Source organism: Physella acuta, unplaced genomic scaffold, assembly GCF_028476545.2.
Source record: "Physella acuta isolate Inbredline_101_S28 unplaced genomic scaffold, ASM2847654v3 ptg000291l, whole genome shotgun sequence".
NCBI lineage: Eukaryota > Metazoa > Mollusca > Gastropoda > Physidae > Physella > Physella acuta.
In genome coordinates this window covers 211,418-355,596 of record NW_026731810.1, presented here as the reverse complement: position 1 = coordinate 355,596, position 144,179 = coordinate 211,418, and the positions used below count along the sequence as shown (strand labels likewise).

The 144,179-nt window shown below is 35.0% G+C and overlaps 10 protein-coding genes across 24 annotated transcripts in view; 4 read left to right on the top strand and 6 right to left on the bottom strand.

Annotated features, from left to right (window-relative positions):
* The window catches only part of LOC131939717 (uncharacterized), a 21,029-nt gene extending 13,815 nt beyond the window's left edge, over positions 1 to 7,214 (bottom strand). Inside the window, exon 1 of the mRNA XM_059298187.1 lies at positions 7,116 to 7,214. The gene's annotated coding sequence lies outside the window, so the exon portion shown is untranslated. The remainder of the gene's footprint in view (positions 1 to 7,115) is intronic.
* Positions 7,215 to 11,436: 4,222 nt separating this feature from the next.
* Positions 11,437 to 12,408, top strand: LOC131939750 (plasma kallikrein). Its single transcript, XM_059298236.1, has one exon. The coding sequence runs from the start codon at positions 11,437 to 11,439 to the stop codon at positions 12,367 to 12,369; it is 933 nt and encodes a 310-aa protein (XP_059154219.1). The 3' UTR covers positions 12,370 to 12,408.
* A 524-nt stretch (positions 12,409 to 12,932) lies between these two features.
* On the bottom strand, positions 12,933 to 23,748 carry LOC131939748 (uncharacterized). The gene is made up of 9 exons (XM_059298233.1): positions 23,618 to 23,748; positions 22,734 to 22,900; positions 21,819 to 21,945; positions 20,038 to 20,237; positions 19,407 to 19,545; positions 19,181 to 19,294; positions 17,301 to 17,483; positions 13,813 to 13,897; positions 12,933 to 13,582 (listed from the first exon to the last, which is right to left on the bottom strand). The coding sequence occupies exons 1-9, from the start codon at positions 23,685 to 23,687 to the stop codon at positions 13,528 to 13,530; spliced, it is 1,140 nt and encodes a 379-aa protein (XP_059154216.1). The 5' UTR covers positions 23,688 to 23,748; the 3' UTR covers positions 12,933 to 13,527.
* A 1,513-nt stretch (positions 23,749 to 25,261) lies between these two features.
* LOC131939745 (vacuolar protein sorting-associated protein 11 homolog) lies at positions 25,262 to 36,900 on the bottom strand. The gene is made up of 29 exons (XM_059298228.1): positions 36,846 to 36,900; positions 35,720 to 35,794; positions 35,414 to 35,587; positions 35,259 to 35,309; positions 35,061 to 35,126; positions 34,787 to 34,884; positions 34,466 to 34,607; positions 34,172 to 34,261; positions 33,716 to 33,852; positions 33,384 to 33,525; positions 33,195 to 33,274; positions 32,838 to 32,991; positions 32,562 to 32,708; positions 31,954 to 32,145; positions 31,646 to 31,751; positions 31,392 to 31,421; positions 30,550 to 30,653; positions 30,290 to 30,373; positions 30,003 to 30,053; positions 29,707 to 29,795; positions 29,378 to 29,452; positions 29,086 to 29,177; positions 27,784 to 27,869; positions 27,495 to 27,616; positions 27,246 to 27,344; positions 27,039 to 27,098; positions 26,828 to 26,894; positions 26,432 to 26,497; positions 25,262 to 26,190 (listed from the first exon to the last, which is right to left on the bottom strand). Exons 1-29 carry the CDS (start codon positions 36,858 to 36,860, stop codon positions 26,137 to 26,139), a joined length of 2,748 nt encoding a protein of 915 aa, XP_059154211.1. The 5' UTR covers positions 36,861 to 36,900; the 3' UTR covers positions 25,262 to 26,136.
* Positions 36,901 to 40,768: 3,868 nt separating this feature from the next.
* LOC131939729 (uncharacterized) lies at positions 40,769 to 45,434 on the bottom strand. The gene is made up of 10 exons (XM_059298213.1): positions 45,213 to 45,434; positions 43,980 to 44,031; positions 43,342 to 43,400; positions 42,986 to 43,068; positions 42,510 to 42,583; positions 42,291 to 42,361; positions 42,098 to 42,204; positions 41,492 to 41,556; positions 41,083 to 41,177; positions 40,769 to 40,990 (listed from the first exon to the last, which is right to left on the bottom strand). Exons 1-10 carry the CDS (start codon positions 45,301 to 45,303, stop codon positions 40,815 to 40,817), a joined length of 873 nt encoding a protein of 290 aa, XP_059154196.1. The 5' UTR covers positions 45,304 to 45,434; the 3' UTR covers positions 40,769 to 40,814.
* A 32-nt stretch (positions 45,435 to 45,466) lies between these two features.
* LOC131939724 (2-oxoglutarate and iron-dependent oxygenase domain-containing protein 2) lies at positions 45,467 to 50,067 on the top strand. Of its 4 annotated transcripts, none has more exons than XM_059298196.1 (7): positions 45,467 to 45,556; positions 47,319 to 47,503; positions 47,666 to 47,722; positions 48,304 to 48,520; positions 48,905 to 49,029; positions 49,160 to 49,471; positions 49,700 to 50,067. In XM_059298196.1, exons 1-7 carry the CDS (start codon positions 45,502 to 45,504, stop codon positions 49,916 to 49,918), a joined length of 1,170 nt encoding a protein of 389 aa, XP_059154179.1. In that variant the 5' UTR covers positions 45,467 to 45,501; the 3' UTR covers positions 49,919 to 50,067. The 4 variants fall into 4 exon arrangements, with proteins under 4 accessions (XP_059154179.1, XP_059154177.1, XP_059154180.1 ...); XM_059298194.1 differs by having other exon boundaries at positions 45,487 to 45,583; XM_059298197.1 differs by having other exon boundaries at positions 45,507 to 45,549.
* Positions 50,068 to 50,178: 111 nt separating this feature from the next.
* On the bottom strand, positions 50,179 to 55,694 carry LOC131939726 (DNA-directed RNA polymerase II subunit GRINL1A). 4 transcript variants are annotated; one of them, XM_059298207.1, is made up of 7 exons: positions 55,640 to 55,694; positions 52,035 to 52,166; positions 51,605 to 51,938; positions 51,249 to 51,370; positions 50,970 to 51,147; positions 50,567 to 50,655; positions 50,179 to 50,340 (listed from the first exon to the last, which is right to left on the bottom strand). In XM_059298207.1, exons 2-7 carry the CDS (start codon positions 52,139 to 52,141, stop codon positions 50,271 to 50,273), a joined length of 900 nt encoding a protein of 299 aa, XP_059154190.1. In that variant the 5' UTR covers positions 52,142 to 52,166; positions 55,640 to 55,694; the 3' UTR covers positions 50,179 to 50,270. The 4 variants fall into 4 exon arrangements, with proteins under 4 accessions (XP_059154190.1, XP_059154187.1, XP_059154188.1 ...); XM_059298204.1 differs by having other exon boundaries at positions 50,179 to 50,346; positions 55,640 to 55,687; XM_059298205.1 differs by lacking the exon at positions 55,640 to 55,694 and adding an exon at positions 55,536 to 55,610 and having other exon boundaries at positions 50,179 to 50,346.
* A 47-nt stretch (positions 55,695 to 55,741) lies between these two features.
* Positions 55,742 to 62,850, top strand: LOC131939728 (uncharacterized). Of its 4 annotated transcripts, none has more exons than XM_059298208.1 (7): positions 55,742 to 55,809; positions 56,224 to 56,326; positions 58,412 to 58,489; positions 60,986 to 61,109; positions 61,525 to 61,680; positions 61,829 to 61,948; positions 62,227 to 62,850. In XM_059298208.1, exons 2-7 carry the CDS (start codon positions 56,250 to 56,252, stop codon positions 62,317 to 62,319), a joined length of 648 nt encoding a protein of 215 aa, XP_059154191.1. In that variant the 5' UTR covers positions 55,742 to 55,809; positions 56,224 to 56,249; the 3' UTR covers positions 62,320 to 62,850. The 4 variants fall into 4 exon arrangements, with proteins under 4 accessions (XP_059154191.1, XP_059154194.1, XP_059154193.1 ...); XM_059298211.1 differs by having other exon boundaries at positions 55,746 to 55,834; XM_059298210.1 differs by lacking the exon at positions 55,742 to 55,809 and adding an exon at positions 55,962 to 56,075.
* Positions 62,851 to 65,938: 3,088 nt separating this feature from the next.
* Positions 65,939 to 81,273, bottom strand: LOC131939725 (secretory carrier-associated membrane protein 1). Of its 6 annotated transcripts, XM_059298201.1 has the most exons (11): positions 81,112 to 81,273; positions 77,044 to 77,145; positions 76,690 to 76,815; positions 76,376 to 76,426; positions 74,468 to 74,537; positions 74,104 to 74,232; positions 73,181 to 73,343; positions 72,796 to 72,894; positions 70,869 to 70,986; positions 68,952 to 69,109; positions 65,939 to 67,520 (listed from the first exon to the last, which is right to left on the bottom strand). In XM_059298201.1, exons 1-11 carry the CDS (start codon positions 81,166 to 81,168, stop codon positions 67,517 to 67,519), a joined length of 1,077 nt encoding a protein of 358 aa, XP_059154184.1. In that variant the 5' UTR covers positions 81,169 to 81,273; the 3' UTR covers positions 65,939 to 67,516. The 6 variants fall into 6 exon arrangements, with proteins under 6 accessions (XP_059154184.1, XP_059154182.1, XP_059154181.1 ...); XM_059298199.1 differs by lacking the exon at positions 70,869 to 70,986 and adding an exon at positions 71,873 to 71,990 and having other exon boundaries at positions 65,939 to 69,109; XM_059298198.1 differs by having other exon boundaries at positions 65,939 to 69,109.
* A 3,802-nt stretch (positions 81,274 to 85,075) lies between these two features.
* LOC131939723 (AP-3 complex subunit beta-2) lies at positions 85,076 to 106,463 on the top strand. The gene is made up of 24 exons (XM_059298192.1): positions 85,076 to 85,329; positions 86,181 to 86,256; positions 86,468 to 86,542; positions 86,677 to 86,772; positions 87,481 to 87,641; positions 88,005 to 88,071; positions 88,172 to 88,354; positions 88,551 to 88,739; positions 88,825 to 88,922; positions 89,103 to 89,157; positions 89,313 to 89,384; positions 89,524 to 89,586; positions 89,676 to 89,808; positions 90,536 to 90,588; positions 92,922 to 93,089; positions 93,287 to 93,539; positions 94,076 to 94,300; positions 94,834 to 95,057; positions 95,269 to 95,347; positions 95,498 to 95,616; positions 95,828 to 96,016; positions 96,134 to 96,176; positions 96,404 to 96,586; positions 104,861 to 106,463. The coding sequence occupies exons 1-24, from the start codon at positions 85,202 to 85,204 to the stop codon at positions 105,148 to 105,150; spliced, it is 3,222 nt and encodes a 1,073-aa protein (XP_059154175.1). The 5' UTR covers positions 85,076 to 85,201; the 3' UTR covers positions 105,151 to 106,463.
* The last annotated feature ends 37,716 nt before the right edge of the window (positions 106,464 to 144,179 follow it).

Sequence of the window (144,179 nt, the reverse complement as noted above, 5' to 3'; positions counted from 1 at the left end):
TACGAGACCAAAACATCGGATCGATGGTGCCGAGATAAAAATAGACGACTGTGGGCAAGGTGTATAGGTTAGTGGTGGGGCTCTGGAACTGGGAACAACCCCCCCCCCCCCCCCCCAGACACACACACCCGCCCCCAAACACACGTAGGTGATGATGGATCTGCTATCCGCTATTGCCGAGTTTAGGGATGTGAGGGTGGGAGGGGTGGGCTGAAAAAAAAGCTGACTGAGGATCTCCATCTGTTAGAGTGAGCTAAATTATTATTGGACACGGTGACACTCAATCTAATGGTGAGTGACTAATCGATCATGTATACAATCACGCGGGGGAATATTGAATAATAATTACAAAAGTTATTCCATCAAGAGGTCTTGTGGTAGACGGTATAATCTGACACCACAACGTACGCTTCCAGAAGTTTTTTTTTTTAAAGGTGAAGGCCGGGAGTGAGGTTGGTGAAAGTGTTGTAAAGGTGAGAGAAACGATGCTTACACACAGAACATTGTAATGTGTTGCGAAATACGAAAAATTCCTGGGTCGGAAACACGATAGTTTGAACTGGCTGATCTTTTTTTTTTTTTTGACAGAGATTTGTAAAACAAGTGTAAAAAAGGCGAGCAGGTAGAAATAACGTGTTAAAGATGGCAAACGTCAGCTACCCAGAATGTCTGCTGAAAACTCACCAGTCTCACGACAGCAGAATTACGTAACATGACTGAGGATTGACGCAAAAATTGGCTGAAAATAGAGGTTCAGACAGATCGTCGGCGTTAACAAGTGCCAAAACTTCAAAGTTTTTTTCTTAAACAGGGGATTATTTAAGTCTGTGTACAAATACAATATCATGTTAGTTAAAACAACTTGATGCCCATTTCTTGTTTAGATAAGAAAATTCGATACAAATACATCATGTTTTTTAGTCCCTACACATATACACAGGTAGATGAATTTTGGCAACAGTTGTCTAGGCTTAAGTAATTAGCGAACTAATTTAAACGCTCTTTAGACGCTAATTGTTAGGTAAATATAAGTAGTCATTGTGTGGATAGAGCGAGAAAAAAAATCAGTACTATCAGAATTGTTTGTAAAGGGTAAAGCGACGTAGAAAACTGTTTATGAATAGAACGGGCTAGGTCTTAAAGAAAACAAAATGACCTCACGCGAGGTGGGGTGCACGACGCATGCACGTGTGTGTAACCATCTCGTGCACGCACGCCCGTGCTCAGCCCAAGAAACCAAAGGAGAAACCGATACTGTTAGTGATGATCAGCTATCCAACAATAGCCTGATGCATGTCAGCACACCCCTGTGTTCTCTTGATCCCCATCCTCGCGAGATTTGAGACAAGAAGATGTCGATCAAACAAAAACACAACGTGTTTAAAATAGCTACAGCTGGAAATAAACTATATATTTTGTTTTACTGTATGATAAAAATGTTTGTGTAAGTCTAGAAAAACTGTTTCTATGTGGTGAAAAAAAAACGCCATACAAAATGAGACCAACACAAAAATGCATCGCGGTGCCGATTTAGTTCTCACAAGTCTATGTAACATCCCACTTAACTGAGAGCCAGAGGACCTTATAAGGTAACTAACCAGCTAGCAAAACATGAATATGAACCAAATATCCGCCCGTGCTGAGAAACGTCAAGATAATTAGATTCTCCTATAAAACTTAGTTCTCCAGCCCCTCTGCTATGACCAGGTGAATATGCCAGGTAAAGACCCTGACCCCTGACCCGAGGTAGACTTGTACCCCCCCCCCCCCCCCCCCACACACACACACTGGACGTTTCTCTGCGAGTAAGCTGGCAACACAGTTAAGTCCGAACTGGCTGTGACGGCACGGGTCTAAGCTGGGGATTCCCGGTGCCACACAGACCTTGACATTGGTGAGTCAACGCTAACGTACATATAACCTGAGAGGTTATGCTGCCAGTCCTTCATACAACTTCCATCATTTCATCTGGGGTCATTGGATACAATATCTAGGACAACAAACTGATAGAGATGATCAGTTAGGTGTATATAGTTGACCTCATCTAAACATGACATATTGGGGACAACACAGTTGACATAGGCCTTCAATCAATCAAGCACACCACCAACACGGTATCACCGTGTCATACACATTCACTATGTATAATTTTTAAGCTTTCAATGGCGAAAGGGTGGAGATGGATGGCTATGCTGTCATAGTTAGATGACATGAAAGAGAGTCGCGAGTAATCATTATATGGCTAGACTCACCAATGACAGGGTTGGAGTGTGTAGGATTTAACAAGATCAGCAAACAATCGCAGTCTATTGATTCTGATTCGGGTGATTTCCCTAAGATGTATTTAGCAAGGAATGACAACACAAGCAGTTAGAAATCATAAAGCAGCACTAAAGGAGACCCAGTGAATCGATACACAAGATCGATAACACAGATGATAATAAACAAACAAGAAGTACACACGACAAACCAGTGTAACAAGAGGCTGCTGGTTCACAATGCAGTTTTGTTACAGTGAACTCTGACCTCGTCTGTACTTTACGATGCGATAAACCCACAATTTAGCCTGCACTACTCAGATGCAATGGGTGATCTGGCAAGCTTCAACTGAACATGTTTCTCACGCCTTATGCACAGATCTCATGTACACACACGTTACCGCGAACACGTCCCATACCTGTCTCAAGTTTGGGTATTTAAGACGAGCATACACCTCAAATACCGTCTGAAGTTGGGTATTTAAGACGAGCATACACCTCAAATACCTGTCTCACGTTGTTTTAAGTTTTAAGTATAGGTACACCCCAAATACCTGTCTGAAGTCAGAAATTACAACCCAAATACCTGTCTGAAGTCAGAAATTACAACCGAAATACATGACTGAAGTCAAGTATTAAAGTACGGCATACACCTCCCATACCTGTCTATTACAGTACCTGGATATTACAGTACAAAGTACACCCTCAAATACGTGTCTAAAGTCAAGTATTAAAGTTCACTGCTAGATTTCATTCATAGATATATACCTTATGCCCCCAAGCTTAGTTCAATCAATCAATAACGAATCTCACGGTTTCTTTAAGACCTATAAGCTACAAACTAAAAATACAAAGTAGTATGTTTTTATTTTTAAAAAAACGTCATTCAGGAAGGCATGTCCAAAATATCCCATCAAACAAGCGATCAAAAAAAAAGTGTATAGAGAACGGGACAAATCCGATAACACAAGACTGGATCCTTGCCACGGGCTGTAAACAAGAACAATTTTAATTACAGGAGTTGGAGCGAAAGAATGCTCGACTACCTGAGTTCAGCTACAAGACAGAGTGGGATCACTTCCAGGCTAGCACAATGACTGGGAACATAGGACAACACACTGCTGTCTTTTGCTGAGATTTATATCCAACAGTGAGTCATAGTTTTGTGGAATCGTGGATTTTAATTCTAAATGATGAGTCTAAGACATTTTGTAGACGACAGTCTATACTACAGTCAACAGTAGAAGTAAATGAGACGAAATATTCTATGTCCAGAACAGTGAGCCGCTGTGTGTTAAAAAGAAACCTTTTCAAGCTAAATTTTACTTCATAACTTATTTTTTCAAATGATGACAAACAGCATTGTGGTGTACGACCGGGTGTAGTATTTCTACACCAGCAGTACCCACACACAAAAATATGACATTTAACATTAGCCAAACAACTACATGATTTATAAACAAGAAAAATAAAAATAAAGCACCCATTACACTTAAACTGCTAACGTATATAAAAGCAATAAACCAAAACCACTTTTTTTTCAACCGAAAGCGATATTTTTATCGTATACAATCATCTAAATATCAGAACACGGGGTGAAAAGTTATTTTAGGAAAGCTTGGGGGAACATTATCTCCCATCACCATGCTCTAGAGGCGCGTGGAAAAAAGCGCGTGACTCAGACCACCTTTCAGGATAAACACTACCTGAGTAAGCACACGGGCATCTTGGTACCGGGGACCAACACGGTGGGGGAGTCTGGAACATTCCAAAAAAAACAAAAACAATCCCCCATTTGAAATGTTAAAATATTGACGAGTCTTCGGTTTTCCTCTAAAGGCATTCACATCATCGTTCTGCCTATTTTAAAAAGCTATTAATATCCCTGTCAAGACAAGCCATTACAAGCAACGAAAACACGCAAACATTCTACCTACACCACCCCCCCCCCCTCTCCACGCCCATGAAACTAGTCTTACACACACGGATATAGGCACACACACACTATATATATATATATATATATATATATATATATATATATATATATATATATATATATATATATATATATATATATATATATATATATATATATATATATATATATCGAAAGCCTATTTAACTCTGTGTTTAAACTTCTTGTAAAAACATTACAATGTCTGCTTGCGGTGCACAAAGAAGTGTGCACAAAATTTCACTGTGACGCAGGTAGATGCTTGGAACAGAAAACATCACGAAAGGACGTGTAGATAGCATTCCAAGTCAATTTCACAGGTGTTAAGTCACATTAAGACTAGCAGTATAAATCCCGGTAGCAATAGCCTTACAATTACGTGTTGACAATGTAGCCCGCCATACCCTCCCCTACCCCCCAACGCCTACAACCCAAAAAACTTGTTTTCACCTAGACTAGGGCACCGCGTCTAAATTTGAACCTAGGCTTGGATTCACCCGTTACTTCATGGAGAGTTGAACAAAAGTCGTAACGCAGCCCCCGTCCAAGAATTTTGCGGTGATAGCAGTACGCACTGCTGTTAAAAATAAAACACGTACTACTCTAGACTACCGGCAAGGGATTATAATGTAATCATGGTGAGGGCGGGGGGAAGTGGGAGCGGTCGGGGCAAGTTGTCAAGTTTTACATGACAAAAACAAGACGCCGGCTATAAGGAGCCTACACTCAGTTGAGCTGAAGTAGTATAATCACTGTGTAGATTTGCCTTTTTGTGCAAGAAAATTCAAATCTGAAGGGGAGAATACCGTATCTCAATTTGTTGAAGTGGTCTCCCTTTTTTCACAACTAAGATTAACCTGTCTTGTAATAATAAACCAAATAATAGTTGAATAGTAATTAATCTTAGATATAAAAACTTAGTTTTAAAAATTAGGAAAATTATGGTAATATTATACATATGCCCTTATTATCAATAATCAAGAATATAAATTAATATTAGGGGTTGATTTAACATTATAAGTAGGCCTAGTGGATACATTGTGTGCAGAACAGAACTACTAGTACAGTTCTGTACCTTGAAAAGATAGGCACAAGCCCAGGTGTGTAGACAGATCAAGAATGGGAAAGGTAAGAAAAAAAAAATTGGAGGCAAGGTGTGGAGGGGAGGTCAGTGTGATAAGATTTCTTGAGGGCAGATAAACAAAAAATGTTCAGGAGGAAAGGCTGGGTTGTTTAGTGATGAAAGCCAAAAAAATTTTTTTTAATGAACTTTCAGAAATAGTTTAGAAAAACTTGACCTCTTGGCAATGATCAATTTTATAATTAAAAAAACCTGTAGCCCCTAAGGTTTTTTAAATATAGAATTTAGAAAAAAAAAACATTTTAAGAAGTGTATAACTGCTTAGCTCAGCATTTTTAACTTCACCATAAGTATGGAGATTAGCTAAATATGTATTCTAATAATTAAATTTCATACTTGTATCAAGTAACTAAACATACTTTTAAAATATGAAGAGCTGCATTTCTGATCTTATTGCAGTTTTTTTTCACCATATATTTATAATAATTTATAGATAGGCTGGTATTTTAGGCCTATTGAAGTGCATTACTTAGGCCTATTTATTTACTTTTATAATAAATTATTCCACCTCTCTACAAGGTGTATTTCTCAATAAAATAATCCTTAACTATCATGGCACTACATTTAGGCACAAAGTGTTTTTAATAATAATAAACAGGTTTCCAGCACTTTTAGCCTACCTACTATACTGATGAATGCTGAACTCATATAAATAGCATATCTATAAAAAGCAGTGATACTAACATTGGGCAAATCCCTATGGTTGTTTATATTTTGATGGCAATAATGACTTGGCCAACAAATGAATACTAAAAATTGAGTCAAACACTAATACTAGTATACTATTGATTATATAATTATGCAAAATAAATTTAAGACCTAAAAATTCTAAATAATAGGCCTAAATATTAGCCTCATACTTTTAAGGATGTTTAAAAAGACAAAACAGAAATGCTTTTAAGTTTATATTCAGGCTTGTTGCCTTAAATTAATAAGGAACATTCTATGGTGATTTAGACATGTGAGGCAAATAGGTTGTAGTAAATCAAAATATATAGGCAAAAGCCCTAAATTAAAGCCCAAGGCAAGACAGTGAAGTGGGACTAAGTCTCTTAATTTGCCTTATTCTATGATAAAGCTCCAGTAAATATAGAATATATAGCCTATAAGAATAACTCATGCCGGCTACTAATAGGCCTAGGCCTAATTAATAATTATTAAATAATTAACTTGAGAGCCTTTTTATAGTAAACTACTTTATAGTAGGGCCTAGTCAATTAGACCCTAGTCTACACTTTCATTTTAAAAAATCAACGTAAAATTAACTAGCCTAGGCTAATTAAAAACTAATTATTAAGCCTATTATTTTAATAAATTAATATTTTATTTAGGCCCCTAGAAGGCCCTAGAATCCTAGATTTGGCCAAAAACAAACAAGACATGATTTTGTCTGCGCTGGCTACTCATAGATTCTATCTCATACGACACAAGGGTAATACTCTAATTTTAACGAAACAACTTTCTGTTTCAGGTAAAATATATTGCAACGAAAATTTCAAAAATAAACAGAAGCAGGAACAACATGATAACAACAAAATTGTGTATAAAATGTCAATACAAAAAAGTGCTAGACTCTAGCTAAACGAATACGGAAGTGCCGGGTGGGCTAAAAACAACCAAATACAAGAAAACCTACAACAAAAACATCAGCACATATTTATGTTTGCTTCTCAACCAGGCAATACAATTGCAGACTAGCAGACTACTATTTAAAGAAATTAACGTGACAATAAACGTTGAGCTAGCAAAATGCCCTTACCTTAGCAGAAGCTGGTAGGTGTTGTGATGAAAGTGAAAGTTTCCTGATTGGTATCAGTTATTGTGTAGCGACGCTGCCGGCGAAAAAGAGGAAGAATAGTCGTATGCGCAGACAAGATGCGCCGATCCCTTCCGTACAACACAGGAGTGTTTGGATCGCGAGTGGGATCCAGGAAATAAGGGACGCAATCCGAGGAAAAACAAATTTCAATTACAATCAACCCAGTAGTTCCTCTTTTATTTTGCTGCTTAAACACCAGAGTTTTTTCCAGGCATCTCTTGGGGGGTGGGGGGGGGGGGGGGCGAAGAAAGTCTACCGCCCCCCCCCCCGAACGAGATGGATTTTATATAGTAAACATACACTTTTACTAGTGTCCGCCCCCCCCCCGTAGACTTTCTTCGGGGGGCTCGTTTTGCCACCCCCCCTCCCGAAGAGATGCCTGAAAGAAACTCTGCCTAGCTACGCCACTGTTCACCACAAATTAAGCATTATGTCTTAAGTAGAAGTTAAACAAAAATTCTTCTAAAGAAAGTGTAGAAGGCCTAACGAAATGCCATCGATGTCTGAGGAAGGTTGTATTGTATTTGTGTTACAAAATGATCATGCAAAAGTATGTCGTAAGGTGCGCAAATCACGCACCATGTAGCACAACCAAATAAATAGATTATTGAACTATTCGTTCCGTGATTGAAAATATTTTTGTTTCAATCAAAGAGTGAACTAATTCTATTGTTCTTATTTGTAGTAGTCTAATACAAAGTTCTAGCGTGTAAGTATTTTATGTATGTAGAATATTCTAGGCCTTATTAGGCAATTCAAATGTTGTCTAAGCCTAGTTGTTAGGTATATAAGAATGTGTCACTAAAGTTTAATAAAGTATAAGATTTGCCATATCACACAAACAAACGAAACAAACCAATGAACATTGTGAACTGAATAAAAACATAATAATATGTAGAGATTACCGTCAAGCTGGCACTGATCTGAATAAAAACTGTATAGACCTAGAATCTAGACCTAGATTCGAGCGAGTTATTAGGATCACTTTAAGAAGTGTACAGATTCCCATGAAGCTGATAGTGATCCCTCAAAAACATGCGATGATAAGCATTCTTATTAGTATCTGTCAAATGCTTGCCCCCCCCTCTACCCCTTATGAATAGAGAAAATAAATTAAAATTATATATATATATATATATATATATATATATATATATATATATATATATATATATATATATATATATATATATATATATACTTTAACCATTGCTCCTCCCCCCCCCTGGAAGTTACAAGTGCTACCCCACCCCTCTCCACTCCCTGGAGAGAAATGTTTGAAAGAAACGATGAAGCTGATACTGACCAAGACATCCAAAACCCAGTCCATGAAGCAGAATTAATCCAAATTGTTTATCGTAATCGATAAATCGATTTTAATTGCTATTATCAATGCCGTCATTTTAGGAAAACATACAATAAGGGGGTGGGTGAGGGGGAAGATAAAAACTACATTGCAAGAATAAAATACCACAACCTGAAATAGGAAAAAAAGGAAACAACTCTCAATTCAAAAATTGTAATTTATACAAGTTTTTATTTAGTTCGTAACGTCTGTTTGTTTGTTTGCTTGCTTGTTTGTGGGTTTGTGGCAAATCTTGTAACTCAATTTCGACTCACTTCTAATGCAGCTATTTTGTTCGAACTTACCAGATACGTTCCACTTCGATGACAATACAACTCTATCTATTTTTTTAATTTAGTTAGATGTGGTTAATTAGTTATTAAAAATTGATAAAATGGTTTCAAAACTAAGGGGAGATAACAAAATTAAATCGCTCGATAGATTACTATATTCAAAACAGAAGGGGAGCTAACTAGCTAGTAGACGCGATTACCCTAACAGTCCGGTAAGCTGTGGTTCACGAGAATATTTACAATAGTAGAGCCGGTCGATATGTAAAGGAAATTAGGGGGAAGATAATAAAGCTGTAAACGATTTGAAACTAAAGGGAGGTAACAAGATTAAGAACTTGCTGTCGTCTGTAAAATATGGTCACTTGCGGTTGCTTTCACGGGGCAGATAATCGTCTTTCAGATATCGAGAGCTATTGGTGGGTTTTTTTTAGAGGAAATAGTTTTAGTCGTTTGGACTTCATAAATTAGGAATCGCTAAAAAGTAGAAAATAAAATAAATATTTAAAAAGCCTTTATAGCAACAAACTTTTAAATGGAATCAAAATGTGAAAATAAAACTAATTTGTTTTGGTCGCTCATGAGATCTTTAACATAATTTAGGGGCGTCGTCCATAAATGACGTCACACTCGTAGGGGGGAGGGGGGAGGGGGAGGGGAGGTCGGTAATTTTGTGACGATGTGTGATGAGGGGGAGGGGGGGGGGGATTCAGATGGTGCGACATCACACGTTTGCTTTATAGATAAGAAATGTTAGAAAACGAATTTTAGACGTTATTTAGCGTTTTAGAAAACAGTTTTAATAAATTATAATAGGAATTGATTAAAATACTCTATTTTGACATATATCAGACAAGATTTTGGAAAAATATCGATGTTTAAAAAAAAGATTCAATTGCAATTTTGAGGGGGGTTGTAGGCTGAGGTGTGACGTCATTTTAGGGGGGGGTCTTGCTTTTTGTGACGACGTGTGACGAAGGAGAGGGGGCAGAGTTTCTTCCAGGCATCTCTTCGGGGTCTTCGCCCCCCCCCCCCCCCGAAAAAATTCTACCGCCCCCTCCCCCCCCCCCCCCCCCAAACGAAATGAAATTTATATAATTTATATAGAAAATATATACTTTTGACAGTGTCCCCTCCCCCGAAGAAAGTCTACCGCCCCCCCCCCCCAGAGAAAAAAGTCTGGAAGAAACACTGGGAGGGGGAGGTAAAATTCGTCAAAAAAAGCGTGACGTCATTAATGGATGACCCCTAGCGACAAAATCTTGTATTAAAGAAAATAAATTAGTTTTATTTTCTTTATTTTCAGTCCATTTAAAAGTTTGTTAATATAAAGGTTTTTATATTTGTTTTATTTTTAAAATAATATTTCTCTAGAGACCGCTGAAGACTTTTTACAATCCAAGGGAGAGAAAAGTTGACCATGCTCAATATTTTAAGAAATAAGCTAAAGGTAAATAATTCTGACCATGCTCAATATTTTAAGAAATAGGCTAAAGGTAAGTAATTCTGACCATGCTCAATATTTTAAGAGATAGTCTAAAGGTAAATTGTAATTCTAATCTACTTCAGAAGCTGCTGCCTTGAACAACTGAATCAAGGATGGTAGTGGGGGCTGGTTTTTCAAGTTTTTTTAGTTTTAAACCCGGAATGAAATCAGTCACTAAACGGAATCTTGTTGTAGGTTTACAGAAAGATCTGATATGTAGATAAGAGAATGATTATTAGTTATTGGAATAATGTTTGTGAATGGTATAATGTTCGTGACAGTGGCGTAGCCAGGATCGTCTCAAGGGGGGGTCCAATTTTTACCTGGGGACAAACTTTCGATTTGCACCCCCCCCCCTCAAACTTTTGATTTGCACACCCCCTCATACTTTTTATATATATACCGAGGGGTCTATGGGGGAGGGGGGTTATGACCCCCACTAACCGCCCCCTGCCTACGCCACTGGTTTGTGAATGGTAAAATGTTTGTAAATATTATAATGCTTGTGTTTGTTTAAAAAACAAAGCCTACTAGGTACAGTACTGAACCATCTAGGTAACCCAATAGCGTCACATGGGGGGGGGGGGGTCAACATCGAGCATTGTGTGGGTGACACCCGATTGAAAATAATGTTATATCAAGTTTAAAAAATAAAATAGTAAGGGAGTTGGGTAATAGTTATCCGAATCAGTAAAATTTAGAATTATGTATAAATAACATGTCAACCTACATGTTGTGTGTTGGGTGTTGAATACGTACCTGGCCTTACTGGCGCGGCTTTTGATGTTGGCCCGATTTGATTAGTTACATACTAGAAGGCTCTTTTATCAAGAGACAAAACTACTTACACCATACACCCACCCCATTACCAGACCCCTGACTCCCCTGAATTACACTATACACCCATCCACCCACCCACCCACCCACCCCACCCTACCATACCCCCGACTTAACCATACACCATACCCCTACCTCCCTTCCCCACAATACCCCTTACTGACCTGACACCTTACACCTACCCCTTCACCAAAACCTTCGATCCTACCACCATACACCATAAACACCCACTTATTATATGATCTAAAGAAATGTTAACCATGTTAAAGGCATTTTAACATTAAATTAATTTTAAAACAGGTCATGGTATTGTTGGTCGTATTTTCTGTGAACGTATCCCCTCAACCCATCACCAACAATGTCTGCACACTCGCCAAATCTTCGTTGAATTTCGAAGATCTACAAAGTGAGTATAGGAGTTTAACCGGCGGAGTCAATCACACCAACCTCCCCGACCCTAACCATAACAACACCCTTCACCAAAGCTCACTGTGTGGTCAAACAGTGGAGGACCAGTCGGAGAAGATAATCACGGGTCAAGAGACGCCAGCGAGTGCTTGGCCTTGGTTTGTCTATCTCAAAACATACCTTCCTTCTGGCATCCATCTGATATGTGGTGGTTCGATTTTAACCGAGTTGTGGATTTTAACAGCTGCGCACTGCGCTATAGAACTAGATTCTGTAGTAATAGTTTATTTTGGCATGCATGATATACGTCAAAAACAAACAGTGAAACACATCACGTCAAGAAAATTTCTATCAAAAGCATATCGTCTACCTAATGGGTTGTTAGAAAACGATATTATGCTTATTAAGCTTGATTCGCCTATAACTTTTACTGAATCTATACGACCGATCTGTTTGCCTACTAAGGACATGACCAACTCTACAAATTGTTTCTCGATTGGGTTTGGAAGGACTAGGGAGAAAGGACCTGGTTCTACCAAACTGCTGCAGATCAAATCGAACCCAATGAATCAAAAATTGTGCATGTTTTTACTCCGATACACGATGATGAGTAGTGTTGACACCTTGATTTGTGGGGATGATGAGCATGGTCAGGGTGTGTGTATGGGGGACTCAGGGGGCCCGCTTAGCTGCAAGGAGGATGGAAGATACTACATCGTTGGTGTCATTTCAGCAGGATTCGATTGCGGTATGAAAGAGTTACCTAACATTATGGTTTCGGTGTATGCTTGGCTTGATTGGATTAAAACTACGATTAAAGCTAATTAGTAAAGTCTATAGGGCTGGTAAGTAGGTCAACAAACAGTTCTACGGCTCAATAAAACCTGCATGAGCCATATAGCTGTTTATTGATCTACTTACCAGCCCTATAACTATAAAAAAAAATGTGTCTGTCTTCTTGTTTTATTTTTTTATATAAATGTTGCGTGTATGTGTGTGAAATCCGATTTAAAAAAAAAAAAAACAATGAATGAGAATTGTTAGTTTAAAAATAATAAAATGTATCCAAAGTAACTTAGTTGATATTAGGAGTCATCCCATTTTTTCAACTGACCTAACTAAATATTGAGAGAGTTCTTTAGCTTGAGTGTGATTTATATTTTTTATACCGGTATTAGGAACTAATTTTAGAACTTAGACATGATCTTATAATTTACCTGTTCACTATAAGCTTGCAATAATGCAGTTTTTCTCACGCGGGCATTGAGAATAGTAACATCTGATCGTTTTTTACCCAATCTAATAAAAAAAAATTAAATACTAAAGAACACCTGATTTAGTTTATCATATTTAATCAATATTTAAAATCATAATTTTAAAAAAACCTCAACCACAACTGAAAAAATAGGAAACAAAGAGATATTTCTTTAAAATTAATTGTTTCTGTCCAGGTTCAGGCAAAATACTGGTATGAAATACAAAATAGTCTCAGTGAAAAGACGCACTAAAGGTTATGTTTTCTATATGAGACAGCCTACAGCAGTAACAAACAAAAATACTGTCAGGCAAAATACTGGTATGAAATACAAAATAGTCTCAGTAAAAAGACGCACTAAAGGTTATGTTTTCTATATGAGACAGTCTACAGCAGTAACAAACAAAAATATTCGTTAACATCAAAACAAACAAAATATTGCCATCATATACCTTTGTTGTTTATATTAATTTTATGTGTTTGGGCAAGTATTTTTTTACTAGTTCAAGTTTTAATCAAACTTCAATCTATAGAATGACTGGCTCAAGTTTTAAAAACTTAAAAATTAAAGGTATGGTATTGATTGGCTAATGACTGGCTCAAGTTTAAAATAACACATCAATGTATAAATTGGCTGGTTTAAATTTTAAATCAAACATCAATGTATTGATTGGCTGGTTTAAATTTTAAATCAAACATCGATGTATTGATTGGCTGGCTTAAATCAGGCATCAATGGAGAGAAACACCGGAGACGATCTTCTCCTGGACATTTCGGATGTAGTTCCTGGATGATGGGAGGATGAGAAAATGCAATGATTGGATTAAGGAAATATTAAACAGCTAGCAGAGATTATCTAAGTGTGTGTGTGTGCGCGTGCATCGTGCGTATAAGTGCTTGAGTGTGCATGTGTGTGTACGGGTGTAGGCGTGTGTGTATGGGCGGGTGTGTGTGTGCGTGTTTGTGAGTGTGCGTGCATGCGCAAGTGTGTGTGTGTGTATTTTAACAGCCACTACCTGACACTCCAGGTAAAGATAGCGAGGGCAGCCCCGTGAAAGATGATGAATGCTAAAGCCCCGCGCCTGAATGATATCATACGATCTGAAAAAAATTAGAAACGTTTTTTTTTTTAAACTAGCCTAAACTGTCTCAACTGTTACAGCTCTGTCCACGTGCGGCTAGATTTTTTTGGTACAATAATTGGCCTTTTTTTTTTAAACTAATGACTGAAAACTCAAGAATCTTACATGACTTACTAGTCTCAGTCTAGACATGACTTACTGGTCTCACTGTCTGGACATGACTTACTGGTCTCACTGTCTGGACATGACTTACTGGTCTCACTGGACATGACTTACTGGTCTCACTGGACATGCCTTACTGGTCTCACTGTCTGGACATGACTTACTGGTCTCACTGGACATGACTTACTGGTCTCACGGTCTGGACATGACTTACTGGTCTCACTGTACATGACTTACTGGTCTCACTGTCTGGACATGACTTACTGGTCTCACTGTCTGGACATGACTTACTAGTCTCATTGTCTAGACATGATTTACTGGTCTCACTGTCTGGACATGACTTACTGGTCTTACTGGACATGACTTACTGGTCTCACTGGACATGACTTACTGGTCTCACTGTCTGGACATGACTTACTGGTCTCACTGTCTGGACATGACTTACTGGACTCACTGTCTGGACATGACTTACTGGTCTCACTGTCTGGACATGACTTACTGGTCTCACTGGACATGACTTACTGGTCTCACTGGACATGCCTTACTGGTCTCACTGTCTGGACATGACTTACTGGTCTCACTGGACATGACTTACTGGTCTCACGGTCTGGACATGACTTACTGGTCTCACTGTACATGACTTACTGGTCTCACTGTCTGGACATGACTTACTGGTCTCACTGTCTGGACATGACTTACTAGTCTCATTGTCTAGACATGATTTACTGGTCTCACTGTCTGGACATGACTTACTGGTCTTACTGGACATGACTTACTGGTCTCACTGGACATGACTTACTGGTCTCACTGTCTGGACATGACTTACTGGTCTCACTGTCTGGACATGACTTACTGGACTCACTGTCTGGACATGACTTACTGGTCTCACTGTCTGGACATGACTTACTGGTCTCACTGTCTGGACATGACTTACTGGTCTCACTGGACATGACTTACTGGTCTCACTGGACATGCCTTACTGGTCTCACGGTCTGGACATGACTTACTGGTCTCACTGTCTGGACATGACTTACTAGTCTCACTGGACATGACTTACTGGTCTCACTGGACATGACTTACTGGTCTCACGGTCTGGACATGACTTACTGGTCTCACTGTACATGACTTACTGGTCTCACTGTACATGACTTACTGGTCTCACTGTCTGGACATGACTTACTGGTCTCACTGTCTGGACATGACTTACTGGTCTCACTGTCTGGACATGACTTACTGGTCTTACTGGACATGACTTACTGGTCTCACTGGACATGACTTACTGGTCTCACTGTCTGGACATGACTTACTGGTCTCACTGTCTGGACATGACTTACTGGACTCACTGTCTGGACATGACTTACTGGTCTCACTGTCTGGACATGATTTACTGGTCTCACTGTCTGGACATGACTTACTGGTCTCACTGTCTGGACATGACTTACTGGACTCACTGTCTGGACATGACTTACTGGTCTCACTGGACATGACTTACTGGTCTCACTGTCTGGACATTACTTACTGGACTCACTGTCTGGACATGACTTACTGGTCTCACTGTCTTGACATGACTTACTGGTCTCACTGTCTGGACATGACTTACTGGTCTTACTGTCTGGACATGACTTACTGGTCTCACTGTCTGGACATGAATTACTGGACTCACTGTCTGGACATGACTTACTGGTCTCACTGTCTGGACATTACTTACTGGTCTCACTGTCTGGACATGACTTACTGGTCTCACTGGACATGACTTACTGGTCTCACAGGACATGACTTACTGGTCTCACGGTCTGGACATGACTTACTGGTCTCACTGTCTGGACATGACTTAATGGTCTCACTGTCTGGACATGACTTACTGGTCTCACTTGACATGACTTACTGGTCTCACTGGACATGACTTACTGGTCTCACTGGACATGACTTACTGGTCTCACTGTCTGGATATGACTTACTGGTCTCACTGTCACAACATGACTTACTGGTCTCACTGTCTGGACATGACTTACTGGTCTCACTGTCTGGACATGACTTACTGCTCACTGTCTGGACATGACTTACTGGTCTCACTGTCTGGACATGACTTACTGGTCTCACTGTCACAACATGACTTACTGGTCTCACTGTCTGGACATGACTTACTGGTCTCACTGGACATGTCTTACTGGTCTCACTGTCTAGACATGACATTCTGGTCTCACTGTCTTGACATGACTTACTGGTCTCACTGTCTGGACATGACTTACTGGTCTCACTGTCTTGATATGACTTACTGGTCTCACTGTCTGGACATGACTTACTGGTCTCACTGTCTGGACATGACTTACTGGTCTCACTGTCTGGACATGACTTACTGGTCTCACTGTCTGGACATGACTTACTGGTCTCACTGGACATGACTTACTGGTCTCACTGTCTGGACATGACTTACTGGTCTCACTGTCTTGACATGACTTACTGGTCTCACTGTCTGGACATGACTTACTGGTCTCACTGTCTGGACATGACTTACTGGTCTCACTGTCTGGACATGACTTACTGGTCTCACTGTCTGGACATGACTTACTGGTCTCACTGGACATGACTTACTGGTCTCACGGTCTGGACATGACTTACTGGTCTCACTGTACATGACTTACTGGTCTCACTGTCTTGACATGACTTACTGGTCTCACTGTCTTGACATGACTTACTGGTCTCACTGTCTGGACATGACTTACTGGTCTCACTGTCTGGACATGACTTACTGGTCTCACTGTCTGGACATGACTTACTGGTCTCACTGTCTGGACATGACTTACTGGTCTCACTGTCTGGACATGACTTACTGGTCTCACTGTCTGGACATGACTTACTGGTCAGTGTCTGGACATGACTTACTGGTCTCACTGGACATGACTTACTGGTCTCACTGGACATGACTTACTGGTCTCACTGTCTGGACATGACTTACTGGTCTCACTGGACATGACTTACTGGTCTCACTGGACATGACTTACTGGTCTCACTGTCTGGACATGACTTACTGGTCTCACTGGACATGACTTACTGGTCTCACTGGACATGACTTACTGGTCTCACTGGTTATGACTTATTGGTCTCACTGTCTGGACATGACTTACTGGTCTCACTGTCTGGACATGACTTACTGGTCTCACTGTCTGGACATGACTTACTGGTCTCACTGTCTGGACATGACTTACTGGTCTCACTGTCTGGACATGACTTACTGGTCTCACTGTCTGGACATGACTTACTGGTCTCACTGTCTGGAAAAACCAAGTAGCAGCCGGTCAGGGTGTCCGTGTCCAGCTCGGGGGTGGGGGTGACGACGGGGCAGGGTGTGCAGCTTACAGCCCCGGGGTGGAGCGTGTAGCTGTCATCACACCGTACGCAGGAATGTTTGAACTTGTCGAAGTACATCCCCTTCTCACACATCCCTGAACACAAAATGACACGGTCAAGGTGTAAATATACACACAAATAAATCAACATGAATCATTAATCAAAATAGACAGAAAATGTATTGCAGACAGTCGAAACAGATACTGAAACATACACATAAATTACAGCTGACACACCCAGAACTCAGACCAAAGCCACATTAAATATAAAACATTCAGAGGAACTGATATTCAAACTGAATCGCCTTTTAAAAAAAAAAAATCACAGTATTTGTCGGGGGAGGGCGATGCTTCCATCCTCGCTCCCCAGCCCCGAGTATAGGCCTATGCCTGCAAGAAGTCGTATTTGTATAGAGCAGGGGTCTCCAAACTACGGCCCGCGGGCCCGATGCGGCCCGCGAGGTCATTTCATCCGGCCCGCGAAGATCTTTTTGTCCACTGAATAAATGTTGTTAGAGGTGGCTGAGGAACTTTGCACAGAAAATTCAAAACAATTTGAAAATGTAGCTTTGGGTGCAAATACCATTGCCCGCCGTGTTGCAGACATTGGTGAAAACATCGTGACTCAAATACAGAAAAATGCAAGCAAGCTTCGCCATTTTTCAATTGCAATGGATGAGTCGCTGGACAGTTATTCCACCTCAACTTCTTGTGTTCATTAGAGGTGTGGATGAAGAGATGAACATAACACAAGAGCTGGCTTCCCTAAATAGAATGTATGGCACTGTTACCCGAAGAGGATATCTAACCAAATTAAACATACATAGTTCAGACAAACACAAAATTGCAAGATTTAACATATTTCACATCATTAAGATGTCTAATTTTGCGAGAGAGTTCTGAGCAGAGTATTTAAGTTAAGAAAGGAAATAGGTGACTTCCTGGAAAGTAAAGGCAAGCTACAGCCATTATTGTATGATGCAGAGTGGTTTAGAAATTGGCCTCTGCTGCAAACATAACTAGTCATTTAAATGTTCTGAACATAAAACTACAAGAGAGGGAAATCTAGTTACTGATCTATACACCCACCTAAAGACTTTCTGATACAAACTTGTCATGTTTTTGGAACAGGTAAAGTCTAACAACTTGACACACTTTCAGGAGTAAAAGGTCTTTACGGCTGAAGCAACCACTGAGTTCCCCACGTCATTTACATACGAGATCATTAAAGACCTCCAGCTGCAGTTTCAGTAGCAGTTTTCTGACTTGGATTCAAAGAAAGAATAAGTGAGACTGTTTCAAAGCCGATTTGAAGCAAATGTGGCCAGTTGCAAAGATGAACTGCAGCTGGAGGTCATTGAATTGCAAGAAAATGACTTCCTTAGAGACACGTTCAAGGAAGGGTGGATGGGTTTTCATATGTTTTCGCACAAGGAAGACATTCCTAATATTAAAACTTCTGCATCAAAGTACCTTTCAATTTTTGGAACAACATACCTTTGTGAATAAGCATTTTCAAACGTGAAATACGTGAAAAATAATTTGAGAGCAAACTTGGACCTCGAGGGGGTGTGGGGGTGTGGACACTTGACATTTGTATATATTTCTATATAAATTATATTTCGTTTGGGGGGGGGGGGGGTAGACGTTCATCGGTGGGGGGGGGGGGGGGGCACCCCGAAGAGATGCCTCAAAGAAACTCTGGCCCCCGAACTGATATTTGATAGTTAATGCGGCCCTTGGGCTGAAAAGTTTGGAGACCCCTGGTATAGAGAAGAGAAAGAGAAGCTTACTGCAAATGGGTAGTTGATCCGTGAAGTGATTTTCCTCGACCTCGACCCCACTGCCCTCTGGGCATTTTCCCACTCTAAACGGTTGATCTTCTCCGAATGTGTAGGTCATATTCGCTGAAACGGTGTTCACACACATACATATTATATATATATATATATATATATATATATATATATATATATATATATATATATATTCCAAAATATGAGTGCAGGTATTACTTACAGTCCGTTTTGCTGATGAAACGTGTAATCATTTGCGTGATATGCTCTCGCAAAAAAGCCTGTGCCATGCTTAGGGTTGTGCGAGGGAAATCAGGTGACTTGAGATGGTGGTTCATGCGGAATATGAACGATGTTCTGATCTGATGAGGGTCGCGTTCACCATCAGCATCAGATGAAAGGAAAAAAATCACAAGAGAAAAAACGTTTTGAATAGTGTTGTTGACATTAAGGGGACTCGGTCTTTTGTGACAAAAACAAGAATAGTACATCGTGTTGAGCCTGGTCACTAGACACAATACGCAGAGGCGTAGCGAGCGGGGGTGGTACATATGTCCCCAAGCGCCGACCCTAGGGGCGCCAAAGTTGGGGAAAAAAAAATTAAAAGCTCATTTTAGCTGCAGTTTTGCATTATAAATATTTAAAAAATGGGGGGGGGGGGGCGCCAAATTGAAAGTTTGTCCCCGGGCGCCGGGAAGGGTCGCTACGCCTCTGACAATTCGTGTACATATTATTTTATATAACCCAAAGGGTTTGAGTATTGGCTTTAGCTTTTAGTTATATTACGTTATGTAAGCTTACTGTAGGGTAAGGATTGCAACAAAAAAAAATGGCTTCATCAGCACACCACTTACTTTCGAAAACGCGCCGTTCTTGTCGAACGTTGCCTGGCAACCGACGACGGGCGAACTCTCGTCCAACAAGAAGACCATATCACCCACAGAGATCGAGGTCGACGTCCTGTAGCCCGTCAGCGTCTCGTCACACGCCGCCATTGTGTCGGTCTCTATGGCAACCTCCAGAACCAGGTATATAACTAAAGGCAGCAAGATCTCTAGAATACAAGTGTATGGTTCTTGTGTTAGGAACATTAATGGCCGCCTTCTGAACCAGGTATATAACTAAAGGCAGCAAGATCTCTAGAATACAAGTGTATGGTTATTGTGTTAGGAACATTAATGGCCGCCTTCTGAACCAGGTATATAACTAAAGGCAGCAAGATCTCTAGAATACAAGTGTATGGTTATTGTGTTAGAAACATTAATGCCCACCTCTAGAACCAGGTAAATTACTAAAGGCAGCAAGATCTCTAAAATACAAGTGTTCTTGTGTTAGAAACATTAATGCCCACCTCTAGAACCAGGTAAATTACTAAAGGCAGCAAGATCTCTAGAATACAAGTGTATCTATCTATATATAATTCTCTTCTTGGAGACGTTAGAAAACAAGCTGTAAGCGCGCCTTGCAGTCCCCTCTCTTCCTCTCTAGGAAGTCTGGTGAGCTGTGGTTCACGCTAAATGTTTACAATCGTAGAGCTGGGTTTAGTGACGGCTATTAGGGGCAGATAATTTAGTTTGAAACGATTTTAAACTTAGGGGAGGTAGCTAAGAGGAGGCTGCTTTCACGGATGGGGGGGGGGGGGGGGTTGGGGAAAGGAGGGGGTGGGGGGTTATCGTCCTTAACGACTTACTGATAGTGTTTTAAAGCAAATATTTTCAGTGACAGCAGTGGTACTGTCGAATTCACAAATTATGAATTACTGAAAAGTAGAAAATAAAACAACTAAATAGCGGCATATGATTAGCGGCGTATGATACGCCGCGGGTCGGCTCGTATAACTAAAGAAAGCAAAATCTCTATAATACAAGTGTATGGTCCTTGTGTTAGGAACATTTCTAAATTCATACGGTAAGCTACGTTATTCTTAAACCAGAAGGCAACGAAGCAACTATAATTTAAATGTGTATAGATCTATTGATATTCGTATATCATTATGTTCTAAATATGAGGCCTGTAAATTCGCCAGTTTAACCCCAAGCATAGTTCCCAACCGACGCCTAGCAGTTTCTTCCAGGCATTCTCTCCGAAGAAAGTCTACGCCATTCCCCCCCCCCCCCCCTCAACATACACACACACACTAACGCAATGCAATTTATTTAGAAAATATATACTTTTAACATTGTCCCCCCCCCCTTCCCCCGGAAATTTTAGTCCGCCCCCCCCCCCCCCCCCCCCCCCGAAAATTTCCAGTGCATTTAATAATTCAACAGCGTCAAATAACGCGGGTAGTTTTTTTTTTTTTAATCTGGATGTTGCCAGTAAGTAGCCATTTGTATTTATATTGCACCAAACTGTTTCGACTGGTTGGATAATGCGAATGGGCGGAACTAGCTAACACATACAATCTGCAGACTACCTAATAGGCTATCAGTTGTCACTAGTTCAGGTTACATTCGGAATTAATTAATTATATTGATAGTAAACCAAATGAATAAATAAAACTATTAACTTTTGTGTTTAAAAATATAATTTTCGCACTTGTGTCATTCTCTTGTCTTACTAATGTAAAGCAGTGCTTGGTAAAGGAAAAACGAGACTAACTAAACGTGAATCGGCTGAAGTAGAGTTCACTCACTAACACACGACTTTGGGATGTAGCTGCCATTGTAGGGGTAAAGTGGGCGGCTCCGGAAGACTTCTGTGGTGTTGCAGGTCCATGCACTTTGACTTCCAAACGGACGGGTCATTCCGGGCATGCATTCCTGGGAGTGGCACCAACTCATGGTTATAAAAGAGACGGCTAAACGAAACAAGACTTTTAACAAATGTGTTGAAGATGGTTAAACTTATCGAAATAGTTTAGCAAATGCAGACATAGTTGATTGGGGTGTTCGTTCAAGCTGTATTTTACTGTTTTAATTTCTCCCTTCATCTAAGAATTTAATTATAAAGCACTGTTTCTCAGTAGCGTAGCGAGGGGGGGGGGGGGCGGGGGACGGGACATATGTCCCCGGGCGCCGACCTTAGGGGGCGCCAAAATGGGTTGGAAAAATAAATTAAAAGGTTGAGGGGGTGCAAATTGAATGTTTGAAGGGGGGGGGGGGGGTGCAAATCAAAAGTTTGAGAGGGCGGGTGCAAATCAAAATCTTGAGGGGGGGTGCAAATCGAAAAATTTGTCCCCGGGCGCCGGGAAGGGTCGCTACGCCTCTGCTGTTTCTACATTTCAGCAAATATATTTTAAAGATCATCTTCTATTTAGCATGAATATGTGTGTTATGTCTGAAACTAAGAGAAGTATGGGATTATGCTTGAAATATGTGTTACTGTCAAGATGATATGTCCCCGGGCGCCAACCTGAGGGGGTGGGGGGCAAAATGGATTGGAAAAACAAATTGAAAGTTTGAGAGGGTGGGGGGGTGCAAATCGAAGGGTCTCTGCGCTTGGGTCGTTTAGCTGTTATGTGCGTTATGAGAAAATCTATTTAAAATTTAACTTTTAAAACAAAATTCTTAAAATTATTATTTTTCATCGTAAAAGCAAACAAAATTACCAAAGAAAATTCCGTCACTTGCTCTATAACGAACAGTCCATTTTCTGCCCCTACGGTTCTCGGCCAGCAACCAGGCGCCAGGTTGTCATACACAAAGACAATGGTTTCCTCTCCATTTACTTGATGAGTCCCAACACCCGCGAGTATTGTCAGAATTAACACAATCGCTAATCAGGAGGGGGGGAAAAGTTGGAATTCAAATTGTTGGTGGATAAAAAATGAAAATTAATTTTATACAGAATGTGATCTTAACGCAGAGATTAACTTACGGATTTTTTCAAGGGTGGGTCAAGCTAAATATTTTACTGGGGGGGGGGGGGGGATTTTTTATATGCGAGACCTTATAATTTAACAAAGACAAAAAAAACCTGGGGTGGATCTGATATGCCCTGATGTGAACAGAAGAAAGCATGACAAACGCAGGTACACGGCTGGAACTAGGTAAAGGGAAAGTGGGTATACCATGACGAGATCTGCAGGGCTTACGTGGGCCCAGATGAAGAGGGATGCCATAAATAGAGGCAGATGTAGAAGTGCAGTTGCAACCCTTAATTGCCCCCTATCCCCCGAGCACGCCCCCCCCCCCCCCTAGGAAAAAATAGATAATAAGAACGCCACTTCCCCTACTGTTGTAGCCACGTCAGTGTTTCTTTCAGACACTTTTCTCCGGGTAGGGGGGGGGGGGGGGAGGGGCACTTGAAACTTTAGGAGTGTGTGACTTAGATTTGTTGGGGGCGGGGGGGGGGGGTCGACACACTCTGGTTGAAGTTTATCAATTCTAATTCGTTCGGGGGTAGATCTCGAATCTAGACTTAGAATATTTACCTAATGCCGTGAAACAAGGTGTTTAATGCACTTAAAAAATAGATCTAGACCTCACTTACAGGAAAAACTATAGCTATCTTTCCCTTTTCTCACAGAGACTAAGGAATCCATTTTCTGCATGAACAGCATGAATTGCTGTTGGTCTGCTAGACAGGTCTAGGTATTGTGACCGATGCCTCTAATCTTACCATGTTTGGTATAATCAATAACAGAAAGGCGTGGGGTTTCTTGGGTATTCCACGGTGTTGTAGAAAACCATCGGTGCGCAAGATTTAGGTGTGCACTCATTTTAATTAAAAGAGAATGATAAACTTCAGACAAAAATGTGTTGTTATTTAAATTTATAGAGAATTTTTAGTAACAATTTTTTACATTATTATGATAAAAAAAAAAGAAGAAAATAAGTGATTTTCAAAAATATGTAGAAATGCACGCCTATTTAAATAACTATAAAGAAAAGAGTGGGTCACATTTTACATTTCCGTTGAGGTATTAAAGTCACTAAAACGGTTTTCATTCATTTATTTTCAGTACAATTTTTTAATACAATAGATTTGCATGACTAAAAAACAATTGTGCACCAAATGAATCGAACAATGTGAGAATAATAGCGTGGAAAATAGTACTTTACATAGGGAAATTTAATTAGTTTTTCAAAAATTAGACATCTAGGTCACATTGATGTCAGATCGCATTGGGTGTTCACCCACATGCAAAATTTGAAACAAATAGGTCCATTAGAAGTGGTTTAAATTTTGCTCGTCAGTTTCGACGCATGACCGACAAAGTCTAAAGAACGACAGACCGGTGAAGCATGACAATACCCGAAATGAAAAAAAAAGACTTCTCCAAAATTAGTTTTTTTTTTTATTAATCAATTCATCTGTAAGACGGATATTATTAAAATGAAATGGAATGCAACGTTACACATTTGCCATTCACTGACTTTACATGTCGTACATGTCCAGTTACATGCCTGACATGTCTACTGACATATCCACTGATGATTGACTTGACACTGTCACTGACTTGAGACATGTCTGTGGCATATGCCAGGCAGGATGTCAAACACTAGACTCTAAATCAAAGCAAGCAGATGGACAGTTACATTCAGATAGCCTTACATCAACATCATACAACCTAGTACTACAGGTAGCATTACACCAACATCTACAAACTAGCAACAGCTATGTCAGGTAGCCTTACATCAGCATTATACAAACTAGCAACAGGTATGTCAGATAACCTTACACCAACATCTACAAAATAGCAACAGCTATGTCTGTTAGCCTTACATCAACACCTTACAACCTAGCAACAGCTATGTCAGGTAACCTTACACCAACATCTACAAAATAGCAACAGCTATGTCAGGTAGCCTTACACCAACATCATACAAACTAGCAACAGCTATGTCAGGTAGCCTTACACCAACATCATACAAACTAGCAACAGCTATGTCAGGTAGCCTTACACCAACATCATACAAACTAGCAACAGCTATGTCAGGTAGCCTTACACCAACATCATACAAACTAGCAACAGCTATGTCAGGTAACCTTACACCAACATCTACAGAATAGCAACAGCTATGTCAGGTAGCCTTACACGAAAATATAAAAACTAGCAACAGCTACGTCAGGTAGCCTTACATCAGTATCATACAAAATAGCAACAGCTATGTCAGGTAACCTTACATCAGTATCATACAAAATAGCAACAGCTATGTCAGGTAACCTTACACCAAAACATACAAACTAGCAACAGCTACGTCAGGTAGCATTACACCAACATCTACAAACTAGCAACAGCTATGTCCAGCTATTAAATGAAAGACTTACACTGTAAATAGCTGGCTTATAAGACCACACAAGATGAAAAAGAAATCTAAGTTTATCAAAGCAATCACAAACTTTTGAGACAACTCTTCTCTATCACACTAAAGTACACATATTGGCTCCAAAACATTAAACTCATTTTATTCACAGCAATGAACATAGCAGCAATTCATGTACAGCTTGATTTAACATCACTTTAAGCCATTAAAATAAACAAACGCATAATTTATGTCAAACAAATTAAAAAGCTATTCACATGCCATGTAAACCTTTCATATAAATTTCTTGCGTTATTATTAACACTTGTAACCTTTCAAGCCAGTTAACTTCCACGCCATTAATCCAACAACCCTTGTAATCTCTTGATATCAATACAAATTAAACACAATACAAATGCTATATTTCAAATCTATTGAAATCCTACAGACATTCATGTACAGGCTATATATAAACAGACAAAACAAAGTATTTGAACAAAATTAATGACAAGAACTGTACCTCAAAGTCAGTGCTGACTAGTTCAAGTTTCGCTAAATCACAATTTTTTGTATAACACAGCCTAGCCCCAGCTTAAATACCATTTGAAGAACAATCATATAAACTTTAGTTTGCTTTCAAAGAACTAATCACATGTATATGTATTTACACTCACTGAATCTAAGATTAAAATGATTATTCACATCAAGTTAATCTAAGACCAAGCAGATTATTTACATCTATTCAACCCAAGATTAAGGAGATTATCTTGAGCTTGCACTTCCTGTCCGAGGAGGCTGGTCTGTTATTAATGTGACCTGTGTTAACAAAGTTATGTTTGTAAAGTTAAAAGATGATCAGTTAATTAAAAATTGGAAATTAAACATTTAAGCAACAATAAATAGTCCCTGCTTCCTAAACTAAAATCAAATTCACTAAAATCAAATTCACTAAAATCCCAGGAGTTAAACAGTCATCTTTTTACTTTCCCATTCATAAGATTATTCATGGTAAGTTTAACTATAAAAACATCAATGAATAGAAATTTAAAGTCCTCACCTTGTTAAAAACACCTCTCCCAAAATAATCAGCTACTACAGAAAATCCATCAGGTGCTCTCTCAAGCTAAAATAGTTTTGTTGAAAAGTTATTGTAAATTTATCTAAACAGAAAATGTGATGAAAATAAAACATTTAAATAAAAATCAGGCCTATTTTTTTGCCTTCTCTCATCCAAATATTTTAATCCAGTTGACTACTCTAACAACACATCATCGGTTTGGTTTAAATAAAATTAAAAAAAGATGTTACAAAAACTGTCATTGAAAGTACTTTAGTTTCTGCCTGTTACACCACAAAAAAATAGTTTGAAGTTTCTAAACACATTATAAAAGCTCTCAAGTGTAACATTAGTTTGACAGAGTAAATGAGATTTTGAAATGAGTATTTGACAAACCTGATTATGGAAAAATTCATGAAGATCCCTTGATTGTTCTTGCGCTCTAATTATGTCCATAATTTTTCTTAAAAAAATATTTACAAGTTATAAGGTGCACATTTAATAAGTCAAAGCGTGTGCTTAAAAATAAAACTCCAATATTTTTTAATAAAACAGATGAGTGAATTGAAGGAGGGAATATAAATATAAAGATAAAATTAAAACACACCTGTTTTCAGGTGCACAGACTGGACACTCCATGTCATTCTCTGCGTAACTCTCAAAACACCTGTAACAAGGGTGAAAAACAACGCTGTGACATATTTGTCTAAGTTGTTGTACCAGTAGTCTTAAAACACAATTTGTATTAGTATGCCTTTGTAATTCAGTATTTTGTTAGGATATGAAATACAGAAGCAACCAATAATAGACTCACTGTTGATGGTAAGAGTGGGGCTCACACAGGAAGTGAACTGAAGGTAGTTCTAGAGAGTGGCTGCAGATGTTGCACTTGCTGGCTTGGAACACTTTAGCCCTGGCATTAATCAATTAATAGTTATTGACATTATTTATAATCATGTAACAAATGATCATGCAAAAATAACTATTTTTTCATCTGCTGCAAGATACTTTAAGTATTTATTTTAATTATTACTTTTGAATTGATCTACAAAGTTTTACGTACGATGTCTTAAGGTCCTCTATCTTGGTGCGCTTTTTATCGGTGTCTTCTCTGTACTGTTTTATAAGTCTCTCATCTTCAGCAATCTGATCATTTTCTAACTGCAAGTGACGCACTATATAATCCTGCATGTTGTGAAAAAAATTTATTAAAATAAATTTTTATGTCTGTTTTTTAAGTAATATTTTTAAACATTTTTCAATACAGTTTTTAAACAAATCCAGAAGAAAGTTGCTTAAAACTGAACATTTTGAAACTCAACATCTTGATTGATATAAAAATGTGAACAAACCTTGACTACAGAGAGAGTGGCTGTTGAGTTGTGGGCTAGTATCTGAATCACCATCAAAGGAGGTAGCAAGTTTTTCTTATCAATATCTGTAAGGTTGCTGTTAAGGTTTGGTTTAGACACAAGGTTTATAATCAAGTCATATATTATAAACACTAGGCATGCTGCCCAGCTTCGCTTAGGCTTTCGAAAACATTGAGAATTTGAATGCTTAATTCGCCTGAGGGTCGGTCTACGACCTCAAGAGTTATGAAGAGGTTCCTCCGTGGACCTTTTTTTTCGATTTATAGCTCATATAAGGCACCGGTCAGTCGAGGTCAGTTTTGAACCCCTCATCGTAGACTTTTCGGCCAACCGGCCCCCGTGTTCTGTCGTCCCAAGGCAAGATCCTGTCAAATTTGAAGCGCCTGCGGCGCCGGGAAGTGCCCTATTGGACACCCGACAATCTAGATCTAGATCTAGAATCCTAATAGAATTTTTTTTTTAAGTTTAGCCCAAGCATAATAAAAAAAAAATACATTAACCAAGTTGACTTGGTGTGTCTCGAACCCGCACCACCTGCGTGGTTTATACTACACTAACATCTCCGCTACTTAGGCACCTTATAAAATTCGGAGAATGAAACACGTATTTTAAAATCTTAACTTACGCTAATATGCCTATTCTTTCAAATTAATTTTTTTATCCCAAATTAGCCAGTTCCAAACAAAGATTTTGTATGAATAGATTTTAGAGAAGTTAGAGTCTAAATCTAGATCTTAGCGTCTACGTCTATTTATTGCGTAGATTTAGATTTAGTCTAGATCTAGAATCTCTAGATCTAGAATCCAAATAAATAAAATAAATTTTATGAGTTTAGGCCGGAAAAATTGTATTTTATACATTTCATAGTGTACGTAGATCTAAATCAAATTTGAATGAAATAGTTCATTTCTTTTTATTGTAAACACGGCAGATGACGTCATTAGTTAATGTATAAACATTAGTGACGTCACAGTTTTATGCGTTCTTTTTCACATGTATTAATGCTTTTCCGGTTGCATAAATAATACTGTTTCTCTACATTCAAATACGCCTTTATTTTTTATTTTTCTTCTTTAAATAAAATTGTGGTTATACATTTAAAACATCTAACATATTATTTTCAACAAAAGTCCGTATAAAATTCTCCATATATCGCTGCCGTTTCTGACGTGATGTCCGGCGAAAATATTTTGCGGACAGAGAGAAGTGCGCACATGGGGAATTATATATTAGGATAGAACCAAATCAAGCCTAAAGGCAGCAGGTCATAACGAAGGATACGAGACAGTGTCTCCATTAACTGGGGTTTGCAGTTATCCTCCTTGCAAGCAAAGTAAGACAGAGCCTGAACCCAAAGCTGTGGATCTTGTTGGCTACAAAAATATTGTTTTAAAATTTAAAGTTACATGTTAAAACTATGGCAGTTTTTATTTCAATTAAATTTCCTAAACTAATACAGTAAAATAGATAGTTCTAGGCTGAAGTACACTTAATACAGACAATTTTAATATTACCGAATTGTTTCATATAAGTATTTTCACCAGTGTTTGTTGTACTTTTTAAAAAAACTTACCCAAACTTTTTGCAAGCTTCAATGACATGTATATATTCAGAATGGTCCATGTGGTATCTTAAAATCTGTTGGTACCTGGTATAGTAAGTATGTAGCATGTTAATTTCAAATAATGTACACATTTAGTATTCAAACTTAATGCAAGGCAAACATTTATAAAGATAATATTTTTAAAAATTGAAGTTGTAAAAGATATAAAAAAAAAAACTATTCTCAAATTACTAATTTCAGGATAATAATTCAAGGCTTTAAAATCTTGATTTAGATACATCCATTTTACTTAACATATAATGACGGCAAAGCATTGAATTTAAATAAGCAAAACTTACAAATGCGCCTTTTCATACAAATAAAGAATTCCAGCCTTAAAGTTGTTCATTTGGCAGAGTATCAGAGCTTGGTCGATGTCATAATTAGCCTGAACATTTGGAATGTGTTATTAAAGTATTATTACTTTAGTACTGCTGATTAAATTAGCCAAAGTATTTTAACAAACACATTTTCTAGGCTTTTGTGCCTTTATTTTGTGTTGTAACAGCAAGTTATTCAAAATATTTTCTATATTACAAAATCATTTATCACATTTTTTCACTAGTTTTTAACCAATGTAAAACCATATGCTTACATCAGGATTTTTCAGAAGCTCCAATGTTTTTCTTTCTCTTTCAACTCTAACCTAAAAATAAAAATCGACTGTTTATTTAAAATCATAAACGATTTTAAATAAAAAGTTTGTAAGTACAAAAATCATTATTACTATTAATGATTAAAATATTTTTCTAGACATACACCAACATCACTAATTTCAAAGTCATAATAATATAATCAATACTTAGTGAAATGTTTCTTTTTATGTCAGATATTAACTTCTACCGTATATAAACTCCCTTCTGGAAAGAATTGTTTACTTACAGCTATGACCTTTTCATGGACCATGTGGTGAAGATACAGCTCCAACAATGTGTTATAGACTAAATTGGATGAGCTGGGTTGAACCTGAAATTTTATTTTATATTGTATCTTGTAATCCTCAGTAGCAATTTTTATACAGACAAAGACAGTCACTATTCAATGTTGTAATGTTTACAAAACATAGCAAATTCCTTGATATATAATTTAATTTAATTTTTTTAATTACTAAGTCATTAAAACTAAATGTAGAAAAAAATTACCTCTATCATGTGTTCTAAAAATTCAGTTAACTTGGCTGAATTGTTAACAAAGATATGGATGAATGATTCAGCATTTGCATTTTGAATTCTGGAAGGCTGTCCACCTAAAAACAGAAATAGAAAAATTTTGAAGTACTGATTGGAAACTTATTTATATTTTTTTTTCAGTTGCTGTCTTTGTAGTACATTGTTTTAATTAGCTATGACAAATGGCAGATAACTTTAAATTTTCTAGGAATTTCTAAAAAGACCTATAATGAAAAATGTTTGCATGTGTAGAAAAATTCTTTGTTGTTTCAGCCAAAGCTGTACAGCACCCATTTCTGCTATATAATTTCACATTTACTTTCATTCTTGAATTCAGTGGTGTTTAATATTTCAATCAAAGTAAGTGCAAAATAGAAAATTTATATTTTTTTTAACAAACAAAATTTGAGACCCCGGCTTAAGAAAATGTTTATAATTTCTGAAATAGTTACTCACTGCTGTGTCTACATTTTAGAAAATATATTTTTCACAGAACAATTAAACAATGTAATAAAAGTAACAACATTAAAACAGTAGCAAAGGTGGATAAAGCTCCTGGAAAAGTTAAAATCTTTAACCATAGCACTATTATCTGGCTTAACCTACAAAACTAAAAAGCTGACTAAAGCATGTTCTCTAACAATCCATGCTAACAGTAACACAAATGTTTTGTATAACCAGCTGTTCATGTTGGCACTACTACTCAGCTTTCAGTCTCTGCCCTGTATGCAAAGTGTAATCAAATAGCAGGGTAAAATTTAAAATAAATGTGATGAAACAAAACATATTTTGAAACTAAATTAAAATGTTTTTACCTTCTAAACTGTTCTGATCAATCAAAGGCTCTGGAAAAGTTAAAATAAAAAAGTGAGTTTTGCTTTAAAAAATCCACATATTTTTTGTGCAGAAAATGAATGAAATGTAAAATTTAAGGAAGACATTTGAATGTCAGCAAAGATAACAAGCTTGACTGAAAAGATTATTGATCAAATAAGTAGAGGGCATTGTCCTGATGGTAAAATAGTAGTCACTTAATGAAAATGGATAATCTATACCCAGCTCTACTTACTGTCTGTAGGTTTGTAGTCAGTACACAGCTTTTTAAGTAGCTCTGTGGTTTCAATAGGAGCCTTGCTCATAAGGATCTTTCCATACTGTTTGAGATTACTCTCAGCCTGAATAACACATATTCCAGTTACAATTTAAGTTTACTGTGTTTTTCAAATATGAATTTTTAACTTTTAAAAAGCAAAAGCATTAAATTATTTTCAAAATATTTTACATACAGTAACATAAACTTAAATTAATTATTCTCATAATGATGAGTAGCTTTATTTGATCAGATATTCTCTTTTACAGTATGAAAGGTAAGCTCACAGCTTCAAAGTCCAATTTTGCAATGTAATGCAGAGCACGCTGGTAATCCTTGATATCCTCTAGTTGTATCTTTAAATAGTGTTCATGTTTTTTGTGTTTCTCAGCCAGGGCCAAGGCATGAGCGCAGTAGCCAGACTGTCTGCAAACATTGATAGCTGTCTCCACATCAAAGTCCACTTCCCTGTTCTTTGTCTACAAGAAGTTGGAGAGCTTATAAATCTTAAAATCTATTACTTAGTATCTTTAAGTAAGTTTTTCAATTACTTGTCACTGAATTAAATGTATTAATAAATACATTATTTTCTTTATAAAAGAATCCATGCAGTGCTAAAAAGGATATCACCTTGGTCAATCACACAAGTAATATGTTGGGGGTTTTGTGTTTGTATTTTAAACAAATGCCAAAACCATGGACCAAATAAAATATTTTCACAAAAAATTGGTTCACTTTTGAAATACCAGAAATAATACAAATTTTATCCACATTTTTAAGATTACTCACAACTTGTAAAAACAAGCAAATCTGGAATGACTGTAATAATATATTCACTGAAACTACTGACATTAAATGCCAAATAGTACTTAAAAGCGAAAGCATAAAAAATTACCATGATAAATTCATCCAGTTTGGAAACATCCTTTAACTTAGTGTAGCAATTTAGTAGCAGAGTTGTATGCTCCTCTGTTGCTGTCTGTGACATGTGTAATGCCTGAAGGTACTTGGTGAGGTTGTGTATACGCTGTGCATCCAAAAACTGTTCAAAAAATGTGTTCATGTTAAAGGATAATCCATTAGTAAATAGAATTACACATATAAAAATTTTCAGATGTAAGGATTTAACATGTTTATGGTAAACATTTACAAAAGCCACCTTGCCACTAACCTGTCGTATAACATATGAAGCCTCTAATTTGCCAATGGTTTTAATATACTGATCAATAGCACCATCGTGATCTCCCTTACTATATAAATGATCACCATACTGAGTAAAAATGTCTATTAATCCATCTTGATCAAGCTGTTGACTTTTAGCTAAACTGAAAGAACAATTAAAAAAAAGAATTCAGAATAAAAAGATAAAAACTTGCATTATTTATTACGCTTTTTTTGTCTTTATTCTTAAAATGTATTTATTTCTTTGCAGATAAAGATTTATTTTTTATTTTTAAAAGACAACCTGACAACCATTATTAATTAACAAAGAATATTAACAAAGAAACAAGTATGAACTAAGGAGTACCTGATGGCTAAAGTGTAATTGTTTTTCTTAAAAAGCATCTCCAGCTTGCTCTGGGTATCTTTTTCTTGTAACTGATACAACTGTCAAAGACAACACCACATATTTTGGCTTAAAATTATAAAAACAATTCTATAAATTAATTCTGCTAAATGTGTCTCGACAAAGTGTAACTTCAGTATTATTTCGCACCTTTCTATCTCCAGTGAAAATGAAAATGGAACCCGATTCACACATGACATCAATAACTTCAGGGTAAGGTGCAGAATAAGCAATAAACTTATTCTGAATATCATAAACTGTAACTGTGTTCATCTCCATTCCATGAGGACCTCTGCCAATATAGAATGATAAAAAAGTAAATATATATTAAAAGGTTTAATTGCATCTCTAATTTGCCTAAACAGTAGGTGCTCTAGGCAAGGTTTTACTTGCAAAGTTGGTGTTCTAGACAAGGTTTATTTACAAAGGAGGTGCTCTAGACAAGATTTACGTACAAAGTAGGTGCACTATGTTTTACTTACAAAGTAGGTGCTCTGGGTAATGTTTTACTCTCCTTGCCCACAACAATCAAATATCCCCTAAACCAATGCAGCTGCAGTTTGATACCTTCAAATGCCATACAGGGTCCTCTACCATCAGGCTGATAAAAATAAACTGCCTGGGAAAAGATAACCAACCATTCATGATGACCATTCATACATGATTACCACAAAACAAATTAAATGTAACTCAATTATGTTGAATTTATTAAAAAAATTACCGACTTAATCATGGGAAATGAGTATCTGATTTTTATGAGTAAGATCTTCTGCTTGACCATGCTTGACTCAGAAAATTTTTTTCAAAATATTCCATACAATGCAAATTCATTTCAGGTTGCAATTTTTACAGGTTTTATTTTTAAAATATTTCACTTTTCCAGCTTTGTTCTAATTAAGGAATCAGTTATAAAGTGAGAGAATACAGGGTTAACTTACATCCTGTCTTCCTATAACTAGTTGATTGTCTTGACTGGCATCACTCATTACAATACAACCAGGACTTGCACCAGTGTTCTCAAGGATATTCTAAAAATGTTAAATAACTAAACATAAGGTAATGACAGAATATTAATTCTGATGAAAAACACAAAACACACTATTTATCAAGTGGGAATAAGGATATTTTTACCATTATAAATGAATTATTGTACAGAAAAATGATATTAGTACAGCAAACATATCAGGAGACTAGTTATTGCAAATTAAGCTAAATTAGGATAACCGACTAACCTGTTGATCTTTAGAAGTTATATTAATTGAAACAGTGATATTTTCAGTAACTACAAAAAGAAAGATGTCTTTTCCTTGTGATTTGAAGGCTAGTCCTGTCACTCTTTTAGTACCCTCATAAACATTGCGGGACTTGCTATGCCTAGGAAAAAAATTACAGCATTTAGAAATAAATTTATTCTTCATTTATATTTAATATTTTAACTGCAAAGGTCTATAATTTTATAACAGTTTAATATGTTAAACAGAAATTTACTAGAAAATCAAATGCCAAACTAACACACTGCTAAAACTACTACAAAATTTAAATATAAATCAGACCTCTCTCTAGTAACATCTCCCTTGAATAAAACGACTACACCATTTTCAAATCCAACAGCCATAAAATTTAAATTTTCATGAACTGAAAAAGCTGAAACCTGAAATGTAAATTACAAATATAAGAAATAAAAATTACTAACTCTCTAGAAAACAATTAACAAATAAAAATAATGCTTTTTTTAAAAAAAAATATACTAATAGTTTTGCGTGATTTGTATAATCATTAATATAGCATCAAAGGTTATTAAAAATGGTTTTTTTAAGTGTTGCTTACTGGTGTGGGTTTATTTCCTGGAATGGCCCTGGTTAATCTGGTACAAGTTGGATTTCCACGCTCCATCTAGATATTACACATAAATATAATCATAAATAACTGTAAATAATCAATACAGTAAAAAGACAGACTATCATTGAAAGTTTCAAGGTAGCAGAACAATAGATTACGTAAGATTATTATCATAAAATTACTTACTTTTTCAAGATTCCATACTTTAATGAGTGGATTAACTCCTTGTTCATCTTCCTGAAAAATACAAGCAGCACTATTTTTGAAAAACATTCCTAAACACTTAGTCACTGATAAAAACACTTTAAAACAAGCAAAACACATTTCCAACATAAACTTACCCCAATAGATATGAGTAAATTGTGTTGTTTTAACTGCAGTAAATGAGTAACCCGTATCTCATAGGCTTTAAATGCTGTAAGTTCCATTTGGCGATTGATGAAGTAAAGGTTTCCTTCAAAATCACCAACAACCAGCTGACCGCGTCCACTGGTACAGGCTGATACATTGACATCCTGCAATTAGAACATCTTCAAATAAAATCACTAATATGATCACTATTCTAACAAAATAATACAACTATTGTAACAAGAGTTTTGATGGAGAATATTTTTTTCAAATTTGACATGATGTAAAGCAAATTTTACCTTAAGCAGGTCAAAGACTTGATCTGTTGCTGGATCTTTGACTGGTTCTTTGTCAAAAAAATTGAAGCGCCTCCACTAAAAAATTGTAAAACACTTTTTAAAGTTAAAGGATATTGAATTTGGTCAATGAATGTTTATTTAAAGTATATTTAATAAACAGCTAAGAACAAACCTTAATGGTACAACTAGATTTTAGAATAGACAAAAGTTTGATTATAATTATACTACATAGTGTACTACATAAAAATATTTTGTTATAATTCTTCTTCGTTATTCTTAATCATATCATATTGAAGGTGTCAACATGTTTTGTGTCATAAGGCCCATTTACTGAATTCAGCCTGCTTTTCTTTCTGGATTTGATTCTAAAGCCTTTAGACACCCAACAGCAATCTGCAAGGCAGTAGTTGTTTGATTTGGGAGCCTTCTCTATCAGATGAGTTGCAGTCCCCATGTCAATGTGCATATGATTGGCAAGTGCAAAGCAGCAGTTGTGAGTTGTTTGATTTTGGAGTGATTTCTTTCTTATAATTTATATTTTTTTGACTAGATCTAGTATTTTATAGATTATATATTAGGCCGATTCTAGCTGGAAAAAGATATGCATGCGATGCTTTTGATGGTACTGCGTGTGCTTGTGTTTATATACAAATCGCAGAACCCTAACCCTAGCGCTACTATATTTATTAAAAGGTCACTGCGCATCCACAGCACTACTGAATTTCATATTTTCTGCCAAAACATGTTTTCCACAATTTTCAGAGTAGTTGCTTTGTATATGACAGATATGTTATTTTTGGCCTATAAGAATAGTATCTAGAGACATAAGAGTTATAGACTATGAAAGTATTTAGTATGAAGTAGATCCATGTTAGTATGATGATGATGAGAGACTGTGTCTGTGACTGTGAGACTGGCGGCTGGGCTTGTTGATCAACTCAAGATTCAAGAATCTTGAACTTGATTCATCACATCAATATTGATTCAAGATTCATGATTTCGTTAAAAGAAAACATAGATCTAGAATCTATGGAAAAAACACATAATTGAAAGTACCCTGATGCTTTTTAAATTAATAATAAAAGAAAGAAGCATCATAAATATCTTTATTTACATCTACGCCTACCTGTAAGAAAGCCATTTTGGAAACACTACACTTCCTGTCAAAATAACCATTCGTATTTTAGGATGTTGTTAATTAGAGATATTATAATATATAACTTATTGAAGTCTGTACTTAGGACTTAGATTCATTTTGTTTATATTTAGAATGTTCATCATTTTATTCATTCTAGGGAAATTTATGGCTAAATTATTTGTGTCTGGTAAAAATTCTAATAAAAGCTTAAATTAGTTAATAATTATAGCCTATGTTGTATTGGTATTTTAAATGTAATATTTAGTAATATAGGCTACTACTTAACAAAACAACACTTCTTTTATCCTTTTTAAAAAGATTTTCTAGATTTTAACTTTAATGGTCAGTTAAACTTAAATCATCCTAGTTAATATTTATTTTATTCATTCATTCCAATATAATACAATTTTGACTGCCAAGACAATTTGTCTTTTCATTTTGATTTTTAAAATTATCATAATTCTTCTATTTTAGCTTCTGATTGGGGTTGTATTACAATTCAAGAACCAACCCTTCACCCCTTCAAGCACCATCACAATAAACCCCAAAAAAAATTTTGTGTGGATAATTTGTGTTTAATAACTATTAATGAAGGCAACTTAAAAATTAATTATATCTTTAGGTTCTGTAAGTCTTCAGTAAATGACATTCATTTGGAAAGAACAGCATATAGAAAATTAATATATTACAGCTCTTGACTACCACCCTACCCCATGTAACATAATAAATAAACCACTACAACACTCCCTTTGTGGTGCATGTGTGCAGGATCCCTTAGCTATTACAATAAAGCCTAGTATTGAAGTTTGGACTCCCTGTCTAAACCTCATGTAATGAAATTTTTTTAATTTTAAGAAACAAGCACTTTGATTCACAAATTCTTCTATTACTGTAACAAAATTAACATGGAACATTATTAAATACCAAAAACACTAAAATATAAAAGTGTAAGTGCAGGTGATCATGGGGACTACATTAAGCATGAGCTTAAAAAAAAAGAGAAATTTAGTCTTTCGCTCTTTAATCACCATTCAAAACTCAATGCAAATAAACAACACAAAGAGAAATGTTTAATGTTCTTTTTAATTCCAAATAGTGTTTCACCCATAAATCCTATATTACAATGAAACCTGGACCATGGCAAATTAAGAATAGCACCAATAATAAGAATGAAAATTTTATAAATAAAAAGAAAATTCCTTTCATTCAATTGCTATAGAAAAACTTCACTAACAATGAACTTACATTTAAATTAATAATGAGTAAAAATTGTCTAAATGGGCAATATCTAGGTAAAGATTTTTTTTAACACTTAAATATTTTATTTCTTTATTCAGGTGCAATAATATAGTTGATGTTCTTTATGTTATATATGTGTGTATGTAAATATGTGTGTTTGTGTGTATATATATATATATATGTATATATTAATTTATTTGCATACTGGATGTACATACATATTTATGTATAGATAAAATACATATATGATAAGTAAAACATTTGAAACAATAATTCAGTTAAGTTTTTAAATTTATGGGGTGATGGGCTCAGATGATAGAGTGCTTGACTGATAACCAAAAGTCTCAAGTCGTATCCAAGGCTTGAATCTATCGAATGTCCCTAAGACCTCTCAGTTTTAATGTGGCAAGACTCACTTCAGGGAAAATAAATATGGCTAGGTATAGAACTGACCCCTTATCTCTTCATTTGCCTTCCATTGATCCAACAGTAAAAGGTTTATGATTTTAAATAAATTACCAATTACGGAATATAAAAAACCCAAAAAGGGCTGATGAATGGCCAATAAATTAAAATCACAGATTGTTTACAATAAATGAAACATTAGTGGGCAATTTCAAATATAAAAATACTGTTAAAAAAAATTGGAATTCCTTGATACCTTATAGTTTAATTAAAATAAAGTTTAAGTAAATTTTATGTATAGTATGTTTTAGTATGTTAATACTCTGTGATAAAAGTCATTAATCCTTAGAGAAAACTACAAGATTACAAAACCCTGTTAAATATGCAATGCTGTTTAACTGTATATTTAAATCTATTGTGAACACACAATCCAGAAATACATATACCTTGGCATGATGCTAAGAATCAGTTCTATGTTTCAAAAAGATATAGCAGTCAGTATAGTTCAATTAACTGCTGTTTATATGTAATAAATAAATTAATATTATAAAATTCCTATTTCATCTATCTGTTTCAAAGCTTATCTATATTCATATATATTCATAAAAGAAAAATTGCACAATATTTAAATATGGCCTACTTAATACAGTTACATAAAGTGATTGATTAAATGCAAATGGTATAGTTAAAAAATTAGACTAAATTAAAGCACAATATATTCTTTTTATATTACAAGCACAAGAGTATCAGTATAAAAGTGTATAGGTTATATTCTTACAAAAATTGAAATAATTGTTTAATTATTCAAAACCTGTAATCTGGAAGTAATTTAGTTTTTAATTAAAAATGTACAATGAGTAGATTCCCCATGTCTATAATAAATAAAAAGACAATTTTTATTACTCCTCAAAATGATATAGTTTAAATGATATGTTAAATTAGGACTAAGAGTAATAAGGTATAGGAACAACATTTAACAATTTATTTATCTATTTTCTAAATTGGAGAGACAAATAACACATTAATGAGTTATAAAAGGCCAACATTTGTATTTTGCACAGTATTAAACAAAACCTGTTTTAATTCAAACCACACACTTCTATTAAACTCTAGATCTAGTTGTAAAATAAATAGTATAGTTAATAAGAACTAAAATAACCTTTTGAAAAACAAAGGAGGTAGATAATCCAGTTAGGAATGTTAATTAAGTAAATATCTGCTGGTGCTGATTATTTTTTCCCACGTTTTCTTTAACTTGCTTTCTCTGTTTGTGTGTTTGTCTTTCCAATCAAATCTTGCGATCGAAATTTCTGGCACTTCCCAGTTAGCTAGCGCGCTGAAATTTTCAGGGAAGCTTTCTTTTGGATGACCATTGAATATTCAATTGTTATTATTACTAAATTGATCAATGGAAACATTTTATTGAGCATTTTAGACCGCTATATAATCTATATATATAATTCTCCTCTGCTAGCCATTAGAAAAAAAACCAGCGACGCGTACCTCGCGCGCAGTGAAGCGAACGATCACATGTCGCCACAGGCTTAGGGGCAGAGAATTTAGCTGAACCGAGTTTAAACTTACAGGAGGTAGGCCAGTTTGGGGGAGACGATATGGTCGAGTGGTTGGGCACACGATTGCTATCCCACTCGACACGGGTTCAAATCTATGTGTTCTAGTCAGTAACGTATTCAAACAACGTGTTTTTTACGAGTTGTCTTTTTACGAGTTGTCTTTTTACGAGTTGTCTTTTTACGAGTTGTCTTTTTACGAGTTGTCTTTTTACGAGTTGTCTTTTTACGAGTTGTCTTCGTTTACCCAAAAAAAGTGAAAAGATAAAATCGATAGCAAGATTTTAATGCAAACAAACAGACAAAGACTAAAAAGTAGAAAATAATAATCATTAAAAAAGTTTTAAAAAACCCACGTTTTCTGATTGAACTAAAAAGTAGAAAATAAATGCTAAAGGCCCTACATCACAATAATGCAAGCGATCACTCTACTATAAGCGAGCAAAAACGTGGGGCGCCGTGATTTTCTTACAGTTTCTAATACTGTTGACTCTCTACAAGCTCCCTAATAAAAGTCAATAGTATTATCTAATCAATAGTAATATAACTTTTACTTCGGCGCCCCACGTTTTTCATCGCTTATAGTAGAGTGATCGCTTGCATTATTGTGATGTAGGGCCTTTAGCATTTATTTTCTACTTTTTAGTTCAATCAGAAAACATGGGTTTTTTAAAACTTTTTTAATGATTATTATTAAAAATCTAACATTGCTCAAAATGTTGGGAGATAACTCTCTGCAGGTTTAAACAGTTGTCCAAGTGTGGGAGAGCAATGTCTGCTTGCACTCATATTGTTGACCAGGCTCAAGGGTGATAGGTACAACAACTTTACCTGGTTCTACACAAATCATTTCTTTATAGCCATCATCATCAAAATCTGCCATCTCCTTAGCCTTCTCAGCCCATGGATTCCACACAACTGAAATTTTTTTAAAATACACACAAGCCAATTATTTAAAATGTTGCTGCAGTAATGATTTCAAATTTATGAGAATTAGGAGAAATAATTACCAATGTCCGGAAAATTAAAAGTTGTGAGTTCAATTTTTCTGGCGGGTTCAGGTCCACTTGTGATAACAAGCTTTTTAGGAGCATCTTTATACACCCTTGAGTGTCAAGAAAAATTGATTTAGAAAAGAGTGTCTTACAATGTTTATAATTTCATGTAAAATATTAGGCAAAACTTTTATTAAACAAATTTTAATAATTATTCCAATTACACTAAAACCTTTGTTGATCAATTAGTGTGTATGTGTGTGTATATATATATTAATTGTAGATCTGCTATGCATAACCTAACACATTATTACATAAAGAGCTCAATCTGCCAGACACCTCAATAATTAGAAAGATTATAGTTTCTAAAACAACAGTTTTAGTGGCAGTTATTTTGCTAAACAAATGTTTGAGAAAATCTTACCTGTCATAGTTTTTATCTACTTTCACCAAATCTCTAGATTCAACGATTTCTTTACCATCTTTCAGCTTAGAATATATAAAGTTACATTTTTAGATATAATAAACATTATAAAATAATAAGTTTGTAGTGAATAAGTGAAAGGGGATGAATGGGGGTGAATGTTGTTTGTACCTATTACCCTATTCTGTTCGTACCTGTTCAGTTATTGTACAATGAGTTGTAATAGTCCGGTTTGTACCAGTTTATGGTATGGTGTATGAAAACGAGTGTGATTGCCTCAGTTTCGTCCAGATCTCCAAGGTTAGTATAGGTTAGGTCTATACTAGTTTTTAGCCACTGTATCATAGTTTTACTAGCTTTTTGTATTTTGTGTTTAGAATAGACTGTGTTAGGTGTAGATATTATTAAAGAGAAGGAAATGGCACTAAAAGAGAAAGAAATGGCACTTAAAGAGAAAGAGATGGCTATGTAGATGAATGACATCGCCCTTACAGAGAAAGATGAAGCAGATTCAAACATTCGTTTACAATGCACATCTACAAAAGGCACTGAAACATTATTTCTGTTAAAAGACCAAAATGGTACAAAAATTAATAAAAGTTATACCTTGTTGATAAAAGTTAACCCTTTGAGGCCTTCAATGGCTGTGTCTTCTATATTTGCCACCCTTAAGTAGGTATGTAATAGACAAGTAAAGCCCAGGTTTTTTGTATCTAAAATTGAATAACAAAGCTATTGAAAAATGGAACTGTATTGTAGAATACAAATTAATCAGTATAATGTAAGAAAAAGATTGTACCTGTGTTATGCACAACTAATGTTGACATTAGTGATTTCGGAGAAAGTACCAAAGTATAAACCAATTTGAATCTAGATATAGAACAAAAATGCTTCATTTTAATAAACAATATTTGATAAAATAAAGGTAATTAATAGTAAAAAAATCTAATAACTTGCAAATAATATTTATGATATAAGTTCATATTCAGAAACAAACAAAAGTTCAATATCAACCTACTGATAATTCCACATAGCTTTAGTTTCTTCATCAGCTTCCAGTACAAAAAGGGTAATCACATCTCCATTATGGTCCTAAGATTTTTTCAATGTTAAAAATTGTGTTGTACATAAATTGTTATGCCAATGAAATTAATTTAAAACAAGCAACATGTGTGAAAGATATAAATGTCTCAAATACTAAATTAATAAATAATTTGTTTCAACAGATAAATGTTTTTTTTTGTAAACTAAATTTCTTTTTTTTTTATGGTAGATCTTCTGGATTTTCAGATTGTATTGTATAACTGGTCAATATCTAAAAATGTATAATGAGAAAAGTTATTATCTACATTTATTGGTAAAACCATTATTACAATAAAAAATACTAAAAATGTCTGAGGCATCGGCCTGTTATGTAAAGATAACAAATTTTCTCACAAAAAGAGTGCTAAGCTACAACATGATAGGAAAACAAGAAATGAATTTTGCCCTTGCCTTTCTTGGTGGGACCGCAAGATTCCATCGTTTAATTCTTGCAAAACCATGCTGAGGTCCAAGTGGCCATGGACCAAAGTTTGCTGCCAATAAAAAAATGTAATTTAAAAAGGTTATAAATTTTCTCCCAATGTTTTTAAAATACATGTAGCTGCTAGTTTTAGGAAACATTTTAAAAAGTATATTAATAAAACAAGTTTTTTTAATATTAAAAAACCTAATACAACTGAGCAAACGATATACGTTTGTAGTTAGTTTTCTTTTAAACCAGCAAACAGTTAATATTGTTTATTTAATTGTTTTTTTTTACATTGTTTAAAACTGTCAAATAGAAAAAATAAAATTAAAAAACTTACGAAACACTATAGGAACACCGCCTCTAATAGCTTTTTTGTTATCAAACACAGATGATTGGCTAATCAAAAATAAAATTATCAATGTTTTTTATAAACAAAATAAATTGTAAAATTTGTTTTAAAAATCATTAGAACAGAACAAAAATAAGTACCTTTGAAGTAAAATTAGCAAAGAAATTGTAACTAGGAATGCTGATTTATGCAATTCAAGATAATGGAAAAACAAAAAAAAATGTGGGAAACCCTGGGGAAAAACGTATTTATGAAATATCTATGATTTGTTTTTGTCTACACATTTAAAAATGTCTACATATATTGGATAATTCATGTTTTGAACCATTGGGATAAATAATAGATGAGTATGGTCAAGAGTTTCTTAATCATAAGTTTATACTGATGAAGAAACAAGCATACTCCCAAACAACAATACAGCCTTAACCGGGTTAAATCTAAAAATTAAATGATGCCCCACCCCTTCTTTGCTGTGTTGTCTAGCCATAGAAAGGTGAATAACTCAGCTTGTAAATGTGGCCATATTTAGTTCACTTGTTGCCATTAGACTTTTTTTTTCTCTCATAAACAGTAGATAAAAAGGCAAAAAGTTAAATATTACAAAAAGGAATAAATAAAGCAAATACCTTAGAAAGAGATTCTCCTGACCTTGACATTTCCATGAGATTATTGTTGCTCCTTGAGAAATGAAAACTTTTTTTTATATGTATGAAAATAAGGTGGTAAATGCTTTTAATGATTAGATTCTATAATAATTAAGTTTCCAAGACTTTTTTTAGTTGAGTTAGCAAAACTGGGGTGGTTTAGACAGTTGAGGCTTTGAAGGGTCTTTCTATGGAAAATATTTATTGGCACTTTCCTACTTTAAGATATTACTAAGACCTTTTTGTCAGGATCCATTTGTCAATTAGCCTATTTGGACACATTATTACTGATAACTAATTCTTTTTAAAATAATAAAACTATTGCTCTTAATTTTGCTATGCTTAATTCATTTCCCTGTTTAAAGTACTAATCCACTTTAATATAAAATTAGACTACAGATTGCAACCCGCTCAAAGCACAACTGCTTAACCAAACAGTACAGATAGTCAGAAGATTATTGCTACATTAAAGTAAAAATAATAAAAATAAAGTTTATTGTGCAGGGTAATTTTGATCCTATTGTGCAGTTTTAAAAGAATGATTTGAGCCAATTGCACAGCTATTAATATAGTACTTAATCTGAGCCCAATGCACAGCTATTGAGTATTTTATAATTAGGCCTATATAATTAAGCTCATTGTCCATTGTGCTCTGCATCTTCTGCCAGCCTGACTTACTTATACTAAACTTAGACTTACTTAGTCTTACTACTTACTACTTAGTTAACTTACTAATTACTACTTCTTAGAATTAACTCATTAGGACTAGCTATGAGCTATGGGGTGAAGAAGCTTCTTCCTTACGAGCTATCACTTAATCTTCGTAGGCCTAATAGTAATACTAGTTAGTAATTTATCTTGAATCAGAGGTGTAGCGAGGGGGTACATATGTCCCTTAGGGGGTGTCAAAATGGGGGTTTGAGGGGGGGTGCAAATTGAAAATTGATAATAATGATAAGTTGCTCTCGAGGGAACGCAAAATTGAAAGTTTGTCCCTGGGCGCCTGGAAGGGTCGCTACACCTCTGTCTTGAATAGCTCTATTTTAGCTACTACATCTAGATAACTAGTGTAGTTAAGTGTAGTACTATTCTTGATCTAGAATCTAGTAGTATTCTTCTAACTATTCTCAGCTACATTATTAATACTAATAATAATTATTAAATAATTAATAATAATAATTAAAATTAATGTTGTTTCTTCGTTTGTTTGTTTACCGTGCAGGTGAACCAACGCCGTTGTTCCTTCTCCTCTGTCCATAAAAACCACATCGCCAGCTGGATAACGATCCAATTCTTGACAGCTCATTGTTCTAGATGTAGATCTAGATTTAGAATTAAATTTCTAGATTAGAAAATTGTATTCAAAGTGAAAACTCAAACAAACAGTGGTCCTTTGGCCGACTTGAGGTCTCCGGTCTATTTTTAACAAGGGTTCATTTAGTACGAAACGAGTATATTTTTTTTACTGCTGGGACTAGGCTAAAATATATAGATATATTTTCTCATGATTATAAACAAAAACAAAGTAAAAACTAAAAAGCTGTACTGCAATGTAAACGGTTACATTCAGACTACATTTTTGTATTGTAATTGTAATTATTATTGTTAACCAAGAATCCTTGATCTAAATGATAGAGTTAGACTATTATTATTAGGCCCCCTACTTGAATTGTGATTTGAATGATTGAATTTTTTTTACTTGCGTCATGCTGTTTGTTTAAGTTGTTTTTTTTTCAAGTTTTTAGTTTTACAACTTTTAGTGAGTTGAATGAATGGAGGCGAGCGAGTTGACGAGATTCCTTCCATAATGTTGTTGTCATGGAATAAAAACGTGTTTTTTTAGATTTAGACCGTAAAAAAAAATAAAAAATAAAACGAAGTGTCTACTCGGAATAAGATTTTTCGGCAAAAGATAGTTCTGCGCATGCGCAGTGACCTATGGCTAGGGTTAGGGCTAGAATGAGGGTTAGGTGTAGGATTAGGGATAGGGTTAGGGATAGGATTAGGGCTAGGGTTAGGGATAGGATTAGGGATAGGGTTAGGTATAGGATTAGGGCTAGGGTTAGGGATAGGATTAGGGTTAGGGATAGGATTAGGGTTAGGGATAGGGTTAAGGATAGGATTAGGGTTGGTATTAGGGTTCTGCGGTTGTAAACACACGCATGCGCAGTACCATCGAAAACATCGCCTCTAAGTCGTAGTTTCTCTCCATTGCGCATGCGTATTGCATGTGTATCTTATTCCGACTAGAATCGGCCAAAATAAAAACTTAAGCCTAAAATTAATTTAGAAATTTTATATTCTTAGAATAAATGCTATAAAAGTTGCAAATCCAGAGAACTTGAAAATAATTTGTTGAGTTTAAGGCTACATTTCTATTTATTTTCATCAAGCCTAAGTTATAACCGGATGTTTCACTTTCGTAAGACAAATATTGATTGGCTGTACAGTAACTTAGTGATCGATAACTATTTGTTTACAAAACTTTGCAGATCAAGTTTTTAAATAACAATGCAAATTTAAAACCCCATGACCTAGTTTTCTATTTTTAGCTTACAATGTGTACAGTAAAATCTATGGCAGCCTATCCAATAGCAGGATGCCATGTTTATGTCACCATTACACGTGAAAACCAAATTGTTTTTGCTTTTTTTTTTTAATTTTTATTTAGTTACCGAAAATATTATAAACATCAAATACATCCAATCTTTAGTAAAGTCCGAAAAAAACCAGACAGGCAGGATTTTATAACCATATTAATTGTAAATACGCTGTGCATGATTTTTTAATGAATTTATACACCTCTCAAATACCTTTGAGACTTTTCTCGCTGGTGTCCATTCATTTGCATGTTGAAAATCATACTTGGGCGCTCATGTTTTTTTTTTTACATATTTATAAATATAACTTTAGTGACCAAACCTTTTATGAGAGAAAGTCAGGTTTGAGATTAGTTTTATTTATTTTCGGGAGAATTTTTATACCGGTGTCCAATAATGGAATCTTCTTTAAAAAAGGGGTGTTAGGTTACAGGTATTTAACTAAATACACACATGGCTGGCTAATGTCAATGCTAACCCTAACCCCAACCCTGGTCCTACCATACGACATACGTCTAACTCTAATTTATTTTTAACTATAAAATAAAAATTAGTCGAGATTATAATACTGCTAACAACCCAACATAAGAGTCTATTATCGGATATCAGTAGCTAAAGTCATCCCCAAACGTTTTTTTTTTATATTTGCTTTATTCTAAATTATGAAAAAAATTAAATAACTTCTTGCTTAAACATATTAATGTAAAAGTGTTTTCTATAGGTCATAGGACTAAAGGATGTTTCTTAGTGTTTCTAATCAGATGCAACATTATAGCAATGACCACACTCTCTAGACAGCCAGAATACATTTGTAGATGCTATTTGAATAAGAATATTTTCATTAAAAAGTTTAGAATTCATACAACTTATGAAAGTGATGAACAGTTTGAGAAGGAATTTAGATCAGTAAGTACTAAGAATCCTTTGAATCATCTTTCTTTTTTATAAATACATGGAAGACATTTTAATAAGGTATTTTAGAAAGAAAAAAATGTTATTGATTGATAACATTTTATTCTATTCATGGTTATTTTAATACTGATAATTATTTTTTTTTTTATTTTTAAGCTTCTTCGCTTAAATGGATGTTCTACAGATAAACAGTATCAAAATACTTTGTCAGGGGTAACACATTTACATATTTTAAAAATTATTTATTATACCTAGAACTAAATCTTAAAAACTTGCTTGCAAGAATGTGAAATCCCCAATTGTTTTGGAAACATGCTTTTTTCAAAAATGTTTAGGGAGCAGATAAGAAAGAAGACAGTGGATTTAATAAGAATAAGAGGGAAAAAAATAATAATGTTACAGAAAAATCAGCTGAAAGGAATTTTAAGTAGCTTATGAAAATTTGACACAATGATTTCTTCCAGTATCTGAGATATTGCTTTTAGTTAATATCTACAGCTTAACTTAATGCTAAGTCCTTGATTCATAAGATATAATGGATGGCAATGTATATAAATAAATATAAGAGATGGCAAATATCCATACTTTAATTAGAAATTCATTTAGGTGTTAAGTTTTTAGGTATTATTATGCAAAAATCACTAGCACTTACAGTGAATTCAATGATTAGCCAAGAATGTATTAGAGCTGACTTGTGCAATCCCTAGTATATTAGAATTGAATTGTTAACTTACAAGTTATGAAACATACTAATTAAATGGTGAACATATTTAAATTTGAATAACCATTTTAAGGTGCACGAAGAAATAAAACGCAGATCAACATACCATAAGCAATTTCTTGAAAATTATGAATATAATCAGCAACATTATGAAAAACTGAATCCTGAAATATGGAGTCTTCAACCCTGTTTTCTTGACCCAAGGTTTGTAACCATTGCACATGATGCCACAGGTCTGTCAAAGGAAAAACTCATGTCTCTAATATTACACATGGGAGGGGATATAACAGGTTAGCTTCCAAGATAAAGTTATTTTTATTTTATTTTGACATTAGTTGTTATGAAAATGAACCTTTATTTGGAGATTATACCAATTTTAATATTACATAAAAATTAAACCAAAATTTATAAACTTTAAACTGTGAACCGTGTGTACTCACATTCAACAATATTTGAGTGAAGTTATTTGTGTTTTATATGTTAATCCATTCATAACATAAATCATTTCAAAATTATTTATGGATGAAGAAGTTTTTTACTGACATTTTAACTTACAGATAAAAGAATGTACTTGATTAAAAAAAAAATTTAATTTTTGGAAATATTATTTTAAGATAATATCAGCATCTCTACATTGAATGATAAATAGTTTTAAAAAATTATTGCACTTTCAGAAGCCATGGTATACAAACTTCCAGTTTTCACCAAAGCATTTTGTTTTAAACTGATAGATGAAATATCTAATTTTGAAAAATTTCCTGGAAGAAAAACAAGGCCAAATACAATGAATGCTAGTGGAGTAAGTCTTTGATGACAATAGTTCTTTACAAACTTTGCCAATTAAAAAACTATGCAATATGAATTTTTTAAACTATATTTTTAAATACTTGTCATGTAAACATCCTATTTTTATATTGTTTTTCATTTAGATATCATTGGATGAGATGGGCTTATCAGATAGTCTGATCACTTCACTTGTCAGGGATTATTTTCAACCAATCACTCGCATCCTGTTTCCTCACTGGGGTGGGGGCCTCATTGATTCCTATCGAGCATTTATTGTAAAATATGAGGCTCATGGTGACAGGGAACTGAGCCTACACTTTGACAATTCAGAAATTACTGCCAATATTAGCATCAACGAAGACTATGAAGGGGGACAATTGCAGGTCCGTAAAATGTCAACAGCTGCAGGAGTTGATGAGGAATTTTCAGAGCCTATGGTCAAGATCAGTCATGAGGTTTGTTACAAATAATATTTTCATATTTTTATGGTTAAATCACCAAAGATATAAAATAAAATAGGTTTATAATAGTAGCTTAACAATCCTTGTTTATTTATCTTTATTAACATTGTTGCTTGTTAAAAAGAATTTGTGTGTAATTTATGTCTGTTTTAAACCCTTTTTTAAAAATTAATTACGCTGATTAAATAATTGTTTTCAATTATGAAATACTATTTTCCCAAGATGTGCTTTGGTTTACTTCACTGTGGTCGCCAACACCACTCAGCACTACCCTTAAATCAAGGAATCAGATACAATCTAGTCATCTGGATGAGAAGTTCAGAAGTTCGCAACAAGATGTGCCCAATGTGTCACGACGTCCCAGATTTGATTGAAGTGCCTATTGCTGGTGATGGCTTCATTCCAATAAAAAAGAGCAAACACACATGTAGTTATTTATAACTATTATACTTGCATACTGAATTGCCTTAACCTACTAAACTTGAATAAATGTAAATAAAATGAATGTTTTTAAAAAAAGGCTATTGTATAGCTATTATATTTACAGTTGTAAAGTATTCTTTTAGTTGTTGACCAATAACTTATTAGAAATTACATACTAAAAGCAAAAATATGATAAATTAATAAGCATCCATAAAATGTTTTTATTTATTTTGTATATCCTTTCTAAAGACAATTTGTATAAATAATTTAACAAAAGGTCAAGACAAATTTATGTTTATTTCATTGTGTGGAAAAAATTTACAAAAATAGGATTGTATTTTTCAGTCAACAGAATAAATATGGAAAACATTTATTCGTCTTCATTGTCACTATCATCGTCACTGTCTTTTTCTTCATGTAACTGCATCTCCCTTGTTTCTCTGTATCTTTGACTAATTAAGGAAAGTAAAGTAACTTCATACCTGACAGAGAGAGCATATGAAGGATCATGTAGTAAACCTGTCAGGTACACCTCAGAGCCAGGAAACTAAAATTATGACTTTCAGACTAGCATTCAATTGTTTTAACACCCAATCTCTGGTTATACCATATAAATTAAATAAAGTATATACAATTTGGTCTCACAAGAATTTGTGCAAAGGATACTGCATATCTACTTTTGAAGGCATATACGAAGTCATCTTTGGTAACAACTGATCTGCTAATCTTTTAGCAGCCCATTCTGCAGCCAAAACCTAGAAATATATTAAAAAACTAATTTTAAGAACAATTAGTAAAAGGATAAGTAGTGTATTCAATCAGATATGCAATTATACATGCATTAAGAGAACAATTTTACTACAAGGTAAAATTATTAAAACCTTAAACAAATTTATTCTACTTTTGTCTACACTTTAGTAAAACTCAGCTTTTTGTGCAAACAGTTGAAACAGCACTAAATTTAGGAAGCACAATATAAAAAAATTTAATGAAAAATATTCTCAAAGTATACTGTTGGGAATATTTAGCACTGACAAATCTCCACAAGAACGTAATGATCTCATTGTACCTCATTTTTGGCCCTCTGTTCTTCTATCAATATCACTGATTCCTCAACAGATATAAGCTTTGTTTCTTTATATTTATAGTCAGGCGGAGTGGCAGCTGATTCTTCTTTATGAACAGTCTTAGTTACTTTGTGTGTGTAACTAGATGGTGGAGGTGGGATCTCATGACTTTTTAGTGTTCTGATATGGAGGAATTATACATTGTAAAACATAAAAAGTATACACAAATTGTAATTTAACTGATCTTTAATGAGGTGTTCATAATTAAACAAAAAATTGACCTGTTGGGTAAAAATTTTGGTTTAGCAGGCATCACATCAGTTTTCCTTATGATCTTTTCATAATTATTGACATGCTGAGCTGGATTGGGTTTTTTAACATTATCACCGCCAAGTGATAAATTCTGCAAACAATAAAAATAAAATAATTGAACTAACTGCATGAACAGAAGTGTATTAGAGAAAAATAATTTTCCTTGTTTAAATTACATAGGCCTACTTTCGTTATCACAAAACAATAATATAAAGTATCTTGACAATCTGATTTTATATTTTGTTGTTTTATAAGCAAATTACTAGTAATTCTAAAATTTCCAGTAAAAAATATATATTTTAAAGAATCTTGAGAGTGAAATTACCTGAAGGTTTGTAGTTAAATCAAAATTTCCTGAGGTGATCAATTTATCATCATGTAATTTTGAAATAAGATTTTCCACCTTCTCAATATCTGCATGGTTTTCCTTTTCTTCATTGTAAAAATCTAATATAGGCAATTTTGCTTCCATACAAGACTCAGTGTGATCTTTATTCACTTTCAAATCAAAAGGCACATATCCTTTGCATTCTACAACAGGTTCTAACAAACGGTTTTTTTGGGAAGAATTTCTCTGTTTTAAATCTATTACTTGTTTAATATGTTCAACCGATTTCCTTGTCTTTTCTCCTTTATCTGGTAAACTCTCCAAAAAGTGCCTTGGAAAATATCAAGATATAGAACATAAAAGATGATTTTCATTCAATCAAGTATGATAAAAGTTACTAACCTTGGAAAATGCAGAAGATCCTTACCTTTTTGATAAAATTTTATTTAATCTGTCAAGTAATTCTTGTAATTCTGGAACAGTTTTTTTCATTAAATCTCCAAGATAGCCTTGTCTATCAGGTGTAAGATTCATATTGAGAAATTCAATTTAAGGAGACCTGTAACAATAATAACACATCTTCAAAACTGACTTAATGCAAGTAAACATAATTTATTTTAAGTAAATCAGATTAATCATATTAAAATAGAAAAACTATCCTATTATTAATTTATTACTATAATTATTTATTAATTATAATTATACTACATTTACATTGGATTAGTAGACCATCATATTAAATGATAAATGATATTACTACAAGATTATCTACATATTATATTAGTTAGGCCTACATATTAAAATTTTATATTGTTGACTTAAACTTAACAGTAGGCCTACTCTACTAAGTTACCTACAGTTACAGTACACTGCAGAGGCGTAGCGATGGGGGGGGGGGGGGGACGGGGGGGACATATGTCCCCAGGCGCCGACCATAAGGGGCTCCAAAATGGGTTTGAAAAAGTAATCGAAAGTTTGAGGGGGGGTACAAATCAAAAGTATGACGGGGGGGTGCAAATCAAAAGTTTGTTCCCTGGCGCCGGGAAGGGTCGCTAAGCCTCTGGTATACTGTAAGACATATTTTAATACTAATTTACATATGTGTAGTAAGTTAGTCTAGTTAGTAGTACTATAATTAATAACTAAGAGCCGGCCCGCGGCATAACATACGCCGCTATTTAGTTGTTTCTAATTTTCAATAATTCATAATTTGTGAATTCGACAGTACCAACGCTGACACTGAAAATATTTCTTTAAAACACTATAAGTAGCTCGTTAAGGACCATAACCCCCCCCCTTCCATCCCTCCCCCCCTCCTCCCCCCCCTACGTTTAAAATCGTTGGCTCTGCTTGTAAACATTTAGAGTGAACACAGCTCACTAAAACCATGTAGGGGTGGGGAGGTAGGGAGAGCGTTTGCAGCTTGTTTTCTAACGGCTCGAAGAAGAGAATTATATATATAGATTCTATTAATTATTAATAATTTAAATTATTAATTAGTAGGGTATATAATAAGTATATATAATTAGTATTTTAAAGTGAGTGTAACATTAGCAGTAGGCCTACCAAACTACTATTCTTCATTATTCATTAGATTCTAGATTAGATCTAGATTTTTCATCATACATTATATTTATTACATATCATTAAATTATCATTAACAGTTAACACAGATAATAAAAAAATTATATCATAAATAATTTTAATATTAGTATTATATTAGGCTATAGACTATAATATAGGCCTTTATATAGGGCATAGGGCCTATTAAAAAACTATTAATAATTAATATTCACCAACATTGAAACAAAAGACATTCATTTATGATTCATTCATTATTCACAATTCAATGATTAAGTACTAATAAGTAAGTAGGGCCTATTTATTATTCTATTATAATTTAATAAGCCTTCAATTATTTATTATTAATATATTCATTAAAATTAAAATGATTGGTTAACACTAACTAACAGTTAACAGTAGTTAACACTGTACGACTTATCACTTTCACTTAACACACTGACTTAACAGTTAACAACACTTTTAATCACTTATCGTCACTTAACCCTATCCCTACAACCCTATTTCACTGTATTCGGCTACAAGGCGGGTCGTTTTGACCCGTATACTTTTTATATAAGAATCTATTATTGCATGTGTATATTTTTTATAGCATAACTATTATTTCAATGATAGATGGACACTAAAATTATAGTTTATACATTTCTACACTAAATTTTAGTTTTAGGTAATTTATTATTATACTTTTTAGGCATAAATAAAACTAGACGTTACTAAATATAAAATCTTATACCTTTACTATCAATTTATTTTTCATATGCAAGAAAACTTAATCACAATTATTATCAGTTAGCACAGTAAATCTATATAGACTACAGATAGAATCTATATATTTGACAAATAGTTGATATTTTCCCATCTAACATGTTATCGTATCTCACATAATAACTTTTGTTTGGATGACGCTATTGGGCCCAACACTCAGTGGGTGGTTTCAGAAGGCTTCTTTTTGTCTACTATTTGATCTAATGTGAATTGCAGTAGCTTGGACATAGTTCTCTGTGCTCAATGCTCAACTTGGGGCAGAACCAACTTTTTTGACAATATACGAATTTTGTAAATCTGCTGCTGTCTATTTGTAATAGCTGTCACTTTGTATTTCAACTTATTGGGGACATTAGTTGGAAATTGAAAAATATGGTCATTAGCTACCACTTAGTTTGCCCATTGGGGCATGTTGCTAGAGCCATACATGGATGATTTTATGCAGTCTTTCCATTTTGATGTCATCATTTTTGCATCAATATGCATGCTTGACACAGATTAGTAGCCAAAAACTTAGTTCAATGTAAAGTACAAAGTTATCAGAGATTGATACATTAGTTATCTCTATATCAATATCCATTGATTTATCAAAATATGCTTCCATGTACTTGAAAGCTGGTCAAGGAGTTGGTCCTATTTTACCCAAGTATGGTTGGACTGTCTGAGGTGACATGGTCTAACATCTATGGACCATAAAACTGACCTCATCAGATGGCTTTTTTCTACAAAAGACTGCCTAGATGCAAATCAATATTGGCTTCCTGCTGTATCTTGATTATATCAAAGCCTGTTACACAACTTCCTAAATACTTTATTGACAGTATGGCCCTAATTTCCAAATTCAGCAGCAAAAATAAGTTCAGGTCTGATTCATCGCTATCGAATTGGTACAGTAGCCAATGAACCCATGCAGTCATCAGTTGGTACGTCTTTGTATCTCCTTACAACTTCTCAATGTGTAGTCCCAAACCTAGCAATCCACTACAGTTTCATTTGTAACAAGAAGGTTGAGTCTAAAAAACATGCTATCAACAATGTTGAACAAAGGATTGTTGTGCTTCGGCGCTGAAAAAAATGTTTCTAATTGCTGTCTTCAGTAAGGCAGGAAGAGATACAAACTTATGAGCCCAAAAGGTCTAGCTCCAAGGGAAGTTGTTTGAAACTTCTATAGATTTATACCACTTTCCCCTGCACTAGTAGAGTTTTTCTTTATATAAAGGTATACGGGTCAATTTGACCCATGTTAGTAGGGAGAGGAATAGTGAACCTAAACCTGCTCACCCTCATGCACACGTGCAAAATTAAACATTCATTTTTATTCTGAAATCAAGCATTGTATGTGTAGGTAGCATATCTAGAAGCTCAAAACAATTGGTCCAGTGGTTGACCAGTAATTAACTAAAATGTAGCATTGTCGGGTCAATTTGACCCGCCTTGTAGGGATAGGGTTAACAGACAGCTGACAGGTGTCAGATACAGACTACTCTCAGACTCAGACTATAGTTACTAGTAGTACAGACGGACACAGAGACAGTGATCTAGGTTTAGAATCATCCCTAAAATTTACTAGTCAACGGTTTACTTAGATCTAGAATCTAGCTCTAGAACTAGAATAGTTCTAGATCTAGACTAGTGATAATTAATATTTAATAAATTAATATAGATAAGGGGGAAGAGTAGACCGACACAAAATGATCTTCTAATAATTAAATGGAGTTAATTCCCTTAGCCGAATTTCCCCCACATGATAATCACATGACTAATAAGTAATAATAAACAGTTGGCCTAAATAGCAAATGACGGCACTGAGTGGTTGATCTATTGGCTCTATTTAAAAATAGATCTACTCACCCAGTGTCAGTGCATTTCACTTTAATTTCAGTACTTAGGCCTACATTTAATGCGAAATATTTAGGCCTAATTAGTATATTAATTATATATAGATCTGCAGACCTAGTTAGATAGGGTCTACTAAACTTAAGTCTTAAACTAAAAACTTAAACACTGTCTTAGGTCAGCAGTCCGGGACCACAGTGCAACTGTCCGTCCAGCTGAATAAAACTGTAACAAGTTACATCTGCATTAAAACCTTTTTCAGGATTGAATAGTTTTTGCCATATTGGTAGTTTAGTTACTAGATCTAGATCTAGATTCTAGTTAGAATAAGGACTAGCATGTTGAATTTTGATTTTACAAAAAATAATAAGATTAATATATTACTTAGATTTTGCATTGTAGTGTTGTTGTTACGCCGTTACATTTCTTGACAGCTTGAAAACTCACCTAAACAAACAAAATGGATAATTCAGTGCTGTTGAGCATAGTAGAATATGCCACAATAGGTGTTTCATTTATCATGATGGGATCTGGAGTGTAAGTACTAGATCTAGATCTAGATTCTAAGTAACTAAGCCTTGCTAAGGTGTTGTCATCTAAATTTAGTATTATTTGTTAAAAAAATTAGTAGAGTCTAGTATTAGTATTATCTATGTTTATGTGTACTTAATACTTACTTTGAACTTTCACTTTGGGTAAGCTGTATGCCAAAAAGGTTAACTTGGAGCAAATATTTATATATTTGTATGAATGTATATATATATATATATATATATATATATATATATATATATATATATATATATATATATATATATATATATATATATATATATATATATATATAAATATATATATATATATATATATATATAGAGAGAGAGAGAGATAGGCATATATATATAGGCATATATATATAGGCATATATATATATAGGCATATATATATAGGCATATATATAGGCATATATATAGGCATATATATATATAGGCATATATATAGGCATATATATATAGCTATATATATATATATGCATATATATTTAGGCATATATATATATATATATATATATATATATATATAGTTTTAGTTAGTGTTCAACTAGATCTAACTATTAATTATCCTAAGGGGGTGGCGTGGTGAAATGGTAGAGCGTTGCATTTGGCTGCTAGCCAAATACTCTGAGTTCTGCGTGAGTTTGGATCTTGGTTTCGGACTTGTGACTGTAGGATGATGTTCCTGAGTCCACCCAACTGTAATTGAAACCTTATTTACATTGGGGAAAGTATTGGCAGCTAGGCATAGTGCTGATCACACCATCCCTTCATATATTGAGGTCAAGAGACATGAACTCTACTTCATCAGCCCAATGGACCACAAGGTTGAAAGAGGAATCTTTACTTTTTTACTAATCATACTTATGTTGGTGATGCAAGTAATTGATTTATATATAGGCTATAGATATCTATTTATTTTTACCGAAAACTTCCAACTGGAAACAATAGCTTATCTTTAACCAGTGTTGATTGTAGAATTCAGACACAAAGTTCTTTTTTTATCATTTCAAACCTGGCAGTCCATGGGGCAGATTAAATGGGTGTAGGACAAAAGGCCGACATCCAAAAGGCCGACAAGACAAAAGGCCGACACTGACAAAAGGCGGACACAGACAAAAGGCCGACAGGACATAAGGCCGACAGACAAAAGGCCTTTTGTCCATGTTGGCCTTTTGTCCGGATCCCAGATTAAATAGAGTTCACCTGTTCCTTTGACCTCGCCATAAGGGACATAGGCGTCAGTACGCCTATACTGTGCCCAGCTACCTACTCCTTAATGGAAGGTGAACTGGGTGGATTTTAGCCCAGGTTCCAAATATGGAACTTTTTTGTTTAAAAATCATGTGGTCTATCCCCCACAAAGTTATAGACCTATTAATAAGAGACAATAATGGCTAGATTTACAAACATGAACTTCATGGTAAAGTAAAAGTTGTCTGAGAATTTTTATATTCTGGGAAAATATGAGAATTCTTTGTAACTATTGTGTGGCTGTGTAGTAAGGCACAACTAGTGTTTCTTTCAGATATTATTTTCTGGTAGGCGGGGTGGAGAGGGGACAGTGCCTCCCTGAAAAAGATTCCCTAAAGAAATTCTGAACACAAAACATTTGTCTTGGGCCAAAGCCTTTAGGACTTCCTGGAGTCCACCCATCTCTGTTAGGTTACTGTTAGGTAAAGTAAAAGTGACTGGGCATAGAACTGACACATTTATCCCATCACATACCAAGGTTATGGAAATATGGAACTTTTCTTCATGGCAGACTGCCATGTCCACAGAGTTTCTTCCAGGCATCTCTCTGCGCCCCCCCCCCCCCCGAAGAAAGTCCACCGCCTCCCCAAACAAGATGGAATTTATGTAGTAAACATACACTTTTACTAGTGTGTGTGTGTGTGTCGTCGTCGCCCCCCCCCCGCCCCCCCCCCCCCCGGAGAAAAAAGTCTGGAAGAAACACTGCATGTCCAAAAGGGTATCTTTACTTTTTATGCTATTGTTTGACTAACTCAAACTAACATTAATGTAAAAATGTTTTGATTATTTCACATACTTTTTTCTTGTGTTACAGGCCAGGATGTGTTAAAATGTACAAGACAAAAGAGACAAAAAATGTACCATTATCTATGTATCTGATATTTGCTCTTATGTAAGTTATTTTTTAAAAGCTTTTTTAAAATACTCTATAAATTCTGGTCTAGTAAAAATCTAATTCCAGTTTCTTTAAAATTATCTGTTGATAAAATTCAAATACAATTCACAAATAAAATGTATTGTTTTGTTATTTAAAAGTTTAATGCTCCCTGGCAGGACAAAACTGTATCAAAGTAGGATTACCCATTCTAGTAGCTATTGTTAGTCTGGATTATTGTAGTAATAGAAACCAAGAATAATTTTAGTAGTGTCCTGCTTGCCAACAGATATATCAAACTTTTTGTTGTTCAGAATTACAATTATTCTATGGGAAATAGTTTCAAGTGTAATATCTAATATGAAAATTGATAAATGTTAATTATCATTATATATAAGCATGTTGTAGGCATATATATTGTATTTCAATGTGGGCTGTATTAATGTACATTTATATCTGGTAGGACTACCTAACAGAGCTATGGTATTCAGTTCAAGCAATATTCATTTAATGACTGACAAATGTAGGAAATAGTTTAATTTGTTCAGAGATCATGCAAAATCTTTTTTAAAGGTGAAAAAATGACAACAAAGCATGTACGAAATTTATATACAAAAGTATATTATATAAAAATATCTAGATCTACAATTGGTTCCCAGAAAAAAGCGCCACATAGAAAATGGCTCAAAGACCATTAATGCAATATGTGTGCATGTTTGTAGCCTATGTGTCTTGTATGTATACATTAATACATAGAAATACATTTCATTCTCATTACTGTATGTATATACTGATATATATATATATATATATATATATATATATATATATATATATATATATATATATATATATATATATATATATATATATATATATATATATATACACATATATATATATACACATACTGTATATTACTGAATGTATTTTAATAAATAAATAAATGCCTTCTCCCTTTCTGAAATCCAAAAACCATTAATTGATCAGATTTTCCGATTAGATATAGATCTAGATGATTTTAACTACAGATGCTTAGATCATAGGTGGTTAGACCATAAGTGTTTAGCTCACACGTTGTTTCTTCACCATGTTGGTTTCATCACAGATGATTTAAATAGACAGTTACACACCTACACCTACAACAACTTCTGTTACACACACCTACACCTACAACAACTTCTGTTACACACACCTACACCCACAACAACTTCTGTTACATGTGTTTTAAAGGCTTGGTTAAAATAGTCTAGAACACAGGGATAGTGTGCTTAAGAGTTGACTTTAACCGTGTGTTTATGTATTTTTACCTTAAGTTCAAATGGGGGAATAAAAGTTGTGTGAACAATTTTTAGAGCGTCTTTTGGGTTTAATAGCTTGTAGTTTGATGTTGTGTAGTGTGAGAAAGAATAGAGGACTAAACAGTTTAAATCATCTTGTTTGAATTGAATAAAAGTGATCCTCAGTAACATTTACATCCTCATCCATACCTCTACCTACACCATCTACACCTACACTTTTACCACCAACACAACCTACATATAGATTCCTCTAAAGACTATTGGGCAGGTGAAGTAGAGTTCATATGTTTCTTGACATTGGTATAATGTGGTCAGCACTCTGCCCAGCCACCTTTACTTTTCCTAACATGAGTTAGGTACCCATCAGAACTGGATGGACTCAGGGACGTTCCACTGACTTGAACCTGGATTCTAACTTGAGACTTTTGGGTAAGCACTCTACCATCCATGCCGTCCCATACACAATCTACATGACCCACACTTACACCTACCTTTGGCCTACAACATATCTTTACCTACATCTACACCTTCACTGCCAACCTACACTTAAACTCACAGCTACCTCCAATCATTCCACTTACCAGCCAGCCAGCTAGCCAGCCTGTCTGTCTCTCTGTGTTTAGATGTATGGACAAACCAGGATCACACAAACGCTGGGCCACAGAGGACTCCAATATTTCATTTTAATCATTGATTGTAGTAGCCCACCATATCACTAGTGTAGGGTGCTCTTAAAATGAATGTAGGCACCATAGTGCTCACAGGGGAAACTAGTGCAATTTAGCTGTTTAGTGTAGTAGCCCAACAGTGTAGGGTTACATTTAAAACTAATGTAGGCGCTATAGTGCTCATGGAGAGGAGGGGGGTGGGGGTAGTCATGGTAACACAACAGCCTAGGAATGCCACTGGTACAGATTAGGTAGGACATCTAGATAATGGACCCAGCTGCTAAGATATCCACATGGGAACTCAGGATGCCACCCTTCTGATATTTACTATTTTTTAATAGAAGAAACACTCAATGGGATGTATTCAACAATCTTCCTAAGTTTCATGGCGATTGCATAAATGGTGTAGTAATGTATATAGACATACAGACAGATACTTTTTTTAATGTGTTTAGATTTTGTAGTCATGCACTTTTAATTTTGTAGGAAAGGTTTCTTTTCTTGCCTATCTGTAAATATAGGATGGATTTATTGTACATTTGCAGAAATCTCCTTAGCCTTCAGTATGGAAAGCTTTTACAAAATAGCACTCTAATTCTGATCAATGTTGTTGGCTTGTCAGTTTGGGGAACCTGTATTTTTATCTATATTTTGGTCAGCAATCCTAAGGTAGACTTATGATTTATTATACTACAGAATCTGTTTTATATATACTCAATATCTATGTAATTTTAACTATTTTAAGTTAAAATTTTAAAATAAATTTAATTATAATACATGTCATAATGAAAAGATCAAAACATGTGCATAATTTAATTATAATTTTTTCATATAGAAAATAGAATCAACATTTGAATGCATAATGCATGTTTTATAGGTTGATGTAGCATATGCAACATTAAAAATATTTATTTGTGCTTTATTACTGTAATTTGCTTCTTTTTCTATATTAGAAAGTTTATTTTTTGTGCTCAGCATATGTGAAGTTACATGTGCAAAGGCATAGCTTTTGTATTTTAATTTATATTGGATATAGGCCTATGTGTATATATAATTTATTTATTTATAGTTATAACTATTTCAGACCACACCTTTGTTAAAACTCTTCACATTGATTGGACTATACATGTCAAAAATGTATTACCTCAGTATTATCCCTCAAACTGAAGTTGTTCCTACTTTAGGGAGTTACCTCATGTTTTGGTGTATCATGTTATCTGTTATTCCAGTTTTGGAAATAGTAAGTTTATGCGCAATCTTCTACTTAAACAATAGTTTGTATTAATATCTTGAAGAATTTATAGGGAAAAAAATACTTTAGAATTTGCATTTATTAATTCATCCACTTCTTGTAAAATCTTTTTTTTTCCCTAACTTTTCTTTTAAAGATCAAAATAGTTTCTGAAAGATCTGCAACCTGCTGTGATAAGTCAATAATGTTTGGAGCAACATTAAGTGCTTCTGTGTGGTGCAGTTATGGTGTACTTATTAGTGACATCAATATTTATGTAAGTAACATTTTTCAAGACTATAATGATTAATAATATTAATTAGAATTTTTTAAAAAGTCATTAAAATTTTATCTTTAATGAACATTCTAATTGACTTTCACTTTAACTCTTTCAAGACTATTTTGACTTGAGATTTTAAAAAAGCTACGTGCATGGACACTTGAGAAAACATTCCTTAATTTCAGAATATTTTGTTTAAAAAGTAGTGAGAAGCCCATACTACAGTGTTAGATGTGGCTATAAATAAATTGTTCTTATGTATTTTTCCTCCACAGGCTCCTAACTTCCTGGGTTTAGTTATCAATGGAATAAAAATTATTTTGGTCTTTGTTTTTGGTACCCAATCCAAAAGCATACATATAGATTAGGCTGATATGGACTAAAACTTTTGCAAAATTTTCAATAGGAATTTTATTTATCCTTTTGCACCACCTAATTTCATCTTATTTTATAATTGTTAGTTAATATCTGTAATTTGCTAAATATATAATAAATATGTTTGTAGTCTGTTCATTAAAATTACAGGCAGTTTAATAGGATAACAAGGGTTAATTAAGCTACTTGAACAGGATTAGAGAAGGTAATAACTGTATCATACATAACTAAAAGATTATTTTTTATTTTTCTTTAACTTGAGGCCTATACAAATGCCAAATTAGTGTTACCGTATTCCTGTTCTATTGTATTATTTTTAGATCCAATAACTAAAACTAAAGTTACACTTTGGAATGTTTTGGTCTGTGGGGAATACGAAATAGTGTTGACTTTTTTTCTGTGACCTCAGCTTAGGTTCAGTATGCCCAGCTGTTTTTACTTCCTCAAATGTGGATCAGGTACCCTAGGTTGATGGAGAGAATTTTAGTGTTAGCAGTCATGCACCATCCCATAAATAGTAATTTAATAATATTTCTGACAATTTCATTGGTGCCTTGTGATTGCAATTTTGGTTTTCTGAGTGCAGGAATTTCTTTAAAAATGTAAACTGATGTTGGTCAAAATTATTTGATTGAGAAGTTTAAAACTATCTGCATTTAAGTTTAGTTGTATTTTTTAATGCAGGGGTGAAACTTCCCCCCCCCCCTCAAATCATCATCCCCTAAAAAATCTCTTAAATTAAATCTTCATTTATTTTTAAGCAGTTTTTCTATTTCTATTCTATTTATTCAGATAAAATGTATAAATACTTTTAACTGATGGATTTTAAGATAAAATCCTCATGTATTTTAAGCAGTATTTTTTCTAAATCTGTTATAACTATCATTTATAACATGTGTTAAGTTTTAACTCATAGATGTGCTATTTGAAGATAAATATAACTTTCTTAATAATACCTTTACGCTAGCTAGTCAGCTTTAATGAAGTTAGAAATATAATGTATTACTATTGCCTGTGTGAAATTTACATATTCTGAGTTACACCGTCATGCCAGATGTTCCTAAAGCCATGATAAGCATAATTTTTATTGAACATGCAAATAATTTTTTATGCGTGCCATGTTATAATTTATACACACACTATTGATTATGGGAATAGTTTTATAATATTTTATTGTATCTATTTTCACAATGTGATAAAGGAAATTTGTAAAAATAAAGAACAGTATATATATTACTAGCCGTCCCGGCCAGGCCCTGCTCTGGCTTCTGTGAAAAACCTTTCTGTTAAAGACCATTACCTGTGTGTTTAGTAATCATCATAAACCCGGCATTGCCCACCCAAACCACAACCAACCAAAACCAAAACAACAAAACGCAAACATAACGCTAACACAATTACAAATACAAACGAAAACAAAAACTTAACAACAAACACAACCACACCCACAAACACCAATACAAACACAAAGAAAAAACAAACAAAAAAGCAAACGAAAACAAAAACCTAACAACAAACCCAACCACAAACACCAATACCAACAAAAAAAAAATCAACGAAAAAAGCAAACGAAAACAAACCAAATCCAAACGCAAAACCAACCAAAAACACAAATACAAACCCAAACAAAAAAAACACAAACAAAAACGAAAAAGAAAGAACAAAAACGAACCAAATTAAAACGCAACCACTAACGCAAACCCACCTAAACACAAAGAAAACACTAACGCGAACATAAACGCCCGGGGCGGAATCACCTGTTTTAGCTTAATGAACGACTATAGTACCCCAACTTATTCACAGTCTTTTGCACTCACTTAAACGAACGCGCCTGTTTCAATTTAATAAACAATTTTAATACTCCAAGCTTATCCGTAAAATACCTACAACATTTGCACTTGATCAATCCCCGCTAATTATGTAATTATTTTTTTTCCCAACACCAAAACAAAGTAATTAAAAAGTAAATTATTTTCACGGAATGCAATGGTTTTTATAAAGGGAAGTAATTGTGTTTTTCCTAATTTATCAAAGGGAAGTAAGTGCTATAGGACTAAATAAAGACATAATTAGAATTTTTGTAAAAGATGATATTTTTTTTAAAACTTGTGTTTAATGAACATGCCGACAATTATTACTATAATTTGAAAAATGAAAATTATTTCCCAACACTTTCAATAGTAATTTTTTAGCTCATAAATTTAGACAAATGCGCACGATAATTTTTCTAACACTTAAAATCGTACAATTCCAACGACATACAAATGCATTACATACAGAACTGAGCTTTATATATTAGATATGCAGTTTTTTAATGTGATTTTTTAAAATTTAACCTTGACACTATTTAACTTTAACTGTACAACTTTGTATTGTATTACATTTATCGAAGATGGACACTAAAAACTAGTCTAGAAGATCCAGATTTTGCAGACGACAACTCTACTAGCCAGAAGTAAAAAAAGATAGACTTATTTACTTTAGTAGTTATCAGGCAAAATACATCTAGTCAAGTGCCTATTAAAATAATCAACACACAAGTAGAGGAAGTATAAGATTCACATATTTAGGCAGCATTGTCAATTATGAAGGAGACTGCACTGTTGAAATTAAAGCATGCATGTAAAGCCAAACATGCCTTTACAACCATGCAAAAAACATGGCGATCTAAGAAAATCTCCACCAAGACCAAATCCAGACTTTTCAAAAGTAATGTCCTTAGCGTCCTACTGAAAAGTAACAACCACCACCAGCAGATCACTGGATTCTTTCTAAACCAAGTGATTGCAAAGGATAAAAGGCATCCACTGGCCTAACACCATCTCAAATAATACATTCCTTGGAGAGATGGAAATGGATGCAGTTTCCATGATAATCAAAAGAAAAATAACGCAGGGAAGGCTAGAGGAGACATGAAGGCGCACAGCGAGGAAGCAGCTGGCTGAGGTAGGACTGTCATGTGGGGGGCTGCCAAGAAAATTGCCCATGACAGACAAAAGTGGAGGGAGCTTTCTGTGGCAGCCCTATGTATCTTTGGCACAAAAGGAAAAGATGAAAAGACTATGACAGCAAGGTTTAATTATGAGTTGCCATTTTTGGTGGCATCTGATGGCTTAACTCAGGATTTTTAAAACTATTCATCTCAAGTCCATCTTCTTAAGATTGATGATACCTGACATCAAGACACTGCAGGAGTGATCTCGGTCAGTATTAAAGAATTGTATGAACACTGCTAGATTTAGTAGAGTAATATGATGCTGTATAAAGAAAATGCCAAAAAATTCTATACGAGTTTAGGATCATTAAATATAACTGGGTGTTCTTCATAAAAATAAAAGCTACCTGTACATGGAGACTAGATCTGTACAAAAAGGGTAAGTTGAAGGGAATGTGAATAATTAACATGGCTATTGCACTGATAGGAGAGATTAAGAACCACACTACACAAGGTTTCTACCAGTATTTTATTAAGCCATAACTAAAAATGTATGGAGACAGCTGAGTAATGTAGATAATTGTGCATTTCATCAATACAAATTTTTAATCCAATCCCTCATTTTTCTAAAATGAATAAATACCATCCAGCAACACATTTAGACAACAAAATTGTAGCAGCTTTTAAATGGGGCATTTATTGATCCAAAGAAATAGTTGACTTCACTTTGAAACCAAGCACAAAAATAAACATGAGCCCATGTACAGTGGACCAATCACCACTTGGCAACAAAAACAAGACAGATAAGATGGTTTTTAAAACTAAACTGTACAACAGATTTTACCATATACAATAATTTTTTTTTAGTTTCGTTTTTAACATGCAGAATAAACAGACACTCAAATTATTTTACACAGATTAATCCACAGTTAATCAATAAAGACTATCACTAAGTGAATGATTGTTAAAAACAAGACTACCAACATACATGACAAAAATGCGAAAAAACAAAATTTTAATGATCAAAAATTCTAATGTGCAGTCATTGTTAATACACTTCATTAAATTTAAAACTACATCTCCCTCCAAAGAAAGCTACATGTTTATTAGAATAGTATAATTTTTAAAATTTAAAAAAAGATCAGACCAAATCAAATCTTTAAAGAAAGTGATAAACATAGTATTAAGCCTCATTTACAACCATGTAACTACATACAGTTTTAAAAATGTAAAAATTTTTGTTGAAACAAAAAAATGTTTATATAATGTGTAAAATGATGTAACTGTGCAATGGTCCCATAATACACCTATTTACAAAAAAATCTTACTGTTTTCCCACACATAAATACCTAATTTTCTCCAAACTACAACAAATCAGCATGACCCAGCGAAGTATATTTTTTTATAATTCATACAATGGAAAAAAAAGTAGCTTTTTCTTTTAAATTAAACTTAATAATTTCAGTAGTCTCAAACAAGCTAACCTGGGGAATTAATTGGGAAATCAGCAAACATTATTCAAAATGAAGATGCAACTTTTTATTAACACAGGTAATGTTAAAAGAAGCAAGCTGGTTTGAAGGTCTATAATATGAATGTGTGTAAATCTTATCACTTTTAATAATAATAGTATACAAAAATTTTACTTTTGGTGTTTTAAAGATTAAAACTATCAACAAACATGTTAAAGTTTATCAAATATATTACAAATTCCCAGTTGATGGCATAACTGACTTTATGTAATTCCTTTAGTATATTTATTTTGGAACCTTAATTCTAAACATGTTCAAAATGAAAAATATTAACAAAATTCTGATTAAACCCACCTTTAAAAAGCTGTAACAATAATTTAGAAATGTGTGGTATTAAATGTAATTTTTGCATGTAGAGAATAACATAGTAAAAAAATGCACTGTAAATCTAAAGAAAAAGGTTAATACTTGATTTTTTTTTTACTTAATTAAAGTATGCACATGAATTCAAATAATTTCTTGTATGTTGTTCAAAAACATAAAGTTGAAATATATTATTTAGGTGTTAATTATAAGTAATATCTACATCTGATGTACATATCTGATGTACATAACAGCTATTACAGATTTGTCCACAATAAATAAAAATAAAATACTGTTTTCCAATTGAATTAGTGTTCCAAAATGTTTGAATTTCCAAGTTATTTTCAATACTTTTGTCTCTTTATGAAGCATTATTAGGTAAACTAAATCTGTAGTATCCAATAAGTAGTGAACAGGATTTCAGCTGAAATGAAACAGGTTAGCTAATCTAAACTCTAATGAACACAAATAAAAGCATAATTTAGTCACAAATGCATAAGAAGTATTATATATTTCATAATTTAAATACTGTACAATTTATAGGAGTTATAAAACAAAATCACATGAAGGACTATGAAAAATACTATGAGATATGGCAAAAACAAAAAAAAAACCCACCCAAACTTATACCGAATTAATACACTAATATAAGTAGTTAGCAATAAATTTTTACTCAGCATGATCAATTATTATTCTTATAGTCTAAAACGTATAATATGCAGGTTAAGTAATCATAGAACCTACAGGAAATAGAACAAAATTAGTTCTTTTTCATCATCCAGTAAAGTAATTTTCATTGCAACTTTTTAAACTCTATGCATATAAAAGTTTAAAATATCAAGATATAACATCTCATTTTGATTTATAATACACTATACAATTAATTAAAATATGTATTAAACCTATCATGTTTATTGTAGTGAGTTAAACATGTGACGGAATTTCAATCACTAAGTTATTTGCAAAAAAAAATTTTAAAATTGCTGAGATTAATAAATAATTAAGATGAGATTTATGAATAATTATCTTTAAGTTCAATGAATGGTGTATCCATTTGCTGAAAAAGTTCTTAAAGAAAGTAGTTGCTATGTTTCTTTGGCTAAGAGCTAATTTAAAAAAATGTATGCATTAAAAGCTTTGAACATAAAGTAGGAAGTGACAAGACCACATTAATATCACACAAGACATTACACCTGCTGCAACTAGGACTGATTTTTCTAAGTAATATAAAGAACTAGTGCAGAATGGAAATAGACCAAAAAAAAATTACAAAATGCAAAAGATTTTACATTATATTTATTTTTGTTTCCTCATTAAATGTTGAGTTCATTCAGGACCATTTACTTTTAAATGAAAACAAATCTTATAAAAATAAAAATTTGGTATGCTATAAGAATGATTATAAATTATCAAACAATATAATGTTGGATAATTTTTGTCAGATGATTTTACTTCTAGCTGTACCTTTCGAAATCAAAAATTTCTAATTATATGGAATGTTGAAACAATAACTTAATTACTAATATAAAGAGTGCATAAACCTTAATGGTGAAGCCATTAATTTATAACAAGTTACTTTTCTTTTAATTTTCATGATAAATCAGATTCATTTAATGGATGTTAAGATATGTAGAAATACATGACAAAAGAAATGATGTAAAAAATAAAAGCGTCATATTTCTAGGTTTGAAAAATGTTATAAGAATTTTGACTTTATTAAATATAAATTGGTAATATTTCCACAACTTAATTTATGAGTTATCTACAATACTACATAGATGTTTTTTCTAAAAAGAAATAAAAAAGGTGACAAATTCAGCCCTAGTTTGACGCTAGTCCCAGATTGGTTTAATACCGGTTTTCACTGCCATAACCTGACACTGCACTTCTGGCTGCTCCGGCAGCAGCATCAGCAGCAACACCCCGAACTGCTTCATTCCTCATCACACCAGAGGCAAACTCAGCCTGAGCTTTCTGAAAACTAGCCCCTGTACTTCTGTAGATGCGGTGCACCTTAAGGAAATGGTTTAGAAATGGTTAGTTCATCTTCTAGTAGCTTTAACAATACAAAAATACACTATCTCTAAAAAGTATTAATCTAAAAGTAACTAGGATCAATCCATTTAATTCTAGACATTTAGAATTCCATTTTGTACATTAACACTCAAAGAGTAATAAATCTTGGGGTAACTCTAATCACTTATGAATTTAAATAAGAAATATTTAGCATTAAAACTCCACTGGCATTTAAAATATAATTGAAATTAATACTTTAAGTTGCATATTCAACTGGATTTCACCATTGTGGTATCAAGTTGATAGCATTGAATATTGGGGGTGGGGGGAGGTGTCATCAAATTATGAGTGGGAAGGGTGTATCTGACATGTTTTTTTATAGGTGGATATGGACTGATTACGAAAAGAATCAGGTATTGAGGATCCCCAGATTAGTTCTAGTTTGACAAAATAAAAAACCAGGCTCTAAATTAATTATCAAGTTAAAATTAATTATAACTACATACTACAATAGTACTAGACAATAAAAGATGCTAATTAAAGCCCATGCATGTGAGGTGTGCTAGAATAAAAATGGAGTTGTATTTTGTGCAAAACAATACAACTAGTTTAGTAAAAATCTATATATATTGGTGTTAACTTATAACCAATACTTTTATTTTGGTTGAGTTGGCATAATATGGCTTATGGGGCATATAAATAAAGAAAGGAGTTAGTTTTATATAATTAACTTAATTTTAAAATTCAACAAGTGATATCTAAGTGTTATCTTAAAGGATTTACAGATATACACAGCTATTTTTTTTAGAAAAATATTTGAAGCATGTGATGTAAACATTATGTGATGTGATGTAATGTTTGTTATTAAATTAATAATTTTAAGTCTTAAAGATCACCAATGTTTTTAACTGAAAAGTCGGACAACATATGAGCAGATTGAACTCTATGTTTAGCAACCATTCTGCCATCGCCTTTCCAGCAGTTGGCTATCAAGTAGTTCAACTTGGTCTAAACTACCAAGCATTCAACTTAATCCTTCAACATGAAATAGCTAGCATAATCCAAAATAAATAAGCAGCTGGTGATGGGTGTTATCCGGGTTAGTGTGTGTGACAAAGCATGAATCTATGGGATGCTGACATAACTCAAGTAGTTATTTGACTTAATAATTTGTACCATTTCTTTAGATATGGTAAATGTTGGTCAAATGTAAATTTACGACAATTTATTATGCAAATGTGATTTGCTTTGCTAGTTGGATATATTGTATGGTCCTTTTTAAAAATAAAAGACTAATAAAACTTAATAGTTAAGTATACTTATGCACCTTTTAAGGGAGCAAAAGAATTATTTTACGATCACGAACTCTTGGAGCCTTTTTTATACTATGCTATTAATTACAAAAACCATGGGAAAACATTAAATAACTGCAATTAACCGTAACATGTTTAATGTGTAAAAATAATACCCCTGAACAAAAATGTAAAAACCAAACAAATAACAAAACACAATAATGCTAGAAGGTATCACTGTCCATGCAACAACAGCTATTTTTAACCGTAATGGTTGAGCTTATTGAAACAATAAAAGCTGGCATTTTATTTTAAATTAACTAAGCAAATCTTGATTGCTGAGCTTTTTTACATGCATTTCTATGTAACCTTTATAGCATTTGTTTGGCGTAAATATTTGTATAAATGCAAACCTTATTTTCAGTCAGTTTAAAACAAGAAACATTAACAGTTTATTCCCCTACCTTTATCAAGTAAACCATTGTAGCCACTGCTTCCAATGTAAAAAGGAAGGCTATAACAAGCATAAAAGCTCCTGCGCCTGATGACTTGCTAAGATTTGAGAGGCCATTTATCCAACCTCTATTCACAAATATGAACAGAATAAGGTACTTACATTTACTATTTGCTAATTATTTACTCAACTAAATGTGTGCACATTTATTGAAAAACTGCATTGTTAAATTCCAAGTTATAATATAACTTGTATAAGTGATATTGACAAACATTTGAATTAAAAAGAGAAAGTAGTAGGAAACATTTAGTTGAATAAACAAATGTAGCAATGTATATTTTCATACAACCATGATTTATAATAATATAAAATAGACAATGTTTAGAATAAATAGTTAGGTGGTCATGTTAGAAATGCTATCAAAGTACCTGTAAAATGGAAAGTATACCACTGAACACTTGTATCTTAACCAATCTATATATTACCACTAAAAATTGACCCAGTGTGATAAAAAGTAAACAAAAAAGGTTTATTAGTGGTTCAAGCTCCCTAAAATCATTTATACTTAATTTAAAATGTGCAGAAAGCAACTGAATGCTGATTTTTTTTGCATTAAAATACTTAATATGCATGCAATGAGCATTTACTTTTAAAGCTCTTTGCATGTTATAGCTAATGGCTCATATTTGCATTTCTCTTAACTCATGCTCACATGCATGCAACATTTAACTGTATTTTACCTAGTTAATAGAGATAGCTTATAAAAGTACATTGACTCGTTTATTTTAATTGTTGCTTAATTTAAAAATTATAATAAAACAAAATGTTGTATTTATAGAAAAAGGGAGATGGTTAAATATTAATATCCTATAAAATTAGATTTTCATTGTTTTATGTATCTAAACTACACTGAAAGCAAGTTGGAATTTATTCCCACTAAAGCATGTGAAATCCAATTAACAGAGAAGCCAATCATGCAGACAGAATCAAAATTACACGTTGAACCTAATCTACCTTGATTAGGATAGCAAATGCCATCACTGCCAAAATGGCAAAAAAAATGCCAATAAAAATCATGATAAGTCCGACAGCTATGTTTTTTCCCACTATTGTCAGACCAGAAATGATTCCGCTGGAGATGGAATAATACAGATGACAAGAAATAGAAATGTCATGAAAACAGTGTTGCTTATCCAATTTACAAATCTAACCAGTTTCTGTAGCTATTGTAGTATTTATTAACCTTCACCGAATGTCGTGGGTAGAATACACCCATTTTCATTTTTAAATGTCTGCCCTAGGCATACCATTATCTACCCCGTCTACTATAAGAGCACAAAAACACATTTTTATCATGATGAGTTTTGGTCCATTAAAAATCAGTATCGCTGTAAGTACATCATGGCTGGGAAAACATGCCACAGAAGAAAAAAGCAAAAAAACGTATGACATGAACTTTAATGTGGATGCCAAAACAAACTAATAAATCAAGGGACATTACTATTCTGATAGATTTGGATGGGACACTTAACCCACAAATTTATGGGATAACTGATGAATGTGTACCTGTGTCACAACACTGAATAAATTGATTTTTTTTTAGGAAATCTTACCCCAACCCATCACATAAAATCTGATCCCACCTCTGAAATGATATCACAAAGTTCTAAATACACCCCCCCCCCCCCACAAATAAACACAGATAATTTACCCATTTTGTTTTACATCTTATGTGGACTATAAAAAGGTGCCATGTTACAGCTCTTCAACCCCCCACACCTTTTACCATTGCATTACTATGGTTAGTAAAAAAATAACCTCCCTCTTAGTAGATGACATCAGTGGATGGCAATTATGCAAGCTTGTATAAGTATTGTTGACAGACGGTGAAGGTTAATAATTTCCGTTAAAAATAACAAAAGCAAAAGTATACTTACACTGTAAAATTAGTAATGCCCAAACACTGGACCACATAAACACAAAATTGGAAGAAAAATATGAAGAAAAACACAAAGAAATTGAATGAGCTGTCACTCCTGCAAAAAATAATAATTTTTATTTTAAATCTATAAAAATCTCTATCTATGATTTCCAATTAAATGTATTACTTGTGTAAACTTTCTCTGAGAAATTTTACCAATTTTTAAAGGAAACGAATCAATAAAGATCTTGCAACTACAGTCAACTATTTAATTTTTAAAAGACTGTCTGAAGCAGCTAAGTATTAAGAAGTACCTACTGTAGTTAAAAATGAAAAGTTTTATTTTAAAATTTTTATAGTAAAGCAATAATTGTTATAATAGTTATATATAGAAAAATTACCTAAATGCCTTGTAAAGTGGCCGATACCAGCACACAAATGAGCAAGGTGTAAACAAAATAAACCAGAGAATGGACAGACCAAATGTTGCTCCACCACTACTACTGTCAGTAATAAAGTATGCCATGCTTCCTAAAATATTCAGGAACAGTACAAACACGTGAACTGTAAATAAAAAAATGTTAGAAATGAATAGATGCATTGAAAATATTAACATTAATTTAAATTGTAAATATTCTTAAACAATCCTATGAATTTCAACCATTGTTTGTTTGTTTTTCAATCGATAAGCCTTCATACTTTTTTGACAGGAAGAAAAACTAAATAATGAGGACTAACTCTTGAACATTTCTTTTTAGTGTATTAACCACTTGCTATTAACAATTTAAATGTAAGGGCATATTTCCTAAATTTCCAAAGAAAATAATGTTTTCATAATTTAACTTTTCTATGGAATTTTAGGAGCTTTCCAGGATTCCTAAAATTTTGAAGGCAATATATTTTGCCTAAAATTTATTAGTTTTCAAAAATTTCCTATTAAAAACTTTTCCTTCACAAAATCTGAATTCCAACAGGGAAACTCCGCATTTGAAAATTCTTTTTTCATTTCCTGTTACTCTCCACCCGTACACAAAATGCTGTATTAAATATAAATTCAATGTTCTCACAGGAACTATCTTCTTTTTAATATCACTAATAGTTATATCATAAGCAAAGCTTGATTCAACAACAAAGGTACTTTTATTAGTTTTGTTTTCACTCAGTAATTTAGAATAACAAATTTTCTATACTTTAAAAAGACTAACAAAAATTACAACTAGTGATAAATTAAGCGTAGTTTCTGTTGCTACACAGAAATTAATGAACAATTAGTAGTTTGAGCGCATTAAGACATTACCAAAAAGAATGTATAAATAATACTTACACCACCAAAGATAATATGCTATTTTGACAATCCTTTGAAATTCTAAGGGTATATCTACATTAAAATCTTGATAAAAGCATGGACCTACAGGGAAAAATTTGGGCAATGGGGGCCAGTTGTTTTCCCTCTCTGAAAAAAATAAATACGAACAAAAAAGCTGATTGTAAATTACTGATAATGATAATGCTAAGAACAATCTATAATGAGGGAGAGGGATAATTCTCTAAGAAAGCATTGTGTGTGTGCAAAATATATTTCTGTGCAGTACTCTGTAATGACTTATATTATTTTATTAAATGACTGAGTGGTAAAAGTAAATATGTGACCAATCAATATTCAATTTAAAAATTATTTTAAAACTTACTTCCTGAAAAATTAGCATTTTTTAACTCTTGCTCTTTTCTCTGTAATTCAGCAGCTTTTCTTTCAAGCTCCTATAATAAGAAAAACAGAAAATAACTTAGGAGAAATCAAATAAAAAAATAAAGATGCATACATAAACTAATAGAATATATATACATGAAAGTTAATCAGATGAAGCTTACAAAAAAAAAAAAAACAACAACTATGTAATTATGGACACTGTAACATCAGTACCTCAGGACAGCAAATGCTATACAGTAAAATGTTAAAATAAGATTCTTACCTGCTACAAGATCAATAAAATATTTTTCGTTGTTTAGTTTTGATTATGTCTTTTTAAATAAGCACAATACTCATAATGTTCTTACCAAACAAATTATTAAGTATCAATATAAAATGTATTTTGTTTCCATAAATTTAAAAAAAAAGAGTGAGAATGGGCTTATTTTATAGGGGAAAATGTGGTGAGGTTATGAAGCAAAAAGAAATTAAGCTATAGAACAACATAGTCTATTGGAATTTTGTAGGTACATTGGTGTTGATCATGTGTGTTTTTGTTGAAGCAATAACATAAGCAAAACAGAGAATATAATGATCAACTTGAGATGAACATCTTTTTCACATTCATGAGGGCTCAATGTTAAGTGTTAAAGCTTTGCTATTTTACCTCTATTTGAGTCTTCCAAACTTGAGAATTTTATGCCATTAATTTTAACATAACAATGTGAAATGTCTAAGGGGTCATCCACAAATGTCATCACAATTCAAAACCCCCCTTTCAACTTCACACACTTTCAAAAAGGCCAGACCTTCCAACACCGTACAACGGCATAAATCTCAGTCTACCACCACATTTATATTAAAATTTTTGTTTTTTTTAAAAAGCGATTTCCATCTAAATGATTAACTGAGCTCAGCAAACATTGAGTTTTTCAATGAATTTTACTACAATCAAGAAGTCTTTTAAAGATGAAAATAACTTCTAACACTCAGTTTCTAACTCTGTTAAATGCAAAAGTGTGTCATCACATTCCCACCCCTTCCTGAGTCATGCATCATCACAAAAATTCTATCTCTCTCTGTTCTGTCTTTCTCTCTCCCCCCCCCCCCCCCCCCCCGAGTGACAGCATTTATGGATGATACCAGATGCAGGAATTTTATATTAAATTTATGAATAAAGTTTTACAATTATATTTGTACAATTAGGACATAAAATCTTTGACATGTATAGACTAAGCTTTGGTTTAGTTGCGGGGGAAATGTAAATGCATTTGTCAATGGGAAAATATGTTCACAATTTTAAAATAAAGAGTGAATAAGAATTACTTATCAATTTAAAAAAAAAACAATATACTAGATTGTACTAAACAAGCAAGCTGGTGATTGGCATTTTTTTAATCAGGACAGTAAGGGGGATGGATTATCATAAAATGGCTTGTTTGCGAGTTAAGTAACAACAGAAAACAGGAGGAGTATGGCCAAAGAGTAGTTTCTAGAATCAAAATTGATATCTACTCAGCAGCAATGACCTGAAAAACATTTCTGGAACAAGCATTGATGGTCTCTGGAACATGGTTTGAAAGGATTAACTAAAATTATGACTAACCTCCTCCCTTTCAAGTAGTGATGCAAATGGCCCCAGCAAAGGTGAATGCTATTTTAGAATGTAAAATGACTAATATGTTCAGGGTTTTTTTGTCCCATAATATGATTTTTTTTTATCAAAGCAGATTCAAGTGTGCACAAATTAACCCTCTAAAGCCATTTTATGAAAAAGATTTTTAAGAGGGAGTTCAAATATTCAGCATCTCGTGACATTTTTAAAATTCAAAACTTGTTTGTAGAGATACAATTCGAAAGGGAATAAATATCGAATGATGGATGGGTTATTTAGCAACTTTAAACTGACCTCTCCTATATCGTTGTGGACACTTGTATCTACATCCATGACATACTCTGACTAATAGGAAGCATTTGACTATAAAGTTAACTTTTATTACTGAGAATATAACTACCATTTTCTAAGCAAAAATCCAAATTGAGTTATTAACAGTACAACTATCAACTACACATGCCTAGCTATTAGAGCAATCAAAAGTTGAGAAGCTTTAAAATTATAATTACTTCTCACATATAATTCAATAGTTAGCATATAACAAAATAAAAAAAACAAATTTAAAGTCTTCATAAAAACAATAGTAAAAATCTAATTATAAAAAATACCTCTTGTCTCTTCTGCAGTTCGCTTGTATCAACTTTCTGAGCACCTACTTGCGAATATGGGGGAGGATCTTCAGAGGGAGTCATTATTGCTGGCTGTGTTTGTGCTGATCGAGGTGGTGGAACACCCTAATGACATATATCAAGATTTACATTGTTTTCAACGTCACAACAATAATAAATTTAGTTTTTTCTTTTTCCATAGTTTTAATTACAACATTATTGCTATTATTTATTCAATAGAACAGATTGATAATCAACACTAATGAAGTTGAAAATGGAGTCAACAAATTAAAGTATTAAGTAAGTAGGTGATTTATTTATCTGATCAAGTAAACTAAATTATAAAATACAAACTTGATTTGCAGGACGAGTTTGATTTCCATCAGCAAAGGGGTTGAAGTCATCTAAAGCTCCCTGCCTGTGACCACCCCCAGCAGCTTGCTGAACAGATGGGTCCTGAGGGGGAAAAAATTAAATAAAAACATAAGCCACTATTTTTTTATTAAAAAACAAAACTGATTCTTTGGTCCAGTGGTTTATTGTATGCTTGGTTTTTTACAGTTACTTGCTTGTGGGTAAAACTCCATTTTAGCGTATTTTATTCTCCGTTGCTTGTTTACCTCCAGTTGAGCGTATTTTATTATAATAACCGAAACACACCAAAACATTAGAAAAACACGACTTATTTTTTGTATTGTATTTTTGTTTTCACAAATGAATAAAATGAATGTTTAAAAAACACGACTTATTTATTTGTATTGTATTTTTGTTTTAACAAATGATTAAAAAACAACAAAGAGACTGACTGAAGTGCTTTGTTTGTTGGTTACAAAAATAGAGATGCACACTTTGTACAATTAAGGTTTCCAATTTCAACTAAACTGAATTAAAGCATTAAAAGGCACAATAATGCTGCCGAAAGTGGGCCGGGGGGGGGGGGGGTGGTGGTGGAATTTGGTGAGGGATGGCTTGGAGTGTTAGAGAAAGTGTGACAACTCACGTTGTCATTTAAAAAAAAATAATGTTAGAGGTCGTCCATAAAGGGGGAGGAGGGGGGTCCGTAATTTTGTGACGGTGTGTGATGAGGGGGGGGTGGTTCAGATGGTGCTACGTCATTTGGGGGGGGGGGGTCTTGCTTTTTTGTGACACGCTTTTTTACGATTTTTACCTCCCCTCCCCTCCGTTACACGTCGTCACAAAAAGTCAGACCCCCCCTAAAATGACGTCACACCTCAGCCTACAACCCCCCCCCCCCCCTCAAAATTTCTGTTGAGTTTTTCTTAAAACATCGATAATTTTTCAAAAATCTTGTCAGAACTCTGTCAACATAGAGTATTTTGATCAATTCATATTTCAATTTATTAAAACCGTTTTCTAAAACGCGAAATAACGGCTAAAACTCGTTTTTCTAACATTGCTTTTTTATAATGCAAAAAAGTGATGTCACACCATCTAAAACCCCATCCCCTCCCCCTCATCACACACCGTCACAAAATTGCGGACCCCCCTCTCCCTTACGAGCGTGACGTCATTTATGGACGACCCCACATCAATTTTTTTTTTAAAAGTCAGAAATTTACTCATACAAAAAATCATCCTTAATACATATATCAAAATATTGGGAAGAATTGTAGATTTACTATGAATTTAAATAACATACAACTCTATAGTAAAATATTTTTTCAGTTTTGGCAAAACTGTCAAATTAAAAAACACAGAGTTTGTACATTTATTGCATAAATACAAAAATATAAAACAGAATAATTAACAGTGTATCAGTTTCACCATGAGACAAATGCCTTTTTAAAAAAGAAATACAATACAAATAAACAAGTCGTGTTTTTTTAAATATTCATTTTTATTCATTTGCTAAAACAAAAATACAATACAAAAAATAAATCGTGTTTTCCTAATGTTTTGGTGTGTTTCGGTTGTTATAATAAAATACGCTCAACTGGAGGTAAACAAGCAACGGAGAATAAATTACGCTAAAATGGAGTTTTACCTTGCTTGTGTACTAGTACTAAAGTTTGACCAGGTTCACAGCCAATCTGTCAGTTTTGTTTTTATTAGAGCTTTTTGCTATAAACATAATTTAACAAGATACTAAAAGTTAAAAGTATATTACAGGCTGGGAATAGCCTTGGCCATTTTAGAAACATTTTTACTAAAATGCCTACATTATTGCATTGGCATTAGATTTAGAATGATTAGATGATTAGGCCTAGCCATTTAGTTAGGGTGTGGGGAAATTGCGAGACGCGAAAAGCGAAATGGCGAGGCGGGAAAATGGTCGATCACGTGACTTTTTTGTCTCGCATTTTACCACAAGCCGATACTTACGCTGGGTGGTGTTGAAATGCGAAGATTTCTGCGAAAAATTTACCGCACCCGATTTTCGGTGGTATTTGGTCAAGACTTCAAAGACGTTTCGTTTACATTGTTAAAACTTCCGATTTTTCCGTCGCTAGACATACTGATGATTTGTCAACTCCCCCCATCTTTTGTGTCGACTTAGAATACCACCTTGTTCGAAACCGACGGAAATACCGCCGACGATAGATCAACTTCTGTCTTTTGTGTGGAACGCCGAGGCCGCCTGGTTTACCGTCTTTGAAGATCGCCGTCCCGGATCCGCTGCCGCCGCAAACATATTTTCTATTGTTGCATAGAAATTTTGTATTATAGCCGCCGCCTACGATTTTTTTCTAGCTTTTTTTACCATATAAATCTAAGCACAAGGAAATGCCTACATCATTTGGATACAACAAAATAAAGTGACGTCACCGATATTATCAGTTGCTCGTGCTATATCGTAAGCTATGGGCCTACTTCAAATATTTTTAAAACCAAGTTGAACTTATCTGAATTTTTTGGTTTTGGTGGTGGTGTTATTTGGGGTCTTCCATAAATGACGTCACACTCGTAGGGGGGGGGGTCTGTAATTTTATGACGATGTGTGATGAGGGGGAGGAGGGGGGGGGGGGTAGATGTGAAGTCACACTATAAAAAAGCAATGTTAGAAAAAAGAATTTTAGACGTTTTTTCGCGTTTTAGAAAACTGTTTTAATACATTATAATAGGAATTGATTAAAATACTCCATTTTTACCGAAATTAGACAAGGTTTTGGGAAATTATAAAAAACGGAAAACAGATGTTGAGCGTGCGGATGATGATGATGAGAACATGGGTGCCAGTGTTGTTTGTGGGATGAACGAGGAGGTCAACTGTGATGAGAATGTGAAATGTTGTGAATGTGGATTGGAAGAAGTAGCAAAAGAAAAATGTATAAATGGGAGTCTAATGAACTGGGTTGGGTGTACTATGCGTGAAAGATGGTGTCACGAGGTGTGTTTGAGGACTGTTTCAGAAGATTTTGTTTGTAAATTTTGTTTGTAATTAAAATTACTTAATAAAAAAATAAATTGCACTTTTTAGAATTGTTTATACTTTTACACTTTTTGCAAGTACAAAAATCCATAAATAGATGTTGCAAAATATCTCTCCTGCTGACAAGACTATACCAATTCACAATGACACAGCTCACGTTTGTATAAACATAAGCGGGCTAGATTTTTAAATTAATGCCGACTGAGACGGGATTTTCCTCTCGCTAACAAGAGCGGGCGATGACAGTAGCACAGCAACGATGTTAGGATTTTTAAATAGATAGATCTAGATATAGATCTATCTATCTTCTTAGTATCTAGATAAAAAATAACAACATACAACACTCGTGTTAAAGGGTATGGCTAAATGCTTGTTTATTTTAAAACAAACAAAAAATAATTTAAATAAATAAAGATGGAAAAAAAAAAGAAAAAACTTTTTTCGCAAAAAGTGTCTCGCTGTTTACCCTTAATTCCGCAGGTATGTCTCGCATTACCTTCTCGCATTTTCCCGCCTCGCCATTTCGCTTTTCGCGTCTCGCAATTTCCCCACACCCATTTAGTTAGCCTAGATCTATAATCTATTCTATTGATTTAGGCTTTGGGGCAGTTCTGGCTACACTTTACTAATACTAGGCCTAATAAAAGTAATTAATATTAAATACTTAGGCCTAGTCTTAGAAGATACTTACTAAAATCTAGATCTAGACGTCTAGGCCCCTCAATTTTTTAAAATTATTTTAAATAGCCAGGGGCCCCTAGCCCTAACTAAACTCTAAACTAAACTCTAGGCCTTAGCTGTCTTCTAGCTAGATTTTTACTAGATCTAGCTCAGTCTAGTAAAAAAAGGTTTCGAGTGTAGACTAGTAAACACTCTCAGTACAGCAGGTAGAGGAGTAGTGTAGAGTAGAGAGTAGAGAATACTTCCTTTCGAGTGTTTTAGTTGGTTTCTTATCGAAATTGAAAATAGATCTAACACCACTACCTATTCCACTGCTGAATTACTGTATCTACAATAGAAATAAAACTTACCGAAAACGGATTTGACTGACGTGGATCAGCAAATGGGTTTGAGTCAAAGTCGGACATGATAGATGTCCAAATTACTTTACCGTTTCTAATAAATCTACTCAACAATAGATGAGGTTATGGGTAGTACGGCATAAACATCACTGGCTATACAGAATCGGAAGCTCTAATATTATTTATGACGCATGCGCAAAAGTCAGTGTCACATGAAATGACATCATAGCCTTATGTCTTAGGCCAAGCCAGTGATAGAAATTTATTATTTTTAATTACGCATTGCATTCATTATCTTAAATCAGTACAAAACCATATACCCAGAGATTCTTCAAGCCATCTCTCCTGGAGGGGGTGGGGGATGGCGCCCCTCTCGAAGAAAGTCTACCGCCCCCACCCCGAACGAGATGGAATCAGTGTTTCTTCCAGACTTTTTTCTCCGGGGGGGCACTTGAAATCTTCGGGGGGGCGGTAAACTTTCTTCGGGGGGGCGGACACTGTTAAAAGTATATATTTTCTATATAAATTATATAAATTTCATTTCGTTCGGGGGGGCGGTAAAAATTTTTCGGGGGGGCTTCGCCCCCCCGAAGAGATGCCTGGAAGAAACTCTGGATGGAATGTATATAGAAAGCCTACTTTTACAGGTGTCCGCCTCCCCCCTCCCCAAAAGTATCAAGTGCCCCTCCCCGGAGATGAAAGTCTAGAAGAATCACTGCATAGGCCCCATGTGAAATTCCCATCAACAATCTTAATAACAGAATAGGCGATATAGCTATATTCTCAAACACTATGTTGGTGTATCAATAACACTCAGTATGCTGTCTTTTCAATCATCGTCTGTAGTGAGTGTTTCTTCTAGACTTTTTTTTCCTCCGGGGGGATGGGGGCACTTGATATTTTCGGGGGGGGGGGGGGGGGGGGGGAACGTGGACAGGGACACTAGTAAAAGTATGTTTTCTAATATAAATTCCATTTCGTCCCCCCCCCCCCGTAGAGATAACCGGAAGAAACTATATGTCTGTAGTGGGAGGGGTAATCTGCTAAACACCTTTCACTTTCAAATGTTTACGTTTTTCTAGGGCCTATATTGTATAGAACTAGTTTATTCTATTTAGTATTAGAAAACAGAGCCTACGTTCGTTTTAAGAGTACGCTACAAAAAGAACATGGTAGCACACGACATTCGATGATTCAACAGTTAGGAGTCGTACCCGGTGCCAGGGGCGTAGCGAGGGTGGGGCGGTGGGTGCGGACCGCACCGGGTGACACCATTTAAGGGGTGACACCAAGGCAAAAAAATGCAAAATGTACTGAAGAAAAATGCTTTTTCCCAGTTCTCTTAATGATTAATTAAAGTTAAATAGTCTTTTAAATACAAATCGACAATTATTAAAAGCGGGCGGAGGTAAAACATGTAAAATATAGAAAAAAAAACAACGCTACATTCAACTGTATTATTAACCAACTATAGATAAACATCGTTTCTATTAAGTCTGCAGTGATTAAACCTTATACATACACGTACGTGTATGCGGCATATATTAAAATTATAGGCCTATGTAGGCCGACAGAAACAAACCCAAACACACACGTGTATATATATATATATATATATATATATATATATATATATATATATATATATATATATATATATTGTTTCTTGGGGGAGGGGTGACACCCAGAGGTGCCGCACCGGGTGATACCCGACCTAGCTACGCCACTGCCCGGTGCCCCCGCGGACGTAGCTGCCGAGAGCGCCCCACTACGACTTGGGTTGTCGCTGAAGTGTGTTCTACCTCACTATTACAGACGGTGATTAACGTACATTCTAGGCTTCACATAGCCGCCTTGTAGCGTCTGGGCGGTAATCTGGACAAATCCGCGCCTCAGCAACTATGATCTAAGAAATAAGACCAATAGGCTCACAACATATTGGCACCAGACAAATAAATCGTATGACTACGATTTTCGAAATTTGTTTTGATAAACTACAAGCATACTGCAGATAAATGGACAGAGTTGGAACAGCCCATAAGCGGACTCGTTTGTTGAAAGTCATAGCTAGATGACTTTTGAATAAAATAAAAATAAAACAACAACGATTTCTTATACTTGATAAAATAATTTTAAAATAAGGCCTGCCAAACAAGAGCTGCTAACGTTCTATTATTTAAGGATGTTGGCTAAGCTAACTCTGAAGGGTATCGATGAAGGGGTCCTACTGATGCAGTGGCGGAACTAGAAAAAAGGGGCAACCCCGCAAAAAAATATATATATATATATATATATATATATATATATATATATATATATATATATATATATATATATATATATATATATATATATATATATATATATATATACTCAAACAGAAAATACGACCATAGGATACTTATTGCTGGCCTGTTCGTGTTTTGAGAAATACGTGTGTTTTTTTTTAAAACAAATTACAACATCATGTCATGTGTATAAGTGAATTAGTCTGTTTTGTGAAAATTAGTTTTATTTTATGTCTGCCGTAAGACCTCTAACATCATATAGGTCAAAAGAATATAAAACATGAAAGCTCTCTGTAAATAATGGTGTCTCGTGTCATGTTTATTTTTATGATTTTTTAAAATTTATTTTATAAATTTTAAATACATTATCTTTATATAAAGTGTCATTCTTTAGTAAGTAATTTTTAAAAAATAATAATAAAGAAAAGTAATTGCTTTTTAATTATTTTAGTACAAATCTATTAAAAAGAGGCTTATGAGCATCACTATTTGACTATTTAAAAAAGGGAAATAAGTCATTGAAGTGGTTTAAACGTTAGCTTATCTTTGATAGGATTGATTGTAGGAGAAAGAGGACTCGGCTTTCACAGTGGTTTAAAAACGAAGGAAAAATGAATCCAACCGCAGCTACGGTAATCTTTTTTACAAAACAAACATTAAGTCAAAAATGCAAGAATTTTTTTTAACTATAACAATTTTTTTATGGTCGGCCGTGGGCCCCTAAATGGCGTGGGCCCCCCCCCCCGCGTTGCGGGGTCTGGCGGCACTGTAGTTCCGCCCCTGTACTGATGGCAGGTGTATTTTTCAATGAGACAGTTTCGCCGGGAGACTTATAGTCTCTGCGAAAGCCGCATTGAACGGGGCCCTTTTGTAGGTAAGCCAAAATGACGGGAGCCTATTTGTCGGGAGTCGTAATGACTGGGTCCGTTTTGTCGGGAGCCTAAATAACGGGAGCCTATTCGTCGGGAGCCTTAAAGACGGGATTCATTTACTTGAGAGTCGAACGTAGACTAAGAAGGTGCAGTTATGAGATAATTGTCTTTTAGTGATTGCAATCTATACGATAACAAATATATTTAGAACGAATTAGGCCTTCTCAAAAGTGGGGGAAAAATTCAATTAGGCGATAAAAACCTTTATATTTATTAAATGCAGTGGCGTAGCGAGGGGGTGGCGGGGGTGCTGACCGCACCGGGTGACACCATTTAGGGGGGTGACGCCAAGGCAAAAAATAGCAAAATATATAGAAAAAAAAGATAATTCCACTTAATTAAGTGATTAATTCGAGTGTTAAACAGTCTTTTAAGAGGTGCAAATCGAAAGGTGGGGGGGGGGGGGGGTGGTGCAAATCGAAAGTTTGAGGGGGGGGGGGTGCAAATAAAAAAATTGACCATTAAGTGCCGCACCTTGTGATACCCGACCTCACTACGCCACTGATTAATTGCGCTTGCATTTACTTTATTTAATAAATGCATTGGTGTATAAAATATGTACAAAATCTCAAGAGCACCAATGCTTTTATTAAAACAAGCAAATTAGTTTTATTTTTTCTAATTTCCAGTGCATTTAATTTTAATAGTAAAAATTTAAGGGTTTTTATATTTCTTTTATTCTCGCTAATTTTATTTACCCCAATGGGAGTTAACTCCCATTTCCATTACGCAAAAGTGGGTCATCGTATTCTCCACTTTTAGTCAACTTCCGCTTAGCCAATTTTATTATGTCCACCCAAATCATTGAAACTATTTTCTTTAATTCTAGATCTAAATAGATTTCTGTATTAATTTAATTTTAATACTTACTTAGTCATCATGTCGGGGAACGGATTTCAAGCTTCGTATGCTAATGATAGACCACCTAGTTCTGCCGGCAGTGGAGATGGAGGAGACGTGAGTACAGATCCTGCTAGCAGTGGATTTTTCACCTCGGATTCAAAGAAGTAAGTTCAAGAGTAAATTCTAGATAGATCTAGCTAGTCTAGTTGTAGTCTAGATCTAAATCTAGATTTTAGACTATAGTACAATTAGTCGAATGGGACGGAGTGGTCTAGTGGTAGAGAGCTGGACTGCTAACCCGTTAGTCTCGAGTTCAAATCCGGGTTCAAGTCAGTAGATTTGAGTAGACCGTCCCTGAGTCCACCCTACTCTGATGGGTACCTAACTCACGTTAGGGAAAGTAAAGGCGGCTGGGCATAGTGCGGACCAAACTATCTCTTCATATGCCGAGGTCACAGAAACAAGTGAACTCTACTTCACTTGCCCCATAGACTGTCAGGTTTGAAAGGGAAACTTTACTTTTACAATTAGTCGAAGCTAGATGGAGAATTGTGGGATGGAGTGGCCTAGCGGTAGAGAGCTAGACTACTACTAACCCGTGTGTCTCGAGTTCGAATCTGGGTTCAAGTTAGTCCCTGAGTCCACCCAGCTCTGATGGGTACCTAAGAAAGTAAAGGTGGCTGGGCATAATACTGACCACACTATCCCTTTATATGTCGAAGTCACAGAAACAGGTGAACTCCACTTGCTCATAGGACATAGATTCATAGACTGTCAGGTTTGGAAGGGGAACTTTACTTTGAGAATCTCCTGACTTTATTTTTATTACTGGGCTCCCTATTAATATTATCAGTAATATGTAGGCCTAATGAGTAAAGTATTAGTAGATGATAGTGGAAAGATTAGAATCATTAGATATATATTATATTATATTAGTCAAGGTAGCTCAGCTGTTGTTAATATAATAATAACATTCTAATAACTATGTCTGTTAATTTGATCTGTTTATTTCCAGACATGAGGATCTAAAAACCATGTTAGACAGCAACAAAGATGGTCTCAAACTTGAGGCCATGAAAAGAATTATTGGAGTATGTGCAATCTAAAAAACAACTTTTGTGTGTGATAATACAGTCATAATTGTTTATAGCAAACTTAGAGTGCCCAAATAAAAGCAAAGAAAATTACCCCCCCCCCCCCCCCCCCCCCCCCCAGGTTTTTGGACAAGTGGGATACTTAAAAATAACAATTTATTTCATGTTGCTTCCATTTACTTATGTCTTGCATTGTGTTTATCAATAGATGGTGGCTAAAGGCAAAGATGCTTCTGACTTATTTCCTCCAGTGGTCAAGAATGTTGTTTCAAAGAATTTAGAGGTAATTATTTCCTGAGTACTATACTAAGAGTAGTGTTGTAGTTATATAGAAGATACATTTTTCTAGATAAAAATCTATGTACAAGTAAAAAATGTATAAAAAATAATAAGTTTAAAAAATTGTGTTCATTCCAGATAAAAAAATTGGTTTATGTGTACTTGACAAGGTATGCAGAAGAGCAACAAGATTTAGCTCTTCTTTCCATCAGCACATTCCAAAGAGCCCTAAAGGTAATTTCATGTCTTAGCTAATCATTTAATACTTAACTAACTTTAGCCTCAAAATATAAAACAAATTTATAATCCATCAAAATATTTGGAAATATTGTACTGAATAATATATACATTATTAGCCTATAGAATTCATATTGTACTGTCACATTTGAGTAATCTGAATAAAACTTAGCGCTATCTTACCATCACTAATGTTTAGAGCGCTGTTAGTCCTGCTAATGGCAATAGGAAACCTCATGAACATCCATTTTCACTGATAAATTATAACCATACCAATTGATTGGAGATACAAGTGAAAGATGTTTTGAACTTAAAAAATAACTATCTTCATTTATGGAAGTAATGAAAATTCAGGCTACATCAAATGTAAAAATGAGCATTTCTATTTTCAAACTTTTTTTACATGTACCTTTTACAGCAATCTTTCCTCATCTAAAAATCCATATACACTAAAGCATAGCACTTTGTTATTATTTATAAACCACATGATGTCTGGTTAGGAAGATTATGAGTGGTTGAAGACAGGAAATTCAATTAGCTGTAAAAAAAAACATTTTTGGCTTGTTTTTTTAAATATTTAAAAAGTTGTATATAAAATACAAATTTTCAGTGAGCTACAATATTTTTCAATTTAAGTTTTTGTGAAACATTTATTACAAGTGATGAAGTATCTGTCTAAAATTTCTAATGCTAAATTCATATCAGGATCCAAATCAGCTTATCCGTGCAAGTGCTTTAAGAGTTCTGTCCAGTATTCGTGTCCCTGTCATAGCACCAATTATGATGTTAGCTATAAAAGAAGCAGTCATGGATATGTCACCTTATGTGAGGAAAACAGCAGCTCATGCTATCCCAAAGCTATACAGGTTAAATATCAAAACTTTTTACAAATCTTACTTTTTTTTTTTAGTTTTGTCAACACATCTTCTTTTAAGAGAGAACTATGTATAGTTGGGAGTACTCTAAAACTACATTTAATTATATAATTAGCTTTAAAATTTGTACAGTATATTTTTGAAATAAAATTTTATTTACCTTTTATCAGGTGAGAGAATATTTTAATTCTTGTAAAAGTACAATTTATTTGTTAAATGTTTTTATTTTGTCCTGTGATGCTGATAATAATAGAATAAGAAAGCAATTTTCTCTTTTGTGCTATACAGCAAAAAAACAACTCACTTTTAATTAAATCGAAATATAAAGTGTCAGTCTTGTTATAATTGTTTCAGCTTAGATCCAGAAACTAAGGAACAACTCATTGAGGTTTTGGACAGGCTGCTTGCAGATAAAACCACGGTAAGAATTATTCTTTTTTACTCTTAGGGCAACTGAAATAAACCCATCTTTTCTTTGTATGGTTACAATAATGCATATTTTCTTAAATTTCACTATCAAGCTTGTAGCTGGAAGTGCCATTCAAGCCTTTGTTGAAATCTGCCCAGAACGCATTGACTTGATCCACAAGAATTATCGAAAACTATGTAATTTGTTGGTGGATGTTGAGGAATGGGGTCAAGTGGTGATCCTGAATATGCTAACACGTTATTGTCGAACTCAGTTTATTTCACCTAACCAAGATGTAGGTTGTTATAAAATATTATTATAGTTTGTACAGATAGACACTTTAGCTAATGATTGGAAGGTTGGAACTTTTTAAAATCATTAAAATGAACTTACTTTTACTCAGAATTTAAACTGTTGATACTAAAACAAAATTAAATAACAATGAAAGATTTTACTTAAAGATGTTGCAAATAAAATTTAACTTTTAACAGGATGTAAATGGTGATAATGAGCTCCCATTTTATGAGAGCTCTGAAAAAGATTCTGATGAGGAAGAAGAAGTGGTGGATGAAGATGCAAAGAAAAAGAAAGCTGAGAAACCGATTCCCTACATGATGGACTCAGATCATAGGCTTCTACTTCGACAGTCAAAACCTCTTCTAAATAGTCGCAATTCTGCTGTAAGTTTTTTTTTTGTTTAATTTTGAGCAGCGACTGTTAACTTTTATGGTTTTTATAGTTACATTTTTTAAACTCTTTAATTAGGTTGTGATGGCTGTGGCTCAGTTGTACCATCACTGTGCACCTAAATCTGAAGTTGGTGTTGTAGCAAGAAGTCTCATTCGTCTACTTAGAAGCCATCGGTAAATGAGTAGTTTTAAATTAATAAAAATGAAATAACAAAAAAAAACACTCATAACTTAAGTAATGCTTACCGATGAAAAATGATAATTTTATAACTCTGTGAACTCCATAAAATGTACTTCAGGTTTGTATGATGCTACAGTTGCGTCTTACACAATTTTTTTTTTTTTGCTCAACAGGGAAATACAGTATGTTGTTCTCAGCAACATTGCTACAATGACAAACAAAAGAAGAGTTAGTTTTTTAAATTTCACTTTCTTTATGATGTTTTAACAACAAAAATTCTGTGCTTTTAACTATTTTTAAAGCTCGGTTACTCACATTATTTACTTTACTTCTCCACAAAATACTTATTTTACCTGAAAAAATGTTATATCTATCCTTGACAGGGAATGTTTGAGCCATATTTGAAGTCTTTCTATGTCAGATTCAGTGACCCTCTGCATGTTAAGCTATTAAAGGTATGTTTTTCCTCTCGAATACATGTTTTTTATTTCTAATATTTTTATTACTATGTTCAGTCTCTTTGAAATTTTTCTGTATTTCCATTGAGCAACATAACTTTGACAATTAATCCTTGTAAAATGGGTTTTTTTTCAGCTGGAGATTTTAACAAGTCTTGCAACAGAAACCAATATTTCAACCATACTCAGAGAATTCCAAGTGAGCAAACTTTAACTTTATTGCTAATATGTTATGTAAAAATTAAAATTGTGCATATTTTGTTTACTGATACGTGTCTGATCTTCCAGACATATGTTACAAGCTCAGATAAAGAGTTTGCTGCTGCAACTATTCAAGCCATTGGCCGTTGTGCTAGCAGTATTGCTGAAGTCACAGACACATGTCTCAATGGTCTTGTTCGCCTGATGTCAAATAGAGATGGTAACGCATCTTTAAATTTTAATTTTATTTAAGTAGTAATTGTATGCGAGGAAGAAGTTACTGTAAGTCTCGAGTTCGAACCCTCGGGCAGATGAGGCTCGTTAGCTGGGGACAGCCACTCTTCTAGGAGAGACAACTCCAAAGTTAAACAACTGCTGCCTTGTAGTTTGTTCTTGGTTGGACAAAGGCTATGGAAGCAAATCCAAAAAGAAAAGCAGGCTGAAATCGGAGTCAATGGCCTCAATGGCGCAAAAACAGTTGACACGTAACGCTTAATTGTGTTGGAGACGTGGTCGAGTCGGCAAAAAGCTCATGGTTGCTAAATTCGAACAGTCTCGAGTTCAAACCCACTGGCAGATAAATCTCGATCCCCTTCAACACTAATAATTAAGAACGAAGAAGAAGAAGACTATAAGTTTCGGTTATATAGTTCATCATCATTATTTCCCGTTCGTGCCCAAGACATATGGGGCAGATGAAGTAAAGTTTATCTGTTTCAATGACCCTGCCACCCCTAACATACATTAGATACCCATCAGAGTTGGGTAGGCTCAGGGATGTCCAAGATCCAAACTTTTGAGACTTTTGACTTTGCAGTCGTAAGCTCTACCATTTGACCACACCGCCCCTTATATAATTACTTATATAATTACTTACATTCATTTTAAATTTCTATAAGAAAGAACACGTTGAAGTAAATAATGATAGTAAATTTTGGAATTCACAGAGGCTGTCGTGGCTGAGAGTGTTGTGGTCATTAAGAAGTTACTCCAAATGAGGGTAGGTGACTTATTCATTGTTAGTATTGGATAACAGCTCGGACAGACAATACCTTTAAAGTACTTTCATTTAACTAAATAGGTTATAGCTATGTCAGCCTTATATTATTGAGTGCAGTGTCATTAATTGACTCACCTAGTGTTAGTTGAACTTAAGTTTGCAGTTATCCCCCCTAAGATAGTTCACTGCATGTAACTTTACACTGTTAATAGCTATCTTTAAGTATTTAAATATCTGAAGTGTATGCCCAGTAGCAAATAGATATAGGTTTTATTATATTTTCACTTTTGAACTCCACATTTCTGCAGATCCATTTTTGTAATATATAGGCCTACCAATTCATTATCAGAAAAATATATTTTATTTAAAGGGCAAAAATTAAAATAATATTTAAAAATGATTGTGTGCAAAAATAAATATATGTTTAAGTTTGTTATTGAAGTATTATAAGAACATTTGGTTTTTATTCTCAGTTTTAGCAAATAGTTTCCTTGGAAGAGTTTTCCCATCTGAATGTTTTTTAGATTGACATTAAAAACTTTGTCATTTTATATCTGTTTCACACATATCAAAGCTGTTAAATTTTTTTGGTACAATGTGATATGTGGTTAGAAGGAACAGAAGATATTTCCAGATGATATTAGAAAACAGTTTTCTGTGTTCACACATTCAACATTTTAAATTAAGTTGCTGGGGTACTATTACAAATTCAAGTGTCATTACTTAATAAAGTTACTGCCTTATATTCTATAATGCTTTCTGTAACCTGTGTGTCGTCTTCTCTTTTCTTCTTCAGCCAAGATCATCAAAATCTAAGGTTACTTTAAATTTAAAATCATAAATACAATTTTTTTTTAACCCAATACTTAGATTTATAATGTTGGAAAAGTTTATTTGAAATGAAGAGAAAAATAGCATGTGTCACACTATTTAATTTGAATTCAACAATAGCATGAAGATGAAAATGTAAAAATAACAAATTTTTAACATTGTCAGAATATAATACTAATATCCAACAAACTGGAATTACTTATTACAATACTCATCTTTTTTCTTGTAATCATATTAAAACATTCCTTATTGACAAAGTTAAATTATTCATGTAGATATGTTACATGCATGGATTTTATTTCAACATACTAAATGTTTCTTGGGCAACCTTTTATTCCGTTTCTCTCTACTTTTATTATTAGTCTGTGATTGCATTCATGTGAAAACAGGTTTCTTGCCCCTGCCCATATCATTTGGAATTATTGTACATTTACAGCTTCTTATAGTATATCCTTTTCTTTTTACTTTCTTTTTTTTTTGTCATTAATAATCATTCTTGGGGAACATGTTGCGATCTGCACTTTTTTCTCATTTGATGATTTAAAATCATATAATGCACACAGCCATTCACTTAATTTTTTTGTAAGATGCTTGATGATTTGTTTGACTCTTCTTGGGATTTTTGTTGTAATATTGAAACATTTTTTTCTTATAAACAGCATATAATTCCCCTCCCCTGCTATTTTTCAGTGTTTGAATTATGTTACTTACAAATTTAATACAAATTTAATAATTTATTTTCTGCATTTACTTTTGTGGACCTTAAATTTTTTTTGAATGCCACTAAATCCACACTGAAATATTGGCTAAAGATTTTTTTTATACTTTAGGTGTTGTTTGATAAATCCCTCTTTTTGCAAAGAAAACACTCTGTGCTCTTATTTTGAATTAGCTGTGGTGGATTTTTTTAAACATCGGTTATGGTATGCTTTTTAAATATGTGTTGGTGAATTTTCTTTGTATCATTTCATTGCTGTGAAAAGACACTTTAGGAAAGTAGTAAGAACTGGAATATGGGATAGTGGTTTTCTAAAGATTTGAATGAATTAAATTTAGGCAATACTCATTAATAATCACATTTTTTAACACCTATAAATTATTGTATCTAATTGAAAATTCAAGATTATGCATGTGCATTTTAAAATTTGGTTGAGTGCTTTGTAATAACATTTTTAGGTTTGAATAGATTAATCTGTAAAACTCTACATAAGAATATAAATTGAGGTTATAGTATCAAGCCATCATCATAAAACAGTTTCTTGTTTAATGACATCAAATTGCTGTTTGGTAGAAAACATTTTTTTAAAAGAAACAAGTGGCTTTTTTTCTTTAGAATCTAGTTATTTAAAATTCTGAGCTTGTAACTTACTGATTCAGTCCTACACATCGATGTTAAGAAAAAATGAAACAATTATTAATTTTGTGTGACGACCTGATACGTTTATTTTCAAATAATTATCAAACTATGATTGATTAGAATATTATCTACTCAATCACTTTAGCCCTCAGAACATAAAGACATCATTTGCTACATGGCCAAGATGGTGGATAAAATCACCGTACCCATGGCAAGGGCCAGCATTTTGTGGCTGATTGGGGAGTACAGTGAGCGAGTACCTAAAATTGCACCTGATGTTTTACGGAAAATGGCTAAAAACTTTATCAATGAGGTATATTTTGGCTATTTTTTTTTTGTAAGGTTTTTTTGTGAATTATACTTTAGTAATATTAGACTAGGTAACCTTTAATCCTAGTGGTAGGAATGGATCAAACATTATTTAAAAGCCTGCCTTGTGAAATGTTTAGAGATCTAATGATGTATAGTTCACTAAATGGTAATGCCCCCTGTGTTATTGTTGCATGGCAGGAAGATATTGTGAAGCTGCAAGTACTCAACCTATCTGTGAAGCTGTGCATAACCAACCCCAAGCAGACCAAGCTGCTCTGTCAGTATGTGTTGAACCTGGCCAAGTATGATCAGAACTATGATATAAGGGACCGCTCACGCTTCATGCGCCAGTTTGTTATCCCATCAGAGAAACCATGTGCATTAGCCAAGTATGCTAAAAAAATATTCCTCGCTACTAAGCCAGCTCCTGTTTTAGAGTCCATGTTTAAAGGTATGTATTGCTAGGTTATAAAAAATTACTAGATTGTCCTAGGTTTAACATGTTCTTAGGTTCATATTATGAAGGGGGAAAGGGGTTAAGAAATTAATGTAACAAAATTTGATTACAATTTGGTCACCACAATTTAATAGGACCTGATTGTTCTTAAGTTTTATTTCAGTTTTTATAATCAAAGTGTTAAATTTTCATCTAAAAAAAACATGAAATGCTTTTTATTGCTTGAGGAAATTTGGGTATGAGGCCATTAAAAAAAGAATTTAGCACTTTAAAAACCAATTTAGACACCCCTTCACCCCCTCTTGTCACAAATATTCACCATTTCAACCTTTTTGTCTATCATCTGAAGTGTGATGCCATTTATGGAAGATAAAATGCTTTGTTACTTGCATGGAGAAAATTTCTGATTTTCTTTACATTCCTCCAACATTGATTGGGCTGTTCATTATTAGCTAGAAAGTCATATTTGTTCTTGATCTACCAGAAATATACCTAAAATTTCACCTGTTTATGTATTGCCTTATCCACAGCACATGACAACTACCAGCTTGGCTCTCTAGCACACCTGCTGAACATGAAGACCACTGGGTACCAGGAGTTGCCAGAATGGCCCACCACGGCCCCAGACCCATCTGTAAGAAATGTTGAGGTGGCACCAACTTGGCAAGAAAACAGAGAGCCTATCCGGGGTAAAAAACAGAAGCAGCCTAGCACAGATGTCAAGACATTTTACTCCTCTTCCAGTGATGATGATGGTAAGGGTACAAAACCAGGATGACGCACTTGTGTTCCTGTTTCTGCTTTAGATGTGTTTTGTACTACTAATTCTTAATTTCAGCATTATGTTAAAGTGGTGAACTAATGAGTTTTATGGGTGTATAAAGACTGATTTATTCAGGAAAATTCTGCTTTATTGTTCCACCACTGACCACTTAGATCCCAGTTACAAGAGGCTGGTGAAAGGAAGTTGGCTCTTGCTATATATTTAATTTTACAAAAGATAAAGCTATCACAGCCACTTATAATTTAAAAAACTAAATAATAGTTTTTTGTATGTCATCAAGAATCTTTGTCAGTTTTGATTGAGCCCAGGTGTCTGTCTCCAGTTAGTAAAAAATAATATAAACTGGGCAGTAAAGGTGGAGCAAGTCTGTCATTATTATGTCTACAGGTTATTCACTTGTAATCTCTTTCTAAAAGACAAAGATTATTTATTTGACATTAAAAATTTGGTTGAAGGTTATTAACAAAAGAGCTTTACAAAGTATTTTACTTTATTTTTTTTCAGATGAAAGCAGTGAGGAGGATAGTGATGAGGAATCAGATGAAGATAAAGAGGAAGGAACTGAAGAAGATTCTGATGAAGAGGAGGAGGAGGCATCAGATTCATCCAAGGAAGAATCTGAGGAGTCATCATCTGAAGAAGATAGTGAAGAAGAGTCTTCTTCTGAAGAGGAAGATTCGTCCGAAGAAGATAGTGAAGAGGAAGTGAAAAAGCCTGTCAAAAAACTGGTATGGTTAACATGCGTGATTTAAATAAAATATTCTGAGAGTTAATAGCAGTAAAGCAAATTGCACATACTTTAAAATCAAATACCAAATGTATCATTTGAAAAACAAAATATAAATGTCATTTTTATGTTATAGTATATGGCATTATGTTACTAAGATAAGATTTTAATTGCTATTTAGTGCCTTAAAAGTTAAACGTAAATACATACAGGATCAACTAAAACCAAATCAACCTAAAGTCAGCCCAGCAAAGCCAGCCAACGCAGATTTGCTTCTTGACTTTGATGATTGTAAGCATTTTGTGTGTGTGAAAATGTATACCTAATGAATGTAATTTAAACATCAATAATAACTTTTTAAAATTTAATTTTCTTTTCAATATTTATGTTAATGTTTAAGATTTAATGTGTAAGTCCTTACGCCAAAGCTTAAATTTTCAGTGGGGCAGACTGCTACTAGTGTTGGTATCTCCCCGTCTGTTGGCATCATGCTGACACCAACATCAGCTGGAAGTGGTACAGTCCCACAGGCTACATCCTCACCCACTGACAAATCTAATGTACGCCCATGTTTTAAACTTACATTTAATCTTTATACAACTTTATAAATACATGTTTAGGATCTTATTGACAAAAAAATATTTTCAAAGAATTTTAAACAGGTTTTATAATAAATATCTATAACAAATATCACTGCGCATCATACAACAAGCCTTATTAATATTAATTGAGCATCAATTTAAACACCTATAAAACTACTTGTATATCTAGATTGTTCAAGGCTTGAATGTTCCAAGCAAGACTTACGAGCTGATCAATCGGCTGACCAGTGGTGGCTTGACTGTCACTTACAAGTACACTCGCACCATTTCCATTTTTTCATCCAAGCTGGTGTCCCTGGAGCTGACTTTCACCAATCAGGGAGAAGCTCCTTACACTTGTATTAAAATTGGGGAAAAGGTAAATTAAAATCCATTGCTCTCATTTATTGTTCCGTAAAAATATTCTTCACGATAAATATTTTAATTAGCAAGAATTAGCATAAATATTGACAGAAAATTGATGTTTGCTCTACAGAAAATTCAGCAAGGGATGGAGATTCAAGATTTTCCTGAAATAGGTACAACACAATATTCTTTTTTATTATCAAGCATTAAATAATTTTTTTTTAGATTATAAAATCTATGGTAATCTTATAATTTCATTGTTGTTTAGTTATTAAAAAGAATTTTCCCATTTTTCAATCCAGCATTTATATTATATTTATTTAAAATAGTAAATTAAAGTCCATATGTTTGAACAAAACCTTAGTGAGAAGAGATTTAACAGAAAACACTATTCTTCCAGCAACACTTGGTGTCGGGGCTTGTACCTCAGTCTTAATGGGCATCAACTTCAACGACACCACCCAGCCAGCAGGATTCCAGTTGACCAGCGAGCAGAAAAGTTTTTCTATCAACATCTCCGCACCTGTTGGTGAGCTCATTCAGCCACAGACCATGGGAGAAGCTGAGTTCAAATCTCAACAAGGTAATTTGACTTTAATGATAAATTACCTAAGGCTAATCCTGTTCACATGTAGGCTAATTTTCATTGATACATTAGATACATTTGTCTTGTTGATATATATAAGAAGGGATAAATTATTTAAGGTTTATCCTATTAACAAACTGAAATGATAAATTAGAAATGCTTTATTTTTGTTTATGTAAAATATTAGAAAGGTAAAATACATTTATCTTGTTTATATAAAATTTAGGATAAATTATATACATGACATCTTAACTTAAAATTATGATCAATCAGATACAGTAACTTTGTTGATAAAAAATTTATGATAAGATAGGTAAAATTATGTTACTCCTAGATACATTTTATTGATATAAAATTTATAATAAGTAAGATACACTAATATTGAGTACATCCACATTTGGGGGAAGAAAGTCTGACATTCAAACATAATTGAGTTTGTCTTGAATTTATGACCCCTAAGATTAATGTTACTGTTAGATGCATTAATTTTGTTGATATAAAATTTATCGTCACTTATGGTCTGCTTTGTTAAATAAAAATAAGACGACTCATTTTTTACTGATGACTTGATGGATTAATTAAAAATACAAGTAGCTTCCCTTGGCCCCTTTGCTAATTCTACATTGCAAAACATTAGCATTTTAAATTAACTTTTTTGAACTACACTTTTTTGTTTTTGTAATGTACAAACTACACTTTTTAAAATTTTGTAATGTGTGCAGTTCACTTTTGTGTTTTTGTCTGTGTAAAAATTTCTAACACTTAAAAAAATTTTTTAAATGTCTCAGTTATTTTTCTATAAGACACATTTGTGTCTATGCGATGGTTACTTATTACCCTTTATACTTTCTTGTACACGGAGAATAGAGAAAAGTATTATAACCATGCAAAAAATTGAAATTGGGATTTTCACAAGTCACGAAATTTTACACCTCCCTGAATCAGAAAACCTTTATTGAGCAATTTTGTCAGTTTGTCGGTGCGTCTGTTTGTCTGTAAACATGATAGGTTGATGAGATTAATATATAAGTATTATATCAAATTTGTAGTTCTGTAGTGGAACTTATTCTACTTTTTCAGTTAGATAGAAGAAATATATATATATGTTGAAGACCTAATTACTGGAAGTGGAACTTGTTCTAGTTTTGGTTTTTCAAAAGCCTATAACCTAAGTACTGTTTCAGTTAGATAGAAAAAATTTCACATATATGTAGAAGATCTAGTTCTCTGTTTTCTAACAAATTTTGAGTAATTCCTGGTGTCCAGAAACAGTACTATTATACACTATTTCCAATTTCTCAAAAAAACACGTATGAATTTATTTTAAACTTGATTCCTCTGTCTTTCTTTATAGAGTACTAATGTTCAATACTATTAAAAATAAAACAAGTTAATAAAAAGTCTAGTGACAATTTAAGCGCAATTTCCTTATGTTATCCATAACAATTTTTAATTTTTAATTTTTTGTAAATATCATCCTATAAATATAAACTCCTACACGATGCTCAGTTTAAATCATCCTAGGCCTACACGATGTTCAGTTTAAATGTTCTTAATTAATTTTTTGTGACCGAACGAAAGGATATTTTTGAAAACTTTCTTCGGCAATATTGGTCTAAATTATGGCAGGAATCGATTGGTAAATGTTTCAAGTCGCTAAGTGGTCTGGTTGCCGAGATATGGAGCAAAAACTGCATATGTTCGAGGTTTTTGGCTTTTCCGGGAAATCCAGGAAGGAATTCCGGGAATTTTTTTGGCCCACAATCATCCTTGGAACTTGCTTAACATATTTGCTTTTGGAACTAGTCCTCGATATTGCTTCGTTGAGGAGGAGATACGACTTAAAGGCTACGGACACACATCCATCCATCCAGAAATGACGAGTTATTAAACGCAATTTTTGCCAGTATGGAAATTGCGCTAAAAAGTACAGTTTCTTTTTCAAACCTGACAGTCTATAGGCCAAGTGAAGTAGAGTTCACTTGTTTCTGTGAACTCGGTATATGAAGAGATAGTGTTCCATACTTTTATACACAGATTATTTGCTGTTGATTTGGTGTGCAACTATTTTTTTCTATGAGATTCTATTTTATTTAAAAAATTTAAGTATATGAAATTATTTTTTTAAAATGGCTATATCCCGACTGCACTGAAGTTGTCATCCCCATTTGTGTTATTTAAGAACATTCGAGAAAGTTTAGGGCAGATCACTCCCTCTTTATTTATGCATGTTTTAAAACCCTGCGTCTCCGCTTTGGTTTCAAGATGGAGTTCATTTTTACTGGTTATTGTTGACGTGGTCCAGTTTTCACAAACATCTCTGGTCAGACTGTCTAGTGTTGTCATGGCTCCAGTGATTTGGCCATAGTGTCGTGGTCCCATGAGGCTCCTCTGGTCAGACCTCTGGTCAGACCATCTAGTGTTGACATGGTCCAGTTGTCATGGGGCTCCATTGGTCAGACCATCTAGTGTTGACATGGTCCAGTTTTCACAAACATCTCTGGTCAGACTGTCTATTGTTGTCATGGCTCCTGTGGTCAGACCATCTAGTTGTGTTATGGTCACGTTGTCACAGGGCTCCTCTGGTCAGACCATCTAGTGTTGACATGGTCCAGTTGTCTCGGTCTCCTCTGGTCAGACCATCTAGTTGTGACATGGTCCAGTTGTCACGGGGCTCCTCTGGTCAATGTCTCATAACATCCCGTTAGGACACAGTCCAGTGATTTGGCCATAGTGTCGTGGTCCCATGAGGCTCCTCTGGTCAGACCATCTAGTGTTGACATGGTCCAGTTGTCATGGGGCTCCTCTGGTCAAACCATCTAGTTGTGACATGGTCCAGTTGTCACAGGGCTCCTGTGGTCAGACCATCTAGTGTTGACATGGTCCAGTTGTCACAGGGCTCCTGTGGTCAGACCATCTAGTTGTGACATGGTCCAGTTGTCATGGGGCTCCTGTGGTCAGACCATCTAGTTGTGACATGGTCCAGTTGTCACGGGGCTCCTGTGGTCAGACCATCTAGTGTTGACATGGTCCAGTTGTCACAGGGCTCCTCTGGTCAGACCATCTAGTTGTGACATGGTCCAGTTGTCACAGGGCTCCTCTGGTCAGACCATCTAGTTGTGACATGGTCCAGTTGTCACGAGGCTCCTCTGGTCAGACCATCTAGTGTTGGCATAGTCCAGTTGTCACGGGGCTCCTATGGTCAATGTCTCATAACGTCCCGTTAGGACACGGTCCAGTGATTTGGCCATAGTGTCGTGGTCCCATGATCATTGATGTCTTCAAGTTAAAGAGCAAAGCTTGGTGTAATTTAAAAAAAAAAAATCAGTCGAGTAATATTTCACATCATATGAAAACCATACTATAACAAGTTAAAAAAAAAACGTGTCTTGGCTAATGCTTTTAGCCTTGTTTTGGCGCCTGTGTTTGTCTGCCGTTTGTCGAAGACTAGGCAGTGCTGACGGCTGCTTCAAATGTCTGCATAAATTAGCTTTAATGTGTTGTCATCAAAGCTAACGCTAATTACACACGCCATCAAGTTACACGCTTTAACCATGACGACTGGGGGGGGGGGGGGGGCGGAAATTGAAACATATTTTGGAATATCTTTCATCCGTTCTTTTGAGATAACGGTCTGCTTTTGAGATAACGGACTGCGACTGTTTTTTTTAAAGCATGCTCAAAAGTTCAACTAGTACTATTTGATTGTCTTGGTGGCCGTATACACACCGGGTGTGATATGATGAAGATATCACGCGAGACAGTTTAATGTTGTGGAACTTCCCGGTAACTTTATCAGCGTAACCCCGCACCGAATAACACCCATAAAGTCGTGGCCAAACGAGGCGCAACGATTTTCTAGTCTCTAAAAAGTTTGGTTGCACGTCTGACAAAAGCTCGGACGTGCTGCGTTCCATTAGTCGCTGGCGTGCCGCTGATTTTTCCCAGCTTGTTGCGACATTGGGAATGGTCGCCTTTAATGTGTGCACATGAAACAGATTTAATTACCTGAATCAGGTAGGGGTGTCGGTGTGGACTAAAGGCCGGCAGATAGTATCAAGCCCGACTGTTTGATATACAGCACGGTCCAGGCGCTTGAAATAGAAACACTACCAAACACCATAAAGCTCACTTGACGGTTATTGTCACACGGCGCTGGCCATTGAACTAAGCGAGCGTGTTAAAAATATAACTAAACTTTATGGCTTTGGTATAGTTTCGCCAGACTCGTCTGAAAAAAAAAAGGTGTTTTATGGTTTTTGTCGGGTGGTATTCAACTATTTGCCCAACCCTAGTCTTATATAGATCTATATGGTATGGCCGACTATGATACTTCAAAACTTAATAAATGTCGCATAAGCAGCAAGCTTTATAGCCGTGTTTAATTACGCCATTAATCTGATTAATGGCAATGCCGGGAACGAATCATTACTTTTTCCCCACCGTTATCTGTTAGGGTTTTGTCTACGGTGTTGTTCCTTAAGAATCATACCAGTTTATAAATTAAAAATACACCAGTGTTTGATAGAAAACTAGTTAGATGTAGATTTCAACTGTACAAGTGTAAATGATCCGATTATAGAGCTTTAACGCGACTAAAAATATGCCTGTTCTTTCTGCTTTACGGTATCTTGAATAGAGCAGTAGAAAATGCCCTGAGTTACGTCCCCTCCCGCATGTTTGCACTGGTCAGTCCCACAGCTGAGAGTTGCTGGCGATGATGAGGGCGGGAGTGTGCTGGGTCCATCTGTCTTCCTTGAATTAGCACAACTTCGTGTTAGCCCCAGGTCGAACTAGATCTGACTCGGGTAGTTCGTAGTGTGCTGGCTCCATCTGTCTTCCTTGAATTAGCACAACTTCGTGTTAGCCCCAGGTCGAACTAGATCTGACTCGGGTAGTTCGTAGTGTGCTGGCTCCATCTGTCTTCCTTGAATTAGCACAACTTCGTGTTAGCCCCAGGTCGAACTAGATCTGACTCGGGTAGTTCGTAGTGTGCTGGGTCCATCTGTCTTCCTTGAATTAGCACAACTTCGTGTTAGCCCCAGGTCGAACTAGATCTGACTCGGGTAGTTCGTAGTGTGCTGGGTCCATCTGTCTTCCTTGAATTAGCACAACTTCGTGTTAGCCCCAGGTCGAACCAGATCTGACTCGGGTAGTTCGTCATTCTAAAGCTGCGACGTTTTCAGCGATCATCTTATGTAGGCCAGCAGAACTTTATAATTCTAGGGCAGGGGTCGGCAACCTGCGGCTCGCGAGCCGCATGCGGCTCTTTTGATATCAAGATGCGGCTCTCTAGCTCCTTGAACAAATACTAATAATCTTAATACAAAAATAAAATATTAGAAATAAAAAAAATGTTAGTGGCTCTTTAAAACCAGGGAAATTTTGAAAATTGTAACTTTTGGCTCTTCCGCTTCAAAAGGTTGCCGACCCCTGTTCTAGGGTGGCGGGTTGGTTGGCTGTGTGCTAAAGTTGGATTTATCTCGAATGGTTGTTCTATTGTTGTGGGAGAGGGGGGGGGGGGGCTTACATAGCTGTCATATTGTCAGGGGCCCTTGAGATATCCCTGGCTGTCATGTTGTTGAGGAGGGTGACTTGAAGTGGCATATGTTAAAATGCTGTGAGGTCCCTTTTGAAACGTTGCACCCTATGATCAGTTAAATGTAGAATAAATGGATTATTAAGCAATGATTTTTTAAAAAGGTATTGAAGTCTTCTGTGAAGGGCTTGTTAATGTTTCCTTTTGATACATTTTTTTATTTAAGTCATGCCTGCATTGTTGAATTTATTTTTTAAAATATTTTTTTGCGTATATTTTTCTTTTTCCTTGAAACTCTCAAACTTTGTTTTAGTAAGCCATCCTAATTGTTTTAGCCCATATCTCTGATTTATTGTATCCACCCTAATTGTTGTATATCTCTGATTTGTTGTATCCACCCTAATTGTTGTATATTTCTGATTTGTTGTAACCACCCTAATTGTTGTATATTTCTGATTTGTTGTATCCACCCTAATTGTTGTATATCTCTGATTTGTTGTATCCACCCTAATTGTTGTATATCTCTGATTTATTGTAACCACCCTAATTGTTGTATATCTCTGATTTGTTGTATCACCCTAATTGTTGTATATCTCTGATTTGTTGTATCACCCTAATTGTTGTATATCTCTGATTTGTTGTATCACCCTAATTGTTGTATATCTCTGATTTGTTGTATCACCCTAATTGTTGTATATCTCTGATTTGTTGTACCCACCCTAATTGTTGTATATCTCTGATTTGTTGTATCAACCCTAATCTATAATATAATCGGGCAAGTAGTGTGTCAGTCCTTCCTTCCGTCATCGCTATAGCTTTTAGAACCATAAAAGTAAACACTCGCACCACGCAGTGCTTTTCAGTGCACCGCAGTGTCTTATTATAAGAATTAGAGTAGGGTTTGTTTATATAGTGGCATAGAGCTATTTTATAATTTCCACTGTTTGTACAATTTTGCATAACGTAAAGAAAATATTAAATACACGCAAATTGCTAAAACATATTAAAAGGATCAATGTCAAATATAGTTTTCGTTAATATTCCTAGAAAAAGTGGATACATTTTAATAACATAATAACAGTACGGTAGAAAAATCAAATTAATTTAACTCTTTTTTTCTAATTTTGACAAAGGAGGTAATTTAAAAATACATTAAACTCACGCTAATAAAAAATGTGAATGCAAATATACGTTCGTCATAGAAGGAATTAGTGTTGCAATAATATAATTAGCAAAATGTGAATGCAAATTATTCGGATGTGTAAGAGGTAATTATTGTTAGAAAATTATAATTAGCATGGATTGATAAAAGGCAATCTTTTATTTATTTTATTCACTGAATGTAGGCCCTACTGTTTATTACTTATAATTTTTAATCAACTATTCAGCACTATTATAGACGCGTCATCACGTTCATTAGGTGCGCAATGGTTTTAGTTATGAAACTCTTTTGTAAATTTTTAAAATTTAAAGTACTGGAAAAAAAATGCGTGAATGGATAAAGTGAAATAGTGTAGGTAAAACACGGTATTTTAAATACTGCCTATTATTTATACTGTTTTCTAATTATTATTCTATCTTTCGGGTTTTATAGGAGAGGCGTAGCGAGGGGGGGGGGGGGCATATGTCCCCGGGTGCCGACCTTAAGGGGCGCCAAAGTGGGTTGGAAAAAATTTGCGAGGGGGGGGGGGTGGAAATCGAAAGTTTTAGGGCGGGGGGGGGGGGGGGTGGAAGGGGTGCAAATCGAAAGTTTGAGGGGGTTGCAAATCACCGGAAAGGGCGCGATTTGGCGCTACGGGCTAGACTGAGCAATTTGCCTTTATGATTGCATTTAAATTGTGTTTATGTTATGAGTGTTGTGTTTGTTTTTTCGTTGTTTTTTTTGCGTTCGTTTGTGTTGTGTTTAGTTTTGTTCTGTTCCCAAGTTGGTACATTTAAAAAAGATTTACCGTGGCGGAGCACGGGATGCAGCTAGTTGTTGTATATCTCTGATTTGTTGTATCCACCCTAATTGTTGTATATTTCTGATTTGTTGTATCCACCCTAATTGTTGTATATCTCTGATTTGTTGTATCCACCCTAATTGTTGAATATCTCTGATTTGTTGTATCCACCCTAATTGTTGTATATTTCTGATTTGTTGTATCCACCCTAATTGTTGTATATCTCTGATTTGTTGTATCCACCCTAATTGTTGTATATCTCTGATTTGTTGTAACCACCCTAATTGTTGTATATCTCTGATTTGTTGTATCACCCTAATTGTTGTATATCTCTGATTTGTTGTATCACCCTAATTGTTGTATATCTCTGATTTGTTGTATCCACCCTAATTGTTGTATATCTCTGATTTGTTGTATCTATCCTATTTGTTGTAGCCTATATCTCTGATTTGTTGTATCCACCCTAATTGTTGTATATCTCTGATTTGTTGTATCCACCCTAATTTTTGTATATCTCTGATTTGTTGTATCCACCCTAACTGTTGTATATCTCTCATTTGTTGTATCCACCCTAACTGTTGTATATCTCTGATTTGTTGTATCCACCCTAATTGTGATATATTTCTGATTTGTTGTACCCACCCTAATTGTTGTATATCTCTGATTTGTTATATCCACCCTAATTGTTGTAGCCTATATATATGATTTGTTGTACCCACCCTAATTGTTGTATATCTCTGCTTTGCTGTATCCAACCTTTCACTGTTGTATCTTCCTGCTGTGTTTCAGCCAAGCTGGGAGGGATGAATGAAAACAAGGAGTCATGTGATATACCTGAGGCCAAGAGAACACCTGAGGCCATCTGCACCTGTGTCTTGTCCGTGGCCAACCTCCTGCAGGTGCCCTCCTCCGACCCCAACATCTACAACTTTGCTGGCCACACCCTGGCGACCTTGACCCTGGTCCTGGCCTCCATCAACCTTGGAGGGAAGACCCCCAAGGTCACAGTCAACTGTGAGAAGATGGTCATAGGCACCATGTTGTTGAAGGACCTCAAGAGGTCCCTGCTGTCTTCCTGATGATGTGCAATAACAGCTGAATACATCCTTAGAGTTTTAGCTTGAGTCATATATATTCTATTATTATGTACAATTTTGTGATGACTGGGGACCAAATCATGGAGATTGGATAACAGTCCAGATGTTACCTGTAGCTATGATTGATTGGTTGATTCAAATGGACGGGCTTGTAAATGGTGATGTAGAGTTTAGAAGAGGTTCTTTGGTGGGAGTTTATTTATAGAAATATATATTGGTAAAGTTACTTGATGCATTGTGAATTCTTTTGTTGTTTCTGTGAGATTTATTTTTAGTTTTTAATGGTTTGAAATTGTGTTGTATGTTAAAATCACGTTATGCTACTTGTATGTGAAAGATCCTGGTCAACAACCATATATTTAGTTATATGTTAAATATATAGTATTTAGTTATATATGTATTTAGTCTGAACAGTGAGTGGGGTCATGAAAGTGTTGAGTGGGGCCCAGCAATGGTTCAGTATTTATCATGTGCTACAAGATTTAAGTTGTCCTACACCTTTATGTCAATTATCAAATGTTGAAATAAATAATGGTGTGATTTATGTTTGTTGAGCTATGAGTCAGGAATTATGTTACAAGATATTTACTTTCTAGCTATGTAATAATCAGGCATGAGTTGGCATTGATTAACTTGTTTTGCTAATGAATGAGTACAGCCTGTTAATGTAGCAGCGTTTATTTATAGCAATGTTCAGTTGTAGTTTCCTTTTGGCTGTAACTAAATTAACTTGTAAGTTATCTATTGCTGTTTTCAAGTCCTTTTTTATGTGTAATTTAATTAACTTAACGGGGCATTTATTCTTTAAATTAGTTTAAACGAGCTTCCAGTTTAGACTTAATGAAGTAAATTACTGAATGAGGCATTTTATGGCCTAATTTTCTCTACAACTTATACATTACATGCTATTGTGGATACATTTCATGTTATTGTGGATACATTACATTTTATTGTGGATACATTACATGTTATTGTGGATACAGTACATGTTATTGTGGATAAAGTTGAACAAATGTTCATGTTGGTTTTGTTTCACTACATGAATTTTTGAAAGGCTGAGCTCTGTAAAGGTTTTGATGTCTTAAGCAGATTTTTTTTTTGTATTTGCTTGGATTTATGTTGAGCAGTGGTTCATAAATTAAATGAACGCTAAATTTTTTTTGTTTCTACCTCTCCCCTCATAGGTAGCATCGGACCATTCAGTAAACTTTTTGAAGGCTGTGCTTGATCACATGTATCTGTTTTTATGTTTCAATCTTTGTTTCAGAATAATAATAAAGTAAATGCAATTTTAATTGCTTCTTTATTTTGGTTTATAAACATAGAAGTTGAGTACACAGTTGAGTAACCTAAAGAATTAACCAAGAGATTTACTTGATGAGACAAATAATGTTAACTATGGACAATTATGGCGTGGTTTGAGTTAATAAAAAAGTTGTGATAGGCAAGTTGAGTTAGTTGACAAGAGGCCCTGGGGTAACTAGTTAAAAGTTAGATTATTGAGGGGTGTGAGTGTGGTGGTTGTGCAGGTTAGGTCTCTTTCTGGGGTCACTAGTTGTAGAAGTTAGGTCTCCTGCAGGGGTCACTAGTTGTAGAAGTTAGGTCTCCTGCAGGGGTCATTAGATGTAGAAGTTAGGTCTCCTGCAGGGGTCACTAGTTGTAGAAGTTAGGTCTCCTGCAGGGGTCATTAGATGTAGAAGTTAGGTCTCCTGCAGGGGTCACTAGTTGTAGAAGTTAGGTCTCCTGCAGGGGTCACTAGTTGTAGAAGTTAGATCTCCTGCAGGGGTCACTAGTTGTAGTCACACTTACAATAATTACAAGTTAGGTGAAAGGATGTCGATTTGAAATCTTTTACAACAGCTCTTACAACCATTACTGAACTGACTTAGTTATTTTAGTATGTGTTTAACCTCCCTATCTCGTCAAACTAAGCCAGACCCACCCCCAAAATAATGTCTTAAAAAGGGTGGGGGGTCATGTTGAGCTCACAAAGAAACATTTAGTCAAGAACCGCCATATTTTAATATCTCCATTATTCAATCATGAAAACATTTCATCTCATAAGGATACAATACTAAGCCATGAAAAAATCCCATTTCGCATGACTATTCCTCATCTGAGCATTACGTTTAAAGAAAACCCAAATAAATTTCCGTTGGTACTTCTGCTGACCCGCCCATTAATCTGCCCTGTTCTTCCATTTTCGTCTTTTATCCTTACCACTTATTCACTCACTTCCGCTCGTGACTGTGTTATCTTCCCTTTCAGCGTATTTCGTTTAGCGTCTCCAAACGAGGCGGGGTTTCTGTTATTGCCCCTCTGTTTTCGACCGTTTACCGAACAATCAAGAACTTTTGGCAGACAAATTCCGATTCGGAGTATTTGCATAATGAGATTGTTTCTTCAATTCTTGGCCGGAATTCGCTCTATCCCTGGAAATATTTCGCTGGAATTGCTCTTTAGTGGCGCTTAATACATGCAAACTGCGTCCACATAGCACAATCATTTTGACTTTTTGGCCCCGCTAGTTCCAACATCCCTGAGATTGTCTGTCGACTTCTGTCCCGACATAACGAATTGATCTTCGCGTGCTTGTCTCCCCTAGGAGTCATTGGAGGAGGGAGGGAAGAGGAAAGATTAAATAAAAAAGAACGCTTAAAGAAGATGAAGGCAAAAAAAAAGGCTTAAAAATATTAATTATAAAAACAATTTCTTGGTGCGACTGCTAGGGGAATTCTCCAGGAAAATGAGTCGTATAAATAGATTTAGTTACTGCGCATGCGCATTTCGAAACGTTTGGGGTTTGTTTAACACAATGTAATTATAAAACCGAAAAGAGATAATTAACAGCACAGTAAAGAATAATGTTCAATTATAAACGCATTAACGTACTATAAATTATTTACAAGTAAAGTTTTGAAAAACAAAACAGTAAGACAATACGATGAAAAATATGAAGAATACATACACACTTTGAGTAAACACATTTTATAGTAATTAAATAACATTTGGTCAACAATTTCAACGCTTTTGGTCCGTCTAACTGACGTGAGGAACTGTTGTTTTATTCATAGCTTGGCAAGTGATGAGTGGAGCTCTAGCGTATGAATTTACATTCGGTACCGATGTGAAAATTATTAAAATATTTTCGGTTCCTGTTACGTGGGTGTTGTATGGGGAAGCTCTGGCGTTTGTCAGTGAGTAATTAACATAGTTATGTTCGCGGGTAATTGAGTTTTTGGATAGTGTTGGATAATTGTGGATAAGCTGTGTCCGTCTGACGAAAGCAAACAAAATATTCGTGGAGAGTGCCAATATTATAAGAGAGTTTTTAGTGCAGTTGGCTTGTCTTTAAAATACATGAAAACATTATTTATAAATTGAAATAAAAAGACCTTCAAAAAGTAGTCCTAGTTATTGACGTTTCGATTTCAGGCCAAGGTCCAATAACATAAAAAAATATGTATAAATGAAAACAACAAATATAAACTAAGGAAAAAATGACTAAAAATCGCTCTAAACTATATGATTTCATGATGAATATCAATTAAAAGTTATTACTCTGGTGGTGCAAGTTGCAATAAAATGCGGCTCTTTTAACTAAGTATAGACCAACGTACTTGAACAATAATAAAAACATTCCTATAAAAAATAATCAGGAACAAAATATAAACATAGTTAGTGAGTTTTCCTAAATTCCCAAGTTCCAATGTATTTCTAAACCTATCTAAAAATAAAAAATAAAACTAGACACACAGATTATAACAGAGGTCGAAAGAGTTAGTGATTAAATATATATTGAAAACATGTTCAAAACATCTACTAAATAAAAGTTAAAAATGCCACAAAAGAAAGGGAACATAGCGAGACCTTTAACATTCTACAGCGTGATGTTTATCTATTTGCTTTAATTCCATGTTGTTCTTTCTCTTCAAGACAAATCCCCTATCTGCTCTTTCCCCCGCCTGCTCTCCAAAGCCCCTCCAGCCGGGATGAAACCAAGAGACGCTTGGCCCTGTGTCCCGGGGGAGCGGACAGGACAAATCTGCTCAACTGAGAAACCTCTTGCCACTAATTCCTTGATGAGAACGGGGCTTGACGACATCAGAGCGATGAAAAGCATTACTCTCAGCAGAGGAACCGGGTGCCGGTGCTCATTTGGCGGGGGTAATAGCCGGCCTCTACACCGCTCCTCAGCACCGCTTCCGCGGTAATTGCTTCCGATCTCTCGCCACTCGTCATGATTTGGCAGCGGTCAAGGCGCGGTAATTGCGCTATCCTGCTCACAATCATTCTCCACCGATGACTTTATTTACCACCAAAATATTTGTCGCGAGGGCTTCGTTAAAAAAAAATGGCCTCGCTCGGCAAATAGGCGTTTATTTCCTTTTCTCGTTGCTAGGGACAGCAGACGCATTTCCGGTGGGGAGAGCGATTTTTATTTTCTTTGACCGGAAGTAAACTAGGAGCGTAAGGTCAAGGCTGTATTGTTTACTGTCTCTTAGATTTTTTCTTCTAGTTGAGCGATTAGCAAAAAAAATATGCTTGGAATAAAAGTCTGTTGCAAATGATACAGTTTAGTGTGCATTCACTAGATAAAGGGATCTTTACTAAAGCTGGGAAAAACGTATTAGTTCCCCCGTGGAGGTTATATCAACTGAACCTATATAAGGAAATTCTCGATTCACAAAGTTGGAATTTCTTAATTCCTGAAATTAGGATTTCTGGGTTACCGAAATGGGATTCCTGGATTTGCAAAGATGCATTTTAAAATTTGAATTCTTGATTCCCAAAATGGCAATTATCGATTAATACAGATGTTTTTTCTTTGGTGGTAGGTGGGGGGGGGGGGGGGGGGTTACCCATAATCCCATATATAGACTCTCAATTACCACGTAGGATTTTTTTTATCTTTTGGGATTTCTTGCATCACAAATACAAAAAGTATCCGGATAGGATATAAATAGTTATCAGAACGGTACATGCTTTGGAGAAACAAGCCTAGGAGTTCTTTAAAAATAGTGCACGCACTGGACTCGCATTAAAAAGACATGCCTGCGCTTTAATTCAAATTAATCAAACCTGATACGTCCCTTCAAACGTCTAATTATAATTCTCATTAGATTTCATGTCTTTAAATAATAATAGCTTTAATCTTCGCGCTTCAGAAACTTCGCTTCCGTTGTCAGGATTTCCGGTTCTGATAAGGTGTGTGTGTGGGAGGGGGGAGGTGTAGTGTGTTGATGCGGAGATGGTGAAGGGGGGGGGGGATTTGATTATAACTTAGCTTTGGGGTTGTACGTCTTGTGATAAGAGTGGTCTATCTCTCTATCTCATATATATATATATATATATATATATATATATATATATATATATATATATATATATATATATATATATATATATATATATATATATATATATATATATATATATATATATATATAATACCATTTTGAAAACTGTTTCTTTTGATGTTTAAAATGTAAAAGTAGGTTTTGATGGCTCCTTAACAAATCTTACACTCAAGAGCCCTGAAAATGACTGTCCTTAGCTTTACGACTTCGTTTCAATCAAATCTAATTTTAATTTCGCATTAAAAAAAAAGTGGGATTAATGTGTCTTTGAGACCAGCAAGCCAGTGAAAGCGAAAGATGAACTGGACCGAAGCGACATCTGCTGGCCATAAATTCTTTAACAATCATCATCACCCGCACCTTCCTTTCACTTTCGCTTCGTTTCTTTTTGTTTTGTTTTGATTTACCCAACAACCAATCCTATTCATGACTAGTAAAATAACCCATCTGTCCCCGCGCGCTACGATGGCCCACTAAGGTGATCAAGGTAAGAGAAGAATAATTGCATTAAAAATAAATAGATTTATGGGGAGAGTTTCAGACCGGCATCGTAGTATTCTCTTTCATTTTCTGTCACGTCTGATTTTTTTTGCTGTTTATCAATCAAAGACGTTCAGATCACCTGCTTGGTAGTCGTGTCAAGTATAACAAGGTCAAAGTATCGTTGTCCAGTAGGCTCTACTTGAGTATTTAAAAAAAAAGTTCATTGTCAAAATTGAGGGATATATTCCATCCAAAAAAACTTACATCTACACTTTTAAAAAAAATAATTTTACTTACTAATACATTTAAGTCCGATGAATGAAAAAGCTACGTATTTCTTCTTATGAAGATCCCTTGGTTATTTAACTCTTGTTTTTTTTTATGTAAAAGATACGAATAAAATATTTTTGTATTGCTCCGCGCATAATGAATTGAAAACACTCTAGCTTTGGTTAACGAGTCGAAAAATGTACACGATTAAAAAGAGGCTTTTAACTTAAATGTACTTGAACTGGAGATGTTTTACTGCTTAAAAAATATTGAGGTTGAATCTGCGTTTTGAAAATGTTTTAGCAAAAGCCTACCTTCTACTTGGTAACCTTTTTTAATAATAATATGCTGGACAGCTCAACATTAACAAAAGCCAATAAACAAAATGAAGAAATAATGACTTCATTATATAAAAAAGATAAAACAATAAAATTAAATAAAATTAGTTTATTTGGTTTGTCTATTGGCACAAGTTTCATAAAGTGAGTAAAGATTAAAAAATGCAAACGGACAGTATCGAAAGTTCCAATCGTGAAGACGCCTGGGGGTACTGATCGTCTTCAACGGTCATCTCGGTGGTCCAGTTGTTCCATTCTAAATGGACAAGAGCTCGTTAAGTCTCGTGAGTTCAATTATCTCATTATCTCAATGTCGTCAATGGGCTTCTGCCACTGCCCACAGCAGACGTTGGCCTACTAATGCCCCCAGCTGACCACTGGTCACTTGGGCTATTGTTGACCGTCAGTTGAAACATTTTCTTTTAAAAATGGCAAGCGCTGAAATTGTGAAAACAGAAAGTATTTCATTTTATTTTCAATATGAATCTAAAAAGTAAGGATTAAAAGACTTTTTAGAATATTGATGTTTAAATTTTAAAAACACAAATTAAAAAAAAAAAAATTTCAGTTATTATTTTAATTATAAAAAACCAGAAAACAATTTTTTTAGCACGGATTGCATTTAGAAATATAAAACTTCTTAAAAACAGTTTCGGAAAACTCACTTCTAATACTTGATCTAAAGGCTTTGTACAAAACTCATTAATTAATTAACGCATATTGTTTGCAAACAGGGTGCGATCTGATGCGTTCTGTAACGGCCAGTGAGGCATAACTCAGACAAGTTTGCATTTGACGCTAACTGCAGCCTGCATATAATACAAGCGCATTAAAATTGATAAACCTAACACGTCAAATCATGGTGCACAACAGTTACTTTCTAAGGGAGGTAACAAACTAATCCGTGTGTTCTCTCCCTTGGTTCGATTCTTCTATTTACACTGCCCGTCACGGTGAAGATAAGAATTTCATCAATAATGAAGATGTTTAGTTATGACATATTGCTTGTAGGCGAGACTAAGCTAAACTTACTGATAATCTACAAAGATGCAGCCCGCCCCCTCCCATACCAACTCATGTGATGTGTAAATTATGCATGTGTTACTAGTGTGTGAGCTAGTAAACATGAGGTGGATAGATCAATACCCAATCAATTAACTGTTCCAGATGCATGTTTGTGATTAAGTTATTACATCCACAAATTAATTTTCTGTAATCTGCTTCATTTTCTTAGTAGTCTAGCATACTTTTATACTAACAGTTTCAACTAGAAATACGCATGCAGAATCTTAATGACAAATGCATAGATTGACGCTTTTTTATGCAGGTAATATTTTAGATTTTACTTTAACCAAGTAGGTTTAGATTGACCGTAAAGATATGAAATAAAGCAATTCGTTCATTTAAAGCAAGATAAAGAAACAATGGATACATAAATATAATTTAGAGAAGCTAGGCAGTAATTTATAGCTCAGTGATAATTTTAGGAGATATTTTCCCTGGAGTTGACAATGCACAAGTGTTGAAGCAAAAATATATGAAGTAAAAAATGAGTATGTGACTGTCGAAACCTAAAACAAATATGACTGAATATAAAAGTGAATCATACGTCTGTGTTTAACTATATGGCAATACTACCGCATGATGAGTTTCGTTGTTAATGAGAATGTTATTTTCAGAGCATATGACAATGTTATGTTCAGAGCATATGAGATGGCCAAGTTTAAAGCAAGTGTTAGGCTTAGTACTGGATTAGCTAATACCACAAATAATATCTCCTGCACTACCCAGTCTTGTAACGTCTAGGGTGGTTGCCCACAAGACCTAGCTCATGATTCAAAACTGAACTAAACGCAACCTTTAAAAGTTTAACATTCGCAGTTGATTAAAATAAACCCTCACTCCCCCCCCCCCCCTCCCAACCTATCTTTTTTTACGGATGACAACGCCGGCTACTTGAAAGGGTGACACGTATCCCAGACGACACCTAGCATGTAACATGTTTGAAACAAACTCGCCTCAACACGACTCAGTCAACAATCGCGGGGGGTTCGCTGGTGTCAGCTTTCATTCACGCTTCATAGTCATAGGTTTTTCATCCACGTTTCGTTGTCATAGATTTTTTAAACTGATGCGGAATGCCAAAAATGTTAGTTTTTTTTTCTTTTCGTGAAATAATTTGATTACAACGAAATTTATTCCTCTGTTTTATGAACACTGGGTGGTTTTTAAGATATTGTCTTGTATTTACAAAATTGAGTCAGAGAATACATATGGCTGGAAACAAATGGGTTTAAGTTTTTAATATGATAAAGTGGGGAGGGGGTGGATCGGTGGGAATAACGGGACGGTGAGGCTATACTCTTTGTAACATTGTAAGACATGGTAAAGTATAAGCCGGATTTAGAATTTTAGATCAAAGATTACTCAAGAAATATGCATGGTTAATTATCTTGATATTGACAAAGGTCAATTTAAAGACATTAGTTTTATGAAAGTTTTTGGAAGTCACTCGAAATTAGGTCATGCACACATAAGGTCGTTTCAAGTCGTTAGGTAATAACAAACTGTGAGGTAATTCCTAGCTGTAAGGTCAAAATCAATCCTAACCGTTAGGTCATACCTAAACGTGAGGTTGTTCTGACCCATTAGGTCATCTCAAAATATAAGGTTATTCCTAGCTGTAAGGTCTAAAGCCTAACCGTTAGGTTATACCTAAGCTTGAGGTCAAACAACCGATATGTTATACTGAAAGTCTAACATAATTTTGAAACGAAACCTATGATCGATATCGTATTTTTTCATTATAAAAAATACCCAACTACACAGCTGCTATATGTTGCTGATAATCTCTTGTTTATACTAATCCATTCATGTGTTCTGAAGCTTATAGTCCGAAATATACCCAGTCGACAAAAATATGTCTCCGGTTGATTGGTTGCGGTGAGTGTTCCATAATACTGTAAACTCTACGCGTCTTTGTAAACACAAAGAAGTGCCGGTGATTTAGGTACATTTATCGTGTCATGATGGGGGCGGGCTAGTTCAACAAAACAGAAATAACACCGAGTGAAAAGGAAAGTTTGAAGAGTAGCGAAAGCTACTTCGGAAAGGGATTTAACTCTAGCCATCGCGAAGAAGGGACTTAACTCTAGCTAACCCATTGAAGGGATGTAACTGTAGGTACAAACTCATCGAGACCGAGACACCGAGAGCTCTACGGGCCATCACTCAGGTGGGTGGCTGAGCGAGATTAAATGTCTATTTTAAAGTTGTTTGAACAGCTTGGTCAGTTTTAAAATTAGAAACATTTGATGAATCATATACATTAGTCGTACTATAATATTTGTAGCGCTAGTTTGCAAGCAATGTTTCTTCCATACACCATCCACCACTCGCTCTCTCCCGCCCCCCCCCCCCTTTCCACAGGACGAATTAGAAAAACAAACATAGCTTATATAGTAAATATGTTTTTTCCCCAGTGTCACCCCCCCCCCCCCCTTCGCCCGGAATTTCTAAGTGCACTCCCCCTGAAGTTAGTAGAGCCACCCCTCCCCCACTCTTTCCACGAGTGAAAATTATCTGACAGAAACATTGTTTATAAATATCACAGGAAAGCAACAGTTCTCATACACGGTTTATGGTTAAAGTGTTGTTTTCGTCAGTATTTAATTAAAAAAAAAATTTCTGTAAGTCAAGGACACCAATTTAAATCTTTTTCCTGAAAATAAAGAACACCGAATCGAAACAAATAATAGTTTTCATCTGGACAGAAGATGCATATAAAAGAAAAACAACAATGAAACAACAGCTCATTAGGTTGATGAGCACAAAGTGGTTTTCTGGCGACTCTAAACTATTTGATGTAAGAAACTACTGGTACCAATAGCAGGAGCAGGTAATACATCCAGACTTTTGTAGGAAAAATATATAGATTCTAATTAAAAATAAACTCAGATAGTAATTTTGAGGATTTTACACTGTTTATTATATACGTTCTTGCAACGAAATGTTTTGACACCGGACATTTTATCACAAGGTCGCGGCTAATTCACTTGTATTGGTCAATCAATACCTATAAGTGCTGTGGTTTTCTTCGTCATTTTTTTTTTACTTACGTGGTTATTTCTTAAACAGTAACTATCTGACTTATTAGAAATTTTTTGACCATAACACATTGACTTTTGGGGTCATTAAAAAAAAACTAACACTTTTACTTATACTTATGTGGGTAGTTTCTTAATGTGACATACTGCAACCCATTTAGTTATGTGGATAGCTTTTTTACTGTAACACATCAAGTTGTGGATAGCTTTTTACTCAACTCATTTAGTTATGTGGATAGCTTTTTACTGCAACACATTTTGAATGTCTTTTCTGCAACACATTTCCAATTCCAAGTTTTGACTTTTACTTTACAACGCCTAATTCAATGGCAGCTGTGAATTTTTTAAAAAGTCCCCAGTTGTAGATTATATTATTCCACCCCCTAACCGCGCCCCCGTCTTCACACATCCAGAACCTATCATCGCTGATCTCGTTAATAGCTTCGGGCGGTCTCACGTCATCAATAATAAAACAGTTGCGCACCATACCGCGCAACTACCCAAAGCCCGGACGTCTAAGGAAATGTCAAGAAACAACGCCGAATCTTAACAGACTTGTCTTGCCAAGACTCTTTCTTCCCTAGACGGGTATACATTAATTGTGTATTAATGAGTTTGCTATGTTAAACACTGGATTGTGGATTGGATGATTCAATATGGAGACCACTTTAAAGTAGATCCGGTATAGAAAATACATTGCCACTGCCGGTAAGACCATGGACAAAACTGATGAATTAAAGAAATCTTGTCGAAGGAAAGTGGCGACAGCCTTTCACAAATACCCTCTCATGCCGGATAATAGGTTTACATTTTTAACGTGTTTTATGAAGTCGAGTGAGAAATGCGAGATTCGGGTGAAACAAGAGAAATATAAATGTCTCGGAAATTTAATCGAGTCGGAAATAGATTTCTTAAGTCATTTTGTTCCCTAACCCTCTCAGGGGAGGCTTTAAAAAAATGTGTATGCCATTTTGGAGTGTTTCTAAAGTACTTTATTTTCGGTCGTACTCGCTAATTGTTATAGCAAACTGTTCGTCTCTGGTCTGTATTCATCCGCCACGGGTATACCTAGCTGATGAAGAGTCGCCGGCAGTACACCTCGGAACACTTATTTGCACGTGTTTTTTAACCAACACAATTTTTGTTTGTCTTGCGCATTGGGGGCAAAAAGAGGCTTGCGAGTGGAGTGAAAATCAATAGGATTCGTTCCCTCTCAAGGGGTGTCAGCCTATTGATATGTGGCTAAGGAAAACATATTTCATGGCAGGAGAGGTGAACATAGAAAGGTCGATGTAAGGGCTAATGGTGCTAGTCTGGCGGTCCTGACACGACCAAGAGCCACCCAAAATAACAGCGCGGCACCGGCAAACTCAATTAATTCAATTAAACAGTTGGGACGAGGACATATTCTTCGGTGCGTTTCCTTCCTCGCTTCCAGCCAAACTAGAATTTCCACAATGGCATTATTTTTTTTAACCCCCTTTCATTTTCTCTTTTTAAAAATCAAGCTGTATGAATCATAATATATTACAAATAAAAAAATAAAAATTTCACTCTTTTCTTGATTATTGCTTTATTATAAATTCGCATTACTTAAGAGCGTAAGCGGGTCAACTCTGTTAAGCTGGAGATTAGTTTTGCAAACAAATATCGGGTACTAGTGTACAGAACAGGTAGGGGAAAAATGAAAAGGGGGAGGAAGAAATGTGAAAGGGGGAGGGGGACTACTACACTTTCTTTAGCGACGCCGTGTCATACCTTGTTTAACTACAGCAAACGTATCTTTTGTGTCAAAGTTTTTCGAAAAATAACCCACCGTTTTTTTCACATTGCCACATGTGATTTTTCGATAGTATACATTGGATTGACATCTTTCGCAGATCTGAGTACATATTTATGTCACACTACGAGTGCTGGGTTTAGCCGCCAAGTGTCAACAGTCAATATTGCCTTGACACTCCCCGGAACCAAGGTTGAACTTTCCGCTCGATACGCGCCACAGTGTATATATATATATATATATATATATATATATATATATATATATATATATATATATATATATATATATATATATATATATATATGTATGTATGTATGTGTGTTTGTGTGCAACACTAAGTGGTGACAGGGTTAAAAGACTAGCCTTGTCTTACTATTGATATGCCACGGAACAAGCGTCGTACCATATCAAATAACTTTTTGTTATTTAAAATAAAACAAATACTAAAGGACTAAACCTAATTCTGACCTATACCGTAAATCTAAATCTTCTACCGTGCTACCCCAAAGAAACCCCAAGTAATTATTACAGCACAAAATGTCACAGACGTGAAATGTTGCTGATGAAGTTAAAAAGGAAAATTAGCCCTACTTTATTTTTACCAATTAAAAACATTGAAACACACAATGACAGAAAGACTTTATCTGACCACATGACTTGATCTGACCACATGACTTTATCTGACCATATGACTTTATCTGACAACATGACATGATCTGACCACATGACTTTATCTGACCACATGACTTTATCTGACCACATGACTTTATCTGACAACATGACTTGATCTGACCATATGACTTTATCTGACCACATGACTTGATCTGACCACATGACTTTATCTGACAACATGACATGATCTGACCACATGACTTTATCTGTCCACATGACTTTATCTGACAACATGACATGATCTGACCACATGACTTTATCTGTCCACATGACTTTATCTGACAACATGACATGATCTGACCACATGACTTTATCTGTCCACATGACTTTATCTGACCACATGACTTGATCTGACCACATGACTTGATCTGACCACGTACAATCACTATTGCACACAACTTTAAGGACTCACGTTTGATAGACGTGGCATTTGACAGACGTGGCATTTGACAGACGTGTCATTTGACAGACGTGTCATTTGACAGACGTGTCATTTGACAGACGTGTCATTTGACAGACGTGTCATTTTACAGACGTGTCATTTGACAGACGTGTCATTTGACAGACGTGTCATTTGACAGACGTGGCATTTGATAGACGTGTCATTTGACAGACGTATTATTTGACAGACGTGACATTTGATAGACGTGTCATTTGACAGACGTGTCATTTGACAGACATGTCATAGCGTATTTTGCGTCTAGAACATTTGCCCACACATTACGCAATTAGGTAAGATTTAATTCGCCTTTCACCAGATGACTGTGTTTATTTTTGTACCTTTTCGTATGAAGCAGCACGATTGTAGTGCAGGATGAACTATGTCTATTAGCACGGACCACGCCAATGTGTGTGGTATGACATTCTGTGAGAACGACATACAGTCATTCAGTCGCTGACGGCTACATAACACATCCAAGTACTTATAACGTCAATAGAATAAAACGCATAAGCCTAATCCAAATCTATTGAGGAAAAAAAATCTGCATTCTATATAACACCAGTGCATTATAGTTATTTAAAAATGTAAAAAACATTTTTTTCTTTTGTATTGCTGGTCGTTTAAAATTCACCCCCCTCCCACCATTATACAAGTTAATTCATTCTAGTTAAAATAAGCTGGGTAAAATCTCGCGATTCACAAACAAAATGTGCGCATGGGGTCCAATTCTTTGCCTATATTTGCAGCAATCAATCTAGCTGTAGACCCCCCTCTCTAAATCTCTCCCTCCACCCCCACCCATCACACAAGTGGCAACATTTATTCAAACTTGTACAAGAAAGGTGGGGAAGAACGCGACAAAATACCTGTTTTATATCCCCCCCCTCCATCTTTACCACCCCGACTCGTCACGCTAACATCCCACCCCGCCTCCCCCAGCGAGGCGGGTCCCGCTGGCCTGTCGAGGGGGCCCCGAGTGCCTCTTGTGGCCGCGGCCCCCAATGGCAGATCGCGGTGACACCTCAATGCCCACGGCCGCCGTGTTGCTCCTAGCCTGTGGTATCGCTGTGTTTATCAATTCAATCCGCATCTAAAAAGGTTAGTTTCTTGACGGAGTTAATTGAAAGAGGCTCCCCTTACCTACCTCCACCCCCTCCCCCATAGATTCGCCTCTACCTTTCAGTCTGATCCAAATGACAGATACAAATCCTCGTGTTTTTCTTCCCGTCCCGCCTTGCCTACGCGATAAGCCGTCTTTATTTAAAAGAACCTTTTCTTAGCCCGGGGGGACCAACATTACACCAATTATGGAAAGGTAGGGAGACGGGGGTAGGGAAATATGTTTTTCACCCATAAGCGATTAGAGACAGCCTACAGGGTTTTGATCGCACGGGCTAAACTGTTTGCATAGGCGCACTAAGAGAGTTGGCATCTTTCTAGTACTGGAGGGCCCTTTGGGAACTATACCCCCTACAAGTGGCAGGGGGGGGGGGGGGATGAGGGGGTGGAGGGGGCAGCGCGGGGGAAACAAGAGATTTCTCCAGGCGCGGTATTCATCGTCTGCCAGCGACTGCTGCTGCGGTGATCTGTTTTAACTGAGAGTTACGTGAAATGGCAGACGGCGCTCAAGTAGACGACGTGTGTGTTCTTTTGTGTCAGAAGAGTTGGGTACATTCACAGTTTTCGTACATTTTCTGTCAAAAATGGTTTTGGTAATTTTGTGTCAAAAATAATTTTGCTATGCTACGTTATGTGACAAAAATGGTTTTGGTGATTTTGTGTCAGAAATAGTTTTGGAATGTTACATTTTGTGTCTAAAATATTGTTGGTAATATTGTGCCTAACATATTTTTGTTATATTTTGAGTCAATTTTTTAAATGCGTGTTTATGTCGAATATAATTTGGGTAAAATCTGTATATTATTAGTATATTTTTATATCCACAAATTGTACAAGGTTTACCAAAAACATCAATACACGCAGCAAACGAAAAAAATAAACACACCGAAAACAGCCTGACACAGCCCACTCCTGATATCTTCTAGAGTTAATCAATGATGCTAATCTAGAGGGTTAATGAACACAGCTTTGCCATTAACGAGGCTGAGTAACTCGGAGGCTGAGGTCGCTTGAACGAATGCTAAGATGATGTTACATATGTCCCGTTTTTTTTACAGCCAAAAAATAAATTGCCTTGAACTTGGTTTGTTTGTGCTAGATTTCCCCGTTAATAAAATTACTAAAAAAATATATTTTGTTTGTTGTGACTATGTTTAACCCTTTGGGGTCTTCGTGGAGTGCCTGTATCATGGAGCAAAAGCTTTAAACAACAAACAGGTCTACATTATAAAAACGTTTAGTCCAGAACATGTGGTTCTCTGGGGTGCAAATGAAGCATTAGAGTATGATGGATAGTGTCATCCACTAAACCAAAATACTTTCATCTTGAGTCAGGTAATTACTAAACCTGGACATACTTAAGGATGACTTTACATACACAAACCATGAACCGAACCCAAACGTCACAGAGCTGCACTAGTTCGCTCTTCCACTCAACCACATCTTCTCAATTGATACATCCATACGATAAGAACATAATTTTAAAAAATTCGTTTAATTAACTAAACAAGGTTTACAAAGTCTGACGTAGATCCAACACAATCAAGGCGCCATATCTGTTCTGAGGGGGTTACTTGTGTGGGCTGAGGGTGTCGTCTCTACGGATAAAGTTCTTTATGTCCGCCATCTGAGGCGTCGTGTAGGAGACAATGACAATCGTAGAGCTAGCGGCATCCAGGTATGTAAGATTATATCAGGAGATGTTTTCATCTGTTGAATATACGTAACAAAATTGTTCATTTCCTCATCGGTTGATAATTGGTATACTATCTATATAGGCCTATATATATACATAGGCCTATATATATACATAGGCCTATATATATATATATATATATATATATATATATATATATATATATATATATATAGGCCTATATTATATATCTATATCTCTCTCTATATATAGATATATATAGATAGATATAGATACAGATGTGTTTGTGTTCTTGTGTAATCCGCTCTAACGGTTATGTCTGGCCTTTAAGTACCTGATATTGAAATCGCTGCAGCAGCAATCAGCGTGTCCCCGTCCTGGATCAGACGATACCATCTACAGCACCGAGTACCCCCTGCTACATGATCCCGCCACGGCAAGATATGATATCCGGGTCATATTTCCAACGGGACAGCGGCGAGGCGTTTCCTCTGGTCGCCCTCGTGTTCCTACACAGACGGGGCCGTTAGCGTCTCGCCCTCTGACATGCCCGTAACAGACCTGAATGAAAATTTGCAACGTTTTTTAACGCGATTTTTTATTTTATTTTTATTGAGAAAAATTGTCACATTAAAAAGAATAAATTATAACAACGAATGTGATACATCAATGAAGAAATAAGTTGTTTGATAAATTAACTATGAAAATGAAAACAGGAGATGCTGATATGACACAGGAAAAAACCAGCTAAAACACAACAGAAAGAGAAATAAAATCATTTCTTAGCGTGATCTATAGGGATATTTCTAACGCATCCCGCCTCCTCCTATATAGTTTAAGATTATTGCGTTAGAAATATATTTTTAATGTTTTTTAAATTTAATACTCTACATGTTATAGCCTATTCTTTATGTAGTTTAAAAACATTAAATGTATACGAGATAACCCAAACTATTTTAAATACAATTTTAATTACTTTTTTTTTCTTTTGGTTAAATAATCATTATTTTACAAATGAAGTTGACTCTTGTCTTCGTTCAGTGTAGTTGATTTTAGTTGATAGTTACTGTGATCAGTCTTTTATACTGCATTTGGAAGACATATTGAAAATAAATCTTTCATGAGAATAACTAGATCTAAATGATAGTTAACTTGCGTGGGGTCGGTAAAGATTATGTTGCTAAATCGAATGACCCGATTTCGAACCTTCGAGAAGATGAGTGAGGATGAGGTTCGACAGCAACCCATCTGGGAGAGACAACTCCAAAATCAAACAACTGCTGCCATGTAGTTTGTTCATGGACAAATGCTATGGAATCAAATCCAAAAAGAAAAAGCAGTCCAAAATCAGAGTCGACTGCATAACATTTTGACTCTTAAACTTAATTGTGTTTGAGCAAATCATGTTTAACATTACAAATAAGAACGAAGACGTCTAATAACATTTTTATTGACAGCTAGGCAGTCTTTTGGGTGCATTACACCAAACTTTTGACAGTGTTTCAAGTTGGTATCTAAAATAGAGACAATTTAATATCCTCTGATCAAATGTCTCGAGTTTATTCAGAATCCACACAAGCGTAGCATAGTTTTGTTGATTTTTTCACATCAGGCCACTAAATTCTTTTCAATCAAAAGGTGTTAGAAGTCATTCCAGTACGTTTAATTTAAAAACAGAGCAATCTTGTGATAAGAAAATCTTACCTATCGGGTTACCGTCTACCTGTATTGTTCTCCTTGGTGTCCTGACGTTGTTTTAGTCATGAATGTTGGTGGTCGAGGGATTTATCCTCGCATCTGAAATTCGGATCTGAACACTTGATATTACTTGAAACCGATACTTCTGAAGATATAATATTGGACAGTTTTAACGTACAACTTAAGTGACTTCATGCTGGCGTGATTATCTGACGGAAATGACGTCATTTAGTTGGGAGAGATATGTCAGTTTGGGTGTGGAGTGTGGGGGGATTCTAGATTTGTTAGTTGGGGGTGCGGATTCATGATCTGTTTTTTGGGAGAGAGGGAGGGGGCGACGAAAAAATCGCTCTATTACCTAATTGTTGAAAAAAAAAGTTTCTTTTAAATACGAACTAGTTGTTTTCTAAATCTGATAGTTGCATTCTAAATCTGATAGTTGTATTCTTGATCTGATAGTTGCATTCTAAATCAGATAGTTATATTCTAAATCTGCCAGTTGTATTCTAGCTTTCGAGTTGTATTCTTGATCTGGTAGTTGTATTATAAATCTGCTATTTGTATTCTAAATCTGCTAGTTGTATTTTAGATGGGAAGGATTCTGTTTTCGAATGTCTATTGTTTTTTGCTTGGGAGCAGAAAAAAGTTTCTTTCTTAGGTAGATATTAAAACAATATCGATTTTAAAAATTACGATGTTGTAGCTTTTTCTAAATATATTTACCAGAATATCAAATGCATTGGCATTAACACTCATTTTTAATACTACAGAGCTAAATACTATGTTTTGTTATTCACATAAACACATGTCCCAATGAAGAAATAGCTTACAGTATGTTTATTTAGGAACGATTTTCTTCCTCTGGTTATTCTACTGTTAGTTTGAGAGGTTTCGAGGAAACATTTTCATTCCATGTAAAATATCATCATTAAAATATTAGTGTGTTTATAATCTATAGTTATTGAGTAAGCATGATATTACATTACGCTTTAATTCCATTTTTATTTGTTATTAGAGAATATGGTACTTGCTGCATTAATAACTTTGTCTAAAACCTACTTTTCTAAAGATGGAGAAGATAACTGGTATGTACAGTCAGTTCCTTGCAGTCCAAATTTTAGTCTGTTCTTTTTAAAGTAACACACCATTAGACAAAACGTGGAACTAGTTCTATAAATTTAGCTAAGCCTGCTACAGTAGTCCACTTTTCAAAAATTCTCACGAGGCTTTAACGTTTTGTTTTCCATAACCTTTCTGAATTAAGGACTTGGTGAAATTAAAGTGTTGTGTAAAGTGTTGAGAGAAATAGCAAGGAATGTGTTTTCCGTGATTCCTTTGTTGATTTTAAACACAGCTGTGTATAGATCTAGGGAAGTGATATATATATATATATATATATATATATATATATATATATATATATATATATATATATATATATATATATATATATATACATATATACATACATATATATGTATATATATATATATATGTATATATATATATATATATATATATATATATATATATAAGAACGCAGCACGAGATACTTTTGTAGCCATTCAGATGTCAAAACGGCCAACAGCAGATTACTGTCAAGAAAATTAGACAGGAATTATCTCGCCACTGACACGGGGTACTAGCACCTCCACAGGAAGCCGGGTTTTTCTGTTGGCGTGTATGGCTTGTCTCCCTTGGCCAGGGTACACAGTGGCCTCCCCTGAGAATAGCATTCCTAGTATTTGGCGGCATAAATGGGATCATTTCCCCTTAACACCGAAACATCACGCTTGCAAGTTGAAAGGTTACAAAAAAATAATGTCCCACAATCACTCCACTGTGTTATCTATGATGTAAAGAATAATTTACCCACCAATAAACTTTGTTTTCTATTTTTTTCACTCAATGCTTTGTAAAATTATTTAAGGCAAACATCAGCAAAGTATGAGCCTATCTCAGCGTTGTTTTTCGCCTTTATGTGCTATAGCTTAGTTGTGTGAATCAGAGATTAAGTATTGCTCTGTCAACAACAAATGAACACATTGACTTGGCTTTCTCGTTAACAAGAAGATTAATTTCTTAAGCCCTCTCAATATTTCTCTGATGTGGTTGGCTCATTACGTCACTGATGTGGTTGGCTCATTACGTCACTGATGTGGTTGGCTCATTACGTCACTGATGTGGTAAGCTCATGAAGTCACTGATTATTTGACTAATTAAGTTATTGATGTGGTTGGATGATTTCGTCATTAAAGTGGTTGGCTGATTACGTAACTGATATAAAGGGCTCAATACGTCACTGATATAAAGGGATAATTACGTCACTGATATAAAAGGCTCATTACGTAACTGATGCGACGCATTTGTGACGTAACTTATATGGTGCGTTTCAGTTCTTTTCTCAACTATAAGGCGTTGCTGAGGTTTTTAAAATGTGTGTAAACAATTATTTAACTACGATGATCTCTAATCCCTTAAGCACATTTTCTCAATATTGCCGAATGAGACATTGCAGGACTAAACGATACTCAATAAAAATAGTTTTATTTTATTACTTTATAATGCGGTATGAAAATAAATCTGATTTTTTTATGGCTTGCTCGGAAAATAAATCTGTACTGTGAAATATATTTTTGGTTGAGTATATTCTTGTGAACTTCTTAAGCAGCCATCTCGTTAAGCTTACTTTTGTACATAGAGTAAAGGAGTTAATATGTTTCTCAAAAGGAGGATTAGCATCGGGGGATACCTCGGTAGCCACACTGGCGAAGTTTGTTTGGGTGGTACCGTGTGTTTTTCTATACAGATCCTAGTTGTAAACGATGCGCACCACTGCGGGGTTTCCCGAAGCAGTCTCAGTTTGTCGCCATAAGCTGATTGGTGCGAGATACAGTTGATCGCACGGGTCGACGAAAAAAAAAAAGACCAACAAAAATGAACCGCTAATAACGTTCTCGAATTCAATCATCATTCCTGAATGGGTTAAAACTTAGCCACAGTGATATCTTTGCTACGGATCGGAAGTTTTTTTTTCCTTCTTCTGTCCTCTGCGAATAAAGAATTCAATTAGGTTTTTGAATAAGAATACTGGGACTTGAGTTTTGAAGTCTGATATACCCCCCAACCCCTTCCCTGCCCACCTCGTTGCTGGATGTGTAAAGAGTTTGTGTAGGTTTATTTCAAGGCTTTGGTAGTCTCCCCTTAGGCTGTTATCAGTTTGTTGTAGTGCGGCCTATTTTGTTGGCGTGTTTTGTTTTTGTTTCAGGGTGAACCACCCGTTGTGAACCACGGGGGGGTGGGGTTGGGGGTGGGCTGCATTGTTCAGGGGAGGGGTCGCCGGGTTGTATTATAGGAGGGGATAAGCTCGGGACTTAGCACCTTATTGTTGTCCTTTATATTTTAAAGAGATCATTTCGCATTTATCATAATTAATTTAAAAAAAAAAATCTTCTATCGCGAAGTTACCGGCGAAGTTACCGCACAGCTAAGGATTTCTGAAAGAAGAAACTGGAATATTCAAATGTTTCAAATTTCAAAAGAAACGTATTTAGGACCGCCCCGATGGGGGGGGGGGGACATGAATTAACCCTCTATGTGCGGCCCGCTTTGTCGGTGACCTCCATACAGTATAGTGGATTTAAATACGGATAAATAGATTTTAACCTTTAGGCAAGATGCTACATAGGCACAAGGACACCCATACACACCACATACACACATATACACAAATATAAGCAAACACACACTCATTTTTCTTAGACCAGTTTTCATAATAGTTCACAAAATTGTTTTATATTTTTTTGTTTTCCGTAAGATTTTATTAAAAGCTTGGTGAAACGGAAATGTTCTGTAATAATGTTTAGTAAAATGGCCTTGAATATTTGGCCATGATACCTTGATGGATTTTGTACAATACGGTGTATACATTTTGAAAACAAACCACCGAAAAATAGAGTTTGAACTGCCTGGTTCTGGGGATGCGATATATGTATTGTATATATAACATATATTTAAAACAATTACAATTAGTGTAAAAGTCTATAGTTAACCTTTAAAAATAGCATACACAATTTTATTTACATTTTTATAGGCGCGTTTGAGTGTATTAAAGATATCGATGAGTGAACACAGATGCCCAGATAACGGAGGGTGGGGTGGGGGGGGGGTGGTGGAAAGAGAATGGGGGGTGGAAGGGCACTTGCAATTTTGGGAAGGGGGTGGACTAAATGTTCCGGTGGAGGGGGAGGGGGGCGGACACTGGTAAAAGTGTATTTTCTATATAAATTCTATATCGTTATTGGGGGCGGTAGACGTTCTTCCTGAAAGAAACTCTGAATGCGACTTTTGTCGAGTTTGAGCTTAGATACAAAGTTTAGGGGGCCAGTGGAGGCGAGAAAGAATATACAAAAATGATAATAATTTCAAAGAAAATATCCAAATCAAAATGAATCATAGTAGATCTATATTTAGTATGAATGTGCAGTAACTACAAGTAGATCAAGGTCAAATCCGGTTAAAATGCTGATTCTGGATAAACATTCCTTCTCAATGACATTTTTCGTTTCCAGTTTGAAGTTGAGGTGGTGATTGCCCGTTGTATTGCTCCCTCAACGGGCCATTTATCTAGTAATTATATAGCGAAAAAATACAACAAACGGGAGAAGATTGGACAATAATGACAATAATCGAAACCTATGAGGATGAAAGTTTCACTACATAGCTTTAGAGACTCTTAGAGACGGGTGTGGAATGTGTCTTGTAATCTAAATATGGCATGTCTTGTAGTCAATCTATTGGCATGTGTCTTATAACCCGAATGAGACATCTTGCAGCCTACTTAAATTTCAAAGACTTTTGCTTAGGTTTCCCATTGATGGCATTCTACATTAAAATACCTACATAAACATGTTGTAAATTATTTTACGATAGTTTACAGTTATACTTACGGCTGTGTGGCTTATACATTGGCCAACGAGAGCTCGGCATTGTCAAACTTGGTGCAAAATATATTAAAGAGGTCTGACGACATTTTAAAATAAGAAATTCGAATTATTCGTAAACTTTCTCTATATTATTCAAATTAAATTTTAATCGACGTAAACCAGTTGTTTTGTATCATTTTGTTTTGTAAATTTGTTATCATATTTTATATTTAATACAATTTTTAAACGTCGATATAATTCCTACCTTATAAGTGTAAAAAAAAAAAATTTGCAAATTAATTCTCGTCTATAAAATCAGCGTTTATTCCAGACTTTTTTTTTTTGGGTCTGGACTTGAAATTCGGAGGGGGGGGGGTGGAGTGTTAAAAGTATATATTTTCTATAAAAATTCCATTTTATTCGGGGGGGGGGGGGCAGTAGAAAATATCCAAATCAAAATGAATTATAGTAGATCAATTATGCTTAATCGTCTATTTTTAAAGAAAAATTACAACCACTTTATTCTAACGTCCATACAAATAGTAAAAAAAAATCCGGATAACAGTCCATCATAACATATATTTTGCTAAATTAAATGAATTAACAAAGATCTAACAGTCAGAGCAGTTTCCAAGCTTAAAGCTGAAAATGCTCCACTATAATTTAACTAAATATAACCAAGGGAGACAACATTTAGCTCTGTGTTATCAAAAATCGTTAAAAATACAATGAATATTAAAAAGTTATAAAATATAAAATTAAAGTTATTTGTTCTATATTTTAAAAACATTATTATTAAAATGTTTATATATTTTATTGTCCTATGTTAAGATTCATAATTGTTTGGAATTATAATCTTTCTACAGTAACGATAGAAGTACATTATTTAAGTCTATAATATAACTATAAAATAAGTAAAAGTTATTAAATAAGTACACTGTCACTTAATTTTCTCATAAAAAAAATAATTATAGAATCATCATTTAATTACACATTTGCATTTTCAGTTTCAGGTTGGTTTTTAATTTTAATTTTTATTTATATTTAGACGTTTTGTATTAGATCTATGTATAAGTAAACCATCTTAAATGAATGAAAGTAGGCTACAAGTAAGAAAGAAATACTACTATTGTAAATCTGTATCAGTCCTCACAAGCCGATGATGAAAACTGTAATACTAAAGCGAACACACAACTGACGCTATAAATTACGTGCCTGAGGCGAAAAAAAAAAACTTACCCAAAGCAATCACCCCCCAAAAAATAAAATAAAAAAAAAACCTACTCAAAGCAAGTAAGAAAGAAGTATTACTATTGTAAATCTGTATCAGTTCTCACGAGCCGGCGATGAAAACTGTAATACTAAAGCGAACACACACATGTAAATTACATGTCTGAGGCAAAAAAAAAAAGAGAAAAAAAATACATTTTGTAGAATTTGTACATTAAATTTTATGGAAGTTTTGTTAAATAAAGTTAAATGGATTACACTATTTGATAAATGTTCAAAGCCTACATCATATTAACTAGTGATCTAATTCATCTTTATTCTCCAAGTTAAAGACAACACATACACTTTAAAATATTTGTCAACTTTTAAAAAGGTCTAGACTAGTCTAACCCATGAACCTCTTATTGTAAAAATAAATGTCTTTTCTAATTTAAAAAAATAAAATAAAATAATAATAATAAAAAAAAATTAACCTACTCAAAGCAGTTCAAAATGGCGACTACTACATTTGCAAACCCTACACAGCTACTTCCACTTGAACTTTTTGACGTATGTATTGGATCAAGGATCCACATCATCATGAAGAATGACAAAGAGATAGTTGGAATTTAGCTGGGGTTTGATAACCTCGTCAATATGGTACTAGAAGAAGTCACAGAATTTGAAAGTACATCAGAAGGCAGGAGGGTTACAAAGCTGGACAAACTTTTGCTCAAATGAAATAATATCACTATGAAGATGTCACAACATTTGAAAGTACATCAGAAGGCAGGAGGGTTACAAAGCTGGACAAACCCTTGCTCAATGGAAATAATATCACTATGAAGATGTCACAAAATTTGAGAGTACATCAGAAGGCAGAAGGGTTACAAAGCTGGACAAACCTTCGCTCACAGAATTTGAAAGTGTATCAGAAGGCAGAAGGGTTACAAAGCTGGACAAACCTTCGCTCACTGGAAATAATATCACTATGAAGATGTCACAGAATTTGAGAGTACATCAGAAGGCAGAAGGGTTACAAAGCTGGACAAACCTTCTCTCAATGGAAATAATATCACTATGCTTGTCTCTGGTGGTGAGGGTCCTGAGGTCAACTGACACTCAACATTCTTTGTTTCTCATGTGTGCAAAATTTTGCCTGTACAGCTGATTGAATGTCAAAAAACTGGGGGAGTGAGCAGATTTGAGAGTAAAACTGGATTTTAACCATTTTCATTATGATCATTTTGTAAAGAATGGCCCTTGTTATGTTGGTTATCTTAAAAATAAACTTCTAAAAAAAAAAAAAAATAAATAAATAAATAAATAAAAAATAAATAAAAAAAAAACAAACCTACTCAACAAAAAAACAAATAAGTAAATAAATAATTTAACCTACTCAAAATATAAAAGTCATTTCTTCAACCTACCCCAACTGAACTAACAAGTATTTAAAAAACGATCGCAAATAATTTGCGCTTTATATCAAGAACTGTACTTGTAAAAACTAATGACATAGAACCAGAATACCGACTTTTGTATAATATTTTCAGAAGGGAAGATTTTTTTCTATGATGTCAAAAGAAAAGAAAGATATAAGAAACCATTTCTTAAGTCGCCTGACCTATGAAAAATGTTGAAGAATTTATGATTGTGAAATGCATAGAAAGATTGAGTTTGTCATAAGAAAAAATCGACTGGATCCATTTTTGAGATAATATGTGAAATGTTCTATGCCATTAAATGTTTATGAATAATAAAAAAAAGCAACATATAATTCCGGCAGCATATAGTATTTATAACATTTTTTCTTCTTTGATCCCACATTTTTCTCAGCTCTACTTATAAGCCCAACCTCCCTCAACCCACCCCGTCGATTAAAAAAACCGTTGAATCACCATTTAAAAACACATGTGCAATTACAGGTCTAAAAAATAAAATTGTAGTTGGACGTTTTGTATTAGATTTAAATATAAGTAAACCATCTTAAATGAATGAAAGTACATGTCAGAAAGAAGTATTACTATTGTAAATCTGTATCAGTCCTCACAAGCCGATGATGAAAACTTTAATACTAAAGCGAACATGGCAAGGCAAACTGACGCTGTAAATTACATGTCTTAGACAAAATAAATAAAATTACTTGCATACTTTGGCATACACTTACACATGCTGATGTTATTTGTTTTATTAAAAATAAAAATATTAAAAAGAAAAACAATACATTTCGATAGCCAACACATAGATCTATGCTTAGATTTAATATTGGTAAATATATGAGGATACAGGCTCACACATGATGTACAAAGGCCAACACTGCCCCAAGGAATGCTCACCAAAAAGCCCACCTAGCTCATACCCTTCTCGTCGTCACACACAGGTACACATTAGTTAAGTTTGTATCACCCGCCTCAACAATTAGCCCCTATACATTATAAGTATGCTGAGGGGACACGAGTTTTTAAAGTGTGGAGTAGAGAAGTTTGAGAATAGTCATTACGACATCAAGCAAGAAACAAAGAGATTCGTGTTTTATTTATACTCAAAGTTTTTTCCAGGCATCTCTTCGAGGGGGGGGGGGGGGGGCGGAATCCCCCCGAACAAAGTCTACCGCCCCCCCCCCCCACCGCGAACTAAATGGGATTTATATAGAAAATATATACTTTTCACAGTGTCAGCCCCCCCCCCCGAAGAAAAAAGTCTGGAAGAAACACTGTTTATACCGAATATGTATTTGTTGTATAATGAAGATTGTGCTGCCCCATGCTTATTGATTACAAAATTTATATTCTAATTTTTTTTTCATTTGTTACAGGAAAATCGCATGAAACATGTTTGGCAGATTGATTTTCAAAAGAGCCGCATATATTTGACCAATATGACCACATAGTTTTTTTAAAAAAACATTCATTTACTCAAATAGTTGCATTTACATACACCCGTATACATATTTTCCTAAACAGACGCATTTTATTAAAAATCAACGGAGTTTAAATTTCCAAAATTATTTCTTGTTTAAAAGATTAATTTTTAAAAACTTTTACAGTATGAAAGAAGTATTATTATTGTAAATCTGTATCAGTCCTCACAAGCCGATGATGAAAACTATAATACTAAAACGAACATGGCAAGGCAAACTGACGCTGTAAATTACATGTTTGAGGCATAAAAAAAATAAAATATTTCAAATCTAGAAAAAAAGTTTAAAAACACTTTGTGTGGATACTAATGTATACATTACAGTTCAATATAAATAAATTATTTACCAAAATATAAATCCTCTGATAAAGGACAAGAAGTACCTCATATATAAAAATATTGATAATTAAACTCAAGGATAATTACCGAAGCAGATCTGTTGTTTAAACTTGATAATTAAAAAACTAATTTCCTAAATTAATTTAGGACTGTTTCAAGTAGATGTTTAGAAAATACTAATTGTTTTTTTCTCTCTTCACACTCCCTCTCCCCCTGCCTGCTACCTGCCAAGAGCCATTTCATCAAGTTTGGCGTGAGTAATCCAAACCGTACGTGTAGGCTTTGCCCTCTACTCACTCTACCGTGACCAGTAAAGAAACAGGCCCCCCCCCCCACCACCACCAACCTCCATACACTCATACACTACATAAAAAAATTCCCCCGCCCTCCATAACACTCATACACTACATAGAAAAAAACCCTCTCCCAATAAGCTGGAATAAAGACAAGCACCGGTTGCCATGACAACGCCATCCGTATGTTTCAGCTCGCTCGGACATCGAAAGTGTGAGTAGCTTAGAGCCGCGCGCCGCCCGTGCACACCGCCTGCCTTATTAAGGCTCCGGCGTCTTTTCCCCGGGGCGGTGCGGGGGACGTGGCATTCGGCGGCGTGCGGGGGGTTAAGGGTGGCATTGAGCGGCGTGTAGGGGGTTAAAGCATTGAAATGTTAGAATCTCTTGAACAAGTTGAGGTGTGTACACAACACGCGGCCCTTGTGACATCACACCGTGGGATTACAAGAATGCTCTTTTTTTTACCTTTTTAAAATAATGCTCCTTTTGGTTTTAAATAATGCTCTTTTTGGTTTAAAATAATGCTCTTTTTGGTTTAAAATAATGCTCTTTTTGGTTTAAAATAATGCTCTTTTTGGTTTAAAATAATGCTCTTTTTGGGGTTTTAACCTTTTTAAAATAATGCTCTTTTTGGTTTTAAAATAATGCTCTTTTTGGTTTTAAAATAATGCTCTTTTTGGTTTTAAAATAATGCTCTTTTTGGTTTTAAAATAATGCTCTTTTTGGGGTTTTAACCAATTTAAAACAATGCCTTTTTTTCCTTCTTGAAAAAAATCCATAGTTTCAATAGTGCTCTTTTTTTCTAATCAGATAAAAATTATGCTCGTTTTTTCACTACGTTGAAATAATGCTCTTCTTAACTCAGTTTAAATGATGCTCTTTTTCAACAGTTAAAATAAGAATGCTCTTGGTAGATTTTTTTCTCTTTATTCTCATAAACCCAAAAAATCCTATGTTTCATCTCCAGTACCGTTGTTCTATTTTTCTTCTTAGTTCAAATAATGTTGTTTTTCTACTCAGTTTCAATAATGCTTTGTTTTTCTATTCAGTTTCAATGATACTTTTTTAAAACACAAATGATAATGGTGTTTTATTTTTCTACGCAGTTTTAATAATGCTTTGTTTTTCTACTCAATTCAAATAATGTTTTGTTTTACTCGGTTCAAATAATGTAGCTAGGATTTTGAATAAAACATGGTATAAACTATGGTGGATTGTTTATAAAATGTTCTCCAGCTGTTAAGTTTTATATTTTATCGAAACTAAAACACATGTTTGATTTCATGTAAAAACGAAATTTGAAAACAAAAGGATCCGTCTTGAAAACATTCCCTACTTTGTTACAGTTGAAAGAATTTATTCTTTCAACTGTAACAAAGTAGGGAATGTTTTCAAGACGGATCCTCTTTAGAGCGCTGCTTGGATGGACCATTGAAAAGTTGCTAAAAAATGGATCATTGATAGAAAATTGTCAAAATGGAGACTAACAGTAGCAAGAAAATTAGAAAAGTTTCCAAAATGGCGACTAACAAGAGAAAAGTTGCCCAAATGGATCATTGCCAAAAAAAGAAAATAGTCAAAATGCGCGTCTAGTCTAGCCAGTTAAATGAATGGATCCTAACTGTATTGCTGTAATGATGAATGCTAGACTGTATGTAGCCGGGATGATTCTTTGCCAGAGAGCGGCCAGAGTGTATAGATAGAAAGTTGCCAAAGGTGGAGTTTGATCAGAGTTGCCATGATGGATAATAGCCAGATTTGAATACTGTTTGCAATCAAGTTGTTAAGGCGAATTGAATTTTGATGCTAACAACAACGTTGATGCGATGAATCTTGTTGTTGCAGTAACGTTAATGATGTGAATGATGTTACATGGATGTTGTTGGAGAGATGTTTGAAAGATACACACTTTTTTGACAAGCTAGTGGTTGGATTTTAGAATTGAGCTACAATATTGTCATTACGTCTGTTACCAGATGGATTATAGAAGCAAATATTTTATGATTGTTATAGGCTTTGACAAAGTTAATAATAATTTTAATTAGAAGTTACAGATCAAACAAATAAGAAAATATTGTTCCACGCCCATCTACACCCACCTACCATATAAACCTACCTGTACAAAAAACACAACAACGGCATCTAGCGCCCTCTAGCGGACCAGCACCATCCAAGCGTACACGGAACATGTCAACTTAATTTCACCACCATCCATTTCATCGCCTCAATTGTAACGATTGTCCTTAAACCCAAAATCTAACGAGATTGTATTTCTCAACAAGAGCGTTTTAAATTAGATTTTAATTTGAAACCAATCAGCTTAAGATGGACCTGTCACACCTAATCCTTCAAGACATTCACCTGTCTTGAAGCCACTTCACTATTTGACTGGGCGCAGTTGGCAAATTATTTAAAACCTTCGACAATCATTTACTCTATTAAAATTAATTAGGCTGTCATTGGAAGCGCACGGCGTACTACGGTAGGTGAGTATGTCATAAAACTACTTCACTTTAGCTAAAATTAAGTTGAAAAAAAATCCGGGGATTTATTTAATTTTGTAAGGGATTTTGAAAATTGTGTGCAGCCTAGTTAAAAGAAAAGAAGTTAATTTATTTCTAAATGCGACACTCCAATAGAAAATGGAGTAGAGTTTATTGACCAAGGGGTAGAGAGTTAGCTCGATGGATAGCTGCCTTTTATACTGACCAACCAATGACAGTACGACATTTTAGCTGAATCGGCTCACTGTAATGGCTGCGTCGAATGTATGGTCTAACACAGTAATAGTATGGGCACGTTTATCTTGTAGAAGTGGTATGAGTCTCGTGTTAACATATGTTAATAATACACATATATTTACAAAACATATACAAACATAAGGACATACATTTTTAAAAATACATATAGACAAATGCGTTTGGTTTAGTCTAGCAGAGACGTAGCTGGGGGAGGACAGGTGGGGCTGCCGCCCTAGACACTGACCAAATGGGGGCGCCAAACGGGGTAGAAAAAAAAATAAAAGCTCATTCAGATTTTACAAACAGACCGCAACTTGGCTTTACAGACTGATTTCTTGAATTGCTGTGAATGTGTGTGTGTGTGTGGGGGGGGGGGGGGTCGATATTTTCGAGAGTAACCACATTTGAGTATGTGGCGCAACATTGACAGTTCGCTCGGTGCGCCGGAATGGGTCGCTACACCTTGGTTAGTCCTGTATAGTTAAAGCAAGCTAAAGTAACGTAAGTCAGTATTACAATTTTGATAAAACATCACCCCCTTATGTCAACACAAGTCGATTCAGGCAAGATTCAAGACACTTAGATAGAAAGACATAAAATATTAATAGTAGTTGTAACGTTTCAATATATTTCTCTTGTAAACAGTGTTTATTGTCTTGACCATAATGATGAGGAACAAATATACAATAATTAATGTGAAATTAATGACGAGGAACAAATATATAATAATTAATTTGAAAATAATGAAGAGAAATAAATATACAATATATTTTTTTTCAAGTAAAGCTGGGATCTTCTTTCTAAAGAAAAGACAACAAACCTCAAACCGGACGTCTTTAAAAAAAGAATTGTCTGGTAGTTTTGTTTAAAAAAGGAGGGAAAATAAGAAGTGAGGGAGGAAGGGCGGGGGGGGGGGGGGTGGTCGTCGTTTTTTTTTGGAAAGTGCGTACAAGCAGGGGAAAGGACAGGGGGGGGGTGTCGTCGTTTTTTTTTTTGTTGGAAAGTGCGTACAAACTGGGGAGAGGACGGAGAGGACCCTGGTTATTTTTCCTGTGGAGACTAAAATGAAACTAAAACCTCTTTAAATATTTACGCGGAGTAATCAGTTAAAAGGCGTGAATATATCGAGCCTCGCCACTCGGCTCACCGTCATCAATTACAGTTTCATTTTGACATGCCAACTTTCGCGAGCAGGCGATTGGATTGAAGGGAATTTATAAACTGTTTAGAAATCACTGAGGGGACAAGGAGTCAGGAGCAATCGATGCGGGGGACGGGCTGGCTGTCACCTTAGGGTAACACGGCCCCCACCAAATCGAGTTACCCCAGGCTTTGTTGTGGGGAAACTCCAAGTAAACAATCACATACATACGGGGGGCCTCACACTTCCGGTTCACGCGAGCCGGCTGCCTCATGGGAGTAAAATGCGCCAAGATGGCGGCCTCTGAGACGCGCGGTTCCCGAATGGGGTGAGATCACGTGATCGCTAGCAGAAGTGATGACACGGCCGGGCGGGGGGAGGGTGGACCGGCGAAAGAGAATATCTCTCTGAGGAGCAGCGGTGGACTGTCGGGAGGAGTCGGTTGGGGGAGGGGGGGAACATGAGGGTGGTGTCGCGAGCAAGAGAAGCAGACGGCAGGAGCAGATGACAGACGGCTAAAGTTAACACTATTTTGTGGGGTGGGGGGGGGGGGGGACACAAATACAAGTCACAGAACCAGATACAACCGTATGTTAATGCACCATACCATTGTATGTTAATGCAACACACCATTGTATGTTAATGCGCAACACCATTGTATGTTAATGCGCAACACCATTGCACACAATTATAAACAGTTTATAGCAAAGGGAGTGCGTGGTCGAATGGTAGAGCGTTTGGCTGCTAGCCCAAAAGTCTTGAGTTCGGACGTCCCTGAATCCTGCTCTGATGGGTACCTGGTGAGTAAAGGTGAGGTCAAGAAACAGGTCTAAAGAGGAAACTTTACACCAAATCAGATCATATGATGTATCAGGTTGGTATGGATAATGTGACCACGTCTACCCTACAAGTTTAGTCATGTTCTAAAACTTTATGTAACTATAAAAACTTAAAATCCATTCCAAGATCTACTTCATATGTGTGTCGCTATACGCTCAAAAATCAGTAAACACTCGATCTCCAGTGAACCAAATCTAAGCCTATTTGGCCAAACTTTTATCACGACAAAAAAACCCTGGTTAGATTTAATCACTAATCTCCAAACGTTGCGTTTAAAAATATTTTCTTCAACGGATTAACGACGCATTACCATGAGTACCCTGCTGAATGTGACACGCCGGATCAATAATTAATTTGTGCATCAATCGGTAGACGTGAACAATCGATACAAATATATCTGTTATGTTGTTGCCCACTCGAAGCTAACGTAAAAATACAAAACGTCCTAACCGGCAGAGTGACAAAGCTTAGCCGCAATTTGAGCTGAAGAGGGTTGACACCGAGTTAGCCAGGGGCTAGACAAGAAGTGGAACTCGTAGATTTATTAGCAATCTGCCAGATCAATACGGAGCATATTGGGCCAAAGTCATTGTTTGGGTACACGTAAAATTTTTTTAGTCGGCTTGTAAGTTCTATATAAGTGGACGAAAAATAATTTACTTTCAAATTTAGAATGTAAAGTGGATGTTGTATTGATATAAAAGCAATCTCAAAAGCATATGTGTTTTAATGATTTTTATTTGCTTGAAGACAAGCATGGCATGACTTTTTGCTTTTTCAGATTTGTCTACAGAATATGTATTGAAATTATTTTTAAATGCAAAATAAAAGGTATAAAACTATACATAGAAGTACTAGCTGTTGAGAGTAAAATTATTTTTTGTAGTTAGCTGTGGGGCGATTACAGAATTTGTCAGACTTACTATTTTCAGTGCAAGTTTTACTTAAGTCAGGACCAGTTGTTCGATTTTCTTGTAGTCTGGTTGGTTGGCTGTTTTGTCTGGTGAGGTTGTGAGGTTGTCCTGTTATCTGGTTGATCGGTTGTCTGGAGGTCTACTGGCTGCCAGGTTTTCTGTTTATCATGTTGTTTTTTTGTGTGGTTGTCTGGTTGCTTGGCTGTCTTTTAAGGTTGTCTGGTTGTCCTGTGGTCTGGTTGTCCAGCAGTGTTGGCTTGTTGACCGGTTATCTTGTTGTCTGGTTGTCTACTGGCTGCCTACTTGTGGTCAAATGTTGTAACCAACTTTCGACCCATGACTAAAGGAGCCGGATTTCCCCGACATCAAACCAACAGGTCTAGCGGCTGGCAATATGGGTTAGAGAACTGTTCACATGTCTAGCGGCTGGCAATATGGGTGAGAGAACTGCTCACATGTCTAGCGACAGGCAATATGGGTGAGAGAACTGTTCACAGGTCTAGTGGCTGGCAATATGGGTGAGAGAACTGTTCACAGGTCTAGTGGCTGGCAATATGGGTTAGAGAACTGTTCACAGGTCTAGTGGCTGGCAATATGGGTTAGAGAACTGTTCACAGGTCTAGTAGCTGGCAATATGGGTTAGAGAACTGTTCACAGGTCTAGTAGCTGGCAATATGGGTTAGAGAACTGTTCACAGGTCTAGCGGCTGGCAATATGGATGAGAGAACTGTTCACAGGTCTAGTAGCTGGCACTATGGGTGAGAGAACTGTTCACAGGTCTAGCGGCTGGCAATATGGGTTAGAGAACTGTTCACAGGTCTAGTAGCTGGCACTATGGGTGAGAGAACTGTTCACAGGTCTAGTGGCTGGCAATATGGGTTAGAGAACTGTTCACAGGTCTAGTGGCTGGCAATATGGGTTAGAGAACTGTTCACAGGTCTAGTAGCTGGCACTATGGGTGAGAGAACTGTTCACAGGTCTAGTGGCTGGCAATATGGGTTAGAGAACTGTTCACAGGTCTAGTGGCTGGCAATATGGGTTAGAGAACTGTTCACAGGTCTAGTAGCTGGCAATATGGGTTAGAGAACTGTTCACAGGTCTAGTAGCTGGCAATATGGGTTAGAGAACTGTTCACAGGTCTAGCGGCTGGCAATATGGATGAGAGAACTGTTCACAGGTCTAGTAGCTGGCAATATGCGTTAGAGAACTGTTCACAGGTCTAGCGGCTGGCAATATGGGTGAGAGAACTGTTCACAGGTCTAGCGGCTGGCAATATGGGTGAGAGAACTGTTCACAGGTCTAGCGGCTGGCAATATGGGTGAGAGAACTGCTCACAGGTCTAGCGGCTGGCACTATGGGTGAGAGAACTGCTCACTGCTACATCGTGTTGCCGTCTGCTTAGCTCAGTGGTTCTTTACCTGGGTTCGATCGAACCCCAGGGGTTCCGTGAGTCGGTCTCAGGTGTTCTGCGAGGTCAAGACACACACCCGTCTCATATATTTCACAATATGATTAATGTCAATGTGGACGATACAACTATTAAGAAGGGTTCCGTGAATGCGCATATGAAACTGGTGGGGTTCGATACGCCCAAAAAGGGTGAGAACCACTGGCTTAGCCAATGAGCATAGCTAGAGCCGAGGTGTGTCCGTATAAGGGAGATAATTCTCGTTTTATGGAGGGAACCCAAAGTCTAACACCTACAGTAAAAAGCAAATAAGTTTAGACAAGACCCTTATAGACTCAACAACGAACAGCTTGAAAAGAATAAACTCTTGAAAGCATAAGTTAATATTAAATGTAAACAATTTTGTTGCTATTCTTTTTTCTCTAGACATTTATAGTATACATGTCGCAAGTGTAAACCTGACGTTAGATCTTAACAATGCTCAATTACTAAAAAGTAGAAAATAAAACAAGCTAAAAAACCTATAATAACAAACTTTAAAATGAATTAATATATGAAAATAAACACACTGTAGGTATTTTTTTCAGAATATATTAGCAATCAACGCATTGACTATTAATGCTAAAGAAAATTAACGTTTATTTTCATACTTTTTAAGTGCATTAGAAAGGTTTTTTTTTTTAAATTTTTATACTTATTTTTTATTATTAAACTTTGATACATAGAAGCAGACAATTATATTGGATCCCCAATCCCTGGGGAAAAAGAAAAAAAGGCAGGTAAGCAAAACACAAGTAAGGCTGTGGGCAGTTGAAGAAAGTTAAACTAGCCCAGAGATGAATTTTGTCCAAGGATTTTGTCTATGAACTATTTCCTAATAGGAGAACAGACTAAATATAAAATGCATAGTAGCATACGATGAAAATAAATTGATTACACTGACAGCCTATTGAGCAAGTAATTAAGATAGTTAGGATGTTGACGTTGATTGATGAGTAGTGTAACACATGCTGGTTTAGTTGTTAGCGAATTATTTAATTTCATGCCTCAATGATAGGAAACAAGTTAAATTATCGATAGGAAATACGTGGATTATTGTTAGGCGACAGTTTGAACATAGGCAAGTACTAAGATAACATAGAAGAAACCCTTAACATTATGTCTAGACAGCCACTAAAATAAGAATGAAAAAAAAATTAAAATTAAAGTTAACTTTTTTTTTAGTAAACAACTAAAGTTAAATTTAGACAAGTATCTTAAAGAATAGTTATAAAACAAAATCCTAAAGATAAAACATCCTGATTTAATTAGTTAATAAGAGATTAGCTTATTACATACATAAAACTGCTTAGATCACAGCAGAACAGTAAATAAAGATAAAGGATTATAGCACGGGTGTATTTGCATAATTAAAGCAAAATGAAACGGACATTTAGATAACATTTAGAAATCTGTATGTGTTAAAATACCCCTAGCGCAGATGTTATATCTTTAATTAAAGTATAAAAACTCTAATATAATTAATGCAATTTTCGTTATTTCTGCATTAACTTTAGACAAAAAAAAATCTCCCATCACACAACAAAACGTCCATCCCAAAAAACGTGTCAATGTATGAGATTATCACACGTCGGCCATCTGCGCTGATACATATCAAAGCATGTTCCACTATTCTCATGCTAATTTATTCAATGTTTTCCACAGCCGCCAAATACTAATAATCAAAAACAAAACAAAAAAATGCACTTCTAATGTACTTTAAATTACACTTCGGAATGGAGCATAATCAAGATAATTAAAAACCGCGGACAGACAATCGGCAATCTAACGGATCATTCGGTCATGAATTCATTAGAAACACGTTTCAGCTAGCCCGTGTATCGTAAGGTCTTGTCATCAACCACGGTGCCTGTTCCGCCATATGTTGTCTTGTTTGGTCGGCTACAGTCGGGCCAGCGGTTCGTTTATTAATTGTTTGTTCATATCAAATTAATTAGGGAACTGATACCAAATGTTTGATGTTTATTAATTATGTATTCATTCTTTTTAAAACGCCGCGGCTTTAAAATTAGGGAAAGAACATTTGGAACTTTGTATTTATCAATTATTGAACAGTTACATCACCACACCGCACGCTATATTAACTCAATTATTTCATATTGCACATAATTTTCTATACACTTACACACAAATTTCTAGTTCATTTCTAAAAAATATCTTATATTTATAATTTTATTACATTTCTAAAAAAATGACAAAAATGAATTTGTATTATATTCATGGTGCGATTAAAAAAGTAGTTGCTTCCCTTTTTAGGTAAGATAAGCCAACCCAGGCCTTTTATTTGACTTCAACTTTGACCTTCAAACCGAACCGTTTTTTAGTAACCATTTAGCCGCAGCCCTTGATTTGATTAAACCTTGATGAACTAATATTTACGCGAGCGATGAGTGAGTTGTAATTAATGTTATAATTTAATTGTTGTGTTATCTTCTTAATTTTTTAACAGATCTATAATATGACAAGATACAAGACACAGAGATGAATTTATTTTCATCAATGAAGTATTTAAAGGGCGAATATTTACTAATACGATTTTCGGACTATTGTTATTATAATAATCTCTATGCTACTATGGCGAGGTCTAAGCGGTAGAGCGCTAGGCTGCTAGCCCGAAAGTCTCGAGTTCGAATCTGGGTTCAAGTCAGTAGAATATCCCTGAGTCCGCCCAGCTCTGATGGGTACCTAACTCACGTTAACAAAAGTAAAAATGGCTGGACAAAGTGCTGACCATACCTTCCCTTTATACACCGAGGCCAAGAAACATACGAACTCTACTTCCTAATGAATCACTCAGTCTGAAGAGGATTCTTTACAATTTTTTAACTTTAACTTAGCTACTACATTTGACAAGACCCATTGATAGTTTTTATTCTCCATTAGTTTTCTAGAATTCTTTGTCTTATTTCTTCAATTAGTCGAAGAGAAATGTTTTTTTTTTTATATTTTGATTTTAAAATGTTTTGTTTTATACAGCTGCCATTTAGATTTTTAAAGTCAAACATTCCCAAGTATTTGATGGAGTGGTTTTAAAACAACAGAAAAGAAATGACTAATCTCTCACTTAACATGTTTTTACTCCCAGCAAAGGCTGCAGATAATCAAAACATACTTTTGTACAAAAGTCCTCGGAACCGCAACATTTGAAAACCCACAACACAGAACTACAAAAATTAATCAAACTATTTTTAAAAAAATAATTTACTCAACAGCACAAAAGAAAGATTTAGTCGTGCGCATATTAATCAGCGTCAACACAAGTTTGGTTCTAATTCGGACAAAGCCGGCTGTATTCCGGACAATGCCGGTTACATTGAGACTGTCACAGCCGGTTCCGTTTAGCCGGCAGGACCCTTACACACGGAGAGCTTTGTTTCCAACTTTTACTTTCTGGTCGGCGGTCTCAAAAAAATGCCTCATTGTTTATTTTACATTGTTGCTAGATGCAGAGGAAGTAGTTTTACTCTTTGAGATCCTGCATCTCGTCTTTGTTCCCCTCTAGAAAAGATATTCCTTCTCCAGCTAGGGTCACACGAGTCGTATACCGGCCCCAGCATGAAACAAACAAGCTTTGTGCCGGCACCGCTGTGGCACAACCGGAGAAATTCATCAAAAGAATTAAAGAGGGGATTTAAAAAAACAAGACTGGAAAATGTCCGAAAGAAAACGGAGTTTAGTTTTGGAGTTGTGTGAACATCCGCAGGACGAGGCAGCGCAGAGTTCCATCCATGCTCTCATCGAGTGCCGGTCACGGCTGGCAGCTTGTCAAAGAGTTGCAAGTTTTCTTGTTACGCGGAAGGCAGTTTTTTTAAAAAAGCTCTACTCTCAGAGAATGGAGGTCTAAAAACAATGGTCTACACGCTTGGGTGCCGACAGTGGTGGAGGGGAGGGTGGCTTTTCTAATACACAGTTCTGTTAAACGAAACAGTCATGGGTTTTACATGGGATTTACAAGAACCTGTTTTTTTTTAAAATATGTCCTCATACAGATCTTTAGGCTGTAAGGCAGCAAGATGGTAGTGAAATTCTACGTTTTAATATTTTAAAATCTTCCTTTATCTTAAGCTTTAAATAGCTTGTTTTACAGTGCATTATAATGGTCTATTAATTAAATGCAATTGTTAAATAATATTTTGCCAGAAAATGTATAAAATTGAATATTGACCGTGACCGTTGTCATATTGTAAAATAATTGGTTTAATTTTGAATATACTGTTTTTTATTATAATTCGCGAATCGTTTATAGACATTGTTTACTTCCCTTTGTTGAGTATTCTCCCACTAGGAACCACTC

Excerpts from the sequence above, each read along its gene's own strand:
- LOC131939750 (XM_059298236.1), top strand. The coding sequence starts at position 11,437 with ATGGTATTGTTGGTCGTATTTTCTGTGAACGTATCCCCTCAACCCATC.
- LOC131939748 (XM_059298233.1), bottom strand. The coding sequence starts at position 23,687 with ATGCTGTTCATGCAGAAAATGGATTCCTTAGTCTCTGTGAGAAAAGGG. Across the intron at positions 22,901-23,617 it reads AGATAGCTATAGTTTTTCCT|CGATTGTGTTAATTCTGACA; the intron begins GTAAGTGAGGTC and ends CCTCCTGATTAG. Across the intron at positions 21,946-22,733 it reads AAGTGACGGAATTTTCTTTG|GAATGCATGCCCGGAATGAC; the intron begins GTAATTTTGTTT and ends TGCCACTCCCAG.
- LOC131939745 (XM_059298228.1), bottom strand. Across the intron at positions 33,853-34,171 it reads TAGTTATAGGAAGACAGGAT|GCAGTTTATTTTTATCAGCC; the intron begins GTAAGTTAACCC and ends ATCTTTTCCCAG. Across the intron at positions 32,992-33,194 it reads AATTACACTTTAGCCATCAG|TTTAGCTAAAAGTCAACAGC; the intron begins GTACTCCTTAGT and ends TTGTTCTTTCAG.
- LOC131939729 (XM_059298213.1), bottom strand. The coding sequence starts at position 45,303 with ATGAGCTGTCAAGAATTGGATCGTTATCCAGCTGGCGATGTGGTTTTT. Across the intron at positions 42,362-42,509 it reads AAAGCTATGTGGAATTATCA|ATTCAAATTGGTTTATACTT; the intron begins GTAGGTTGATAT and ends TTCTATATCTAG. Across the intron at positions 41,178-41,491 it reads GTAGATAAAAACTATGACAG|GGTGTATAAAGATGCTCCTA; the intron begins GTAAGATTTTCT and ends TTGACACTCAAG.
- LOC131939724 (XM_059298194.1), top strand. The coding sequence starts at position 45,502 with ATGATTATAAACAAAAACAAAGTAAAAACTAAAAAGCTGTACTGCAAT. Across the intron at positions 49,030-49,159 it reads ATACAATGAATGCTAGTGGA|ATATCATTGGATGAGATGGG; the intron begins GTAAGTCTTTGA and ends TTTTTCATTTAG. Across the intron at positions 49,472-49,699 it reads TGGTCAAGATCAGTCATGAG|ATGTGCTTTGGTTTACTTCA; the intron begins GTTTGTTACAAA and ends TATTTTCCCAAG.
- LOC131939726 (XM_059298204.1), bottom strand. The coding sequence starts at position 52,141 with ATGAATCTTACACCTGATAGACAAGGCTATCTTGGAGATTTAATGAAA. Across the intron at positions 50,656-50,969 it reads AACAGAGGGCCAAAAATGAG|GTTTTGGCTGCAGAATGGGC; the intron begins GTACAATGAGAT and ends ATATATTTCTAG. Across the intron at positions 50,347-50,566 it reads CCTTCAAAAGTAGATATGCA|ATACAGAGAAACAAGGGAGA; the intron begins GTATCCTTTGCA and ends AATTAGTCAAAG.
- LOC131939728 (XM_059298208.1), top strand. The coding sequence starts at position 56,250 with ATGGATAATTCAGTGCTGTTGAGCATAGTAGAATATGCCACAATAGGT. Across the intron at positions 61,110-61,524 it reads TTTTGGTCAGCAATCCTAAG|ACCACACCTTTGTTAAAACT; the intron begins GTAGACTTATGA and ends TAACTATTTCAG. Across the intron at positions 61,949-62,226 it reads TTAGTGACATCAATATTTAT|GCTCCTAACTTCCTGGGTTT; the intron begins GTAAGTAACATT and ends TTTCCTCCACAG.
- LOC131939725 (XM_059298199.1), bottom strand. The coding sequence starts at position 81,168 with ATGTCCGACTTTGACTCAAACCCATTTGCTGATCCACGTCAGTCAAAT. Across the intron at positions 73,344-74,103 it reads AGCATATTATCTTTGGTGGT|TTCACGTGTTTGTACTGTTC; the intron begins GTAAGTATTATT and ends TTTTATTTACAG. Across the intron at positions 72,895-73,180 it reads CCACTTTACAAGGCATTTAG|GAGTGACAGCTCATTCAATT; the intron begins GTAATTTTTCTA and ends TATTTTTTGCAG.
- LOC131939723 (XM_059298192.1), top strand. The coding sequence starts at position 85,202 with ATGTCGGGGAACGGATTTCAAGCTTCGTATGCTAATGATAGACCACCT. Across the intron at positions 87,642-88,004 it reads GCTATCCCAAAGCTATACAG|CTTAGATCCAGAAACTAAGG; the intron begins GTTAAATATCAA and ends TAATTGTTTCAG. Across the intron at positions 89,809-90,535 it reads CCTGATGTCAAATAGAGATG|AGGCTGTCGTGGCTGAGAGT; the intron begins GTAACGCATCTT and ends TGGAATTCACAG.